The sequence below is a fragment of the Anabrus simplex genome, chromosome 2 (genome assembly GCF_040414725.1).
Source record: "Anabrus simplex isolate iqAnaSimp1 chromosome 2, ASM4041472v1, whole genome shotgun sequence".
Classification (NCBI taxonomy): Eukaryota; Metazoa; Arthropoda; class Insecta; order Orthoptera; family Tettigoniidae; genus Anabrus; species Anabrus simplex.
Window position 1 is genome coordinate 1,140,128,973 of NC_090266.1, and position 144,179 is coordinate 1,140,273,151.

Below are 144,179 nucleotides of genomic sequence, written 5' to 3' on the forward strand. Positions count from 1 at the left end.
TCATTCTTAATCTGTTTACCCGCCAAGGTTGGCTTTTCTCTCGGACTCAGCGAAAGATCCCACCTCCACCGCCTCAAGGGCAGTGTCATGGAGCGTGAGACTTTGAGTCGAGGGATACAAGTGGGAAAGAGGAACAGTACCTCGCCCAGGCGGCCTCACCTGAACAGGGGCATTCTAGATGGATGGGAAGATTGTACGGGATAGACAAGGAAGAGGAAAGGAAGCGCCCATGGCCTTAAGGTAGGTACCATCCTGGCATTTGCCTTGAGGAGAAGTGGGAACCACGGAAAACCACTTCGAGAATGGCTGAGGTGGGAATCGAATCCACCTCTACTCAGCTGACCTCCCGATGATGTGTGGATACCGTTCCAGCCCTCGTAACAATTTTAAAATTTCGTAGCAGAGCGGGGAATTGAACGCGGGCCTCCGGGTGTGGCAGCTAATCACGCTAACCACTACACCACAGATGGGGATATCCTCACCTGAGAGAACTATCTTTCCTATTACATTCTTCTCCTTGCCTTACTCTTTTTTCTGTCAATTTTCGTACCAATGATTTCACACGATCTACTCAATGTTTCCAGCATGATATTCACCATTTTCTAAGTTTCTGATAGGGGCACCATGTCATCAACAAATACGATGCATTCCATTTTCTTTTCGTAAGATCATTTTATAGTTTTCCTACTCTTAATTTTCCTTCTTTTCGTCAGCTTATTTCGAACCCTAGGTATTACAATCACTCGTTGTTTTCCTCTTCTACTACTCTTATTCTGTCGCCGGCGGGTTAACTTCAACTTTATCCTAGAGTATGCTTATTATCGCGTCTATGACCAATAAAATTTACCGAGAGATGACAGCATGAATCTGCAGTGACTGCTGATTTATCAAATTAGATCTTCTGTTTTTGTTCCGCATTCGATCGTAAGCCAAGTAGATGGTTACTTGCATGCACTGATGTAAAATTTCTGTGATAATCTATGTAACTACTACTACTACATAATAATAATAATAATAATAATAATAATAATAATAATAATAATAATAATAATAATAACTTTTTTTGATAGTTGCTTTACGTCGCACCGACACAGATAGGTCTTACGGCGACGATGGGACAGGAAAGGGCTAGGAGCGGGAAGGAAGCGGCCGTGGCCTTAATTAAGGTACAGCCCCAGCATTTGCCTGGTGTGAAAATGGCAAACCACGGAAAACCATTTTCAGGGCTGCCGACAGTGGGGTTCGAACCTACTATCTCCCGATTACTGGATACTGGCCGCACTTAAGCGACTGCAGCTATCGAGCTCGGTAATAATAACTTTAATCCTATGGCTTTAGCTATCAGGTGCAGGTATGCTTATTCCACTCTACGCTTCCTGTGCGTCAATTTCGACGTTCTGCTTTATTATACCAGATGACGGAGATTTTAGATCTCTGTTGGGCAATTTATTATTGAATCTTTATTGTTCATAGTATTTTTAAGTGGTTTAACGTCACACTAACTAACATACGTTTTCGGCAGCAATGGGATTAGGTTGGGACTGGGGCGAAGCGACCGTAGGCTTAATTCAGCTACAGCGCCATCATTTTCCTGGCGTGAGAATGGGAAACCGTGGAAAAACATATTAATGATTGCCGACTGTGAGGTTGGAACCCACTATCTTCCGATGCATGCTCAATGCTACGTGGCCGTACCACGCACCGAACTCGCTCAGTGCGTTTTGAATGAGAATTTTGGATATATATATATCCTCAAACCGCATGGCACTACAGCCCTTGAAGGGCCTTGGCCTACCAAGCGACCGCTGCTCAGCTCGAAGACCTGCAGATTACGAGGTGTCGTGTGGTCAGCACGGCGAATCATCTCGGCCGTTATTCTTGGTTTCTAGACCGGGGCCGCTAGATCACCGTCAGTTAGCTCCGCAATTCTAATCACGTAGGCTGAGTGGACCTCGAACCAGCCCTCAGGTCCACGTAAAAATCCTTGACCTGGCCGGGAATCGAACCTGGCGCCTCCGGGTGAGAGGCAGGCACACTACCCCTACACCATGGGGTCGGCATATACACTGACTGACAGAGCAAATGCAACACCAAGAAGGAGTGGTCAGAACTTTATGCCAATTGCAGGGTAGACTGACGTCACTGAGGTATGCTCATGATGTGAAATGCGCCGCTGTGCTGCGCACGTAGCGAACAATAAATGGGACACGGCGTTGGCGAATGGCCCACTTCGTACCGTGATTTCTCAGCCGACAGTCATTGTAGAACGTGTTGTCGTGTGCCACAGGACACGTGTATAGCTAAGAATGCCAGGCCGCCGTCAACGGAGGCATTTCCAGCAGACAGACGACTTTACGAGGGGTATGGTGATCGGGCTGAGAAGGGCAGGTTGGTCGCTTCGTCAAATTGCAGCCGATACCCATAGGGATGTGTCCACGGTGCAGCGCCTGTGGCGAAGATGGTTGGCGCAGGGACATGTGGCACGTGCGAGGGGTCCAGGTGCAGCCCGAGTGACGTCAGCACGCGAGGATCGGCGCATCCGCCGCCAAGCGGTGGCAGCCCCGCACGCCACGTCAACCGCCATTCTTCAGCATGTGCAAGACACCCTGGCTGTTCCAATATCGACCAGAACAATTTCCCGTCGATTGGTTGAAGGAGGCCTGCACTCCCGGCCTCCGCTCAGAAGACTACCATTGACTCCACAGCATAGACGTGCACGCCTGGCATGGTGCCGGGCTAGAGCGACTTGGATGAGGGAATGGCGGAACGTCGTGTTCTCCGATGAGTCACGCTTCTGTTCTGTCAGTGATAGTCACCGCAGACGAGTGTGGCGTCGGCGTGGAGAAAGGTCAAATCCGGCAGTAACTGTGGAGCGCCCTACCGCTAGACAACGCGGCATCATGGTTTGGGGCGCTATTGCGTATGATTCCACGTCACCTCTAGTGCGTATTCAAGACACGTTAAATGCCCACCGCTACGTGCAGCATGTGCTGCGGCCGGTGGCACTCCCGTACCTTCAGGGGCTGCCCAATGCTCTGTTTCAGCAGGATAATGCCCGCCCACACACTGCTCGCATCTCCCAACAGGCTCTACGAGGTGTACAGATGCTTCCGTGGCCAGCGTACTCTCCGGATCTCTCACCAATCGAACACTTGTGGGATCTCATTGGAAGCCGTTTGCAAACTCTGCCCCAGCCTCGTACGGACAACCATTTGTGGCAAATGGTTGACAGAGAATGGAGAACCATCCCTCAGGACACCATCCGCACTCTTATTGACTCTGTACCTCGACGTGTTTCTGCGTGCATCGCCGCTCGCGGTGGTCCTACATCCTACTGAGTCGATGCCGTGCGCATTGTGTAACCTGCATATCGGTTTGAAATAAACATCAATTATTCATCCGTGCCGTCTCTGTTTTTTCCCCAACTTTCATCCCTTTCGAACCACTCCTTCTTGGTGTTGCATTTGCTCTGTCAGTCAGTGTATATAGAATACGCCATCATAGATATTTTACATACTGTCTTCATACGTTACGAAGTGTCAAAGGGCTTCCTTTTAAATAAATGACAACATTAGCCAGCTTCAACCTGCAATCTTAATAAGAGGCTGGTAGAATAGTGGAGTATATATACAGGTATGATTTTTTCGCATTAATTTACGTTCGATTTTGCGAAAATGAAACAACTTTTTGCGTTGTTTCGCGCAATAGGACTGACCCCATCGCTTTAATTACGCGTTAAACCTTTCCTAAAGTTATTCATAAAAAGTTTAATTCGTGAGATTTTTGAATTATTTATGTAAAAATAGATAAATAGAGAATCAATATTTATAATCATTTATTCTTCCTTCTGTAATCTTGATTTAGAACTATCATATAGCCCTAATCAAGATTACATAACAAATTACCCTTTAAACCTATATGGCCATAGCTTTCACCCTATATGGCAATACCACTATAGATTATTTATAGAATATTAATACGAAGACATACTTTCGTCGAAATGAGGAATCCTTATTCTGTCTTCTGTTTACATTCACACACGTGGGGTTGGAATACAATTTCAAGATCTTTATTTTCCATCAATTTCGCAGCATTTTCGCACTTATTGCAAAAACAAGTAAATTTCGCTTTAAACTGGCCTTGTCACCTTAAATCGCTGTAATTCGAAAAAAACACTAATTTCTTAACCAGAATCATATGGTTCGTTAAGATATTTCAGAATCGCTTCCAAATAGGTTTTTTCGCGTTTATCGTTAATGCGAAAACATCATGTCTCTATGTATGTACATACAAATAGTAATGAATAGTGGGATATTTCAAGACTGAAACCTTAGGCGTATCGAAGTGGGGATCGTAAAACATACCTCTTCAAGGGTACTAGAAAAAGGGTCTGAGCACATTTTTATCTCATGTTCAGAGGCTCAGGTTTACGCGACTGGTTACTTAGTTTCTTAGGTACTAGTTTCAAAAGGTTGCAAACAGTTCTGCAGTACTTATGACTTAGAGAAAAATATTAAACGTTTTTTCAACATTTTAAAAGTGAATTTTGAAGAGTTGTCTGTCATATGTCCACTTCTTTTCTTTCTATTTTCCTATTTCCTATTTGCACGTAAAATCATTTTAATTCCAAACAAATCTGCATGTCACTTATCAGTAACTGTCCAGGCATTCGCTGATAGATTACGGATTGTTGTTATTTACAATGAGATTGCAAGGTAATTTGTATTTCCGTTCTAACTCCGTTGTTAAATATATATGATAGTGGTGGCATTTGTGTTAGTAATCACTTCAATTTTTAGGAATCACTGGTAAACATAATATGCTCTATCGGCATAACAAATTTTTGGATACCTAATAATACGACCAATACTAATTGTAAACCATAAGAATGCATTGCAGAAGTTTCCTGCTAAAGAAGCAACGAATGATGACTCAATATGGGTTAGTGAACACTTCAGCCTCTTGATTAGTCCCACATTAAAAATATATACAACCGGATAAAACGGCAACTTTGATCATCGTCAAGTTGTATGGACTAATTTTGAATTCTCAAAATGGATAGACTCATTTACAAGTTCTTAATGATCTAAAAGAAATTTTGAAGTACTTAAAATTCAGAGGTAATACAGTACATTCAACTCAATATTGAACTGTAAATTCACGTGCATCCAGTGTAGTTCACGTAAATGTCATCACTAAGGTGCTATAGTAAGTATTAATAACAAGAATATTATACGAATAAAATGCGGAAATTATGTGAAATATTAAGGGCTAAATAGACATTGATCCTGGTCTTACGATCAGGATTTTTATTCCTGGACAGTTTATCGCTAGAAATCCGACTAAAAGTAATAAAAATCGGCTATTTGAAACTCTTCAACGTTTCTAAAACAATTCCCTACACATAGCTTTGGTTTAAAAATCCACTTACTAAATAAATATATCATATTGTTCACACTCATGATGATATTTTGAAATGAAAACTTATATTCACTCAACAACGTATTCTGGCTCTGTAACCAACTCATCATTGTAAAACAAACATACTGCATGATTTTCATCCCTCAGATCATTCATGCATAACATGAGTGGTAACTGTGAGAGCTGGCGGCTATATTTAACTTCTGCAAATATCAACTCCCACTGCTACTTCACTTAGAGAATAAGTGATGCTGGAATTGTAATGGTTTGTTCCATTTCTAATGTTCCACAGTCAGTGAACATTTACATTTAGTTCCACCCTTGGCCTCAAGTCACCTCTGTTTTCTCAAGCAAGATAATTATTACTTGGAGAATAATCCACAGTTCTAGCTTTTCCGGCAAGCAACTCAGTGTTGAAAACATCCTGGGGATATGAACTACGAATTTCAGATAAATAAAATTTGAGAATATATTCTTTATTTATTCCTAAAAATTACAATCCTTTCCTTTATCATCGTTATCCGGTTGATTTGATTAGCATTTGGACGTTTTCTATAACTACGAGCGCTAATGTGAGTCAATGCTGAGTTTCACTTAAGCCCTTATAACTACATCTGGTGTGGACATTTTTCAAAAAGAATCAAAAAAGCCTGAGGGTAATAAACCGAGGAACACATTACAGAAAGAATTATTTAAGGAAGTTCATTTGGCTAAGATTTAAATAAAGAGAAAACGAGTATAGAAACAAGTGATTTTAGGCAGTTTTTCTGGAACTGCATTTCGCCTGGAACTGATTTTCGAAATTTCAATTTTTCATTTGATAGAGCTATCCAAAACTAACGATTTGAAAACATTTACGGGCCCTTCATTCCTTCAACTTTATGCATAATTGAGGAAATTGCTTAATTGTATGTTTTTCGTGGTATGGGAACCCCTACATTGTCTACTAAGAAATGTTTCCAACATTAACATTTTAGAGCACTTTAAGTAGTAGACGCAGGTTGCCTATGGGGGTCAAATAGAACGACCTGCACCTGGCCAACCGAACATATCCTTGGACTCTCCCGGCACTAAAAGCAATACGCCATTTCATTTTTTTTTAATCAGCGGTTCTAAAAACTGTGCATGACTAATTTATCTGTTAATAAAATTTCAGAACTCGGACATTGCGGTTTACGATATTTATCGGCATATGTGTTATGACCGTGTTTTCTTAATGAGGACGTTATTCCACGCAATAACCGCTGGTGATATACCAACTGCCAAGCTTGGGATGTCGCCTACGCTCGTGGTTACTGGAATGTCGCACCGCATCACCAGAAAATCGGTCCGAGAAAATCTCGGGATTCTTGAGATCAGTGATCAACCCTTCAACTGCACACTGGTATCCCACACACCCTACACAAATTCTTAATCGTTTTTTGTATCTGAAACTGTGGCGGAATTACTAACGTGAGCCATCCTGACTTTACGTCTAAGAATTAAGAATTACAAGCCCACGCAGAGCTATTTGAGCTATTTGAGATTCTCAAGATGATCGAGATCAGATATCAAGAACGAAGAATTATCTATAATGTGTATATAAATCAGTCTGCAGTTATAAGAATCGAGAGCTTTGGAAAAGAAGCAGAAATACAGACAGGAGTGGGGCAAGGTTGCAGTTTGTCCCCCCTCCTCTTCAATGCTTATAATGAACAGGCAGTACAGGAAATCAAAGAGGAATATGGAAAGGGTACCACAATCCAAGGCGAGGTAATCAAAACCCTGAGATTTGCTGATGATATTGTTATTTTATCTGAAACTGCAGAAGTTCTAGAGAAATTGCTGAATGGTATGGAAAGAGTCTTGGATAAGAAGTGCGAGATCAGAATAAATAAGTTCAAAAGAAAAGTAATGGAGTGAAGTCGAACGAGATTAGGCGATGCAGGTAATATTAGATTAGGAAATTACGTAAGTCTTAAAGGAAGTAGATGAATATTGATACTTGGGTAGTGAAATAACTAACGATGGCAGAAGCATGTCGGAGGTAAAATGCAGACTAGCACAAGGAAAGAAGGCCTTTCTTAAGAAAATAAATTTGCTCACTTCAAACATTGATATAGGAATTAGAAAGACGTTTTTGAAGACTTTCTTGTGAAGCGTGGCATTGTAGGGAAGTGAAAATTGGACGATAACTAGCTCAGAAAGATAGAGAATAGAAGCTTTTTAAATGTGGTATTACAGAAGAATGCTGAAGGTGAGGTAGATAGATCGAATCACGAATGAAGAGATACTGAATATAATTGGTGAAAGGAGATCGATTTGGTTAAATTTGACGAGAAGAAGTGATAGAATGATAGGACACATCTTAAGACACCCAGGACTTGTTCAGTTGGTTTTTGAGGGAAGTGCAGGCAGTAAGAACGGTAGGGGTAGACCATGGTATGAATAGAGCAGATTAGAGCAGATGTGAGGTGCAACAGTTGTGTAGTAATGAAAAGGTTATCATAAGATAGGATGTCATGAAGGGCTGTATCAAACCAGTCTATGGACTGATGACTTCAATAATACCATTCTCTCTCTCTCTCTCTCTCTCTCTCTCTCTCTCTCTCACTCTAGCAGTTAACTGCAATGGGTCGACCCGCCTAGTACCGCCTCAGACGCATCCATATATATTGGTAATTGCTTTACGTCGCACCGACACAGATATGTCTTGTGGCGACGATGGGACAGAAAAGGCCTAGGAATGGGAAGGAAGCGGCCGTGGCCTTAATTAAAGTACAGCCCCAGCATTTGCCTGGTGTGAAAATGGGTAACCACGGAAAATCATCTTCAAGGCTGCCGGTAGTGTGGTTCGAACCCACTATCTCCCGAATGCGAGCTTACAGCTGCGGGCTCCTAACCGCACGGCCAACTCGCCCGGTCATCCATAATCTAGCAGTCGTCATGAATGGCTAACTATGTCCCTCGGTCGCAGTATTGTTCCAATGATTGCTAGTAGCTCAGGGACACGAGCTATGCTTCCCTCGTAGCAGACCAAACCGTGTCTGCGTGGGTCGTCAGAAATGAGTAGTGCCACAGCAGGTTTTGCTCGGCCAGCTGGGCTGAGCCGGCGGCTGTCATGGCAGTACTATTCATCCCATCCGTCCAGAGGCTGTCCGTCCCGGAAAGAACACGCCTGAAGTTAATTTTTAACGTTTCACGTTCACATGTTCATGATGTACGGGGAAAGAACAGAGGTCATGCAGGCTGTGACCGAGAAGTTGAAGAGGGGAACCTACATTCTGACAGCAAATATTAACAAAATGATAAAGTACGAAATAAGGTCGTACAAGGTATTTGTGTGTCACATGGATGTATGGAAATTTTTACCTATGTTACTAGAAAATACATCAATATTGTAAAATGTTCCTGACTCGTAGACTAGCTTTACAAACATATAAAAGTGCATTTAACTTGAAAAATATGAAATATCTGCATTTAAAATGTAACATTTATTAAATAAAATACACAATCGTCGAACCTTGTACTCACACTTACTTGTTACTTGCTTACTTACACATACGTAATTTGAAGGGCGCCAGCTACCACTCAGTGCTGCAATAATAGAATGGGAATCTTGACTATCTCTAGGGTGTGGGGTAATAAGCTTACTTTTGACAACATATCATATAAGTTCTGGGAAAAGGAGATTGGCGTTCGGTTTCCTCATTAATTTTGAGGTAAAGATATTTTACTGTCATTGAAATAAAACTATGAATTCGTTTGATAGAACAAAATATATTCTTTAAATAATATATAAAAAATAGTGAGTCTTGTTGCGATAAAACAGATGAGAATATGAAATTATGACATTGCAACTGAAAGAAAGCTAGGCATGAATTTGAATTCATCTTGACCGGACATTTAACAATTTATACGAAATATTTCCCTCACTGATTCACTTGACAGTACCTTCAACACTTTGAGTGTAATTACGACGTATCCCTTTGATCTGGTGTTTACTGTAGATGTGTCACGCCTAACTTGGTGATAAATCCTTGTGACTGTTTCTTCTCAATATCATCTGACTTCTTTGTAAGTCAATATGGTATTACCTCATAGCAGGTGGTATCCCTCTCTGACTCCATGGTAAGCCCTTGCGTCCGTGTCTTCAATTAAGTAACCGACCAACCTTCGGCCTCACTCTGTCAATGACCAATGATTAATGGCTCACTGAGTCTTCTCCATCTCTCGTTCACACTCGTTGACTGACCGACTGAGGCCTCTTCATCTCGTAGACTTCTTCACTGTTCATCTTCCGTTTAACTAATGACTGTTCACTTATCCATTTTGGCTTCTTCACTGTACTGCTTCCGTTTAAATAATAACTGACGCTACAATATGCACCCACCTTTTATAGACGTTGGTTGACACAGCTACGTAATCTCCAGAAATAACAATTACATACTCACACAACGCCTCAAACTGTTGCATATAATGGTGAAATCCCCTGGGGCTCCCTAAGAAACTCAAAGGAACAGAGCTCAGTGCTAAGTGAGCACGATTACGTAGCCATGACGTGGCGATGACTTGGCAGAATCGCCAACATTATTGCACAATGTAACGATGCCATATCCAACATCTGATATATATCAATTCTCACTGTATATGTATTGAGTGTTATTTTGCACACACGTATATATGCATACATCTAAAGTAGTATAATAGGAGAGTTCGGCCGCCTCCTCCCGCGGGAAATTTGAATTCTGGCGGGAAATTTGAATTTTGGCGGGAAATTTGAATTTTGGCGGGAGATTTGAATTTGTAAGCAAAGCCACGTGCTTTTGACAGCTGTCATCGACAACAACGCATCGCTAACCTCACTGCTGCCATCTTGACGGGCCTAAACCTCAGTAGTGCCAACTTAACCTAACTAGGGCGAGGTAAACAAAGCCACGTGTTTTTTGACAGCCACGTGCTTTTTGACAGACAACAACGCATCACTAACCTCAGTACTGCCATCTTGACGGGCCTAAACCTTAGTGGTACCAACTTAACCTAACCAGCGCGTGGTAAACAAAGCCACGTGCTTTTTGACAGCCACGTGCTTTTTTGACAGATGTCATTCGCCATCTTTAAACTACAGAGCACTGTGCTGCCCTCTTTATCGTAGTACATGTAAATTCGTCACCTGTCATCGGCAGTGCTGCCATCTTGGCGGGCCTAAACCTTAGTGCTCCCAACTTAACCTCACTAGCGTGAGATAAACGAAGCCACTTGCAGCTGTCACCAGCCATCTTTAATCTATAGAGCGCAGTGCTGCCCTATTTAGCTACTTACCTTTGAAATGTGGTGGCGGATAATTTGAAAATTGCTTTTTTGACAGCAGCCATCTTTAATCACCGTGCTGCCCTCTATGTGGCGGCGGTAAATTCCACGTGCTTTAAAACCCTATATGCTTTTCTGACAGCTGTCATCCGCCATCTTTAATCCAGAGAGAACAGTGCTGCCCTCTATGTGGTGGCGGAAAATTCCACGTGCTCTTGTTTGGAAACAAATCAACATGCTTTTTTGACAGCTGTCAACCGCCATCTTTAATCACCGTGCTGCCCTCTTTGTGGCGGTGGCAAATTCCACGTGCTTTACAAACCTATATGCTTTTCTGACAGCTGTCATCCGCCATCTTTAATCCAGAGAGAACAGTGCTGCCCTCTATGTGGTGGCGGCAAATTCCACGTGCTCTTTTTTGGAAACAAATCACCGTGCTTTTTTGACCGCTGTCAACCGCCACCTTTAATCACCGTGCTGCCCCCTCTTTAGCTACTTACCTTTGAAATGTGGTGGCGGTAAATTCCACGTGCTTTACAAACCCATGTGATTTTCTGACAGCTGTCATCCACCATCTTTAATCCAGAGAGAACAGTGCTGCCCTCTATGTGGTGGCGGCAAATTCCACGTGCTCTTGTTTGGAAGCAAATCAACATGCTTTTTTGACAGCTGTCAACTGCCATCTTTAATCACCGTGGCGCCCTCTTTAGCTACTTACATTTGAAATATGGTGGTGGTAAATTCCGCGTGCTTTACAAACCTATATGCTTTTCTGACAGCTGTCATCCGCCCAGCAATTCTCTTTCTATATAATAATTTCGTGTGGCTATTTCTAGCCACGTGCAGTCTAAAAAAGTAAATCCTAGTCTTGTTGTATCAGGAAGGGTAACTGGCTAAATCCCGGTCTTTCAGCGTCAGGAAGGGCAACCAGCCATACCGTGAAACAATAGTGTATGATGTAAGAGGCTAGATACTGCTTTGAGCATCTAGCTGTAAAACCCGATTCTCGTGTTTAAAAGAGCATCTAGTTGTAAAACAGATTCTTAATCCCAGTTATTTGACGTCAGGAAGGGCAACCGTTCGAAAACAATAGTGTATGATGTAAGAGGCTAGATACTGCCAGTTTTGCGTCAGGAAGGGCAACTAGTCTTAAAACAAATTCTTGCGATTTAAAATGTGTAAAATATATTTTTATTCCCAAGAGAATCGAACCCGAGACTGCCGGGTGAGAGGCATGCACACTAAACCAAACTGTAGGCGATAGGTTACATTTTTTGTTCTACAGTCCTTGAAGTTGTATCGGCGCAGTCATTCTGAGCGAGGCGTGGAATGCATGTGTTGGCTGAAATTGTACACGTATCTTCCGGCTGTAGTAACCTTGAACGAAGACACTGCGTGGTGATAAGCTACTTGTAACTCACCGTGTAAGCTCCTAACATAAATTATCATGATTGCACGGAGAGGTTAAAACACACAGTGCTAGCATATAGCCCCATCCCCCCTCCTATCGAAAGAGCCTGCACGGCACCGGCATGTAGGCTACTCCTGTTGAAGGAGCCTGTACAAGGTTTACCACCCCTCTATCAACAGCCCTTACTTAACGCTAGCTTTTTTTTGCACACCTGCCTCTTAGATCATAAACCATAGTTTTACGACCGGTTACCCTTCCTGACTAGGATTTTAAATCGCAGTATACGCGATAAATTTGTTGTAGCGGGTTTTATAACTAGATGTCCCGGTACCGGCACATAGCCTACTCCTACCGAAGAAGCCTGCACACAGCTTATTACCCCCATCCGACAAATGAATCACCCTCAACGTCTTGTACTCAAAATCATTTTCGAAGGAGTCTGCACAAGGTTTAACACCCCTATCAACAGCCCTTACTTAATGCTGGATTTTTTACACACCCGCCTCTTAGAGCATACACCATAGTTTTACGACCGGTTACCCTTCCTGACTAGGATTTTAAATCACAGTATGCGCGATAAATTTGTTGTAGCGGGTTTTATAACTAGATGTCCCGGTACCGGCACATAGCCTACTCCTACCGAAGAAGCCTGCACAGGGCTTATTGCCTCCATCCGACAGATGAATCACCATCAACGTCTTGTACTCAAAATTATTTTCGATGGAGTCTGCACAAGTTTTAACGCCCCCCTATCAACAGCCCTTACTTAATGCTAGCTTTTTTGCACACCCCGCCTCTTAGATCATACACCATAGTTTTACGACCGGTTACCCTTCCTGACTAGGATTTTAAATCGCAGTATATGCGTTAAATTTGTTATAGCGGGTTTTATAACTAGATATCCTGGTACCAACACATAGGCTACTCCTACCGAAGAAGCCTGCACAAGGCTTATTGTCTCCATCCGACAGATGAATCACCATCAACGTCTTGTACTCAAAATTATTTTCGATGGAGTCTGCACAAGGTTTAACGCCCCCCTATCAACAGACCTTACTTAATGCTAGCTTTTTTGCACACCCCGCCTCTTAGATCATACACCATAGTTTTACGACCGGTTACCCTTCCTGAATAGGATTTTAAATCACAGTATACGCGATAAATATGTTGTAGCGGGTTTTATAACTAGATGTACCGGTACCGGCACATAGCCTACTCCCACCGAAGAAGACTGCACAAGGCTTATTACCTCCATCCGACGGATGAATCACCATCAACGTCTTGCACTCAAAATCATTTTCGAAGGAGTCTGCACAAGGTTTAACGTCCCCATCAACAGCCCTTACTTAATGCTGGCTTTTTTGCACACCCCGCCTCTTAGATCTACACCATAGTTTTACGACCGGTTACCCTTCCTGACTAGGATTTTAAATCGCAGTATACGCGATAAATTTGTTGTAGCGGGTTTTATAACTAGATGTCCCGGTACCGGTACATAGCCTACTCCTACCGAAGAAGCCTGCACACAGCTTAACGCCTCCATCCGACAAATGAATCACCCTCAACACTCTTCAATCATTCTCGCTACTTCGGAAAATAGCGGGTTCCTACTGTTGGAAGCCGTAAAAAATAGCAAATGTTAGGCGAGGGGCCTGCGCAATCGTCATAACGTGTAATTACATGATCTAGCTAAATGTAGTTTTAGCTCAATACCTTTAAGTGCCTACAGGTAAGGAATACCGCGGATGTAGCTTAGTACCCTCTCGTTAAGTCTAGAAGTCGAGGATCGCGCGCTAACTTTCCAAGGCTCGATCCGCTGCAGAACTCTTAAATTCTGACACCTCGGCATCAACAGGAGGTTCGATTCCGGCTTAAATACGTCAGCCTGCGGGACTCAGTGTAAGACCCTCAGGAGAGCTCTTGTTGCATAAACACTTCGTTCCGACTGTACTGCAGTTGTCAGCGATTTTCACATCCGCTTGGTAACAAGCAGCATATTTACTCGCTGCAGTCTGCGTGAAGCGCTCACAGTTCTCTGTATGCGTTTATTACGTACGCATCTCCCGTCTAAGTACTGTCTGCTGTGAATATTATTCTTCAGCCTTTATCTTAAGGTAAGCTAGAACTGTTAGATACTGTTTGCAAAGCAACTTCTACGCTAGGTAATAGACATCTACATTCATATATGTTAGTTCTTTTCTTTTCTTAGGTACCATTCGAGTTACAGGCTTGAACGTACGCATTTTATTCATTCGAGTAACAGTCTGCAGCACGTGCATTTTTAAGGTATGTTTTCGAACTTTGAGTTGTAAAGATAGCTAGGTTAACTGATGTACCCTACACTACATTCATATATGTTTGTTCTTTTTAGGTACGACCGGAATATTATCATTCGAGTTTCAGGCTTGAACGTACGCATTTTATTTATCCGAGTAACAGTCTGCAGCACGTGCATTTTTAAGGTATGTTTTCAAACTTTGAGTTGTAAAGATAGCTAGGTTAGCTGATGTACCCTACACTACATTCATATATGTTTGTTCTTTTCTTTTTTAGGCAAGACCAGAATATTATCATTCGAGTTACAGGCTTGAAAGTACGCATTTTATTCATCCGAGTAACAGTCTGCAATGCGAAGATTTTAAGGTATGTCTGACCTCTATTTTTTGAAACTTGGTTTCTTCCGAACATCGTAACTTTAAGCTAATCATAAATAGTTGTTCTCTTCAATCCTCATGCTATAGACGAGGTTAATCTTATAATTTCAAACACGCACACATAGCTATGTCTGTCCTCAACAGGCTGAAACTTGGTTTCTTCTAAAACATCGTAACTTTAAGCTAATCATAAATAGTTGTTCTCTTCAATCCTCATGCTACAGACGAGGTTAATCTTATAATTTCAAACACGCACACATAGCTATGTCTGTCCTCAACAGGCTGAAACTGGGTTTCTTCTAAAACATCGTAACTTTAGTCTACTGATAAATATTCGTTCTCTTCAATTCTCATGCTATAGACGAGGTTAATCTTATAATTTCAAACACGCACACGTAGCTATGTCTGTCCTCAACAGGCTGAAACTTGGTTTCTTCTAAAACATCGTAACTTTAAGCTAATCATAAATAGTTGTTCTCTTCAATCCTCATGCTATAGACGAGGTTAATTTAATAATTTCAAACACACACACACACACATAGCTATGTCTGACCTCAACAGGCTGAAACTTGGTTTCTTCTAAAACATCGTAACTTTAGACTATTGATAAATAGTCGTTCTCTTCAATCCTCATACTATAGACGAGGTTAATTTTATAATTTCAAACACACACATAGCTATGTCTGTCCTCAACAGGTCGAAACTTGGTTTCTTCCGAACATCGTAACTTTAAGCTAATCATAAATAGTTGTTCTCTTCAATCCTCATGCTATAGACGAGGTTAATCTTATAATTTCAAACACGCACACATAGCTATGTCTGTCCCCAACAGGCTGAAACTTGGTTTCTTCTAAAACATCGTAACTTTAAGCTAATCATAAATAGTTGTTCTCTTCAATCCTCATGCTATAGACGAGGTTAATCTTATAATTTCAAACACGCACACATAGCTATGTCTGTCCTCAACAGGCTGAAACTTGGTTTCTTCTAAAACATCGTAACTTTAGACTATTGATAAATAGTTGTTCTCTTCAATTCTCATACTATAGACGAGGTTAATTTTATAATTTCAAACACACACATAGCTATGTCTGTTCTCAACAGGCCGAAACTTGGTTTCTTCCGAACATCGTAACTTTAAGCTAATCATAAATAGTTGTTCTCTTCAACCCTCATGCTATAGACGAGGTTAATTTTATAATTTCAAACACACACATAGCTATGTCTGACCTCAACGGGCTGAAACTTGGTTTCTTCTAAAACATCGTAACTTTAGTCTATTGATAAATAGTTATTTTCTTTAATCTACATGTCATAGACGAGGTTAATCTTATAATTTCAAACTCACAGCAATGTCCGACCTCTATACGTTAAAAATTGGTTTCCTCCGAACATCTTAACTTTAAGCTAATCATAAATAGTTGTTCTCTTCAATCCTCATGCTATAGACGAGGTTAATTTTATAATTTCAAACTCACAGCAATGTCCGACCTCTATACATTGAAACTTGGTTTCTTCCGAACATCGTAACTTTAGTCTATTGATAAATAGTCGTTCTCTTCAATCCTCATGCTATAGACGAGGTTAATTTTATAATTTCAAACACGCATAGCTATGTCTGACCTCAACAGGCTGAAACTTGGTTTCTTCTAAAACATCGTAACTTTAGTCTATTCATAAATAGTCGTTCTCTTCAATCCTCATGCTATAGAAGAGGTTAATCTTATAATTTCAAACTCACAGCCATGTCCGACCTCTATACGTTGAAACTTGGTTTCTTCCGAACATCGTAACTTTCGCCTAATCTCTATCGGTCGTTCTCTTTTCAGATGTTCCCCTGCTGCGAGGAATGTAATGTAACGTTTACAAGGCGAGATAACTTCATGCGCCATACGAAATCAAAACACCCTAGCATAACATCTGCTTTATGTAAAGTTTGTAGTGTGTATTTCGCTAACGTAGAGCGATACGAGGCTCACTTAGTAGAGGTACATCAAATATCTACTTGCCCTCAGGTAGTAGTAGGGAAAAAGCGTGCAGCTACTGATGTAGCTGTAGAAAGTATTAGTAGTAAAAAACCTAGAAAAAATCATGAACTTCAAACTATTCACTGCGAGCACTGTAACACTGATGTACCATCTTCGCATTTTCAGGGACACATACGGAGTAATGCGCATAAAATAATGCGTGTAGAAGTGGTAGTAACGCAAACATCGAGGAAATTAATACAGCATTTAAAAGTAGGATTGCTAGTTACAGAATTCGCACCAGTCAAAAGTTTCAGAGCACTTCAAAATTTTTAAATTGCGTTCAACCGGATGTACAACAGCTTCTTGCTAAATCTTTGTCCAATCATAATTTATTTAAAGTTAATTTTGAACTTTTCGCCTTCTACATTAAAAGCACGGATGAATCCGAAATAACGGACATTAAATCATTTAATACGAAGAATTTTGTCATAAGTGAGTCGACTAATTTTGGTGATGTACTTAGGGATGTCCCTAACATTATTTCAACTAAGAGCGAGGAATTTCAGGAAAAGGATTCAGGGTGGGCTTTAGTTGAAATAATATATCTAGAAGTTAACATCAATAAGTACAATCCCATGCGAGGTTCATCGTACATCGAGCTGCCGACATGGATTCAGCGAAAAGAAGCTGTTGTAAACATCCAAAACAATGACGAAGCATGTTTTCCATGGGCGGTAATGTCGGCTTTAAATCCTGCTAAATCGAATGTAGCGAATAGAACATCATCCTATCCACACTATTCAACGCAGCTAAATTTCGATAGTATAGAATTTCCTGTGCAGATAAAGGATATTAAGCGCTTTGAGGAACTAAATATCATTAGCATTAATGTGTATGGTGTAGAGAAAAAGTCTGTAGTAGGTCCTCTTTATTATACATGTCATAAGAAGAGTACGCATGTTAACTTACTCTATATTGAAAACAGTGAAAATAGCCACTTTTGCTGGATTAAAAATCTGAGTAGACTTGTTAGTAGTCAGTTGTCAAAACGTAATGGTAAAAAGTGGCTATGTGGTGGATGCTTGCAGTATTTTAGAACTGAAGGTCAGTTAACGGAGCATTCCAAGAATGACTGCAATCATGTACGTACAGAGATACCTACTACAGGCAATAATGTTTTAAAATTTACAAATTTTCACAAGCAGATGTGGGTACCGTTCGTGATTTATGCACACTTTGAAGCCATCCTCACGCCATGCAACACATGCTCACCTAATCCTGACAACTCTTTCACTAATACTACGCACATGCATGTCCCGTATAGCTTCGCGTATTACATCAAGTGTAGTTACGATAGTACGCTTAACAAGTTAGAGCTGTATCGAGGACATGATGCTGTTAAAGTATTTTTAGAAAGACTTGAAAGTGATGCAGTTCGTCTTGGTCATATTCTAAATAGTAATATTCCTATGAAGCCACTCACCGAAATTCAGTTAAATGATCATGAACGTGCTACAAAGTGTGGCATTTTTGATGGGGAATTTTCCGAAAATGACCCTAAAGTTTTTGATCATGATCATTTAACTGGTTTCTACAGATGTGCCGCTCATTATAGCTGTAATCTTAAGTATAGAGTTCCTAAATTTATCCCTGTAATTTTTCATAACTTATCTGGTTACGACTCTCATTTCATCATTTCACAATTTGGAGCTTCAGATGAAAAAGTAGATATAATCCCTCAGAATAAAGAGCGGTACATTGCGTTGCAAAGTCTGTAAAAGTAGATGCTGAGCATTCTATAAAACTGAGATTCCTTGACTCGTTTCGCTTTATGGCGAGTAGCCTCGATAAACTTTCTAGTCATTTACAGCCTGAACAATTTACGGAAATTCGACGCGTTTTTCCCGAAGAAGCGCAGTTTAATTTACTTCGGCGTACGGGTGTTTTTTGTTATGAATATCTTGACTGCTTAGAACGCCTCGAAGAACGTGCCTTACCATCGAAACAATCCTTTTACAGCTCGCTGAATTCAGCAGATATTAGTGATGATGACTATTTACATGCACAACATATCTGGGAGCAGTTCCACATTCAAACGCTGGGTGAATACTCCGATTTATATTTAAAGACGGATGTACTTTTGTTAGCTGATGTTTTTGAAAATTTTTGCTGTGTTTGCAAGAAAACCTACAGCCTTGACCCATGTCAGTATTTTACTGCGCCTGGGTTAAGTTGGGACGCGATGTTAAAATACACGCAGGTGAATTTGGAACTGCTAACTGATATTGATATGGTGCACTTTATAAAATCATCTATTCGAGGCGGTCTAAGTCAGTGCAGCGGGCGGTATTCCAAGGCAAATAATAAGTACATGCTGAGTTTCGATTCTAGTCAGGAATCTCAGTATATCGTTTATCTCGATGCTAATAATCAGTATGGGTGGGCGATGAGTCAGCATCTAAAGGTGAGTGGTTTCCGCTGGCTAACGCAGTGCGAAATTGATGCTTTACAGCTGCACGCCCTAGGCGATGAAGCTGATAAAGGCTATTTCCTCGAAGTTGACTTACAGTATCCTAAAGAGTTACACACTTCTCATAATGACCTACCGTTCTGCCCTGAAAATATGAAGCCCCCGTACATCGCATCAACGACGAAAATGCTCATTGCTAATTTGTGCGATAAATCTAAGTATATCATTCATTACCGAAATTTAAAACAGAGTTTGGAGCATGGTTTGAAGTTATCCAAAATTCATCGCGTACTAGAATTTAATCAGTCACCGTGGCTAAAGCCATATATCGATATGAACAATAATTTAAGAACGAATGCGGTTAACGAGTTTGAAAAAGATTTCTACAAGCTCATGAATAACAGTGTGTTTGGTAAGACTATGGAAAATGTTGACAAACGCGTTGATGTAAAATTGATTACAAACTAGGGGAATATTAAGAAAAGGTATGGTGCTAACTATTTAATAAGTAAACCAAATTTCCACAGCTGCACCATCATACATGAGAATTTAGTTATTATACAGATGAATCGTGTTAAGGTTAAGTATGACAAACCTACCTACGTCGGCTTTGCAGTACTTGAATTGGCTAAAACACTCATGTATGAATTCCATTACGATTATATGATGAAGAAGTACGCGCATAATCCGCAATTGCTCTACACAGATACCGATTCGTTTATTTATCAAATCAAAACTAATGACTATTACAATGATATAAAGCCAGACTTGGGTAGGTTTGATACAAGTAACTATCCTGCAAATAATCAATATCATCTACCGCTAGTGAACAAAAAGGTTCTAGGTAAAATGAAAGATGAATGTGCTGGGAATATTATCGATTCATTTGTAGGTACTAAATCCAAGTCATATTGCATAAAACTCTTAAATGAATCTTCTATATAAATAAAATTGTAGGGGGTCCGCTGTCTGTAATTTCTTTTGTTTTGCCAATTTTTCAGATATTTATCCGTTTTAGGTCAACTCAAGACCGAATCGGTGGTTTTTACGTTTCGTGTCTGTTTGTTTGTCTGTTTGTCTGTTTGTCTGTCTGTTTGTTTGTCTGTTCCACCATCACGTCGAAACGGCTGGATAGATCTCAACCAAACTTCATATTTAGAGTAAACTCATCCCGGGGATGGTTTCTATATGCATATCATTTTAAAATCTTTTAATACTCGGGGGTTTATAGGAAAACCAGAATGGTTTTTCCACCATCACGTTGAAACGGCTGGATAGATCTCAACTAAACTTCATATCTAGAGTATACTCATCTCGGGGAAGGTTTCGATATGCATATTATTTTAAAATCTTTGAATAGACCGGGGGTTTATAGGAAAACCAGAATGGTTTTTCCACCATCACTTCGAAACGTCTGGATAGATCTCAACCAAACTTCATATTTAGAGAATACTCATCTCGGGGAAGGTTTCTATATGCATATTATTTTACAATCGTCGAATAGACGGGTGGTTTATAGGAAAACCAGAATGGGTTTCCTCCATTTTCTCTTATACTATTGATTTTCTGTAAACTTCGTTTACCGTACGTGAAACGCCTCTTCATTATAAACAACTTTCGTTATGTTCATAATTTACTTTACTCTTCACATGACGGAGAAATTTACAATTTTCCGCTGGTATCATGCTCTGCATTGAGTGACCGACAGACCGACAACGAAACTACAGGTTACCATGGCAACGTCTCTAACTGCATGCCAGCAGGGAAGTAACGTATTGCCATTTTCCTCATCATGCTTTTAAATTCGTGGTTGTTCCTTGGGTAGAAGGCAAGAGAGGCGTCAATCGGCCTATCTGCGGGATATTGGCGGAATATCGTTGGATATTATAACCGCCCTCGAATAGATTAAGTAATAACACCATTAGTCATCTTCTTATTATTTGTTTACCTAAGAATCACTGACCTAAATTTCTCCTCTGTTACCGCTTTATTATATCCATTACTCACACTAGCATAATTTATTGAGGGGCATTTGATTTTCCAATACATTCACTTGGCATTTACATATTTGTCGTTATCCGGCTGTCCGCAGTTATAATCCATTTTCTATTACTTTCAACTTTCTTAACTGTATTATTTCTTCCTTAATTACGCCGTATGTACGCGAGTGCTACAAACTACTGGATGTATTTCCACCAAGACTCATATTTAGAATACACCTGTCCTTGATAGGTTTTGGGCAAATATTGTTTCTAAATCCCTGAACTGACTGGGGGTTTATACGAAACCGAAACAGTGATTTTGCACTTCCACAAAATATACACAAATAAACTTAATGGAAATCTACCTACCTTGGTAGGTAATAATTTCTAAACCTTTTTTCTCATGTGCATCATTTCGATACGAGGATTAATAAGGGAGATATCATTAACGGACCGTTTTTCTGTACAAGTCCCATCGGACTTAACTCCCGAGCGGGTGCGTGTAAAGCGTACTCCTTACAATTTGAAAACTACTGAAGACATTCGAACCAAAATTTATATTTAGCATCCACCTGTCCAAAGGTAGGTTTTAAACGTAAATAACATTTCATGTTCCGGAATGGACTGGCGGTTTATAGGGAACCGAAATGGTGATTTTACTCTTCCACAACATATACAGAACAAGACCAACCTGACTGGAAATCGACCAAACGTGATGGAATTCCACCTCTAAACCTTTTTTTCATGTGCATTCTTTCGTCAGGAGGATTACTAAGGGAGATATCATGAATGGTCACTTTTGCAGGTTAAGTCCAACGGACATAGCCCAAAAGGTGTTTTACATGGAGCAGATTCCTTATCTATATAAATCAAATCGTAACGACTGTGTGCCTCTACACTGACTATTTTGGCGAAATTTTCGTACAGCTTTCCGTTTAAGGGGTAATAATGACCATCTCCATAATTTTTGGTTTAGTTTCCTGAAAGTACTAATTTTTACCCGCCTCGCCCGAAATCCAAATTGCGCCATAATCTGCCAGAAGAAAAAGAAGATAATTGAAATTTGACAAAATTATACGTTTAAGCCTGTAACGAACGGAAAACTTCCTAGATCATTAAATTTTTCACTTTGAATCCCCGAAGAATATCGAAATACGCAGGCAATTTTAATGATGGTGCAGATCTTCGGAAATTCCTATCCTATAACGGATTGCACAATCTCCGTTCAATTTGGAATGATCTACAACCGTGGTCTTATGACTTTTTGCCGTATCTGTATCCCTTTTACGTTTGATTTTTCTCTTTAATCGATGTTAAGTCAATTTGGAATTTTCACATGCATAATTCATACCTTCAATTACTTATATGAAATACAGAATCATTAAACTCTTCACGAAAATTGGCCCACCCAGTAGCCATATGTGAGCCAAATGCTATGTATGTATCCGAAAAGTAATGTAATGTGAGATAATCTTACAAAACCTTTACCCTGTTCCACGTTTCTAATTCAATCTGACCCAAGAATAGATGACATATCATAGGACCAGCCATTTAGGCCACTACATCCGGCGTGTCTTATGGTATAATCCTTTGTCGATATGACGTACGTTTAGTAGCAGTTAATCTGTAAATGAAGGTCTTCAATATTGTAAATACGCATATACTTTCGTATGTCGATCTATATATATTCACTGATGTCGATTTTTAGCGATCGAGAAAGGGTGGGTCTGCTATTGTAATAAGTACTCCCCACACCGACTTTGACTGGCAGTAGGAAAGGGTTCCTTCTCCAACTCCTGTGTAACTGTCATTAGTAAGGAAAGCCTACAATTATAATGAATAGTTCCCTTCTCGATTTGACTTGCAGAAGGCAAGTGAGCATGCAGTTTTGTTTAAAACTCCCCTACCCGATTGTGTTTGGCAGTAGGCAAGGGTGCCTATCATTATAAAGAAATGTCCTCATATAAAATGTGACTGGCATTAGGCATAGTGGCCTGCTATTTTGATGGAAACTCACCAACTTGGTGTGACTGGCAGTAAGCTGGCTGGCAGTAGGAAAATGGGCCTGGCATTATAATGATAACTGCACAACTCAATTTCGAGTGATAGTAGGGTAATTGCCTGCCATTATAATAAAAACTCCTCAACTGAAATCTGTCTGGAAGTAGGAAGGGGGCTGCCATATTAACGAAAACTCCCCAAATCGATTTTGTCCGCGTAGTAGGCAATGGGGCCTGCAATTATTACGTAATCATCCCAACTCGATTGTGAATGGCAGTAGGCAAGTGAGTCTGCCGCTATATCACAAATCCGTAACAAACACTTTACATTGGAAACAACGTACGGGGAACTCCCCATGCTCTTTCTCGGATAACGCTAAGGGACATGCAATTTTAAAACAATCTTATTTACTGCATGTACACTATTTACTTCGATAACCGAATACAATGTAGAATACCGTAGCGAAGCACGGGTACATTCGCTAGTTACAAATAAAGAGATTGAAGGGGGTTAAAAAGAATGTCGTTCAGAATCAGCTAAGTTTTGAAAACTATAACAATTGCATTAAACGTAATCCACCTGTTTTGCATAAGCAAATATCTGTCATTAGAAGCAAGAAGCACCAGTTGTACACTCATGTAATTAGTAAGGTAGCCCTTAATAGCGATGATTGTAAACGGTTTGTCATTCCAAATTCTACCAACACTCTAGCCTGGGGGCATAGTAGTATTGATAGGTACTACTTTACATAAAGCAGATGTGCGTGTGTAAACATTATGCTAGAGGTGTGTACTTACGTTACGCTGTCTTACATCACAATTCACTGTACATATTGTAGGGAGACGTACGCTGAGAGCGTAGTACGGCAAGTTTAAACTTGTACATACAAGAATTGCATCGAGAAGTACGCAAACATCACTAGGGTAAAATGATTCGAGATAAAACTTGTACATACAAGATGTAAATAAATAATGTAGAATTGGCATATTCTTTCATTTTAGGTTAGGTATTACCTTCCACCCGCTCCTTATTTGCAAGATAGAGTTTTTGTTTATTACTCAAAGAAGAAAAGCAAGAAAGAAGGTGTTGAGCAGATTCGTAAGTATGTTATTGTCTAGCTCATGTTGAGAAGAGAATTCTTTTTCTAAACAGTGTTTGATTGCAATACAGTGTTCAACAACATCGAACTATAAACGGCAGTATGTGTTCAAGTCTAAACTCGCAATACTCTTGCTTTTGCAATGCACGTTCGATAGAGATGTAGCTTGATAGAGGAAGAAGAGCAGCTAGTAAGTATGTTGAGAAGATATTTTGTTTTTCTTTCTAAACAGTGCTCGATTCTAGTTATGCAATGCAGTGTTCAACAACATCGAATACTAGTATGCAGTTCAAGTTGTAATAAGTTTTGAACAGTAGTATGTGTGTGTTCAAGTCTAAACATGCGTCACTGCGGGTATGCGAGCGGATAACAGCTAACGAAATTGCCCCGCATGAGGGCAGCACGGTGCTCTGTTCATTAAAGATGGTGGATGACAGCTAACGAAATTGCCGGTTTGTTTCCAAACAAGAGCGCGTACAATTTACTACCACCACATTTCAAAGGTAAGTAGCTAAAGAGGGCAGCACGGTGATTAAAGATGGTGGATGACAGCTGTCAAAAAAAAGCACATGGCTTTGTTTCCAAACAAGAGCACGTGGAATTTGCCGCTACTACATAGAGGGCAGCACTGTTCTCTCTGGATTAAAGATGGCGGATGACAGCTGTCAGAAAAGCATATAGGTTTGTAAAGCACGTGGAATTTACCACCACCACATTTCAAAGGTAAGTAGCTAAAGAGGGGGCTGCACGGTGATTAAATATGGCGGTTGACAGCTGTCAAAAAAGCATGTTGATTTGTTTCCAAACAAGAGCACGTGGAATTTGCCGCCACCACATAGAGGGCAGCACTGTTCTCTCTGGATTAAAGATGGCGGATGACAGCTGTCAGAAAAGCATATAGGTTTGTAAAGCACGTGGAATTTGCCACCGCCACTAAGAGGGCAGCACGGTGATTAAAGATGGCGGTTGGCAGCTGTCAAAAAAGCATTTTGATTTGTTTCCAAACAAGAGCACGTGGAATTTTCCGCCACCACATAGAGGGCAGCACTGTTCTCTCTGCATTAAAGATGGCGGATGACAGCTGTCAGAAAAGCATATAGGTTTGTAAAGCACGTGGAATTTACCGCCGCCACATAGAGGGCAGCACGGTGATTAAAGATGGCTGCTGTCAAAAAAGCATTTTTCAAATTATCCGCCACCATATTTCAAAGGTAAGTAGCTAAAGAGGGCAGCACTGCGCTCTATAGATTAAAGATGGCTGGTGACAGCTGCACGTGGCTTAGTTTATCTCACGCTAGTGAGGTTAAGTTGGTAGCACTAAGGTTTAGGCCCGCCAAGATGGCAGCACTGCCGATGACAGGTGACGAATTTACATCTACTACGATAAAGAGGGCAGCACAGTGCTCTGTAGTTTAAAGATGGAGGATGACAGCTGTCAAAAAAGCACGTGGCTGTCAAAAAGCACGTGGCTTTGTTTACCACGCGCTAGTTAGGTTAAGTTGGTACCACTAAGGTTTAGGCCCGTCAAGATGGCAGTACTGAGGTTAGCGATGCGTTGTTGTCTTCAAAAAGCACGTGGCTGTCAAAAAACACGTGGCTTTGTTTACCTCGCGCTAGTTAGGTTAAGTTGGCACTACTGAGGTTTAGGCCCGTCAAGATGGCAGCAGTGAGGTTAGCGATGCGTTGTTGTCGATGACAGCTGTCAAAAAGCACGTGGCTTTGTTTACAAATTCAAATTTCCCGCGGGAGGAGGCGGCCGAACTCTCCTATTATACTACTATCTAAGTACAATCCTGCAAGCGACAAGCATTGTAAAATTGAATTGAATAAGAATTATAACAAAATAATAGTAATCTCACAGATAAAATAATAATACAGACATAATAATAATAATAATAATAATAATAATAATACAAACACAATAGTAATAATAAAATACAGATATTATCTTGTAACGGGATTTGAACCGTTACAATATTTAGTGAAACTTCCTTGTTGCTGTACATTAGAACCTCATTAATCCGGACCACTCTCCACAGACATTTGATAATACATACATACATGCAATTACAGTATAAAATTGAATTACGAGCGCCATGTTGTGGCTAGAAGCAGAAGAGGATGATCCATGGTATCACATTTTAACAGATAAGGATATCGTAGAAAGTGTGATCACTGCAGAAAGCCCTGAAATGGACACATATGACAAGGATGAAGCAGAAGACATTAATAACCCTAAGCCAAAAAGTAGCAAAATTTAAAACCATCTAAACAATGTCATTAAATACTTTGAAAATAACAACGATGAAAGCATATCTGCATATTACGAAAATTTGAGGCTTCTGCGTGAGTTAATTATTAAAGTAATTAATGTCAAAGGAAGACAACAAAGGATCAACAGTTTCTTCAAACCCGTAAGCGTGTCAAGTGTAGTCAGTGAAGATGTGCCTTAATTGACATGTTCTAATTCTGCACTGCACTATTTATTCTGTATTTGGTAGGTCCTAATACTGATTGATTTATATTTTGAATACTAAATAAGCTTTGTATTTCTTCCATTTAAAATACTGAACTGCGCACGTTCCATTTACTGAACAGAGTGTTTAGATATGCACCTTACCTTATTTCATAAGTTATTTGGTTTAATCCGGACTTTCAATAATTTGGGCAACGTAGAGTCCCGATTAGTCCATATTAATGAGGTTCTACTGTAATAGCAACTGTCAGAAGAACGACGCAAGCTCCCTATAGTTATGTGTAGTAGTAGGAAATAAATTCATTTTCTAGTTATTAGATTTCACTTTTCAGGGTTTGGAGTGATCAGTTTTACTCCTTATGAAGACTGACTTCTCCTACAGAGGATGAAAGAAAGTAGGTAAAAAGGCTTCTCTGGACTATTGTGCACTATATCCTCGGCCTTTTGAATTTGTCTGAAGGGTCATGGATTGTCAAATTTAATACGAACTGCTATAGATGTGGGCGCATCGCATGGAAGAAGAGTGAATGCTAAAAGTTAGTTCCACATGCGACTACTGTATCCAGAGCATTCCCGGAAATGCTTCGGGACGCGCGTTAGTAAGTGTGCCAAGAAATACAGCCCACGCTGCATGAACGGTGCATTGCTTTTGTGACTGATGAATGGACAGACAAATACTCGTGCAACTGCTACATCTTTTCCACAGGAAACTTCAAAGTATAGTTACGTTTACGATCAAGATTCCGAAAGTTGAGACACATATGGGAAAAAGACATTCATAACGTTCTAATTGATATTGCTACAGAATTTGGTTTGGACAAAGAGATAGATATTTTTAGAAAATCATATTTTGTGACAAACTAAGTTTCAAATATTAAGAAAGCATTGGAGTTTTTTGACAGATCGTAATGCTTAACTCACTGTATTTCAACTGTGTTGGGAAAATAATATAAATATGATGAATTTCTCCGAGGGCTTTGGTAAGACACTTTCAGTGCAATGTTCTAATGCAAGTGCTTCGAAGTCTCTTCAGTAATAATTTGAGACCTGCTGGAAAACAGATGTAACCATGTTAGAATCCATTCATAACCGGGGATCTATTATAGAGAATTTGCTACAGAGAAATGGACAATCCGAAAAACTTTCAGAAAGAGAGAAAAGTCTAGTGTACGATCTCATTCATTCCCTGAAACCATTCCAAACACGAACAGATATGCTCCAGGCAGATAGGCATCCAACAGCGCAGTTTGCACTTCTCATGAAGGATCGGTTGGCGAAACACACGAACTCGATAGCAGACATATCAGAGAACTCTAAAGTAGTTGCCAAAATTATGGGTCGTGCATTTTTTTAAATATACCCGTGACTGAGAAGCAAAAACTCGGGGTTTTCTTCACTTCCTCATACAGAGATATGAATTTGGTCAGAAGTGTAGACATCTACAAACTTGTACGTGACCTGCGCTCTACGTAAGGACCTTTTGAAAATATACATTCTAGAGGAGAACCTTAGACTGAAAGGACATATTTGTTAGATGCAGAGAGTTATACTAATGGCAAAATGATTCACACGATGATGAAGACGAGGTCGACATTCACCTGAACACAGTATACGATGGTTGTGACTTCTTGAGATTTTGGAAAAATCAAGAAACCATACTTCCAAACTTGTCCTGTGCGCCACGTGCCATTTCATGCATCCCTGCTACAAGTTCGTCGTCTGGAGGATGCTTCAGTCCTACGAAAACAATTTATTTGACAGATGGCAAGGCCTCCATCCAGACTCGGTGGATGAACTTATGTACATGAAAAATCAATTTCGTATTCAGTGTGAGAAACAGCACGAAGACAGTAAGTAAGCAGAAGTTTAAACTACTGAATTATTCGTATTAACGTGATATAGTCTACATAAATTTGCTATGAATTTCGTAAATGCACAAGTACTAGAACTGTATTTCTGTGACAATAGTAGATTGAAAGTAACCATACAAAGGTACGGAGGGGAGCTATTCAGCCACCGCTGTCATTACACATCGTGATGCAGTGAGGAGCGCTCTAGGCACAGGCGTTGCCAGTGCACAGCTATCTACTTACGAATAGTGCCTGACCAGGGCCGACTCTGATCAACTCCCAACTTGACAGTGCGGTGCTAATACACAGCCGTATCGGACCTGCTCCGATCGGGTTTCACTTGTGCCGCCCCGCGCTAAGAGCGCAGTGCTAAACCCCAGCCGTATCGGACCTGCTCCGATCGGGTTTCACTTGTGCCGCCCCGCGCTAACACTGCAGTGCTAATACCCAGCCGTATCGCACCTGCTACTGCCGGGTTTCACTAGTGCCGCCCTGCGCTGTCACTGCAGTGCTAGTACTCAACATTATCGGACCTGATCCGGATGGGTCTCTCAATTGCCTCCACGCGCTGAAAATGCAGTGCTAATAATTAGCCGTATCGGACATGCTCCGAACAGGTCTCTCAAGTGCCTCAACCCGCTGACACGGCTGTGTTAATACCCAGCCGTGTCGGACCTGCTCCGGCCGGGTTTCACTAGTGCCGCCCTGCGCTGTCATTGCAGTGCTAGTACCCAACTGTATCGGACCTGCTCCGGCCGGATTTCACAACTGCCACCGGGCGCTGACACTGCAGTGCTAGAACCCAGCCGTATCGGACCTGATCCGGCCGGGTTTCACTAGTGCCTCTCCGCGCTGTCACTGCAAGACTAGTACCCAACCGTATCGGACCTGCTCCGGCCGGGTTTCACAACTGCCACCGGGCGCTGACACTGCAGTGCTAGAACCCAGCCGTGTCGGACCTGATCCGGCCGGGTTTCACTAGTGCTTCCCCGCGCTGTCACTGCAAGACTAGTACCCAACCGTATCGGACCTGCTCCGGCCGGGTTTCACTAGTGCCACCGGGCGCTCACATTGCAGTGCTTGAACCCAACATTATCGGACCTGATCCGGATGGGTCTCTCAAGTGCCTCCACGCGCTGACACTGCAGTGCTAATAATTAGCCGTATCGGACCTGCTCCGGCCGGGTTTCACTAGTGCCACCGGGCGCTGACACTGCAGTGCTAATAATTAGCCGTATCGGACCTGCTCCGGCCAGGTCTCTCAAGTGCCCCAAGCGCTGACACTGCAGTGCTAATAATTAGCCGTATCGGACCTGCTCCGGCCAGGTCTCTCAAGTGCCCCAAGCGCTGACACTGCAGTGCTAATAGTTAGCCGTATCGGACCTGCTCCGGCCAGGTCTCTCAAGTGCCCCAAGCGCTGACACTGCAGTGCTAATAATTAGCCGTATCGGACCTGCTCCGGCCAGGTCTCTCAAGTGCCCCAAGCGCTGACACTGCAGTGCTAATAATTAGCCGTATCGGACCTGCTCCGGCCAGGTCTCTCAAGTGCCCCAAGCGCTGACACTGCAGTGCTAATAGTTAGCCGTATCGGACCTGCTCCGGCCAGGTCTCTCAAGTGCCCCAAGCGCTGACAATGCAGTGCTAATAATTAGCCGTATCGGACCTGCTCCGGCCAGGTCTCTCAAGTGCCCCAAGCGCTGACACTGCAGTGCTAATAATTAGCCGTATCGGACCTGCTCCGGCCAGGTCTCTCAAGTGCCCCAAGCGCTGACACTGCAGTGCTAATAATTAGCCGTATCGGACCTGCTCCGGCCGGGTTTCACTAGTGCCACCGGGCGCTCACATTGCAGTGCTAGAACCCAACATTATCGGACCTGATCCGGATGGGTCTCTCAAGTGCTCCACGTGCTGACACTGCTGTGCTAATACCCAGCCGTATCGGACCTGCTACGGCTGGGTTTCACTAGTGCTGCCCCGCGCTGTCAATGCAGTGCAAGTACCGAACCATATCGGACATGATCTGGCCGGATCTCACTAGTGCCACCGGCCGCTGACACTGCAGCCGTTTTCCGGAAACATGGCTTAGTATTCCTGAATCCACTCCAGCATAAAATGTGAGGTACTGAAGAAACCAATGTTCTGTCATTGGCGCTATTCCAGCTGGCCAGCCAGTTTGTTGATCTTCCACTGTGCCACGCTCTCTGCCTTGGATAGGTCAATGACACGCTATATTTTTATTTTAGGCGTAGATAAGTTACAGATTTTCAAGTTAATAATTGTTTAAACTTTTCTGAATATTTGAGAGTGATTTGATAGAATCTGATGATGTTCATTTAAGAACAAGGCATGTCACTCTATTTTAATTAAGTTGTTCCATGTTCAAGTATAGTACTGTTACCATATGTTATCCTTATCAGGTAGTTTATACCTTGATTACTCAAAATAAGTTTCGGCTGACTGGAGAACCTAACAGTTATAAATTAAGACAAAGCATACCATACAATTCTTTGACTCCACACATTAATACATATATTTAGCTATTTAAAATTGACATTCGGATCAAGATTGATCCATAAACAAGTTCATTTAAAAAGGATTGTGTAAACGGGTTGGTAGAACATGAAGAGAGCCTTTCAGAGTCAAAATAGGCAACCTACTAACCTAACTGTTTCTTTGGAACGAAACTTGCGCATGGTTCTTACATACCGTTCCTCTCTGCCGATGGCTGATCTTCATCAGATTAGAACCGTACGGTGCGATCAATAATAAATCCCGATCTATATTTGCTGTTGATCACTATGATATTAATAACGTTTGTACGCAACAATTGAAAATCGACTTCTTACTTTCCATTCCAATAATATCCGTAGGTGCCACTGTATTTCTGTTAATGGATGAATTCACTGCGCTCATGGAGAGAAGTGATGATATAAGGCATTTGAGATAACGTTACATCAGATATAAGCTGGAAGTTTACAATGCGCACGCAGTCCAAGATCGTTTGGATCAAACATTTTATACGTTCTATAAGTAAATACTGGGTATATGAACACAATACGTATATACGTAAACATAAAAATGTACTTACAGAGAACCAAGCCCACATCGAAGTGTGGGAAGCAATGTTTCTGATAATATACTCCCCAGGCTACGGGAGAACGGAATTTTTACCCTAATGTGGTACGAAGGAGCTGCGTCTGAATAGAAAGATGATCTGCAGGAGATAGGAATTATGTTTAACGAAGTTATCGTTGTCCGAGTTCAAAACAAGGTCAAAGTAAACTTTTAACTTGCACGATAAGCATGTAATATAGAAGACGTCACCGCACTGATCGCAAACGTTCACTCCATCTAAATAAAAATGAACTTATTCGGGTTGATGAAACATTCAGGCCACCAGATGAGTAACCACTTCTGTAGAACCCATATCGATTCACAACACTACAGAAGTATGATCGTAGTGAACGGTTTACCACACCGAAGGGGCTCGTTTTGGGTTAAAATGGAGTGGAATTAAATGAATTAAGTGACTCGGTCTTCATTCGTTACTCGAGGAGAAATGTACAATTCTGCCTGGACTATTTTGTGAATCCTGATGTTTGTTACTTTTTGAAATGTAACTTCTACCTCATATTTATCATCCTATTATTTAGAGCTGGATCATTCTGGCACTAACAATGGTAAATTTTCCATCGCTCTCCTCTGGACAAGGTTTTTCCATTACGATCTGATGTTTTGTACAGTACCTCGATGATGTGTAGCACTTTCTGTGATATCAGACACACTCGAACCTCAACCTCGAATTCGGCTAACAAGGGGATGGTCTGACATGTGCCTCACCGATTATGATAACTGTTTGCAGGGACGTTCTATATTGAAAATAGAGAGACACGTGTTTAGGCGTTTTGGTAGACATCGCTAGTTTTTGAAAAATCGAGGTCAAAGTTGATGACGGAAAATGGTATTTTCAACGCTGTACATCGAAATATCATCTGAAAACATGTTTTATTTATAAAATATGGTATCCAAAGTTAATATCTGATAGATCTGTATTTAACAACGTGAATCAGATGCTTTTTACGAACAATGTACCGGAAAACATGTCAATGCGACGATATTTGGTTCGTGTGTTGCACATGGTGCGAGAAATATTTATGTTTTGCGTGTTTCTATCATAAGTTTCGCTCCAATGATTGCGAGAACGCTCACCAATAGACGATCAGTTAAGATTAGGCAATTATATTTTCATATACTTATTTCATGATTAAACACGGCTCCCGTTTCTTACTTCAGATGAAAGCAAGGAAAATTATTCTGATTATCAGAATATTATCAGATTCACCGAAAAAAATGAATGAAAAAATTCACGCTCAAGAATCGAACACGGACCATTGGTTTGGTAGTCTGACGCTGTAGCAGAGAGAGGTCAGCATGAAAACACAAACACGTTAATAATTCCAATATTGTTAACTTTGGACCCATATTGTATAAATAAGTAAATAAACTCGTGTCCTCATACCGAACTGGTGCAGCTCTTTCCAGGACCACCCTCAATGGATGTGGGCTGCACGTACAATTTCAACCACATACGAGCCCTCCTGCCTTTCTTAAATTTCCGGCTGTAACAGGAACCGAAACCGGGGCCTCGAGGACGGCAGCTAAAAACACTAATCCTCTTATTATAATGGGGGAGACACATGCCAGGCCCTCCAATTGTAAGTTCCTTAGCATTTACATTGCATTTTCCAATATTCGTAAAAACAGTACTGAGAAATGTACTTACCACTGCTGTCGTATTTAATGCCTAAGAATTCTTCGAAACAAGGCAGGATAGCATGTGTTCCTGGTGGAGTTGCAGGCCAGCACATGACTCTGTCCCAGCTCGGGGGACAATCGGCGGACGAGTACGTACTCCGCATCTTCTCTTTCTCCTCGCAGAGGTCCTTCTTTGATGTATCATTACGGAACATTTCGGGAAAGAGTTCTTCGTCAGCCATATTGCAGTATATAAGTATTGAAATATATGAGTGTGTTACCTAGTAGAATATAATAATGGTCCTTTCCAGAAATTATCCTTATTTGGTGATTTTCAGAACACAAGTACACTCACCTACACTATAAATCGTATCTTCAAACACTTCACTACTTACGACCTGAAATACAGTCTTTAAGACCGTTACCATTAACCTAAAAACCACAATATGGGAGGTAAAATATTTTCCAATAGCTTACTTAACACTTTTCTTTGTACCACTAATATAATCCGGAAGGAAGATTTATTTAAGCGTTCATTTTCTTCTTCTTGTTGTAAGTCTTGAGCAACTCGCACCTTAGTTACGCGCCAACACACAATTCATTTCCTATCTCAGTCTTCACATTTTATTATTGTTCCAAGAATTACCGCGAAAAGCTTCACTTATCGAAGTTGACGAAGTCTCTTGGTAACTTTAACACGGTGACAACGTGACAACTACTTCAACTCCTTGCATTATATCGGGCCTTCGACTCCTCTGTTCTGTTCTCTCCACAGAAACTTAGTGATAAGAAGTTTACAAGGAAAGCCTCCTAATAACACGACTCTTTTTGTATAAATGTTTGAAGCAGTTTGTGGAGATACTTCTCCCGCACACAAGTTTCAAGACTTACATCACCACAACAGTTGAAACATATTATTTCTGGAATTACAATGTCCGTTTTATCTTGCTCTCTTTTTCCCTGTCTGCCTGTATGACTGCCAGTTACTGGGCCTACGCCGTGTTCACTCTGCAAGAGAACATCAAAAAATCTGGAAGGTCACTAGAGTTGCTTTTTTGTCCGTGAAGATCACTGCTTCCGAACTTATTAGATGAGATGAGGAGATCTATTGTTGTTCAGTTACGGAATTTATATTTTTGTCTATGAACAGTTCAAAGATGAAAATAGAATTTCTTAACAAATTCGCAGTGATTTGACAAGTTGAAATCGTTGAATAATTTCCTTCATGAATACCACTGTTTCTACATCCACTGTCAGATAATTCTCATTAAAATGCCTATTTACGAGAATAACCATTTCCTTTCTTAAGAAACCTCAAAATACACAATCTATGGTGCCTGTTTATTTTAAGATGGACGTTTTAAATCGACACTGCTGGAAGTCTTGGTAGATGCGGATCATTTCAGAAATGTAATATCTGTTTCTTGTGTCTGTTTTCCTTTCTACTGTCATTTCTTCTGAGCAAAATACTTGATTAGTTGCGGATATCTTTTCAGTAAAAGTATCACTCAGGAAAAGTTCTTCGGTCCGGTACCATGCCTCCTGAAAAGAAATGAAACAATTACGTTAGTAAATATAAGAACTCTAAACAATAAGCTTCAAAATATTCCACATTTAAGGATGTAGTGGAGTTCCATCTCCTCAACACCCTAAAAATTTGTAACTATACTAAGAAATGAAATACATCCCTAGTACATGTAATACATAGTGAGAACAGATATACTGAAAATTATTCATCAATGCATTTGAGAACTTCACGTAAGCACAGAAAATTAAATTATATAATATCTAAATAGTCATCTTATAACATGCATTTTATGAAACTTAGAGCCATATAAACGCAAGTCCACTGTCATATTATTTTTATGGCAATTAAATAATAATTAACAATTTTTAGTGTAAATTATATATAGCGAATGTATTCAGGGATCAAAATAACACAAAATATATCAAGAAAAATGATGAACATTTATATATATATTTTTTTTGCTATGGGCTTTACGTCGCACCGACACAGATAGGTCTTATGGCGACGATGGGATGGGAAAGGCCTAGGAGTTGGAAGGAAGCGGCCGTGGCCTTAATTAAGGTACAGCCCCAGCATTTGCCTGGTGTGAAAATGGGAAACCACGGAAAACCATCTTCAGGGCTGCCGATAGTGGGATTCGAACCTATTATCTTCCGGATGCAAGCTCACGATGAACATTTATAAACGAAGTCACAATGCAGCAAAAATGCTCTACAACTGACGTTTCTCCTTTTTACACTAAAATGACTAAAATGTGACTTACGTTGGTTTATCTCTCAGGTACAGTTCTGCCGACAGTGGGGTTTGAACCCACTGTCTCCTGAACACAAGCTGGCACCTTCGTGAGCCAATTATTATTATTATTATTATTATTATTATTATTATTATTATTATTATTATTATTATTATTATTATTTTCTTCCTTTCTTAATCTGCTTACCTCCAGGGTTGGTTTTTGTCTCGGACTCAGCGAGGGATCCCCAATCTACCGCCTCATGGGCAGTGTCCTGGAGCATTATCTGCTACGCCACCCCGGTAGCCCGGGTTCGATTCCCGGCTTTGCCACGAGATTTGAAATGTGGTGCGAGGGCTGAAAAGGGGCACACTCAGCCTCATGAGGTCAAATGAGTAGAGGTGGGTTCGACTCCCACCTCACCTATCCTGGAAGTGGTTTTGCGTGGTTTCCCCACTTTTTCTCCAGTAAATGCCGGGATGGTACCTAACTTAAGGCCACGGCCGCCTCCTTCCCTCTTCCTCGTCTATCCCTTCCAATCTTCCCATCCCATACAAGGCCCCTGTTCAGCATAGCAGATGAGGGCGCCTGGGCGAGGTACTGGTCCCCCTACCAACTGTATCCCCCGACCCAATGTCTCACGCTCCAGGACACTGCCTTTGAGTCGGTAGAGGTGAAATTCCTCGAGGAAATATCCAACCCTGGAAGGTAAACAGACTAAGAAAGAAGGAACGTAAGCAAAGGAAAATGAACACAACGAATATTGTTCTAACGGACCAAATATCCATATGTGCCTGGGAGGCGTGACCAGTCTTAAGGAAAATAATGGATGGGAAGGGCATTTTCAGATATAACCTTTTGCCCGAACAGCGACGATATACAGGACTAAGGGATCCACAGTTGATAAAATTCGAAGTAGCATAATTCCTGCACCAGAGTGAGACAGAATGTCCCACATGTCAGATTATACAGACGCAACATTGGATAATCTGAAACCAGCTCGGAGGTGAACCACAACATTCAAAGCTTGAGAGTCCCCTAAGGAAATGGAGGCTACCTCATATATGTCCTAGAAATGACGTAGGCCTATATTCAAACAGAAGAAGAAATAATTTTGCAAAAAATCTTAAAATTTCAAATAATTAAGTATGTTCATTTAAGGGAAGACACTACTGAGGTTTCAACCCAAAACTGTCCAATAACTCAAATTGATATTTTTGGCCTTACATTACCCCATTCCTTGAAGCATATGGCGATATAATTTTTTTGTGTGCGGACAATCTTAAATGTCCTGCTGAGGTATTTAAAGCTTCCTTTACAAGACCACGCCCACTTCCTCAATGAATTTTAGAATTTTACTCTATTTAATATTTCTGCTTTTGAATTTTTGGCGATTCTTGGCGTATACGTCTGTGTTCTCATATGTGGACAGTTTACGCAGTTATGCACACAGAGGAACATTAGAGATAGTCGAATTAACCAGATCCCCATTGGGGACGACAAATCATGCCGAGGAGAAAATGCCCACTGCACGTGCATTATATTTCTGCTTATGTTAGCTGAGGAATATTCCAGGATTCAAACTTCAGCTTGGGTTCAGATTGTTAGATTTACAAATAACTATTAACTGGCCCTAATAGGTTAACACTAGTAAGCCATGTGGTTTAGCACAATGGAATATATGGATAATTTTTAGTGAAAACTATTCTAATCTTTCTATTTTCAAATACCGATCATTACTGCTAGGGGTACACATGTTTATCTATAAGTGATTAATAAGTAGAGCAGAATGTTAAAAATTGTAGCTGAAGAGAGGAAAAGGGCGAGGAAGGAAAAATATTTGATGGTGGGTTGTTCTGATGCAGCTACTGTACTTTTAAACAAAATTACGTTTTTTTCTCAAAACTTTGTTTTCCACTATTCAAAATGATGTTAGTGCAACATTTTTTGAGTAGTTGCCTTCAAACATAGCATGCCTATACTACCATGCGATATGCATAAAAGTTGATATACATTTTGAAAAATGATGATATCTGACAAAGATATCTTGAGTCAAATATGAAAATTTGAGAATTACGAAAAGAATACAAAAGGGGGAGAGAAAAGGTACTCTAATACCATCAATAATGTGATTTAACAAATAATAATACCAATAATTATTATTATTATCACATACCTGCAAGAGCTACTAAAAAAAGGGTTCAATGTCAAAAGTAAAACAATGTTGCGCAAGGGATGTTTTGAATTTATTCAAATTTTTATATAAACTGTACTATAAACCTGAAACGATGACACCAAAAATGTTACAAATTTTATAATAATCTTAACTTTTTCAACGTAATTAATTTTCAAAATATAGTGAATATTGGATGGAAATCACACAAACCTCAGTAGGGTCCCTACTTAAATCTTTCGCAGAACCGTTTATCACGCGTACGGTTTGACATTAGAACCATAAACCGTACATAGAGCACTGAAAACAGTAAATGTACGGTTTAAACCATACGGTTGTCGTCGCCATAAGACCTATCTGTGTCGGTGCGACGTAAAGCCCCTAGCAAAAAAAAAAAAAAAAACCATACGGTTGGCAACGCTGGATACAGAAGTTCAATCACGCAGCCATCTCGCTCAGTATGTCATTGATATCCAGAACACTGTGACCTCATTTTTTCAGATTGGAATGTCACTAACAGTATTGAGGATTGAACACATGTCTTATTACTGACAGCCGGCCTGAGTGCCTGAGACGTTTGAGGCGCTGGCCTTCTGACCCCAACTTGGCAGGTTCGATCCTGGCTCAGTCCGGTGGTATTTGAAGGCTCGTGTCGGTAGACTTACTGGCACGTAAAAGAACTCCTTGCGGGGATAAATTCCGGCACCTCGGCGTCTTCGAAAACTGTAAAAAAGCAATTAGTGGGACGTAAACCAATTATTATTATTATTATTATTATTATTATTATTATTATTATTATTATTATTATTATTATTATCAGCGGATATACTTGATCAGGGATATGAGAATGTAAGTTGGCCCAAGTGAGTAACTATCTAGCACTGCAATTACCACACCAAAGCTACGTTCGTTTCACTATGGTACAACTTGGTCAGCCCTGCTAATTCAGTGAGCTGGTCACGAACATAGTCCATCTCACTTACCCCAAATAAGAGCAAGAGCTTTAAAACGCGTTCAATTATAGATAATGTGATTGGAGACTGGTAGTTACTGTGTCGCGTTCCACTTGTAGCCCTGTTGTACCAATATAGATTTATTTAGATACGTTTCTGCCCTGCTGTGAAAATATACTCCACTGTACGTAACGCGGCGTGATAAATGTCTAGTTCGTTGATCTTAATTTTCTGACTTACAGTCTAATATCCTTAGGGATTGTTAGGTAATTTGTCGTACTTGGTTTCAGGGGGTTGGGACACCATTAGAACTCGATCAATGAATAACATGAATCAGTAGCGTAGCGAGGATCGGCCGATTGGGGGGTGGGGGTGGTGGGGAGGGGGTTATAGTTCGATGACAGAATGCAGTAAAGGTGCTTGTGCGTGTGTGGTGCGCGCATGCAAGACTTGTCAATGTAAGAACACTGATAGAAGTGAATTATGTAGATATTTTGACTGCAGTACACTACAAAATCTTACATTAAAATACAGAACAACAAAAATACGATCAAGGTCAACAGTTTAACAGCGAATGATATATTCGGTTTACAATCTAAAATCCAAATTTCTAGTCTTCTGAGAAAATATATTCAACAGATCTGTTGATTCTACAATTATGTCCCTGAATGTCTATTTAGTATCCGCCTCTGTGGTGTAGTGGATTGTGTGATTAGCTGCCACTCCCGGAGGCTCGGGTTCTATTCCCGGCTCTGCCACGAAATTTGAAAAAGTGGAACGAGGGCTAGAAAGGGAGTTCACTCTGCCTCGGGAGGTCAAATGAGTTGAGGTGGGTTCGATTCCCACCTCAGCCATCCTGGAAGTTGTTTTCCATGGTTTCCCCGTTCTCATCCAGGCAAATGCCGGGATGGTACCTAACTTAAGGCCACGGTCGCTTCCTTCCCTCTTCCTTGTCTATCCCTTCCAATCTTCCCATTCCCTACCCCCCCCCCCCCGCACAAGGCCCCTGTTCAGCATAGCAGATGAGGCCGCCCGGGCGAGATAGTGGTCGTTCTCCCGTGTTGTATTCTTCGACCCAATATCTCACGCTCCAGGACACTGCCCTTGAGGCGGTAGGGGTGGTATTCCTCGCTGAGTCCGAGGGAAAAACCAACTCTGGAGGGTAGACAGATTAAGAGGAAGAAGAAGTCTATTTAGATTGTTCTTTGTCAGTTTCTGTTTATTTCCTTTTTGTAAAATTTCCATGGGGGAGAGGTTCTAACCCCCAGTAACATCCCCTTGGCTACGCCCCTGACATGAATATTTTCAGCAGAGAACCTGTGAGAAACTAACTCATAAAATTACGAAAATAAGGAAAGTATGCCAAAACGTGGTAAGTGACATAGAGCCTTTCAACCAAACACCAACCATTTGTAATCTGTTGCCTATGCAAGATCCTAGAAAGGACGGACCCAGAGAATCACAAACCGTGAGTTCTGGAATAGAGCTGATTAATATTCTATAGAATTAATTGTCACAAATGGAAAAATGGGGTCCGCCTCTGTGGTGTAGTGGTTAGTGTGATTAGCTGCCACCCCCGGAGGCCCGGCTTCGATTCCCGCCTCTGCCACGAAATTTGAAAAGTGGTTCGAGGGCTGGAACCGGGTCCACTCAGCCGCAGGAGGTTAACTGACTAGAGGTGGGTTCGATTCCCACCCCAGCCATCCTCGAAGTGGTTTTCCGTGGTTTCCCAGTTCTCCTCCAGGCAAATGCCGGGCTGGTACCTAACTTAAGGCCGCGGTCACTTCCTTCCCTCTTCCTCGTCTATTCCTTCCAATCTTCCCATTCCCCCCTCCCCCCAACAAGTCCCCTGTTCAGCATAGAAGCCGAGGCCGCCTGTGCGAGGTACTGGTCTTTCTCCCCAGTGTTATCCCCTGACCCGAAATCTGACGCTCCAGGACACTGCCTTGAGGTGGTTGAGATTGGATACCTCGCTGAGTCCGAGAAAAAAAACCCTGGAGGGTAAAGGGATTAAGTAAGAAAGAAAGAAGGAAAATGGGACTGGATAGAACTTACGTAAAGAAGATTGACATCCGATGTAACAAGACAAAGTTTAGACTAGAATTCTCTGTGGGGGGAGTAATAAAGGCCGACCCACCCAGACATAGAGTTTAACAAAGTGCAAAGAATCTGGAAGACCTGGGCGGCGATGAAGAAAGAAGCGTAACATCGTGTAGTAGGGGGTGAGAACTGACTTAAATGTTCTAATGGATTTTATGCCCGGCTCCAGAGCTAAATGGGTAGCTGGCTGGTCTTTGGTCAAAAGGGTCCCGGGTTCTATTCCGGGTCTGGTCAGGAGTTTCAATTTTCATTAATTCCCATGTCTCGGGGCCCAGGTGTTTGTGCAGTCTTCATCATTAGATTTCATCCTAGATACGGCTCCATTCCCAGAGACGCACAGGTCGCCTATACGGAGTCAACTCGAAAGACCCGTACCAGGCTACGCACTGATTTAATTTTGCTTTATTTAGCGTATGGCATTACACATGCAATAGAATAAAGAGAGTACAGGGTAATAAAAACAAACTATCAGAATGGAAATGGGGATTACTCAATCCACTGAACTGCGGATGGAGCAGTCAAAAATTCCCTTCAGGCAAGCAACCCAGTGTTGAAAACATCCTAGCGATATGAGCTACGAATTTTAGGTAAATAAAATGTAATAACGTATGAGAATATATTCTTTATTCTTTCCTAAACAAGGAACATATTACAGAAAGAATTATTTAATTTGACTAGGATTTGAAAAACGAGAAGACGAGTAAAGAAAAAAAGCGACTTCAGTCTGATTTTTCGGAACCGCATTTAGGCCGAAAGTGATTTTTGGAAATATATTATTTTAGTTCGATAGAGCTATCTATGACTCACGATTAGAAACCTTTCCACCGAGCTCGATAGCTGCAGTCGCTTAAGTGCGGCCAGTATCCAGTATTCGGGAGATAGTAGGTTCGAACCCCACTGTCGGCAGCCCTGATGATGGTTTTCCGTGGTTTCCCATTTTCACACCAGGCAAATGCCGGGGCTGTACCTTAATTAAGGCCACGGCCGCTTCCTTCCCACTCCTAGCCCTTCCCTGTCCTCTCGTCGCCGTAAGACCTGTCTGTGTCGGTGCGACGTAAAGCAACTAGCAAAAAAAAAAAAAAAAAAAAGAAAAAAAAAAGAAAAGAAGAAACCTTTCCGGGCCCTTTAGCCCTTCAGTGTTCGACACAAATGAGGAAATTGCTTAATTTTACGTGTTTTCGTGGTATGGGAACCCCTATATTTGTCTGCTAAGAAATATTTTCAACATTGAAAAGCCATTTCTATCTCCATGCTACGAACGTTGAGGGCATTCATTCACTATGTACTGGATAGTCTGCCGAGGCGCACCACAATCACTTGCCGGTGATTCCACTTTGCCCCACTTCTGTAGGAGATTGTCGCATCATCCACGGTTTGTCCTCGCTCTGTTTAGAATTATCCAAGTTTTTCGAAGAAGCTCTAACCCAGGGGCTGTTGATACAGCGGTTCTACATTATTTGAGTCTTCTGTGTAATGGCAGTAGGGGTATCCCTGTGTAATGGAAGATTGGGGTTATTGTTTATCTTCCTCTGCTCATTAACCAAAGCATCCTGTCGACGAAGATTTGAAGTGGCTATGCGGCTATTAGAGAATTGGTAACGTTCCTTTATGGACTTCCGTGTATTCTGTTCCAATTGCTTGGATTCAGGTTTAGGTTCATTAGTAAACTTTTGAGGATTTAAATTATAAAAAACGAAAGGGTGGAAAGTGTCTAATATTAATTTACGGTTTTGTAACTACTGAATTTTGTACTAGATTCTCGGTTTCAGGGGAAGGTTGCACTATTTACAAAACTATCTAATCTAAGTTTCATAAGAAAACTTTCGGAAAAACAAATTTTAGAAAATATTAAAATGTATAAACTGTCACGTAACCTGTGTTATTACAGTTTCTTCAGTAGTTAAACAACATAAGTGATTTGTCCTTAGCCGGCCACTGGCCTTCTGATTCCAACTTGGCAGGTTCGATCCTCGCTCAGTTCTGAGGTATCTGTAAGTGTGCAAATACGTCAGCCTCGTGTCGGTAAACTTACTGGCACGTAAAAGAACTCATGCGGGACAAAATTTCGGCATCTCGGCGTCTCCGGAAACCGAAGAAGTAGTTAGTGGGACGTAAAACCATAAACATTATTATTATTCGTCCTTAGGGAAATAGTGCCGTGAAACTTCGAATAATATAGAGCTCTCTCTCAAAAATTTCCATATGGAAATTACAGGAAGAATTACCATTGATGTAGATGCCATCAATGCTAAGAATCGAATATCAGATATATGAAAACCGTAGTACTTCTTGTATACGGAGGTGGGTTCTGAGCTATTTTCTATTTTATGTTACGTTGATAATTTCACACACACATTAAATAATCCATAAAAATACTATTTGTATGATACAAGTGTTGTTAATTAGACAAAAACTTAATGTTACTTGCCATCTTATAGCAGATAAAATATTGGGTCATTCAGTTAATTCACCCATATTTCAGATGTGCCAGTTTTACTTGCCCTTCAATACTACTTTACCAATCTGATTTTAGGGCCATTAATAAGAACTGAAGTGTGACTCACTACGCCATGCAGTTTCATCACGCAAATTATGTCCCTTTTTAGTAATTGGACACACTGTAATACAGAGTGTAATAATAATAATAATAATAATAATAATAATAATAATAATAATAATAAAATATAACATTACAAGACAGTTATTTTTCCGGAATATTTATACGCCTCAGAAACCATATCTCTTGGAGGTCACTCTAAAATTACAGAAAATGAAAAGCAAGAAAGGAAGATTCTCCGGAAAATTTATGGTCCCACCATAAGAAAATGGAATATGGATTAAGAGCAGATCAGCGGACCTCTACTCATTAACTGACAGGTTCACTAATGCTGTACACAAGAGACGCCTGAAATTCTATGAGCATATCTGTAGAGTGGACAGCGACAGACCCACCAAAAGATTAATGAAGTCAAAGGCAATCAAAATAAACTGGCTAAAAGAAACAAAGACGGGCCCCCAAGAAATTAATATCACGGACGACAGCATCACAGAAGATCGTGGAGCCTTTAGTACAATAGTAGCCAAGCACAAATTTGTGAACAAACCTATAAAGAAAACTGGTAGGAAGTGGTCCACAGAACACAAGATGCAGGACAGTGAATTCAGGAAGAGGTATCGGGAGGATGAGAAAGCAAAGACCATCAGGCCAACGAACACGTTCCAGCGCGCTCTTTGAATGTGCATAACGAAAAAATAAGAAGAATAATGTTAATAGTTTTATGACCCACTAATTACTTTTACAGTTTTTGGAGACGCCGAGGTGATGGAACTTTGTCCCGAAGTAGCTCCTTTACGTGCCAAAGAATGTACAGACACGAGAGTGACTTACTTGATCACCTTCGAATACCACCAGACTGAGGCATGGTCAAACTTGAGCTTCTCAGCCCGGGTAAAAAGTATACGGATGGAGTAATTTGTGGAACATTTTTCCTCATGCATATAAACTAGGCTGTTCTTGCTTCATCTTGGATCAATAGACATCAGCCCTATTTACTCAGTGTATGTGTTGATTGATTTAAAGCAAATTTGTTACGTGGCAAAAGCCTACTGTAAAATTGTCGACGCATGATGAGTGGAGGTATCATCGCAAGGTACTGTACGATGATGGGCTGTGAAATTAATTTTCGTAGACATAAAAAACATTCAAGAGTCTACACCTCTCAGAGAGTGCTATTTATTCCAGACTAGCACTGAATCACTACTCAACCATTGGTAAAAATCTGTAATTTTAAATGAGCATATTTCGAAAGGAAAAAACATGTGTTCAATCTGAAATTTATCCGCCGCGGCGAGGCCCACGACATGGAAGTACGGTTCCTTAAAGACATCACAAAGGTAATCTGTTGTTTACAACAAGAAATGAGGGGTAAAAGATCACACGTTCGATGAAATTAGACAAACACCATAAAGATTCCAATCGCTAGAATTTGACGACTCAGCGGAAAATCATATGGATAGATCATTGGCTTGTTTTAGGATTAAAGGAACCTGGAACTAGCCTCGTAGTGTAAGCGTAGCGAACCTGCCTTGTACTGGGAGACTCTGGGTTGGATTCCCGGCAATGTCAGGGAATTTTACGTAGTTCTGAGAGTAGGTTCCAGGTTCAATCAACCTATGTAGGAATACTTGACGATCTATACGACGGTGAGGTATCAACCTCAGTGTAAAAATCCAGGAATAATGGCGGGGAGGACATGTCACTTTGGCCACACGTCACCTCTTGCCACTTCGTAATATTCAGGTCTTCGGGCTGAGCAGCACTTGCTTGGTAGGCCAAAGCCCATCAGCTCCGTAGTTTCATGCGGTTTGGTTTGGTTTCTAATGGAACTAAGTTATGAACATAGAAATTTAGCTCCACTGGCCTTGGATTTATCATTTCCAGGGATGAAAATGAAATGGCGTATGGCTTTTTTTAGTGCCGGGAGTGTCCGAGGGCATGTTTGGCTCGCCAGGTGCAGGTCGTTTGATTTGATGCCCGCGGGCGACCTGCGCGTCGTGATGAGGATAAAATGATGATGAAGACGACACATACACCCAGTCCCCGTGCCAGCGAAATTAACCAATGATGGTTAAAATTCCAGACCCTGCCGGGAATCGAACCCGGGACTCCTGTGACCAAAGGCCAGTACGCTAACCATTTAGCCATGGAGACGGACACTTTTATAGATGAACATGTATCATGGTCCACAGTCTAGCTCGAGCGGTCGAGGAGAGAGGTTGCGTAGTGAAGTGCGTGCTGTAAACATGGTCGGCATTGAACAGTACCGGGCCGCTATTGGGAAATGGCAGGCAAGGCAGAAGAAGGAGACCAGGAGTGGATTGGTGATAAGTACGGACGGATTGAAAATGAGTGAAGCGGTGCTGGTGGTGACAGTGATAGCAGTGCTACTGGTTATTGGGGGGGTGGAAGTAAACCCAGGCCCAAATACCAGTGGAAAATATAGTACGGAGGATTTGGCCGCACTCAGGGTGGTTGTAAGTGAAGTTATGCAGGAAAAGTGTCAATGGGATAAGGTGCAGGAAATAAAGGACATGATGGAGGAGCAGAGAAAGGAGATAGGGGACATGAAGAAATGGCTTGAAACGAAGACAGAGGAATCGAGCAGGAGAGTGGTCAATAACGAGAAAGAAATCGAGTTATTGAGAGGGGAAGTGAAACATCTGAAAGAGGAGGTGATGAAGATGAAGAAAGAAGCGGAGGGGTACAGGCAGGAGAGATTGAAAAAAGCCATATTTATATATGGAGTTGAGGAAGGGGCGAGAGAGAGCAAGATTGAGCTGATATATAAGGTGGTGGAAGTTATACGTGATGCAATGAAGATAAACTTTAGTGAGATAGACATAGATGATGTAGAGAGAGTTGGTAAAATCAAAGGTCTGAGGCCAATTAGGGTTAAATTGTTCCAAACCTTAATGGCAGAAACTGTGTTAGATAACAGCAAGAATTTACAAGGGCTGAAAATAGGGGTGAAAGGAGACATGGGAAGAGAAGGAAGTGAAAATATGAAGATCTTGAATAGGCACCTATGGAGAGCGAGGAACCAGGGGCTAAAGGCCCGAATAAGAGGTCTGAGGTTGGAGGTGACAAACGGGCGATGGGTTAGAGTACATTCAGTGACGAAGCTAAAGGAAATGGACGAAAACGAGAGGGTTGAGGGTGGTGAGAGGACAAGGCAAGATGGGAAGAAGAAAGAAGAAAAGAAGAGGAGGAGGGACGTGGCAGGAGAGCAGAGCATCTCGGAAGAGAATGGGCAGTGCAGCCGGGAGATAGAAGATCAAGATAGTGAAGTGGACGGTGAGAGTGAGCTGCAAGAAACTGGGAGAGTAGAGTGTAGAGGTGCAGTGAGCAAGAAAGGACAAAGGAAGGTGGATTCAGAAGTCCAAAATAGTGAGGGGGTGAGTGGGGGTGAGCAGCAAGAAGGGGTGAGAACAGGGTGCAGTGGTGTAGTGAACAAGAAAGGTCAAGAGGAGACAGACCGACAAGAAGGTAAAAAAATTATGAGTAAAGTCAGAAGTAAGAGCTTAAAAGACATATGGGGAAAAGTACGTAAAGGGATGGAGGATACAGAGGGAGAGAGGTCGATAAATACTAGAAGTAAGAATAGAGGGGGAGACCTAGAAGGGAGGGAGGGAAAGTTATAACTATATTGGAAGATAGGATGTGTGAATATTGAGGGACTAAGGAACAAATTAGGAAACAAGAAAGTTCGGGAAGTAATTGAAAGTTTTGATGTTGTGGCACTCTTGGAGACGTGGTTGGAAACAGGGAGGGAGATTTCATGGAAGGGGTTTGAGATAAAATATAAATATAGAAGAAAAGAGAGGAATAAGGGACGAGCACCAGGAGGGATGATAGTTCTAATTAGGGAAGAAATTAGTGAAAGAGTAGAGGATATAGAGACCGATATGATGGAAACCATATGGCTGAGATTGAATTTGGGAGGGAGTGAGGGAAGGAGGAAGAAAATAAATCTAGCTTTTGTTTACTGCCACCCTAGTAATTCAGCATATGCAAATAAATATTTTTTTGAAGAGTTATTGGTGGATATTGGTAGGATAAGGGGAATGTATCCAGGTGAGGAGGATATGTTGTTATTTGGGGATTGGAACGCGAGAATAGGAGAACAGAGCCCAGTTTATAGTAGGGAGGATGGAATGTGCTTGTTGGAAAGTAGAAGGAGTGAGGACAAAATTACAAATAGTTATGGAGAGAAGCTCCTAGAGATGTGTGCTGTGGGAAATTTGTATATTCTGAATGGGTGGATAGAGGGTGACAGGACGGGGAAATTGACATATGTTACGGATAAGGGGGGTAGTGTGATAGATATGGTTTTAAGTTCGGAAGGGATGATTGAGGAAGTTGTAAGTATGGAAATAGGAGATTGGATTGAATCACACCATTTCCCGGTGAGGGTTATGCTGAAAAGGGAGGAAGAGAAGTGTACAATGAAGGAAGATGAGACAAAGGATAAACGAGGGAGTGGTTATAATAAGTATAAATGGACAGAGAAGGTGGGCCGGGATTGGAATAGGGTAGTAAAGGAGGAGCTACATCTTCTGAAATATGGGTGGGAAGAGGCGTTAGAAGAGAATAATACTGATAAAGCCTTGGAATTGTTGCTATATCCAATAAAGATGATAGCGCAGAAGGTGAAAGCTAGAAAAGGAAATAAGAAAGGGAGAAGAATGGTTTAATAGGGAGTGTGAAGGATTGCGGAGGAAGGTGATGGACGCGTTAGGAGAATATAGAAGGAAAGGTGGGAGCCAAGAAAGGGAGTTTTTCTGTAGATTGAGGAAGGAGTATAAAAAGAAAATCTCTGAGACAAAAAAGACGTGGTTAGAGGAACAAATGGAAGCCATAAATAATGACTGCAAGACAAACAATTTTGAGAGAGTTTGGGATAAGATTAATAGAATTATTAAGGGTGGAAGGAATATAGAGAGAACGAGTATTGAGGAAGTGCAATGGGTTAGGCACTTTGATGAATTACTAGGAAAAAAGGGGGGTGATAGATGGAGAGGTTCGGGAGAAGAAGTAATTTGGAGGAATAGGGGAGTGGCAATTTATGACCTGGATAAAGAAATTACAAGAGAGGAAATCCGGAGAGTGATAAGCAGAGCCAGAGCGAAGTCGGCCGGGGGGTGTAATGGTATAAATAACAAGTTTTGGAAGGAAATTAGTAAAAATGAGATAATGATAGAGGGCATGGTTAAACTATTCAATAGGATATTTGAGGGAGGAAATTACCCTAAGGAATGGGAAACGGGAATTATATGCCCTATATACAAGGGGAAGGGTAGTAGGAACAATGTGAACAGTTATAGAGGTATATCTCTGTTGGATTCTTTGAGTAAAATATATACTGGGGTGCTAGCGAACAGAATAAGCGGGTGGGCGGAAGAAAATGAAATTTTGACAGATTACCAAGGGGGATTTAGGAAAAAGAAAAGAATAGTGGATAATATAATGATAGTAAAGACTATTTTAGAAAAGTATAAGAATATGGCTAGAAGTACGGTTTATGTAGCAGCAATAGACTTTGAGAAAGCTTTTGACAAGGTGAATAGAGAGGCCCTACTAGAGAAATTAGGTAGGTTAGGGATTTCGGAGAAGATGTTGAGGGCAGTGGAAGGAATATATAGGGACGTCAGGTTTTGTGTAAAATTGGGAGAAGGGAGAATGAGTGGACCATTAGAGTCCAAGGTGGGTTTAAAACAAGGATGCAAGTTATCGCCAATACTGTTTATTTTATTTATCAACGATATTTTAGAGGGGTTTGGGGCAGAAAATCGGGCTGTACCAGTAATTAATGGTTTGGAAGTACCAGGACTGATATTTGCGGATGATGTGTTATTGATGACGCTAACTGCAGGGGCGATGAATAGGGCCTTAGAGTCAGTGATGCTATTTGCGAGGAAATGGGGATTGAAAATTAATGGAAATAAGTCTAAAATATTGGTAGTACAGGTGGACAAAAGAAGAAAGATAGAAGGGAATTGGGTAATTCAGGGAGAAAGATTGGAACAGGTAAGGAAGTTGGAATATCTAGGAGTTATTTTTAATGATAAAGGAACTTGGAGCGACCAGATCAAAAGAGTGAAATATAGAGGATTGGCAGCCTTAGCCTCAGTCAGAAATTTGCTACACAAGTACCCGGGGATCAGTTATAAAACACTGAGACTCGTGTTCAGGTCGGTAATCGTTGGGAGGGTATTATACGGAGCAGAAGTTTGGGGGCTGGATGAGAAAAGAGAGGAACTAAGAAGGGTTGTTAGTAGTTTTGCTAAGTTAGTGATGGGCTTACCGAGGTGTACAGCAAATGTAGGGGCGGAATTAATGTGTGGGGAGGATTTGGAATCAGAGGGGGTGAAAAGAATAGTTAGATACTGGATGAATTTAAAAAGACAGGAAGGTGGGAGAGTATTACAGGCAGCATATGTACAGCAATTTAAGAGCATGTATAAGGGTGGATGGTTAGAAAAAATAAAGGGATATTTGGAGAGGATAGGATTAGGACACCTGTGGGGGGAGGTTTGGTCAAAGACAGAAGTGAGAGGGATGAATATACTGGAAAGGAGAATTAGAGATACCCATAGGCAGAAATTATTGGGGGAAAGCAGACTAAGAAATTCGCTGACTGTTTTGACGAAAATAGAGGAGATAGCAGGGTTGAATATTAGATACGTCGATAGGTCAAAACGATATGGGATGATGTGGTGGCTTTTAGGTCTGCCAAGGAATACAGGCTGGTTACAGGGGAGGGATAAGACAAGGTGTGTACTTTGTGGAGATGTGAATGATGAGTTTCACTTGCTAAGAGACTGTGAGGTAACGAGGGGGTTAAGACATGGATTATTGAGTGCCGAGCATCGGGAAATATTGGGGAGAGGGGATGAGAACGCAATACTGAGATGGATTATTAAACAATGGGAAAAAGGGGGTGAATTGAACAGGTATCTTTGTGCGACAAAAAAGGCCTGCGAGAGTAAAATGAAGGAGAGTGAGTTAGAGGGTGGGCAGGGGAATAGGGGGGTGGAATAGTTATCTGTATAAGGGAAGGGGATAGTATGTTAAAATTCTATTGGATTAGGGAATATAGGGACTGAGTACTTAGTTAGGTGGAGTTGGGTAAGAGGACAGGATTGCATGGTCTGTTTGTTTTAAAGTTAGCTGGAATGCAAGTGCTGAAATGCTGAGTGTTGTTGTTTGATTATGGATCAGGTGTAGGTCAGTAACAAGAATGTGACGCAAGTACAGGGCATAATAAGGACACTGGATGAACACTGAGTGAGTGAACTGCTTCAGCTAATGGCTGCTAATTATTCTTCTTATTATTATCCTTATTATTATTATTATTATTATTATTATCCATTTTATTATTATTATTATTATTTTTATTATTATTATTATTTATTATTCATTTTATCGTTATTATTATTATTATTATTATTATTATTATTATTATTATTATTATTATTATTATTATTATTGCATGTGAACATGTATAGGGGCGAAGTCGCCTGTTATGTTCAATAAATGTATGTATGTATGTATGTATCATGGTGCATAATTATAAGATTAGAAGCAAGGATCCACCTCTGATGATGTGTACCGTTTTAACACATTTATGCCCAGAATATTTTGGTTGAATAATTCTATAATTTTCAAAGGGCAGATTCATACACATCCAGCAAGTATCATTACGCGAATGCATTTTAATTGTTGCCTTTGGTTACTGCACACTGGCCTGTTGCGAAAACTCAACACTAAGTACTCAGGAGTACACTATTTTTTGAAACTACATATTAAGTTGGTGTACAACTGATTATTAATGTTATTTATTACACAAAAATAAGATACTACACAAATGCAAAACTGAATATGATACATTCTAATTCTGTATGGGACACAATAACAGCATTTAAAAAATGTCCTGTAGTGTACAAATAACCAAGGCATTAATTTTTATTTTGTTGGTCTGTTTGTGCTTTATTTAACAAAATGAAAAGCATGGAAATATTTTTCATAAATTGCGCATCCCATCTTAAATACGTCTTTACTTTCGTTTACTCGCACATTGCGGACTTTGTTCTTCTGTTCTGTGAAGAAATATAGGATCCCACATTAGAGAATCTAGCGCCCAATGAAACTCTACTTGATACAGGTGTCTTCCAAGGAACACATACTTCTTAGCAGGCCGAATCACTAGAACATTTCAAGAGATACTTCTCCTTAGAAATTACAAAATGTCTAGTGTAAGAACATGATGTTTTGGATTGGGAACACATCTGGTAGAGGTACGCCTCTACTTCGTATCCAGGATAACATGACTGGTCAGGTATACAGAAGCAGCATCCTCCAATCTGTAGTTACAGGAATTGTTGTAACTAAGGGTGAGGATTTTACACAAATGAATGATAATATTCTTACCCATCGAGTCAGAGTGGTCAACCAGTCCCTTGAGACGCATGGCATACAGCGAATGGTGTGGCCGGCATACTCTGCGGACATGAAATGCGTTCGACTTTTATGGCGTGAACTGAAGAAAGCAGTCGTGTATCGTCCTAATCCTCCCGCAAATTTCCAGCAATTGACTGGAGCTGCTATCCAAGAGTGGAAAAATCAGCCCCGTAACAGGTTAGATTCTCGTTTAAGCACGTCTCAGTGTCCAGGGTGGCTATACGCGGCACTGATCTGCCAGACAATGAAATATTGTTTTATGTTCAAAATCCTACATTAACCACTTCGTGCTTTTGTTTCGTTTCTGTTGCTAACAAAATAGAAAGTACACTAAACCAGAACATGCAAAACTTTAAGTAGTGTAAATCAGTAACAACTACAAATCACTTCAAAACGAGGTCATAAACCATAAAGTAAAATATATTGGTACAGTATCTTGGTGCACTTCTTACCGAACAAGTGTAATTACCATGGATGAAACTTGTCAAATTTTTCTCTTCAACTCTCAGGTTGTCATTACACAGTTATTGCTCCTACTATCAATTTTGTATCAGTCAACATATTAATATAAAACGGATTTCTCAAGATATTGATCGAGATATCTGCTGATATTGCTATGCTTCTACCTTAGCTGACTCTGGTGATAATTAGTGTAATCAGCTTCTGAACACCATCGGCTATGACTAAGCCAATTTTAATTGAGTTCCTGTGGGACTAAGTTGTGGTACAGCAACTTACCTACGGTCGCAATAATAGCTCAGCTAGTGTTAAATGTGTCAAGTTGCTGCTACTACTCTCCATGTTAGGTATTTAAGGGATTGTCTTCAACGACGTCGTATATACAGTATTTACGGCTGTTGCTTGCTGCAAGCGTGGAAATACTTTAAATGTTCCCTCGAGCTGACATTATTCACTAATTGATGAATCAGAAACTGGAATCCAATAGGTGCTTAAATAAAATCTGAGGTTCTACTGAATGCACATATGATTTAAGAATGAACAATGAAGACAATCTCTTAAGGGGGACGATGTATTTATATAGGAAATATTTTACGGAATGCCGAACTCAATAAAAATAATGGTCGATTTACACTGTGATGCCAAAATTGTGAACAAGAGAATGGTGGGGAACGTTTAGAGATGTTCGATGAAGCACTACCTGAAGCGTATATCCAAGAATATTGGTCAGTAGTCCAACATTTAGTGTCAGGATATTGTAAGCTTATTTTCTAACGTACTATTCATAATCTCCAATTATTCCAGCCCTCGATTTTGATGTGGCACATTTGTGTCAAGGGTCAGCCAAATGCACTTCAGTGAATTTATTCAGAGATAAATTGAGTGATTTCCTTATCACCAAACTGATAAATGGTAATTCTTATTGTATGCTTACATTGCACTGGAATATCATCATCATCATCATCATCATATTCTACAGGCTAAGCCTTGTCGCTGCAGCCACAGTTGTCTATCTTGAACCAGTCTTTTCAACTCAGCGTAGGTCTTGCACTTCATCTTCAGAAGCAGGTTCTTCCTCTTTTTCCAGCAATGTTTCCTTCAATGATATTACAAAGGAACTCCTCATGCCGCAGAATGTGACCAATAAATTTTATTTTCCGTTTTTCAATTTCGGTTATCAGACTGCGTTCTTCTCTTATATCTCTGAGGACTTCGGTATTGCTCTTCATTTCCGTCCAACTTATCCTCTGCATTCTTCTCCAGATCCATATTTGAACTGCCTCTAGTTTTTTTTTCTTGCATTCCTAATGTCCAGCTTTCGCAACCATACAGAAGCACACTCCATACAAAGGTTTTTGCAAAGGCCTTCCGAGTTTGAATATCTGTATGTTTGTTGGCCAGCAGATGCCTTTTATCTTGGAATGCTCTCTTTGCCATGGCTATCCTCTTCGTGACTTGTGATATGCTACGATTATCACTCGTGATCAGGGTTCCTAGGTAGCAAAACTGTTTCACTTGTTCTATTTTATCAGGGCCAATTTTTAAGTGTGTTACAGGTGTTTTCTTGTCTCTACATATTGTCACGGTTTTTGTTTTCCTTGTATTAATTTTGAGGTTCCATTTTCCTAAAGTTTCTGCTAATATGTTGATCATTCTCTGCATACTTTTACCTGTTTCTGCTAGTATGACAATATCATCAGCAAATCTCATAGAGTGTACTTGTTTGCCATTAATTTTGATCCCCGTTGTTTTCTCCTTCATGACTACGATGGCTTCTTCGATGAACATATTGAGGAGATAAGGACTGGAATAAAGACTTCGAAATTAAAATTAAAATAATAAAACAAAAAACCGTGTATATAAGTGATATATTCTTGCAGTTCAATTTTCTCCGTAAAACTTTATTACTCAATATATCTACGTGTGGAAAATTCTGAAGTGTTTGCTTTAGCACATCAATAGCTCACATTTCTAATAGCAAGTGACGGCTGCCATCGGTAAATTAGGAGAAATTGCCCAATACTAGATGCATCTTTATGATAAACTTTCAGCGTTCAGCCTGTAAGCCCTAGTGAATGATCTAATCGCCTCCACAATTCTGTACTTGCAAATAGCATTTCGGTCTCGCTTAGTTCCATTAAAAAATGGGCCTAACCATCGTCGCCTTAGTCTCCATCGACTTCTCTCATCCACTATGGCCAAGTCCATTATTCTCCTGGTAACACATTATTATTATTATTATTATTATTATTATTATTATTATTATTATTATTATTATTATTATTATCCGACTCCTTGGCTGAATGGTCAGCGTTAAGGATTTTGGTTAAAATGGTCCCGGGTTTGATTCCCGGCCGGGTCGGTGATATTAATTGCTTATGATTAATCCTTTTGGCTTTGAGACTGGGTATTAGTGTTTGTTCCAACACTCTCCTCATCATATTTAGACAACACACCACACTACCAACCACCACAGAAGCACACAATAATGATTACATCCCTCTACACATAGTGTTGGCATTAGAAAGGGCATCCGGCTGTAAAACAGGGATAAATCCAATTGTGCTATATAGTTTGCACCCGCGACACCGCAAGTGTGGGAAATGCGGTATATTTCTTCTTCTTCTTTCGAATGGGCCACCAGAGGACCACGTGCCAATTTCAAATCCTTCTTCTTTGTTCTTTCCTTTTCTTCCAGTACGCTTTCATCTGTTCACTATGTTTCTTCTTTCTGTCTTCAGACCACTTTGAACCAGTCTTTTTTACTTTCCTACCTTGGAATCCTTCTATTTTCAATACTTTTTCCTGAAAGCCTTCTCTATTATTTATTTCTTCTGTTGTTATATTGTTTTTTCTAAATCCTTTCTTCTTCTTCTTCTTCTTCTTCTTCTTCTTCTTCTTCTTATTATTATTATTATTATAAACTCGCCCCGAATTAACCCACCTTCGAAGCTAGTTTATGCGCATGGCTCTACCCATCGAGTTTATTAAAATTTAGCTCTTTTCTCCTCATTTGGAATACTCTCCTACCATTGTTCCCACCTGTTTGTACAAGAGTCATCAAAATGTTTGAATTTGTCCTAGGACCCCGAAATGAAGTACCGGTGACAAGAAACACACCATGTTTCCTCGAAGGGGACATTTTAACTATCTGTTTCCATTAATTATATTTTCGACCGAATGTTGACGACCCAGTACATATAATCATCACTCTGAATAGATGCGGTGACTCTTCCACGAAACAGTGCCTAAAGAAATGAGCATGCTTCTACAGGATGGCAGAATGAAATGCGTTAGACGGTGAACAGAATGGTAATGGACCATGATCAACTGTATCACATGTCAGGCGATAAGGTACAATATTGTATACAACTGTATCTAATACGGACGGACTCCATCACTTTGAGAAGCCAAATACTTTAGTTTTAAAATAATGTTATTTGCTTTATGTCCCGCTAACTACGTTTACGGTTTTCGGAGACGCCGAGGTGCCGTAATTTATTCCAGTAGGAGTTCTTTTACGTGCCAGTAAGTATACTGGCATGAGGCTGACGTATTTGAGCACCTTCTAATACCACCGGATAGTGCCAGGATAGAACCTGGCTAGTTGCAGTCAGAAGGCCAGCGCCTCAACCGTCTGAGCCACTCAGCCGAGCTACTTAATTTTTCTAAATATAATACTGACATTTTAGGCCACATATAATGAAATATCTAAAGAAACAGCCGCTAATTATTTATTTTGAAATTGTGTGTATTAGTGCCGTTTATAACCTGGAGCGTATTTTTCAGTCAATACTACTGCCGATAACCCTTTAGATCGACATTCAAAGCTATTACGTACATTCTGCAAAATTGACAATGTTGCCCGACAGGGTTCGTATCAGGCGAACGAGGTGGCTGAAACAGTCGTTCAAACACTGCAGAACGCCCCTCGAACAAACTGTGGACAACTTGGGCCCAGTCACATGGTGCATTATCCTGCTGGAACATATCATCGTTATAGGAATGCGTGAATTCCATGAAGGGCTGCAAGTTGTCACAAATATGTTCAACGTAGCAGTCACTGGTCAACGATCAAGGAACTGTTCAAAGTGGATCAGCGGATCCAAACCATGCCATGTAACACACCCTACACCATTATCGAGTTGCTACCAGCCTGTATGGTGCCTTATTAACAACTATGGTCCATGGGGTCTGTGTCATATCTGAACCCTACCATCAACTCGAAACAACTGGAGTAGTGAGTTGTCGGGCCAAACTACATGCCTCCAGTCCTCCAGGGTCCGACATACAACGTCACGCGCCCGGGTAAGACGCTGTGTCCGGTGTCATAGTGTTAACAAGGGCATCCTGGTAGGACATCTGCTCTCATTTGGAATCAATGATCGATTCAAATCAGGTCACCGTGTCCAGCAATGGTACCCAAACTTTTGAAATACTTCACGGAGTCAGTTATCGGGATGTGCAAACCAAATCAACAATTTCCCCCTAAATTTGTCATTAGGGACTAGTGAAGAAGTTTATTCCATACCTCTCCATACTTCTCTATACTTCTCCCATATGATCATTCATGTCCCTAATATAACACTCCGAAAACAACGTAGAATTAGTAACAATATTTTTAATTCTTAATTTGTTAATTTCACACATTTTATGTGTTTTACCATCCCTGTGAAGACACAAAGAAAGGGCCAGATATATTCCAGAATTATAAAGAACTTTCTGGGCGATACGTTGAGTATACAAAGAAGTAAATTTAGCTGAAGAATGCTAAAAGGCACAAAGGAGCGCAAGAGCTAGAGGGATTGATGGAGTCTGTCATTCGTCAAATATTTCTTTTTTTTCTATCAAGTGATTTTCTACAGGTACTGTGAAAAAAGCACCGACTTTAAAATTACTCAACACTGACTGACGCGACTCCACAATTCAAACAACTAATTCAATGAAGTGTATTGAACACGGCCAAATGTTTAACTGCTAGACAGGTTAATGGGTTCCCGACAAACACTGTTTTCAGCTTTTGGCTAGAAAACAAGACTTCTTTATCGTAGAATTGTTTGTGCTAGTAGTGAATAATCTAACAATAGACACACATAGGACGTCCATTACAGTACTACCATGGCAAGCAGAACATTTAATCATGTATTTAAATAAAATTGTATATAATTTCTACATCACAGGAAAATCGATTAAGGAATTTATCGAAACATGAGTAAGTTCAGGAGAAGTGTGGTTGTACAGCAGGCTATACGTATTTTTATAGTATACAGTGGTGCATCAATACCAGTGGGGCAAGAACAGGAATTGTCAAAGTTCTCCACTAATATTAGCTTTATCGAAACATTGCATATAATAAGAGTTATGCTAAATATAATTTCCGATCTTTTACATTTAATGCTCTTTTAACATACGAAGAAAAAGAACGGAGAAATTGGTAAATCATATTTTCTTCACAAATTGGAAAATACCTCTACATTGCAAAGGTTGCAGGAACTTTCCGTTTCTTACCTATCATTAATAATAAAAATAGTAATATAAAAAAAATTAATCGCAATAGGGAAATATCCCGGTGGTAATGATCACTTACAGTAGTGTTATAATAAAGTAAAAACATAATTAACCAAAAAACAAATGTACAACGAGTAATTCTATGGAAAGGAAATATTACAAGAAATACTACGAGTTTAACATTGTAAATCGAACATCATCACATACAATTTCACACAAAACTTAAGCATTTCCAGTGCTTAACAACACGGCTTAGCTTAGCTTACTACGAGCTTAACATTACAAGTGATAATAAAGGAAAGTTAAATCATAATTACACAACCACAACATCGTCAACAACAAGAGTACAACAAGCAATTCAGTGGAAAAAAATTACAAGAAATACTATTAGTTTAACATCTCTAAATCCAGAAGCATTATGCCTAATAAATTTTTACCTGTGAATTAAGATATAGTAGATATTCATTAATTTCGACTTTTATTGCTTAATCCATCAACAGCGAGCACCATTGACCTGGAAATATTAAGCGGTCGTCCTGGTCACGAACAAACTGGTGACTATAGTAGTAGTTATTATCACAGTGTCCATAAGCTACGAAGCCCTAGTTTATTAGACCCTATTGATCACGAGAATAAATATCGAAATGAGAAGAAAAACACAAAGAAACGGTCACTGGAAGAATGAGGGGAAAAAGGAATCATAAATTTCGTGGGAGGAGAGGGGAGGTTCAAATCCTAGGCCTGGAATGACAGTACTGCCGAGTCTGAAGAAAAGAAAATGATGACTTACAGGGTCCTAAGCCCTGGAACTAATGTTAAAATAACATTGCATTGACTGCTTATTGTTGCTGTTACTTGACGTGTGCTGTGTCTTTTCTGCTGCCACTCATTTACGCTAGGTGGCAATAGCGCTGAAATAACAAAACTATCCTCTCTACATGGTTAAACACAGCTATTGCGTTATTATTATTATTATTATTATTATTATTATTATTATTATTATCATTATTATTATTATTATTATTTATTTTTTTGCTAGGGGCTTTACGTCGCACCGACACAGATAGGTCTTATGGCGACGAATTATTATTATTATTATTATTATTATTATTATTATTATTATTATTATTATTTCTCGTGACTATTGTTAGCCTGATGCAGCCCTTGTGAGGCAGACCATTCGATGACGGCGAACTGCGTCTGACGTGTATTAGAAACAACAGGTTAGTGCGGTGGATGATAGTATTGTATGTGTTGTGTAACTTGCAATAATGTTTGGGGCAGCCAGAATGTCTAGTCCCCGAACCAAGGGAATTAAACATTTAAGATTAAAATCTTTCGCCCTGGTCTGGAATCGAATCTGGGGCCCTAAGGTACCACTCAGCCATGCAGTCGGACACCATTATAATATGCGATGGGTATAGACATGTTGTTCACTAAATCACGGAATTGCGTAAAATGTCACAGTAATCTCGTAAAATATGTCAGAGATCATAGAATGCACAGAAATAAATCATTGTCAGTTGACAGTAACATCAATGGAGGTGATACAGAGCAAAAGAATCTCGTTTGCAAGCGGAGTTCATTTCCGGGTCTGGGTAATGGGAGACAAAGCTTTACTATACACAATCATATTCATGAAAAGCAGAAAACCTTGAAAGACTAGAGATAGGAAGTTCATATTCACAGGACATGTGCAATAGTATGTCCTGAAGAAATGATCAGCATTTTAACCACGTCCGCCCTCAGTTTCAACGTCCACATCGATATCTCGGCGCACAACCACCGGCTATTAAAATGTGCCTGCAGCTCCCGTTGCGCTATAAAGGTAATGGATCAGTGTGACTTGAGCAGACGTGCAGGATGCCTCGCAGATATATGCGAGAACCGTACCGTCAAACGAGTGAGTTTGAATGAGGGTGCATTATTAGCATGAGAGAACGTGACGCATCCCTACGGGAAAATGCTGCTCGTGTGGGACGAAGTGGGTCGGCAGTGCAACGGGAGTGTACATAATGGTTCACAGAAGGCCGTAGAACACGACGAGATTGGTCTGGTCGTACCGCCAAGACCCGCCCACCTCCGAGAAGGTAGAAGCCTCATCCGGAATGGCATTGCGGGACAGATCTGCGTCCTCCTCGCCTCTGGCGCAACAGTGGAACGGTGTAACATATCGTACACTAACAGGAGTGACAGTCCGTCGCCGTTATTACGGTCAGGGTTACCGGCGCGTTGTCCACTTCTCAGCCTACCTTTGAATAATGTGCATAAACATGCTAGAATGCAATGGTGCATGAAACGACGTCACTGGGGACAGGAATGACAGCAGAGAGTGTTTTCGGACGAATGCGCGTTCTGTTTGTTTGAAAATGATGGCCGCATTTTGGTTCGCGGCAGACATGGGGAGAGGCATCACATTGACTACATTCGCACAAGACATACAGCGCCAACTCAAGGTCTTATGGTGTGGGGTGTTTTTGGGTACAACCACGAATCACAGTTGGTGCGTGTCCAGGGCACTAACCAGTTTGGCCTACGTGAATGACATCCTGCGATGTGACGCCCCAGACGCCATATTTCATCAGGACAAAGCACGACCGCATGTTGTTGAACGAACACGTGCCTTCTTGTTGTCACAGGATGTCAGACTGTTGCCCTGGTCCGCTCGATCACCGGACTTGTCTCCAATCGAAAATGTGTGGAATATGGTGAAACGACGGGTGCAGTGATGTGACCCAATGCCAATCACCAAAGACGAACTGTGGAACCAGGTGAATGCAGCATGAATGGTTATACCCCAGGATGCCATTCGCGCCTTATACGCGTCGATGCCATCACGCATGGAAAAAGTTATCAGTGCCCATAGAGGACCCAGTGCCTACTAGACAACAAGACATATGCTGAACCTAGAAGACTGAAATGCTAATCGTTTCTGCCAAACATACTAATGAACATGTCCTGTGAATATGAACTTCCTATCTTTAGTATTTCAATATGTTATGTTTTTTTATGAACATGAGTGTATTACTGAAGTGTTCATAAGAGATCCCTATATTGTTTTCGCTGTAATCATACTCTACCGTGGTCTAAGTTTTATCACTGCAGCTGGCAGCAGGCTTGGCCACGAATTTATACACAGGTAAAGGCACCGAGTTGTAGATTAAAATTCCACTGAAATTGAGTCCCAGAAGTGGATTCCTGTGCTTTCTGAGACAACAGGCACTTCCTTCAGACTTCTCACCCCTGTTAATTAGAAAAGCCCACACTAGAACCAACAAAAGAAACAAACAGATTATCCGAGCAATTAATTTCGTGTGGCTATTTCTAGCCGGGTGCAGGCCTTGTAAGGCAGACACTCCGTTGAGGGTGAGCGGCATCTGCCATATCCAAGCAATTAACGAATATTTACTTCATGAGGCTGTTGATAAAGGTGACCCATGCCCATTCTATAATGAAGCAACAATAACAGTACTTCGGCAACATGAAACGCCATCACCATAGCTTTCGTTACTTTATATGTACACAAGTTCAACAACAATCGATCTTTTCACAACGTGCCAGCATCTGACTGAATAAAAATTTCTTCGAACTTACTATCGAGTCTTTTGACGTGGTAGTCAGTGAAGGTGTACGACTAGAAAGCAGAAAGTTATCTTAGAACCCAGTCCCCGTCCTCTGGCTTAGAAAGTATACAGAGTCCACAGAACAGTCTGACTTCCCTGCATTATGTGAATACAGTTACTAATATTTTCCTCCACCAGTCCTGTGGTGTAGGGGTTGTGTGCTTGCCTCTTACCCGGAGATCCCGGGATCGATTCCCGGTCACCCCAGGCATTTTAATTGTAGATTGTGGACTGAAACAGGCTTCATTCAGCATCGTGAGACCACCTGAGGAGTTGCCTGATACGAGAGGCAGCGAAACTAATCGCATAACCAAGTAATACGACTGAGGATTTTGTCACGTTCTTAACGTTGACCAAGTTCACCCCAATATGTGCAGTCTATCCGGCTAGGCAGTAGAAGTGTTAGCAGGCCATGAACCTCAATGGCATATATACACACACCACAGGGAGATTTACAATTCCTTCACAGATACAGTTACAGACATCTTAACACATCCTCACTTCGAATACACGCCCTTCTACAAGTCTTCCAAAATGGTTGTTCCTGCTCTCGGTTATAAGGATTCACAATAGGGGCTTGGATCTCATCCATTGTACGTATGCACATGAAATTAAGAAAGCATGGAGGCAACAGCTTAGATTTTTCTGTTGTAGCTATGAACCTTGAGACTGGTTGCATAATTACACGATGTCTGAGACCCTTTCCAACAGAAAATATCTATCCTATCGCAGAAATCGCCCCTCCTCTCATACGGGAAGTAACAGCGGTAGTTGAACGTCGGAAGGAATCCACCGTTCAATGTCACCTCCCTTTATGGCCATTAAATGCAATCCGTTAGACCCAGGTCAAGGACGATTTTTTTTAAGAACAACCATATAACATTTTGATACGCCAGAAAAACGAAGGTGTGAAATGTGGCAACAGCAATTAATTGTAATTCATCCCTGAGTTTAAAGGAAGAACCTTCAGCAGGTTTTCGCCTTCCGTATCCCATCTGGAATACCCTCAATCGACTGCGGATAGGTGTTTCAAAGTGCAAGTCTAACCTAGTTAAGTGGGACTATGAACAAGGAGGCGTGACCTGTGATTGTGGATTACTATAGGATGAAGAACACCTTCTGGTTTGTCAGCATTTACCATCAGCGTGCACAAATGAAGATGTTTTGCAGGCCAGTGACAAAGCTGTGTATGCAACCGAGTATTGGGAAAACATTATTTAGCAGTGTATATGTACACGGAAAATAAAAACAAATGAGACTATCTATTATACGCAAATCCGAATGCAAGGGAGCGCAATGAACTATCTTGAAATTTGGTTGAAATTCGATTTGAGCCAAGTTTTGAGAAGCTAATAGTGACTTTTATGAACTAAACTGCCCAAGTCAGAAAATTTCATAACAGCCGGGTAGCATACCTGGTTCACAAAGCCGAAGTTGCGGGGTCAAATTCTTGTACAGACGCTTGTGGACATCTGAAAACTCTTAAAAGGGGAGACTCTCATCTGCCGATTACCTGGCACTTTTAAGATCCCTTTTGTTTTTCTTGTTCTTCGTCACCTTTCCGCCTATGTAACTGGGTGCACTTATCTGGATTTGACCTTATCCTACAACCGGATTCTCTTCCTGACGCTAACTCGTTGTGAAAGGATGTATTCACCATTACGTGTTTCGGTGGTGATTAGTAGAACGATACGTATGATGTGTGTACCAGGTGTATGTATAAGATTTTGCCGGGTTTTGTAGTAAAGGAAACACATTCATTCACAAATTCATTTTTTGTTTATTCAAAATATTGGCCATCCTCTTCTACACTTTTCGTCCATCTTCCAGGTAAGTTATGAATAGCATGCCAGAAAAACTGCTTGTCTTTTGCGGCAAACCATTCGTCGAGCCACTTTCCAACTTCCTCGAAATTGCTGAAGTGCTTCTCTGCCATCGCGCGCACAATTGATGCGAAAAGGTGATAGTCAGATGGCGCCAGGTCGGGATGGTACGGTGGGTGCAGAAGGATAATCCATCCAAGCGATTTCAAGGTGTCATTCACTGGTTTTTGCTGTATGAGACAGCGAATTGTAACAAAACCACTTTGCCTTGTCTTCTGGTCCATTCCGGCCGTCTTTCGATCAACTCATGTTTTAAATTAATCATTTGTTGGCGATAGCGTTGTGCCTCCGGGCTTCAAGAGTTCATAATACACAATGCTGCTCTGGTCATACCAGACACAAAACATGTACTTCTTGCTGAAGAGATTTGGCCTTGGTGTTGAAGGACTGGCTTCACCAGGTGACAGCCACGAATCTCTCCGCTTCAGGTTTTCAAAAGAAATCCATTTTCCGTCACCCGTCACAATTTGGTACAGAAATCATTGAAGCAGCATTTCACAAGTTATTTTGCGTATTTCCATTTTCCGTTCGTCGAAGTCACGTGGGACCCATTTACCGAGTTTATTGATCTTCCCCATTGCTCGTAAACGTCTGCTGATAGTTTCTTGTGACACATTTAATGCTTGTGCCAACTGCTGTTGAGTTTGAGTTGGGTCATCATCCAGAGCGCGCACTGTCTTTCACATTGAAATCACCACATTTAAGTGGACGAAAACATGCCTCACATGTTCTAATCGATGAAGCGCGTTCAGCACGTGTGTCTACCAGCAAACGATGGCTTTTCACAGCCTTCCCCTTTTGATTAAATAAGAAAAGCAATGCGCGCCGCAAATGTTCTTTTCCATGCACAGATGTCGACATGACCACTCAACGAAACAACACAGACGCGAGTGTTTGGCGGACTCAACTTGTGTGTGTTGGTAGGTTAATGTCAGACGAACAAGCTGGCGTTTGTGTCAAATTCATACGCTGTGTACTGTTCGCTTACGCCTTCTCTTAGAGAAACCGGAAAAGACTTAAGCATGCGCCTGGTATACGAAGAGAAATGGATTAAGACGAACACAAACACCCTGTCCCCGAACAAGAGGAATTAACTGTACGAAACACAAATCTCCCGGGCCGATCTTCAGATCTCTGCACATTGTTATGAGGGTATTTAGGGGTTGTAGTGAGCATGCAATGGAGAGGGCATATAAGTCTCTGGTAAGGCCCCAACTATATTATGGTTCCAGTGTATGGGACTCTCATTAGGATTCTTTATTCGAGAATTGGAAAAACTCCAAAGAAAAACAGCTGGATTCGTTCCGTGTAATTTCCGACAAAAGAGTAGCGTTACCAAAATGTTGCAAAGTTTGGGCTGGGAAGACATGGGACGGGGGTGGGGGGGAGTCGAGCTGTACGACTAAGTGGTATGTTCCGAGCTGTCAGTGGAGAGATGGTGTCGGATGACATTAGTAGACGAATAAGTTTGAGTGGTGTTTTTAAAGTATGAAATATCACAATATGAAGTTGGAGTTCAGGAGGACAAATTGGGGCAAATATTCGTTTATGGGAAGACGAGTTAGGGATTGGAATAATTTACCAAGGGAGATGGTCAGTACATTTCCAAATTCTTTGCAATAATTTAAGAAAAGACTACGTAAGAAAGATAGAAATACAGATCAGTTGTGATTTATATTGATTGTGAATTGAATCCAGAGCCCTCTGAACCGGATGCCAGTACGTAGACCGTTCAGCCAAGGAACCCGAAACACATCCATGTTTAATAGATAAATATCGGTAATACTTAAAAGTTATAACTGTTCAAAGGATGATAATAAAAATAATAATAAGAGGATAAATTATATAATCACGCTATAATCTGCGACCTAATAAGCTGACAACCAAGTACGGTTTGTATAGCTGAAAGCTTGCATTCGAAAGGTGGTAGGCACGACGCTAATTATCGGCACCCATGAAGAAGGCTTTCCGTGTCTTCCATATTTTCATATTAGAGAAACTTGGGGACTGTACTTAAACTAAAGCCTTCCCAGTCCTAGTTCTTTCCAACCCTGCAAAATCGATAACAATGGTCAACAAAATTGAAACTTTGGTGTGTTAAGATGGAAACAGTGGTTTATTCGAAGTGATTCTTTTGAGCTGATTTAAAATGTTTTTACAGTACTTTTCCATCACCCAGGATTTTTGAGTAATCGAATGTAAAACACTTCTCGTATCTATACATTATTTCATCTTACAAGCAAAACTTCTCTTGAGGTAGGAAGAACGTGTTAAATTTGTTCATACTTTTGCATTCAGCTTTACAAACTATGCCAGGTGTGATTACTTTTACAACAGGAGCATACGTTTAAAACACGATGTAAAAGAAGGAATGTGCGTCTTGGGTTGTGAATTACTATAGCGAGAAGCACGTGCTCTATTCGATACGCCGTCAGTAGGTAAGCAAACGCAGACTGACAGGACGTTGTTGGTTGTTCAGTGTACTGTAGTAGCTCTTTGCTAAACTGTGCTGGACACTATGTGATACATTAAATATTGCTAAAACGGTTGCCACTAGATTGGAACAGGAAGGCTATGAAACTTCTGTTTGTTTCATGTTTAAAGGGGCCTAAGAGCTTCTAGTGTTTCAGAAACAGAAAGAGAAATTGCTGATGAAGTGTGTGATTTTTTCAAATATTACGTGTCAGAAACCACGGAAAGTGAAATAGCTGTATATATTGACTTGACTGAACCACAGCAAGATGAGGAAGATGAGTGTGAAGTAAATGAAGAATTACCAACGAAATCTACTACGGAGTTATCTCTTATACAACACTATACAGGGTGTATCCGTGATGAAGTTACAAACTTTCAGAATTGATGGAGGACGGAAAATGGATTAAAGTGAGATAAGGGACAGTAGTCCGGAAATTATCGAGTCAAACATTATTAATAATCCAAGATTTTAATGTATGCCCGTTCTTAACAGACGCCGGGGAGTCAGATTTTCGTCCCGCAGTCGTCACCTTACTTGATTTCTTCTTGTAGGGCCATGTGAAAAGCCTTGTATGTGAGACACCTGTCGAGACTGAAGAGGATCACTATCTTGGCAAGAAATCTCGCTGCCCGCGACGTTGTTAAAACGACACCGGGGATTTTCGAACGGGTACGACAGAACATTTTTTGCGACTATTCCGTGCCTGCATTGACGCAGGCGGACGCCATTTCGAACAATTGTTTAAATGGAGCAGCTTGTGGAACTTATGCAGGTAAACGGACTTAAATGAGAAGAAATTTGCTTAACTTTTGACTCGATCCTTTCCGGAATATGATTCCTTATCTCAAATTGATCCATTTGTGTCCTGCAACATCCCTGAAAGTTTGTAACATCATCAAGGATACATTCTGTATACTACTCCTTGAAATGCACTGTCAGGTACGGTATTATCCACTTTTATTATAATACAATATTGACAGCTGACAAGAACATACGATTAATTTATTTCTTTAAAGAACGTTACAATTACAGTTTTGTAAGGGAAATGAAATTTTAAATCCTGAAATCACAGGCAACCATCGTCGAATGTATGTCAATCGTTGACACAGTGCAATGTAATATAGATGCCAAATACTCCCAATCAGTATGCTAATAAACAGGAAATCGTTATTTCAATATTAGAAACGAATGGTAGGTAATGGACAAATTCTGACTTCATTTCTGGAATAAGGAGGTGGAAATTCATAAGAAACACCGAAAATTATTTATTTCACAAAACCATGGTTGATCAGTGTAAATGAGTAAATTAATTTAAATCTAGGAATACTACAAGAATTTTCCCATTTTATCGTATTAAAACCGCGTCGTTTCGCCTCGTCCGTAGAGAGTCAAGTATTACCAATATTTCCTGGATCATTTTTGGATAAATATTAGGGAATACACGCTTAAAATAGCCTCGAACAAGACGGCGTCCGGAACATTATGTTACGAAGAGATGCAGTTTGACAGTATCGCGGAGCGTGTCTTAAGTCACTCTGTTATTAACTTCGGTATTCCTGAAACAAGAACAATAAAATCTTCTAGAGAAGTGGGAAGAAAAAATGGATCATATGACACTTTTCTTTGACTCTCCTCTCCATTGCCGTAAGAGTTTGTCATCCTTCACCCACAAACACCATCAGTCTTTGACGGAACGAACGCAAAGGAGAAAACATCAGATTCAGGTATATATCCATCAGTTCTTGTTAAATTACATCCCAACTTTCCACTTGAAAGCAAACTCGCTGAAAAGCCATTTTAATAGAACAGAATTTAAATCCTGATTCCTTTAGCTGTAGGAAGTTCTTGCTCTTTTCATTTGACTCTCCCGCGTTTGAGTTTTATATTGCTTTGCTGACTTTCTCCGACAGCTTTTACTTACAGCTTTTAACAGTTACTTCGGATACGAGGTCGGATTAAACATTGTTCTCAACTACCGAGCTTTCTGAGCTCATTATAGAGTTTCCGTGCTACTATATATATAGCCTAGAAGGAATTAAAAATACACAAGGGAGGTACAGCGAGATACGGTGGATAATACAAAAACCCATTCATTACACCATAAAGAAGGATAAGAATTTATTATACATTCCCGTCTGTGGTAAACATCATCCGGTGGGATGAACGCTTGGTAAAGAAGAAGAGACACACGTGCGATGTAATTCTTATGAAACGTTCCAATAAACAGAATACAACAAAACATTGAAATAAATTCAATATTCTTCTTCTTCTACTTCTTAATCTGGTTATCCTCCAAGGTCGGCTTTTCCCTCGGACTCGGCGAGAGATCCCACCTCTACCGCCTCAAGGGCAGTGTCCTGGAGCTTCAGACTCTGGGTCGGGGGATACAACTGGGGAGGATGACCAGTACCTCAACCAGGTGGCCTCACCTGCTATGCTGAACAGGGGCATAGCGGGGGGATGGGAAGATGGGAAGGGCTAGACAAGGAAGAGGGAAGGAAGCGGTCGTGGCCTCAAGTTTGGTACCATCCCGGCATTTGCCTGGAGGAGAAGTGGGAAACCACGGAAAAACCTTCCAGGATGGCTGAGGTGGGAATCGAACCCGCCTCTACTCAGTTGAGCTCCCGAGGCTGAGTGGACCCCGTTCCATCCCTCATACCACTTTTCAAATTTCGTAGCAGAGCCGGGAATCGAACCCGGGACTCCGGGGGTGGCAGCTAGTCACACTAAGCACTACACCACGGAGGCGGACATAAATTCAATATTACCATGGTAAATTCCCATTGTTATTTTTTAACAAATATTTCATTCAAAATTTCGATGGTGTTGTACTTGATATTGATTTATTTTGCAGGTTTGTGACTAGACGAATGTCTAGTACACCTCAAGTGATTAAAGCCGATGTGAATATCTGTTCTCTATATCGAACGTGAATTTGTGTATTTGAGGTAAGTGGTCACCGTCAGCAGTAATACATTTTTCACAATTGATATTCATTTATGCTTTCCACTTGTCCTGTCCCGCGGTGTAGATGGCATCGCGTTCGCCTTCCAACCGGCAGTCCCGGGTTCGATTCCCGGCCGGGTCAGGGATTTTTGTTTGTAAATGATTAATACTCCTGGCCGGGGGACTGGCTGTTTGTGTCGTCCTTAATGTTCCTTTCCTCACATTGAACACTTTACATTTCCACATACACGCAGGGTCACAACATATGGTGCAAAGTAGGGGCAAAAATCTTCTTAGGTCGACGCCCCAAATAAATAGCGTTTAAAAATGCTTTCCTTTCTTGCAACTAATTATGGATACATTTAAGGTCTTGTAATAATACTGGAATTATTTGAATTCTAGTGCGTTGAGGATAATGCAACACTCCTTGAGTAGCCTAAAACATTCATAGTCATAGGCAGATCATAGATGGAAAAATACGATCTAATAATAATCTACGATTATTTTTCGTTTGGGTTTATGGCGAAAATTTCAAGATTTAAACTTCAAGTAGCATTCAACGTGTTAGATTTACCAGCAATACTTAACTGGGGCTAATACCTCAACATTCGTATATGATATGGTTTGTCATCATCATCGTCACCACCACCACCACCACCCAGAGGGAGGATGTTGCCCTCTGGGTGGCCCGCCTCATCCCTTCACCGCTACCATGACCACCACCACCACCAAGGTAAGTACGTAAGTACTTCATCAAAGAACTGCTATTTACCAAATCATGCATGAAATTGCATTATCTTAGTGCTTCGGATAGCATTGATTGTAATAACATTCCGTTAACATGCCATTCAATTGCTATAAACTTCAAGAGACGCCATGGTGTCGGAATTTTGTCGCCCGGTAATTCTTTAATTCTTTTAGAATGATTTGCGTTACGTCGCACTGACACAGAGAGGTCTTATGGCGACGATGTGATAGGAAAGGCCTAGGAGTGGCAAGGAAGCGGCCGTGGCCTTAATTAGGGTACAGACGCTGCATTTGCCTGGTGTGAAAATGGGAAAACCATGGAAAACGATCTTCAGTTCTTTGATCCACTGAAAGACAACGAAACGAGTTAACGCATTTACTTACTTCTTACTTACTTGATCCTCTGCTACCATCAGGTATAAATGTTACACAGGGTGTACCCCTATTCGCACGGTCCCTCAGTAGAACATTGCCCTCTATCCAGTCCTTTGGCCTTCAGTATTTCCCCAGCACTATTTTCTCAAATTTGAACTGGTCTTATTCCTTGTCTGATTTTCCGCACTTTCTTAAGTATTTTTCCTATCTCTTTTCAAGGAAGGTGCTCAAACCATCTCAGCAGAGCAGATTGAGAAATAACTAAGTCACATGTGAATATCTTTAACTAGTAGACCTCACTATCTTGGGAACAGAAGAGAAACGAGTAACCGAATTCGTGACCGAGGTCTGCAGAAAGCATGGTACAATTCCAGCATTCTACTGGAGTAAATGCAGAAAAATATTACAGTGAGGGTTGGGTCAGGTAGTTTTCAGCTTGGCAATTGGGTAGAGCCCCATTATAAGCATCCCTGACGATGGTTTTCCGCGGTTTCTCACTTTCATGCCAGGCAAATGCAGTGCCTTAATCAAGAACACGGCCGTTTCCTTTCCAGTTCTCGTCCTTTACTAATCCGCTGTCACCATAAGACCTGTCCTTGTTGGTGCGGCGTAAGACAAGTAGTAAAAGCGGTAGGAAATCCGAGGAAAATCTATGATCAGTATATCGAACGCCAGTGATAGGATTCTAACCATCGAACTTCCAAATTTGTACTACTGTACTATCGAGATTTGCAGAACTCAACTTGCAATATAGCTACGGGATCTAAAGCATTACGTGCAAACCCAATCACAAGGATATAACGCTGATCAACAAAAAGTGAATTTCGGTGGATAACTTGGTACCGAACACGCGTTCTAAGACAACTGAAACATGTGGATTGGAAATACGTAAACCATTTGTCTGTATCACCCACCGTTATTGAGATATACACCATCAACCATTTACATATGTTTCACATTGTATAAAGGAAACCAACTCGCAGACAAAAATTTCACTAGAGCATTGATTGTTACATGGAGTACTAATGAATATGCCTCTAGCTAAGATTAGTGCAAATGAACCATTAGGTACAAATTGGATTTGTTTCTTACATACCCTCTCATGTAGCAAGACAGATTTGGTGGATTTATGCAACCTCTGGACCTTATAATGTCCACTGTCACTGAAGAAATAAAAATCAAATGAAAATATTCTGCTACGCATGAAAAATAACGAAAAATCTATTGAAATAATTCTCAATGAACACTGTTATATGAAAAATAAAACTTTGTCAGCATCTTCAAAATATGACGTTATAGAGCAAAACGGTTTTTGTATTTGAAATCAGCATGAAACAGTAAACATCATGTCAAAATATCTATCCCTTGTAATTCAGTGTACTTTATCACTTTGAAAATCTCATGTACATGATTTGGAATTTGAACTAAAGACATCCTTTTTGAGAAGCTGGTAACAATATCACTGATCTACCATTTTATCTGAACGAGGTGAATTGAATTTCCCGCCTACACACGTTTACTACAAAAGTATCTTGATAGCATGTGAGAAGCTTATCGTCGTTACCGGGACAAAACCTCCTATGTGATAATATTTTCGGACCGGGCGAGTTGGCCGTGCGCGTAGAGGCGCGCGGCTGTGAGCTTGCATCCGGGAGATAGTAGGTTCGAATCCCACTATCGGCAGCCCTGAAAATGGTTTTCCGTGGTTTCCCATTTTCACACCAGGCAAATGCTGGGGCTGTACCTTAATTAAGGCCACGGCCGCTTCCTTCCAACTCCTAGGCCTTTCCTATCCCATCGTCGCCATAAGACCTATCTGTGTCGGTGCGACGTAAAGCCCATAGCAAAAAAAAAAAAATAATAATAATAATATTTTCGGAGATATACTGACCCGCAGCACATACATTATGAAGAGCGAGAAAGCCTTGACTATACTCACTCAATATTGCATCTTAGATGACAGAACCTTACCGGCCAAAGTTTTAAGCTAAAATATTTCACATAGGAGGTTTTGTCCCGGCAGCGACGACATCTCACAGCCAATTCAGGATAACTCAATGTTCTTACCGCTAAAAGCATAACACAATATTTAGTTCGCTATCGCAACATTAGCCATTAATGGAAACCCTTGTTCACATAAGTGTGCATGAAAATTTATCTTAAGTTGGTGCACAGCTTACCTGACCTTTGAATTGGAAGATGATCTGTGGGGCATATGAATTAGATAACTCAAGGTAGTCTTCGGGAGATAGTAGGTTCGAACCCCACTGTCGACAGCCCTGAAAATGGTTTTCCGTTGTTTCCCATTTTCACACCAGGCAAATGCTGGGGCTGTACCTTAATTAAGGCCACGGCCGCTCCCTTCCCACTCCTAGCCCTTTCCTTTCCCATCGTCGCCGTAAGACCTATCTGTGTCGGTGCGACGTAAAACTACTAGCAAAAAAAAAAAAGTCTTCGGCAAAGTTCACAAAATGATCGAAGAATACTTCTCACTTGCACCATGAGTAGCGAATGAGGAACGAATCGCTGTATTGGTAGTAACAGTTCTCCAACTAAACTAAAAGAAGAATCGTGTTGTAAACCTTTCTGGACGATCATATTCGAATAACGTGGTGATTCAGTATGCAATATTCACCCTGGAAAGATTTCCTTTCTTAATGTTGAAAATATTCTTTAGCAGACCCCATACTACAAACAACGTATAATTAAGTAATTTCCTCAATTGTGACAAAAGGTGAAGGTCTAAAGGGCCCGGAAAAGTTTCAAATTATGAGTCTTGGATAGCTCTATCAAATTAAACAAACAAATTTAGAAAATTGCTACCGGCCTAAATGCAGTTCCGGAAAACTGCATAAATACCGCTGCTTGCTGCTGCTGCTGCTGCCTTATGTTTTACGAGGCCTAACATCGAAGGTCATCGGCCCAGCATAATTACTCGTTTCCTCTTTTATTCAAATCCAAACCAAATTAACATACTTACATAATCTTTTCTATAATGTGTTCCTTGGTTCAATACTCCCAGGCGTTTCTGATTTTTGAAAAATGACCACACCGAATGAAGTTATAAGAGCTTAAGTTTAACTATGCTTTGAATCACATTGGCGCTTGTGGTTGTAGAAAAAGGTAAACTGCTAATCTAATCGACCGGAAAACTATGATTAAGAAAAGGATTTTAACTTTTAGGAATAAATGAATAATACACTCTCATACTTTATTATACCTTATTTACCTAAAATTCGTAGCTCATATCCCTAGGATATTTTCAACATTGTGTTGCTAGCCTGAAGGGCTATAACTGTGGATTTTTTTACTTAATTGGACTGAACAATTGTGATCAGAATATCAATTCATTCTTCATTCACTGCTGCTTGTGGTAAAACGTGAAGTTCTGCTCTCAGCATTTTGTGGACTCTGACAATCAAGACATTCTGAAGTCTTACTGCCTATTCAAAGTTTCTTTTGGCACAGCTCACAAGTATATTTGTTAATGTTCTCAAATAGCCAAGATTTTCCACTACCAGCTAATATTGCACAATCGAACTAGAAGTCGTGTGGTTCTTTCAACAACATCAAATAACTTTGCTTACATTCGGAGGGTGGTGGGGTCGAATCCCACCGTCGGCAACCCTGAATATGGTTTCCCATGGTTTCCTATTTTCACACCAGGCAAATGCTGTACCGTAACTATGGCCACGGCCATTACCTTCCCCAATCCTAGCCCTTCCACATCCTTGTGTCGCCAAAGCGACGTTAAACTGCTAGCAAGACTCTTCACGCCTTCCTCACTTCGAAATAGGTTAGGCCCATCTTGAAACACATCTACTGACCTTTGGTATCTTTTTCTCTCTCTGATCAAAGCTCTGCGACGCGCTTAAATTTTGCAGGTATCATTTAACATGAAAGTAAAACAAACTTTCTGTAGATCCAGTCAAATTAAATAGGGCCTATAATAAGAAATTGGCTGCCATAACATTTGCTTCACGTGTTCATATATTTAGGATCTGACGGTGAGATAGCGGCCCGGGTCTAGGACGCCAAGAATAACGGCCGAGAGGATTCGTCGTGCTGACCACACGTCACATCATAATCTGCAGGCCCTCGGGCTGGGCAGCGGTCGCTTGGTAGGCTACGGCTCTTCCGGGCTGTTGCACCGTGGGGTTTGGTTTTGGTTTTGTTCATGTATTTAGAAATATGTCCTGATTTTTAAACTGCTTCAAATGATGTGAACGTTTATGAGAGCACGTGCATCATCGATTTCATGTGAGCTGCAGACTCGCCGTTTCTACAGCAACGAACGTACTCGAGATTAATCGATCTCATAGGAGTGGACGAGAATCAAAACAAACGAGCCATGTGCAGCCATTGAGAAGAGATAAACCCAACACTACATGTAGTTGTAGCAGGAGATCGCCCCGTTGGATTTGGAAAAAGTGAGGGGAAACCTACATGCACTCCAGCAGGATCATAAATCGGCAGTTAGAAAGTAAATTACTGCTGTGATGATGATGACGATGATGATGAATATAATGATGATGAAGATGGATTACTGTAGTTTCAAGGATATTAACAGTTAGGTAATCGACCTGACACTATTTTTTGCAAGTTGCTCTACGTCGCACCGACACAGACAGGTCTTATGGCGACGGACCTTAAACGTTATTAACGTATTATTATTATTATTATTATTATTATTATTAATAATATTGCAGTCTCCGTGGCTCAGGCGACAAGGCGCCGGCCTCTCACCGCTGAGTTACGTGGTTGAAATCCCGGTCGCCCAGTATATTTGTATTGGACAAAGCGGATGCGTGACAAGTTTTTATCTGGGTACTCCGGTTTTCCCTGTCACCTTTCATTCCAGCAACACTCTACAATATCACTTCATTTCATCTGTCAGTCATTAATCATTTCCCCCGAGGAGTGCAACAGGCTTCGGCAGCCGGTACAGTTCCTATCGTCGCCGCTAGATGGAGGTTTTTTCATTCCTTTCCTGATCCAATCGAATAACTGGAACATGCTGTGGATTATCATTTTCATTATTACTAGTGTTATTATTACAAGCTTATTTGTCCGACTCATTGGCTGAATGGTCAGCCGTGAGGCCTCTGGTTCAGAGGGTCCCGGGTTCGATTCCCGGCCGGGTCGATGATTTTAATTGCCTCTGATTAATTCTTCTGGCCCGCGGAGTGGGTTCTTGTGTTTGTCCCAACACTTTCCTCTTCATATTCAAACAGCACAGCACACTACACTACCAACCACCACAGAAACACACAATAGTGATTACATCCTTCTATATATAGTTGGCGTCAGGAAGGGCATCCGGTTATAAAACAGGGCCAAATTCACATGTGCGACACAGTTCGCACCCGCGACCCCACAGATGTGGGACAAACGGTAGAAAAAGAGGAATAAGATTATTGTAATCTTATTTATTGGACATGCCTTTGCTGGCAGGACCTAGTGTTTATAGTGCACTATGTCTTCTGTTATGGGCTAGAGCAATTTTTTTACTTTCATTAATCTGTCTCTGTCTTATCCTTCGCTTTGACAATATGAAAGTGACTGAGGTATGAGAGATGCTAGTAATGCCATTCTTGTGCAGCCAGTCCCTGCTATGAATGCTGTGAAAACGTTGCTCATAGGGTCGGTTGGTGCATGCATTTCAGTGGGCTTGGCAGACTGATATGTAATAGCAACTTCTGGCTCGGTGAGGAAAGCAACAGGAAACTCATTTCCCTAGTACACCTCTTCAGTGATACCTAGTCCATCTATGACAGCTGATCGCCGAGATGTTGAGGATCCAACCAGCCTTCGGGCTGAAGACTGAAAATACATACATTTATTGGACATAGAAACACCGGTGTGCAAGAAACTGCCTTAAATTGCTTTATTATTGCAGGATAGTACATTGCGTATGTCGAGTTCTCCCCCATTTAATCACCCTGAATTGACTTCTCGGGATTCAATCGCACATGAAAGTGACTGAGGTATGAGAGATGCTAGTAATGCCATTCTTGTGCAGCCAGTCCCTGCTATGAATGCTGTGAAAACGTTGCTCATAGGGTCGGTTGGTGCATGCATTTCAGTGGGCTTGGCAGACTGATATGTAATAGCAACTTCTGTTCCACTATCACGGGTAAACGGCTGAATAGATCTCGACCAAACTTCATATATAGAGTCTACTCGTCTGGGAGCTGGTTTTTATGCATATCATTAAAAAATTACACAAGAGACTGGGAGTTTATAGGAAGACCAGAAGAGAATTTTTTTCAATTCTCTCTTACACTATTTATTATACCTCAACTGAACTTTGTATTTATAGTTTACTCATCCAGGCACAGGTTTCGAAATGCATACCGTTTAAAAATCACTGAATAGACTGGGAGTTTATAGGAAGACACTTACACTAGCAATTGTTTTCAATTATCTTTCATTGATTATAACTCGACCAATCTTCATATTTGGAGGATATTCATCCAGAGATATGTTTCTGTATGGATATCATTTAAAAATCACTGAATCGACTTCGGGTTTATAGAAAGACCCGAAGAGGTTTATTTCTTGAATTTTCCCTTACACTGCTGATATATCGTCGCTGCCGGAACAAAACCTCCTATGTGAAATATTTTGGCTTAGAACTTCGGCCAGTAAGGTTTTGTCATCTAAGGTGCAAAAATGTGTTAATATGGTCAAGGCATTCTGTGCTGCGGGTCAGTATATCTACAAAACTATTATCACATAGCAGGTTTTGTTCCGGCAACGACGATATGTAAAAATCTGTAGAATATATGTGAAACGCCTCTTCATTTTAAATATTTTTCTTATGTACGTAATTTCACTTGCTATTCAAATGACGGTGAAAATTACTATTTCCTATGGGCTTCATGCTCTGCAGCGAGTGACGGACAACCTCGCACATCTACAGCTATTTGAAGGATCCATAACAGTAGAAAATCACAGGATACATAATATTTCGCTCGGCTTGAAAATTAACCCCAACTAATGTAATTGAACACCGAGGAAACAGGAGGTAGAACTTTACACTTTGGTGTCTGTCGGTCTGGTTATCGATCTCTTATTACATTCCTAAAAGTCGGAGTCTACTGGATTTATTTCAACCAAATTATGTACCTGGAATCTACTCACTCAGGTTTGTGTTATCAGGTACATAATATGATGTCATGGTAATCACATGATATAGGTATTAGTAGGAATGTTATTCTCAAATACGTTCGTTAACGTTACGTCTACCAAAAACTATATAACAAAATCATGTTTAATAATATGTTATTTCCGTTCCTTTATTCTATGTAAGTCTGAGAATAACGCATATTGGATTTTTAGTCCAAGTCCCGAGGGACATGTCATGCATGTCACTTCAAGGTGGGTAACGGGAGAAGTTATAGCCATTTTACGCTTTTCGATTAGGCAGATATCAAAGGAGGTATCACAAACGTCAGAGCGCCTCGCTAGTGGTCAGAGATACAATATGCAACCAGAAAACAACGGAGAATTTCCCACAACTTCGGACCAGGACTGTACCGTACAATACATTCGGAAATCGTCATCATTCTCCCTCGACTACTGTCGTTACTGTCACGCGCTTTCGTAAGAAAATATCATGTTAACATGTCCCAATAAATGTGCTAAAAGGGCCATGTTACTTCACATAAATACCTGAAGAAAACATGTAATCCACTGCAAATTCCCGCGGGAAGAATGGGTGGAAATGCTAGTGTACAAATGAAGTGGCGTAATGACCACCTTATGTTTTTCTTTTAGCTAGTCGTTTCATGTCGCAGTAACACAGTGAAGGTTTTTCGGCGACGCAAAGATGGGAAAGGGCTAGGATTGGCGTGGCCGTAATTGAAGTACAGCCGCGGCATTTGCCTGGTTTGAAAATGGGAAACCTCGCAAAACCATCTTCAAGGCTCCCGACGGTGGAATTCTAATCCACTATTTCCTGAATGCAAGCTCACAGCTGCGTAACACTTACCGAAAGGCCAACTCGCTCCGTAAGGGCTAGGCATTGACACTGAATTTCTCCAATTTAGAACATTATCCTTTAAGTATGAGTTAACGTCTCTTCAGAGGTATGAACTAATGTCTAGATACAGGAGCCATTTAGTTCTGCCAGATTAGAATCTTAATTAGCTGTATCTGTTCATGGGTTATCGTGATGCTATCTGCTCCCAGTGTTTTGTTAGCTGTTTCCGATTCACTGGTTCTCTATGAAATTTCATCTCCTATTACCAATCTCCCCCGAGAGTTGTCCCGTCCCCACTGCATGGCTCGCTCAGAGAGGGATGCACTTGTTACTGAAACCGAGTCAGAATACTGAATAAATTAATTCGAATTCTCAACTTCTTGAGTTGAAGATGACTGGGGATTACGTTCGTTTGTTTTGTTCTGAATAGGTGCCTGAACTTAAGAATCTAAGTACTATCACATTACGGGCATGAATGTGTGAATTGAAATTGGGGACCGTTTTTGCAAAACTCAACAACTAAAAAATTTCCGAAAATGAGTTATACATGAGGTCGCGTAGTTTAATATGTGAGGACTCAACTGCACTCATCAGAATTGAGCTAAACCACTGTAACAGAGCTACAAATGTTAGGAGTTTTTGCAAAACTTCATATCTACTGGGAATTTTTTTTATCAAAACTCAACATCTACATACTATTCCGGATATTGTTTACATTAACGAGGTATATTTAATTTTTAATTTTGGCAACCATGTAAGCTTTGAAAAAATTGAGAAAACAGCTCAGAAAACTGGAAACTATATCAGTCCCGTCTCGATATCACAAAATACGGAATCATCACGGACGATGTCTTGTTCTTGGGAAGAGCTGAGAAATGTATGTCTTGAAATCAGCAAGAATTTTTTTTCCTTGCTATTTGCTTTACGTCGCACCGACACAGATAGGTCTTATGGCGAGGATGGGATCGGAAAGGGAAGCGGCCGTGACATTAGTTAAAGTACAGATTCAGTTTAATATATAGTTTGCCTGGTGTGAAAATGTGAAACCACGGAAAATTATATTCAGGGCTGCCGACAGTGGGCTTCGAACCCACTACCTCCTGGCTGCAAGCTTACAGCTGCGCGCCCCTAACCGCACGGAAAATCAGCAAATAGACAGATTTAGAAATACAAGATACCCTTCAAGATGACAGAAGTGCGGCTATTAACGTATATGAAATCAAAGATTCCAATTCAGTGCAAAGTTCAAACAAATTATTTTGGTGATCCTATCGTTGTTGAGGTGTTAAAGTGGTACAGCCATCTTCGGAAGTATGGACTAGACATTGCCTATCAAATGATCAAATCACGTCAATGTTAAGGAAAGCGAGGATATTAAGAAACTTATGAAATATTTCGATTCATCTCCCAAGGAGGCAAAACTGTTCTATTCTGCAGTGTTGCACCGTTGCTCAGAGCGAAATGAGGACAATAATGATGCTGGGTATCCAAACGAGCAAATCTAATAATTTGCAATGTATAGTTCTACATAATATGTAAAATATGACCTTTGAAAATAGTTCTGTAAACTTTTGTTCCTGTAGATGGAGAGTTTTGCAGAATAACCAAAATTTCAACCCAATTTTTCTAATGTTAATAATTATTTTGAAAAGTGCGTTATAGTAAGAACATTTTTCTTTACTCTATTGTACTATAAGTGAATTTTCAGTTTAATACATAATTTTTCTTTTGGAAGATAATCGACAGAATTTGTTCCCCGAAAAATGTTACTGGTTGTAGTTGTTGAGTTTTGCAAGAACGGTCCTCAGTTTATGTACTAAAATTCGCTAGGACTCGGCTCGGGTCAATCCGTGTTTGCTTAGCGATATTCTAATGGTACAGGTTTTAACGATTATGGTTCTTGACGAGAGTTAGGCGATTCCATTGTTTATCATTACGTATAGCGTGTTCAAAATTCTCTGTGCGCCTATGTGTAGTTTGGATGAATCCTAACTTTTAATTATTCATATTACTGCGATGTTATACTAAAATACCTGAATAAGTCAAATGGTAAAGATAGGTATTTCGGATTTTCAGTTTTGTCGCATAATGGAACACACTGAGCTGCTTTTATATACATTGTCTTGGAGGAAATAAGTTAGTGTCGTTCTATTTCATCCCGTTTACTTTCTATCTTTCTTGTTCTCCATTTTTCAACGTAAAAGTTCAATTAGAGAGTGCTCAGGTTTCTTTGGTAATCTCAGCGTAGTAAATGGCACAGTATGCATAGATTCTCATTAGTCACCACCTTAATAATTACCTTCGTCAAGAATATGTAAAAAGTCAGTTCTCAGATATCGTTGACTGTTTCACAGATATTGCTCAGGCATATTCCGCCATCATTCTTAAACTAAATCTCGACCTCAAAAAATGCTACAAAAAGTTATACATATTACCTGATATTTGTCGGCCGTTTTGGAATATCTTCCATTTTTGATGAGGAAAGTTTTAATTTATCTTTGTAGTTTTTATGTACAGTTACTCAAGATCACAATTCTGCCTTTATGTTGTCTCAGCTCTTACATGTAGCAATCATTCAAGAAATTCGGTTTTTCTTCGAAAGAATTAAGAGGAGTTGTCAATTTTCACAGCAAACAATGCTAAAAAAAACCTTGTGCATTTTCCTCATATTCCATGTGAGTTTAACCTCACAGGTGCAGCTGGCTAGTCGTTCTACCTCTCACGCCAAGATAGCAAGTTCGATCTCGCCTCAGCTCGATAGAATTTCAGGGTGGAAAACTGTAACAACTTCGTGTAGCTGGGTTTCAGCACATTAAAGACACATGTGCGACAAAGTTCCAGCACTCCGCTGAGTCTCATCATCCATAGCAATTGAAGGGGCATTAACTAACAGTATATTACGCAACGAGCCTCTAATGACAATTATTAAGACGCGAGAATGTTTATAAAACGTGCATAAGCGCCTACCGCCTTCCAAATGTAGAGCTCTCTTTCAAGCTGCAACTGCTCGTTGGTACTCTATTGATAATCCTTATATGCAACAACGCCGAGAAAATGCTGATAATCTTGAAATATATGATATTCTTATCAGAAATTACTGTACGTTTCAACGTAGTGGAATATTATTTGAAAAAAATACAGATCCACACTGGTCAGTTCTCGATAATTGCAACAAATTACACGCATGATATACACCACCATAAGTATGTTCCTCCCCTATTGGTTCAATAATTTAACATCAAAGTAAGACACATTGAAACCCATGGGTGTTCCCGATTAGTTCAACAAAAGGCATACACCGAGCACGGCTGTGGTTTCGAGATTTTAACCTCAAAGTAGGGCGCATTAAAATACAGATAATGAACTCAGTTTATTAACATGAACAGAATAGGTTTATTTTAAATGCAGGTTTTCGATTGTGCGGTTCGTGAAATGTATCTGGCCATTTTGTATTTCTCCTTTCAAGGCTTGGTGATTGTTCTGCGTATGATCTTAATCGATAGAATATAGGAAATGGTTAGTTAGAAGTGGATAGTTGGAATAGGACCTGTGCTTTAATGAATGGCACTACATTAATGTACGTTATTAATATCGAGTTACGTCACATGTAATAACCCTATTATAGTATGGTCGAACAAAAAATATCATGATTGAACTTCCAATGGATTATTGGAAAAGAGATTTGTAACATTTGGCGGAAGGAACTGTATTAATCTGATCATGGAAGACAGTTTCCCTTACTATTGTTTTTTCTATTTGTTTTACGTCGCACTGACGCAGATAGGTCATATAGCGACGATGGGACAGGAAAGGCCTAGGAATTGGAAGGAAGCGGCGTGGCCTCAGTTAAGGCACAGCCTCAGCATTTGCCTGGTGTGAAAATGGGAAACAACGGAAAAGCATCTTCAGAGCTGCCGACAGTGAGATTCGAACCCACAATCTGCCGGATGCGAGCTCACAGCTGCGCGCCCCTTACCGCATGGCTACTTCACCCGGCGTTTCCCTTACTAACGCAGTGCACATCGATTTCATCCGATTAATTCAGTAAGTTTTGAATTTTTACTTTCTAAGTGCAAGATTGTTATAGACAAATGAATGTCTTGTAAGGATACGTTTATATCCCCTTTTAAGGAAGGTATACGTGACTTCGCTAATGCATAAGCAAAGAATACTGGCACTGCTGAAATAGAATATTTGAAGCTTATTATCGTGAGGGTATTTCGGAAACATCCCGACTTCATTACTATTTATGTAGGCCTAAATCCCCTATACAGGGTGGTAGGAAACAAAGTGAACTGGGTACATAAGCGTTAGAGCTTTGGTCACTCTGATAAATAATTTTAAAAGCCGAGCGAGCTGGCCGTGCGGTTAGGAGCGCCCAGCTGTGAGCTTGCATCCAGGAGTTAGTGTGTTCGAACCCAACTGTTGGCAGCCCTGAAGATGGTTTTCCGTGATTTCCCATTTTCACACCAGGCAAATTCTGCAGATGTACCTTAATTTAGGCCACGGCTGCCTCCTTCCCATTCCTTGGCCTTCCCTATTCCACCGTCGCCGTAAAAGCTATCTGCGTCGGTGCGACGTAAAGCGAATAGTAAAAAAATATTAAAGAAGTAATTCGGTATCTTGTCCGACTCATTGCATGAATGGTCAGCGTTGAGGTCTTCGGTTCAGCGAGTCCCGGGTTTAGGCCACGGCTGCCTCCTTCCCATTCCTTGGCCTTCCCTATTCCACCGTCGCCGTAAAAGCTATCTGCGTCGGTGCGACGTAAAGCGAATAGTAAAAAAATATTAAAGAAGTAATTCGGTATCTTGTCCGACTCATTGCATGAATGGTCAGCGTTGAGGTCTTCGGTTCAGCGAGTCCCGGGTTCGAGTCCCGGCCGGCATTGGGAAATTTGATGGCGTTTGATTCATTCTTCTGGCCCGGGCACAGGGTGTTTGTGTTTGTCCCAACACTTTCTCCCTCATATTCATACAACACACTACACTATCAACCACCACAGAAACAGGCAATAGTAATTACATCCTTCCATATAGGGTTGGCGTCAGGAAGGGCATCCGGACGTAAAACAACGTCAAATACACATGTTCGACATAGTTCGCACCCGTGACCCCACAGATGTGGGAAAAGCGGTGGAATGAAAAGAATTCGATATCTTGCACCGTTGTCATTTTATCAGCTGCTGAAATTAGCCAATTAGATCACTTCGCGGCTGAATTAAACTGGCGTTTGAGAGGCGGTGTTGCTAAATTTGTACGTGACTTCAGACCGGCATGAGAGCACCAGTCGAAGAATAAAACTTCGCCAGGGGAGAGGAGAGGATCGCGCTAAAGCTAGTATTCTACATTGACACTGGCTGAAATCAACGGTGTGTTTGATGCTGATTTCTCGACGTGGTTCTCAAGGCCGTGCAGGTTTAGTAACACTGCCGCGCAATGTCCATACGAATTCGCCCGCGAAGCGATATAACTCTTTCAAATTATTAATCAGCATGACCAACCCCCTAACCTGCTTCACATTATTTTCGACTACACTGTATATGTCATTGAATAACTGACCTTCAGTGGTTTCCCATTTCCACACCAGATAAATTTTCGGACGGTACCTTAATTAAGGTCCCACTCCCAGTCCTTTTCTATCTCAGCGTCGCCATAGGACGTGTGTGTGTGTGTGTGTGTGTGTCGATATAACGTAAAGCAGACTGTAAAAAATAAAAACAAAAATCCCTGACTTACACTTTAAATGTTCTAGCTGATAATATTAAAAGAAGTCTTGTATTTTTATTGTTCAACGAAGAGTGCAATGACATGTAGAAAATATACCAACGTCGAGACCTTGGATGAACCCATAGGCAGTGCTTTTTATACCTCCTGTCTGGGTGAGGCAAGCCATGACTTCTCGCTAACACCTAAGGCTCGCTTCTTCGAGCCGTGAAGCCGTTAGAAACTTGTGCGGTAGCTCCTGTGAGATATCTCCGTAGATGTATCAAGATATCCAATGTTTCTCTTTGTAATGATAAAGAATAGTTATAAATGAATATTACATTTTGACGAATGCATTGCCCTCGAAATAAACATTCAGTGTTTCAATTCGTATTCAGTACATATGGTACATACTGAATAGATGTGTACTACAGAACAAAAGTGGCCGAAAGGAGACCAGTGGGATCCGAACCCCAAACCTCCCAGTTTCGTATCGGTTGCTCTATCAACTGAGCGATGGTTGCATAGCTCATATTTGTTCTATGATGATGATGATGATGATGATGATGATTGTTTTTAAATTTGTCTTAAGTCGCACCGGAACAGATAGGTCTTATGGCGACGACGGTGTAGGAATGGCCTAGGAGTAGGAACGAAGCGGCCGTGGCCTTAATTAAGATAGAATCCCAGCATTTTCCTGGTGTTAAATCGGGAAACCACGGAAAACCATCTTCAGGGCTGCCGACAGTGGGATTCGAACCCACTATCTCCCGGATTCAAGCTCACAGCTGCGCGGCCCTAACCGCACGGCCAACTCGCCCGATAAGCAACTAATAGATATGGGGCTTGCCATTTCCACTAGAGCATCTATATAATCTGTATGATATGTGTTAAATAATAATAATAATAATAATAATAATAATAATAATAATAATAGTAATAATAATAATAATAATAATAATAATTAATAAAGCAGAACCATGGTGTTCCTCACATACTGGAACTAATCACAGGCCACGTTCAACAAACTCTTGGCGCCCCTCACCTAGTGTTACTAATCATAGGCAATGCAAACCCACGGCGTATCACACATTCTGGTACCACCCATAGCCAACACTGACCCATGGTGTTCCCCACATAATGATATTACTCTCAGGCAACGCAGACCCATGGTTTTCCTCACATATTGGGACTAATCACGGGCAACAGCCCAACCCGTGGTGTTTCTCACATTGTGGTACTAATCAGAGCTAATGTAGACCCGAGATGTTCATGATATATTGGTACTACTCATAGGTAACGCAGACCCATTCTGACCACAGGGGAACCAACACATTCCAGCGCAGCGTATGGCACCGTTTCTCGCATGGATATTAGTCCACTCAGCCGTGTGCCCTCCCCCAGGTCTTGTTACTGATATAAGGGTACTACTCCTAGGTAACGTACATCCATGGCGTTCCTCACATTGTGGTACTAATCACAAGTAGCCCCATGGTTCTAATTTCATCACCCCGCGCTCGCCCCTTTTAGTCGCCTCTTACGACAGGCAGGGGATACCGTGGGTGTATACTTCGTCTGCATACCCCACACACAGGGTGTTATTTGTTCTATTGGAAAGGATCAAAGCTAAAATTCTGGTACGTATGTACATTTTGGTTACCACATACCAGGCCCCTCTGCGATTCTTAAATTCCTGAGAGTACTGAAAATCGAACCAGGGACTTCGAGGACGGTATCAAAAAGCCCTAAGCGTTGCAATGCGGAGGTGAACATAATAACATCATTTGTTTAATATTGCTTCATGCACTACTGATCTTATACACAGTACATGACGTGACAAGACATTTCATCACAATAGACTCTTGTGAAGTCTCCGCGGCTTAGGCGGCAGCATGCCGGTCTCTCACCACTGGGTACCGTGGTTTAAATCTCGGTCACTCCATGTGAGATTTATGCTGGACAAAGCAGAGGCGGGAGAGGTTTTTCTGCGGGTACTCCTGTTTTCCCTGTCATATTTCATTCCATCAACACACTCCATTACCGAGCTCGATAGCTACAGTCGCTTAAGTGCGGCCAGTATCCAGTAATCGGGAGATAGTGGGTTCGAGCCCCACTGTCGGCAGTCCTGAAGATGGTTTTCCGTGGTTTCCCATTTTCACACGGGGCTAATGCCGGGGCTGTACCTTAATTAAGGCCACGGCCGCTTCCTTCCACTTCCTAGGCCTTTCCTCTCCCATCGTCGCAATAAGACATATCTGCGTCGGTGCGACGTAAAGCAAATAGCAAAAAAACACTCCATTAACATTTCATTTAATTTAATCTCAGTCATTAATCATTGCCCCAGAGGATTGCGATAAGCTTCGACAGCCGGCACAATTCCTATACTTGCCGCCAGATGGGACTTCATTCATTCCATTCCTGATCCGGTCGAATGACTGGAAATAGGCTGCGGATTTTCATTCTTGTATTTTAGCACATAACTGGAATTCGATCCAGCAACATTAAACACAGAAGGTACGTGTCCAAACAATTGTACTAAGCAGCTGGATAGACAAGGTGTTATGATACCCCTATCCGTGTTCAGTTCGCGTATATTATGGTTCTTCCTTCTAAAGTACATGCTCTTGTTTGAAATTACGGAAATAATGCCAATGAAAACGAATGTTGTTGTTTGTCTGCTCCTTAGTCCTATTTCTTGATACGAGGTCGGGTTTGAGGTGAGACGAAAGTACATGGCATGTTTTACGGCCGGATGCCCTTCCTGTCGCCAACCTCACTTGAGGAGCTAATGAAGATGAAATGAAAAATGGTGAATGAAATATGGTAAGGATGTGGAATAAGTCGGCTGGGCCCTATGAAATGGAACTGTCCCAGCATTCGCCTGGAAGTAAAAGATAAGAAAACATAGAAAACCATTCTCAGGACAGTCGACGGTGGTGCTCGGACCCACGCGTCCCCCGAACGCAGAGCTTGGCTCCATTGCCATGCGCGGCCACACGGCGCAATAATAATAATAATAATTGTACCGGGCGGTACACCTCCACGCCGCTTATTTAAACTTTGCGCCAGTTGAAACTCCCCTACTGGGAGAAGTCTGAACTTGGTCTTATGTGTTAATTTTCAAGTTACCCTGAAGATGCCACTACTTGGAAATTTTGAAGTTTCTGAACTGTGTTGTTTTCGATGTATTTTTGTTTTGCTTGTAGTAAGAAGTGTGAACATTCTCTTCTAGAGGACACTACTGAAGAACTACAACGGTGCACCCTAGTGCGAAGTGAAAGAACTGTTTTTGTTGAGAAAATTTATTTTCAAAAGTTTGTTCTTTGCTAAATTTCTTTCAGTCATTGTTTAAGTTGGCAATATTAACCCTTTCTTTCCCCTTGTTTTGAATTTAGCCAATCCCGAATTTCTCGAATTGATTTTCAACCAATAATATGTTTCTTCTTCGTATTGTGTACGGGGTTTCTTGGTGAACCAATAAAATCCTTGTGGGAGGGTGTTCTCATTCCAAAAACGCCTCGAACTTTCCGCGAGAGTATATAAACTGCTGATTTTAGGGTCTCTGCGCCACTTCAGTACCATCTTTCAGTGTGTAAAGTACATAGCAGGGGGCGGGAAGCGCCTCTTTCTTCGGGGAGCAGTTCAACACCAAGGTAATGGCCTTTTAATAACTTCTTTTCTTGCTAGCTCAGCAGTTTAACTCTCGGGGGGGGGGGGGGGTCCGAAGCGTTTCTACCATGTAACTTTCCCTAAAATGTAACGACTCTTAGCCTCTATTCTCTTTCAAAACTACATATTGGGATAGAGAGTGCTTAACCCTCTCGATCTCCCACTCATATTGTTCTAAGGTGAACTTATTTTTCTCAACCGATTCTTCCGTAACAGTAATGTAAATTGTTTCTTTCTTAAGTCACCTCTTTAGTATGGGATTAGCCCTTGCTTTAACGGCCTAGTGCCAGATTAGGGTTTTAAACAAGTGTATTAGGAGTGCAGATCGCCTCCTCTCAATTGTTATTTTAGAGGTCAAGTAATTAACCTTTTCTCACTTAATAGACCTCAGTAGGTTGGGTATGTTACCCCTGTGTATATGACCTTAGAGGACAACTTGAAGGTGGAGTTTGGTGTGGCCTTTGTAGGCTTAAAGTTGAGAGCGAGTGGCTCTTTTTCGAAAACTGAGTGTTGTATGCCTCGAGGAGGCTTTACTGTGTAATTTGGAGCAAGTGCTCCTGGGCTTGATTGGGGTCTTCTGCCCCTTTGTTGAATTTTGTATATCGTAAAGTTGGGCTAATTGCTCAGAATTGTGTGTCTGGCTCTCGGAGCCCAAATTCTGTAATTGTACATTCTCGATTAGTGGTTTTGCTACTCTGTACCTGCCATTATTGTTATTTCTTGTTTTTTGCTAAGAAAATATAACCTTGTTAAATTTTACATTAACTTTAATTTCGTAGTTTGAGACCCGTTCACACCCGCACTTTCCTTCACCTCTACCTACCACAAAAAGACGGTAACAATAATAATAATAATAATAATAATAATAATAATAATAATAATAATAATAATATGGCCTCAGCTACCGTGTGAAGACATTTCGATTTTACGCCATCTGGCTGCCTGCTTGTCAATTTCGAGGTTCCGTTTTACTCTAGGCCCACTAGATGGCAGACCGAGTAAACCGAAACTCTCTTGGGCGTCTATGGCTGAGATTAATGAATTTTGTCAGGTAAACACCAAATGTGTCACCATTGATCTTTTACATGCCGACACCGTACGACATGGGATATCGAATGGACTGTTTTCCGCCCTTCAAACATCCGACTACCTCTGCCGGGTTTGACCCCGCTATCTTGGGATCCGGAGGCCGACACTCTGCCACTGATCCACAGAAGCGAGGTAATGAAAACGAATATATAAAAAATAATTTATTAGCTGTGATATACTGAAGTCTTTTTTATAAAGTATGGTTTACGTACTGATTTTCAATTTTGAAAAGTAGTAGAGTTCCAAACAATATTAAACATTGTGGTCTTCTCATTGAACAGTTTCTGACAAATGTGATACTTCAATAGCAATATTCCCCTTTAAACTGTGTGACTAGTGTAAAATGTCCATGCCTACGTGCTCATAGAGAGTCTTAGAGCCTTTCCAAGAAATGTAAGATGCTTCAAGAATAGACTCCAGCATTCTGTAAATTGTGTGTACATTTTTATGTGATGTTATCATATTATAATGTAACGCTCAATCCACTGTACATTATAGTATTAAGGCATCTGAATTATTTAAGGTACCTATGTGAATCTGTATATGGCGGTGTATTAATGTTAAGCTAGTAGTAAGCTCAAACTACATTATTGTAAGCCGTAGTGTTAAGCACTGGAAATACTTCAGTTATGTGTCAATTTTTATATGATGATGGATTTATAATGTTAAACTAGTACTATATTTTTTTGTTAGTTGCTTTTCGTCGCACTGACACAGACAGGTTTTATGGCGACGATGGGACAGGGAAGGGCTGGGCTGGGAGTGGGAAGGAAGCGGCCGTGGCCTTAATTAAGGCACAGCCCCAGCATTTGCCTGGTGTGAAAATGGGAAACCACGGAAAACCATTTTCAGGGCTGCCGACAGTGGGGTTCGAACCCACTATCTCCCGAATACTGGATACTGGCCGCACTTAAGCGACTACAGCTATCGAACTCGGTAAACTAGTAGTATTAGGCCCTACCTGTAATATTTTCTTTCCATGGAATTACTTGTTTAACTCTTGCTGCTATTGTTGTTGTTGTTCGGTAATTATGTTTTAAAATTACTTTATTATCACACTACTGTAAGTGACCATTGCCACGGAGATATTTCTCAATTGCATTTGTTTTACGTCGCACGACACACATAGGTCTTATGGCGACGATGGGATAGGAAAGGCCTATGAGTGGCAAGGAAGCAGCCGTGGCCTTAAGATGCGTCCCCAGCATTAGCCTGGTGTGAAAATGGGAAAATACGGAAAAACATCTTCAGGGCTGCCAACAGTGGAGTTCGAATCCAGTATCTCCCGGATGTAACCTCACAGCTGTGTATCCCTAACCGCATGGCCAACTCGCCCGGTATTGTGCCCTTCCAAATTCGCTTATGGGTGCAGTATATTCCAACTGAAAAGTATTGTCAGTAATAATAATAATAATAATAATAATAATAATAATAATAATAATAATAATAGTAATAATAATACGATCATTCTAAATTTTAAAAATATTTAGCCAACTACCACAAGCCTATAGGAATTAATTTGTAATAATAAAAAAAGGAATTGTTAAACCGATATACGCAAGAACATATTTCATGTACGTTTGCACGAGTTGTAAACAGTCAACGTGCCCTGAAGGAAAAGGGACACACTACCTTCAAGGAGGTACATGGTCACTCCAGTGAAGATTGTAATAAGTGGATTGATACCATCGCCTTTAAACCAAATTCACCTCAAGGGTACATTTTATACCCTTCCATCACAGTCGAGATACAGAAGAGCCAACCTGAAGATTTAGAGAGAGTCTGAAATATGAGCCGGTGATAGAATCTTGCAAAGATAAATACAATCTGAGGATCATTACAGTATTCTGTTAGATAGTCGGTGCCAGAGAGAGGATTCCATATTTCTTTGAGAACTTCGGAATATGGAGAAATCACCCTGTGTACTGTCCGTTTCCATTCCTAAATGGTTAGCGTGCTGGTCTTTGGTCACAGGGGTCCCGGGTTTGATTCCCGGCAGGGTCGGGAATTTTAACCATCATTGCTTAATTTCGCTGATACGGGGGCTGGGTGAATGTGTCGTCGTCTTCATCATCATTTCAGCTTCATCACTACGCGCAGGTAGCCTACGGGTGTCAAATCAAAAGACCTGCACCTGGCGAGTCGAACTTGTCGTCGGACACTACCGGGACTAAAAGTCATACGCCATTTCATTTTACCCCGTATGCTCTAATATTATAGCACACTGTCCGGGTTACAAAAATTATTCTATCATTAGTGTTAAGCAATGACAGCTGAATTCAATGAGTGACAATCGTCACTTGTCGCAGCACTCACTTGTTCAAAGCATATATATTCGATGCAGGAAAAAATCAAAATAAATAATTAACGAACATGAATTTAGGAATGCCGACCTGAGTGGCTAAGACGGTTGAGGCACTGGCCTTCTGACCCCAGCTTGGAAGGTTCGATCCCGGCTCAGTCCGGTGGTATTATTGAAGGTACTCAAATACGTCAGCCTCGTGTCGGTAGATTTACGTGAAAGAAATCGTACGGGACTAAATTCCGGCATCTCGGCGTCTCCAAAAACCGTAAAAGTAGTTAGTGGGGCGTGAAAACATATTATTATTTTTTTTAATTCGTTAGGGCCATCTATGGACCACGGTGCTTGTGTTTTAGCTGTTTCTTGAAGTCATCGTCGTTGTTTGCCACAATTGGTGTTCTTAGCGGCTGGTTTGGCAGCTGTTTTCTTGTTGGTACCTCGAGCTTTCCTGATGGCCCAGTAGTCCTTCATTTTCCGGCTAAATTCAATCTTACGTTCCTCAGACCATTTCCTGGTCTCGTCTTTTGGTCTGTGGGTAACTTCTGTGAGGGATGTTACAAAGGATTTAGTTTTAAGAGTTGTATGATAGTTACTCCGATCAGCTATGTCGTTTTGATTTATTATTATTATTATTATTATTATTATTATTATTATTATTATTATTATTATTATTATTATTATCTCAACTTCGGAATATAAAAAATCAGTAGATGGTCAAACTGACCTTTATCACCCCTTAGTATAAAACTTATTTTATTTTATAACATTAATTTATTTACTTAGTCTGAGCCTGAAATGAGCAGCCCTGCTAGGGTAAATTATTTTCACTTGACATACAGAGTACGGAGGCGTAACAGAAAGCTACACTTTATTAAGTGCAAATGGAGCTTGCTCAAACCTGTCACTATCGTTCATAACTTCGGCAATGGAAACCTTTATTAAGGTAATGGAACAATATTCTACATTTCTGTTATTAAATTAGTCTCTTGAAATTCCAACCTTTGTGAAGCAGGATTACTTGCAAAATGAACGCTGCAATGTTGTATCGTCAGGAGATCATTTTAATTTTAATGGTGTAGCCTATGTAACTCGGCGTGCAGGCTGCTTGAACGCACAGAGAAACCTTTTTCGATGTTAACGTTCATGTTTCGCGGACGGAATCGACTTCGCTTTCACTTTTTCAGAATACATTCTGTTTATCTGACGATTGCATAACCAAATGTTTTCTCGTTTGGAGGCAGACAACAATGATATCCATTGCGTTAACCGTAGAGATGTATTAGGGGAAGAACTCGGAAGCTTCACTGCGATAAATGCAGTGATGGTGAATGCTGCCCCAGTGGCTTGAACGAATGCCAATAAGAAATAAAATATCCTATGTATTGATTTTCGATCATCATACATGGAAAAAATGTTTCCGCACAAGAACGTTTTACCACATTTCTTACAAACGAAAAGAGAAACCTGTATGAGATAGGCTATATATATCTACAATTTCAAAACGTATATTTCTTCAGTCCAAAGGAATACCGGGCGAGTTGGCCGTGTGGTTAGGAATGCGCTGCTTTGAGGTTGCATCCAGGTGATAGTGGGTTCGAACCCCACTGTCGGCAGCCCTGAAAATGGTTTTCCGTGGTTTAGGGAGTACACAGTCTTCTGTCCGGTACGCCGTATTACGTGCAGCTACTCACTGGACACTCCGACACCACAACAACAGCTCCTGGTTCAGACCTCACTGAGTGTCACACTGGCTCCACCTCTGAGCCCAACTCTGACTCCGAGTCCAACACTGACTGAATCTCCGGGGCTCGTCTCCCTTTTTATAGCTCGCGTAATTTGATCGAGAAATTTCACGATGTTACTGGAGGCGGAACATTCCAGTTGAATATCAAAGATCTGCATCTTAATTAAGGCCAAGGCCACTTCCTTCCCATTCCTAGGCCTTTCCTATCCCATCGTCATCATAAGACCTATCTGTGTCGGTGCAACGTAAAGCAAATAGCAAAAAAAATGTCCAAAGGCATACTTTTTATTTCAATAAATATATTGTTACGAATATAAACTCCACCTGTTTGATTACTCTAATTTATTTCAGGATGGCCTAATAAATGCACACACACATAATTAAACACAAACAATTCTGACCAGTTATGAATGGCCACACACTAATTACCAGTCTATTGACAAATCTCTCTTCTGTAAACACACCCGGGGGTCACGGCGGGCTGCTGCCTGGGAATGTCTATATTCCTTACTTTCACTCTCCCCAAGTCCTGTCACCTCGTAGAGCCACTGGGCGTAGACAGCTGGATTTGAACACAGTTTCCCCTGGCTATACAACACACGACGACTGTTCGTTGGTAGGAACTCCAATGATAGTCCGGTACTTCACACAATCACATGAAGTGAACCACAATCAGCATCAGCTCAACAGTATCCAGCAGCAGGACGATACTCACGACAGCGAATATAAACCGACGTCCAATTTTCCTCATACTCACGATAACTGCTTCAATCGCTGATTCACGGCGGTCCTCAATCCACTGCGAAGTGCACACACAGCACTCTAAGGGAGTACACAGTCTTCTGTCCGGTACGCCGTATCCCGTGCAGCTACTCACTGGACACTCCGACACCACAACAACAGCTCCTGGTTCAGACCTCACTGAGTGTCACACTGGCTCCACCTCTGAGCCCAACTGTTGCTCACTCGAACACTGACTCCCACACGGAGTCCAACTCTGACTCCGAGTCCAACACTGACTGAATCTCCGGGGCTCGTCTCTCTTTTTATAGCTCGCTTAATTTGATCGAGAAATTTCACGATGTCATTGGAGGCAGAACATTCCCATTGAATCTCAAAGAAACTCACAGGTAAGCCGGCCGCCGAGAACAATACACGGCTAGGCCGGCCCCACGCCACACGCCGGCTGGGAGATACCAGGTTGTCCGAGTCACCAGCCCCTTCCTAGAAATACCTCAAGGAGCTACCACGGGGCTGACACGTAAAAGTATTGTTAATAAGACGAGTGACTTTCCCATGGTTCACTTTCCTTCAGATGTTTACCAGCTGAGCAAGTTGGCTGCGCGGTACCCGTCATGCACTTGTAATTAGCCTTAATAAGCGAAGGTGAATGATTCGAGCAGAACTATTTTTAGCCCCGAATAATTTTTATTTATTTATTTATTTATTTATTTATTTATTTATTTATTTATTTATTTGTGAAGGCACATGAGCTGAAGCTCACTTTGGTGCAATACATTACAATATTATCATAGCTAAAGAGTATTTATAAAGTAAATTAATACACTCCAGTAATATAAGTTTGATGTTACAAATCAATTTAACGATAGTTTGTACATCGGGCAAACAACTGAACTCCTTCCACTGCTATTGATAGCGTTTGCTATTTCAAAATAGGCGAAACCTTGGGGGACGACGAGCAACTAGTAAAAATCTTTTACCACCAGCTATTGACTCAAAGATATCATAACTTAAAATTTTGTTAGTGCTAACATTCTCGTCTGGAATGCAATAATTCTCCGCATTCGGATAGTCGTTAGAAGTTCGACTCATTGGCTGAATGGTTCAGAGTGACTCGGTTTCGATTTCCGGCTGGTTTGGGGATTTTAATCGTGCTTGATTAATTCAACTGGCTCGGGGACTGGGTGTTTGTGGGTGTTTCAACACTTTCTTCTTCATATTCATACAACACAATACACTACCAACCACAATAGAAGCACGCAGTAGTGATTACATCCTTCCATATAAGGTTGGCGGCAGGAAGGGTATTCGGCAGTAAAACAGGGCCAAATCCACATGTACGACACAGTTCGCACCCGGGACCCCGCAGGTGTTGGAAAAGCGGTAGAATAAGAAAAAGAAAAAGAAATACCTACTTATAAAGAAAGACAAATTTTGCGCATAAACGAAATAGGCCTAAGAGTTTCCTCGTAGAAACGTCCACTTAAACCCTGCCAAGATAAGAAGCCCAGTTTCTCTCTACCTCCCTAGAGAGTTGGTCCTGCAGGAATACCTGAAACTGATAGTTAACCTGGCATTTCCAGTAACAGCAGTAATCGATGTGGAGACAGACAATCCTAAATTGGACTAGGGACTGGGGATTTATGTCAGCTTACGAGACATGATTGACTTATGTCTACACACTGTGAAATGATAAACTGAATATTAAATAATGTAACCAAACAATTTTCGGGAAGAAACGTAAGTTGTCAAATTTAACTCATTTCTTTAGGGATTATACAATGCCACAAGATACATATCACCATATTATCAAGTTGTCAATTGGCAAAAAAAAGTTTTTAATCTTATCTCGCAACAATTCTTCTCTACAGGCGCGTTGGTATTAAGTCATTAATTTTTCCTGATATATTTAGATTTGACACGTTTTTGCTAACAACTGCTCAATTACCCTGTAACTGGGTATGAATATCGTCGCTTGCTGAACAGGCAACTTCTCTGCTGCATTCATTTAAAGACTGTACAGTGTGAACAGTTTAATTGGTGTACATATAGTAATGAGTTATTTCTCATTTGATATAAAACTGGAATTGAGTTATTTCTGTTCATAATTCCAGACTAGCTCCTTCTATGTGTCAGTGGTAGGGTATGGGCCTCTGAATTCCAAGCTTCAAATTAAAACATGCCAGATGTACTTGAATTTTTGAAAAAAGCATCAACAAGTCAATTTGACATTCTATGTTGTATGATGTCTGTACATGATCTCTGGCAACAAGTTCGGTGATTTTAAGACAAAATAAATGACAAATTTATCAAAAGTCTCCACTGTAACTCAGCAGAGTAAAATTGAACGTCTAAATTGACACACTGACAGCCTGAAGGTTGTCACATCAAAATCCCTGCAAGCAGTAGCCGAGGCTGTACGATTATTATTAATCGTCTTTGCTAGCAGTTTAATATCATGCTAACACTGTTAGATTTTCAGTACCTCTAGGATATAAAGTGGTAAGACTAGGAAGGTTGCGACTGTGACCGTAGTTAAGGAACAGACCCATTACTTTCTTGGCTTTAATATGGGACAACACGGAAATCTTCAGGACTGTAAACGGTGGAGTTCACGATTCGAACCCTCACTCACTCACTCACTCACTCACTCACTCACTCACTCACTTAAACGCAAATTCACAGCTATACGACTCGAACTACGGAAGCAACTCGCTCCCTAAATTATTATTATTATTATTATTATTATTATTATTATTATTATTATTATTATTATTATTGGACTACTGTACACTTTATCACGTAGTTCATTACTGTTAATTAATATTACCTGAAGAAGTCAATTAGGAAACAAAAAAAGAAACACTTTTACAGACGGAATAGTGTAAGTTATTTAAAATTCCAACAACGAAAAGCTAGAAAATATGGCTTGGAAACTACCATTCTGCAGTCATGTTATGATTTAGTGGATAACTGTCTTCTTTCGACTTGCATGAATATAGGAGTAGGTCTCTTCATGCGACAGTTTGACAGACAGCTTAATCTCATTCTTCCACGAACCTACTACGCTGGCGTAGCAAGAGTAGAGGTGATACTCCCACGTGGCGCTTCCCAGGTGGCGGATAGCGGGGTCCTAACCGGCTTACCGGCGGACTTGAGGGAAATAAAATACCTCTCGCGGACCAAACACATAACTCCCTGTGGGTGGGGGGACGCAGACGAAGAATACACCCACGATATCACCTGCCTGTCGCAAGAGGCGACTAAAAGAGGCCACCAAGGGATGAAATTAGAACCATGAAACTACTTGTGATTAGTACCACCACGCGGGGAACACCACGGGTCTCTTTTACTTGTGCGTAGTGCCTTTATGTTAGGTACCAAATAGGTTTGTGATTAGTAGCAAAAGAGTACGGCGCCGGCTTTTACAGTACCTGTGATTAGTACTACTATATGAGCGACACCGTGGTTCTGGCTTGCCTATGATTAGTAGCCACTATGTAAGGAACACCCCGAGATAGCGTGAGTCCCTGTGGTTAGTACACTTATGTGATGAACACTATAGGTTTTGCGTTGCCTGTAAATGGCGCCGCGATGTGCGAAACACCATAGTGCACCCGTCCACCTCCCGAGTCCCAGACTAGCATTTATCTCAGGGGTGTCGGTTCATTATTTAAGTCATCAAATATAAATATAGCGGCATAAATGAACACGGGAATGAACGGAGCAATTTAAAATTAAAATGGGGAAGGCTCGATTGTAAACTTGAATTTAAGGACTCCATGATAGGACTAGGAAGTGACTGTTAACGTTAAAAAGGGTACCATCTAACTACAATAAAAAGATTATGAGAATGGTTTCCATTGAAATAATTGCCAGAAGGAGCAGTTTATTACGCCATCCGACGTACGAAACTTTGATACATTTGGCAACGATATTTAAATTCCCACACATGTTACATAAATAAATCACTTGCTATACCGCAAGTGGTATCAATATCTTGCTGGGTTGCTTCTGAAAGAAATTACAAGTGGAGTATAACTTACGGATCGATTCCATTTGAATCGAACCGTTGTTCAAGGATATAGCTTCCTTCTATCGGGAGCCCGAGCATAACCCATGTTACGGTCGGCTTCTCGATTTAACTAAGATGATGTACCCCGGCTATATACATTTTTCCGAGACCGGTACTCGGACTGGGTAATGTTTCTCGTGAATTACGAAAAATGGATTACACGGACAGTTCCTATCTTACGATGTCCAGCTGATGCCATACCACTGAATTAGCATTTATATTTTATTTACACCTGATCTGAAATGTTACAAAGTAGCCTCAGTAGACTACTGCCACAGATGAGATAACGAGAAGCGGTGGGAAATACCGTGCGGAAACCGTACGACAACGAGGTAACAAATGACTATAATATTTCTCACTCTTATTTTTCAACATACGAATAGAGGGATGTTGTCACCAAATAATTTAATTCACTATCGTCAGAATATTCATTCATCCCCGAAATTATCATCCTTGAAATTATTATTATTATTATTATTATTATTATTATTATTATTATTATTATTACTCAACGGTTCCTGGCACTGTCACGTTTGATTAATATCTTCATTATTATGCAGGACGCAAACACAAATGGTTATTACTGTTATTATTATTATATCCCTCTTGTGATTATTATTATTAATGAATAGGTGACTCCAGATATTATTATATTTATTATTCACGTCACTCAATATTATTATTATTATTAATGAACCGGTCACTTCCGCCAAAACCTATTAAGATATCGGTCGCAATTATAATTATTTCACTGATCAACCAACGGCATCATTACTGTTATTATTATGATAATAATTATTAATCTGACCGCGATGATTTAACATCGTCCTTACATTGTTATTATTATTATTATCGGTTGCATATTATCATTTAGATTCCCGTTTAACATCTTTATCAACGCTCATTTACTTATCTGCAATATCTATTATTATTATTATCACGACATCATGATTGTCATCGCTCGTCATTACAATGATTACAATATACGATCATTTATGTGGACCTCTAAACTCTCATTATCCTTAGATCCGTAGTATCTCGACGAATAGCTGTGCAGTCTATTTATTTCGTACATGCTGTCACGGGTTCGAATTCTACCCGCTACGTAACTCAGTATTTCTCTGTGACTCTGCCCGTACATTTTACACTCATTTCAATATCCTAAGTGTCTCTCGTACGGAATTTATATCCCTTTCTATCTCAATATTCCTTGATTCATTTATTTCTCACAGAATTATCAACTGACTTATTTATTCACTTCTGACATCGTACGACCTTTTATTATCTGACGGCAGATTCTTTAACATTTCTATCTCATTTTGATCTACGCCTTAGTTCATTCTCCACAAATAATCGTAACATCTTGAAATTATATTTACCAAATTTTGACAATCATGGTTTCGTAATATTAGTCCTACGTGTTCCGGCTAATGAATTGCAAATTTTAAGACACGACATTTATACGTAAAAATATATTGGACCGTAATTTAAACCACACGTTCATTAACATGTACGGATTATTAGCACCGATCTTAAATTTCAATATTATTAATTTATCAGGTTAAATTACCACACACTTTAATTCCGAATTAAAAACGACATCCCGTCATTAAATGATTTCCGACCAACTCAACACCTGATCACTTAAATTTTATTATTACGCACGGCTCACTAAATTTCCGATAGCTCATAAATTATTATTATATCCAAATTATTAAAAAAGTAAATTCTTCTTAAAAAGTAGTTTTATTTTATTTATTATTATTATTAATTTTTAAAAAAAATTAATTTCGCCTGTTACACGGTAGTCCACTCTTAATATGTTTAACGCATAACCCCTTTTACAATTTCGATTTATTCTGGCACTAATCAATCCAGATATGATTTACTTGGAATATTATTATTATTATTATCGCTTCTCACAAATTTTAACAACTTTGAAAATATGAACATACTAATCAACAACAAAACACAACTGGTATGACGAGGCTGGACTTTCCTTCAATATCATTACATAGCTCGTTAAAATGACAAACAGAAAAGGACATATCGGGTCTATTTAACTATAATAACCAAAATCAAATGTAAAGAAAATTATTCTTGACTACAAAGAAAATATGAATGCATGCATGACCTAACGTAATATCCTATTTCTACAAAATTTACATCTACAACAAACTGAATACATAATAGGACCCGATTATTTACATTGTTATATTTACTACTGTCCGTGCTACAAATTTAGGATGGGGTCGTTAAGCGACTCATCTTGTTACAGAAGGTAACCAAGTCTAATCAAATTATTCCCATTTTTCCCATCACGATAACATTTCCCAAATATTATTTACAGTTTAGTATTCATCTTAGTTTCTCGGTATTCCATTACAGCTTTGCAGATGAGAGGCTCCTTTCGGCCCCTCTCTGCATTTTACTCCTCCATTCTTGATGGCGTAGTTCCACAAAAGATTTCTTGGCACATTACCATTTTACACTAATACCTTAATTATCACAAAACTTCACCATTGACAACGTTAACACTGAACACTTTAACTTTTATACAACAAATTAATATCCTAGACCCAAAAATTTAATATTTTACACTATTTTAATCTTCATCCAATTACCGCACAATGGACCTGGACACGTACGACGAGGTGTCAAATTTTACGCCCGTCGCGATTTATGTCGTCTGACGCGATACGCCCGTTTCATACGGCCTTCTTGAAGTGTTCATGATAGCGGTTCGATATTGCAAAGTACAGGCTATTATTCCCTTAAAGTACTGTTCGTCACACAGTCTGTTATTTACGTACTTATTGCGGTGCAATTTATATTACTCTCTTACAGTGCAATTAATTTACTTCACTGATATTTATAACTGACAAACACTGTCCTACGTTAACTATTTCCAGTTCGTGTTGCTTGAGCGCGATCACATTATCTAAACACTGGCGGATGCTCGCGCCATTAAATGTTGAGTTACTGTACGCCCGTAGAATTCTAAGTTAGCTGCGACCGATGGTTCAGCTCCAGAGATTCATTTCAAGTGTGTTGGCGAGTATCCCTTGTCCCGTATATATGGATGAAGCTTTCCCTCGCGGATTAGTTGACGTCATACCCCTGAGGGAGGGGGTGGATTTTTAATATCGGCACTTGCACTCCGAATTGGACGTTAAAATTTATATCAAATTAATCCACTCCGCTAGCATATTTGCTGGATTAAATATGAACTCCTAGCGATCACAGATTTAGGAGATACGGGTGGATTTACCTCCTCACATTTCGCGCCTTCGGAAGCGTCCCTTACAACGTTGTCTTCGTCCAGCCAATGACATTCAAGCTGTCTGGTTTCCAAGAAATCCAGCCTTCAATTTATTTAACTTGCCAATAATTATTGATTATTTTTCCACGCGTGACATCTAATAAATTCATTACATCGATCCCTGTACTCACAATAATTTATTACTGATTAATTTTGAAGTTACGAGAATATCTCATCCATCATCTCTTAAGATGGTATCCCTGGGTCTTCCATCAACTTTTATCGATTGGCCGGCAAGCGGTCACGTGATTTAAATCTCCACCTGCCCGAACCTAGGCTAGCGAATGTCCTCGCAACCGCTGTAGTTTTCCATGACGGCACGGGAATCTCCGTCCTGCCAAAAATATCCCAGCGCATTACTCATGTTGCGAGCTTCCTTTGTGTCACCTGCCCCCTTCTCTTTCTGACCAAGACTTATTTGTGGACTTGTATTTCCCTGTTCGCCAACTAATGTGATCCCCTGCTGTGAAGTAGCTAAATGTTGTTGTGTCGAGCTAATCCGTCAGGCTCCAGTCTGTCGTCCTTCCTTCGCTCATATTTCGACATTACACAGATGAAATATTTTCAACTACACTTCTGTATTTCAATAAATGTACCATATATTATTTTATCAATCAAATCATGACTGACTATGGACCTATGTCACTGGGGTTCAATAGGTCTGTATTAAATGTACGAATTTCATTACCTGTGAGTAGTACCATACTGTGTGGAATACTGGGAGTCTACGCTACTTTTGATTAGTACCACACCATGACAAATACCATGGTTCTACTTTCCTAGCGAAGAGCACTATTATGAGGGTCCGATGACTTGGATTTTGGACCCTTTAGACTAAAAGCATCTTCGATTCAGTATTATGCTGTAGGCGCAGTCCCTTGATAAGTACTGCTATTATTTCACGTCAGTTTCTGTGAATGCAAGACATTGCGGGTCGGATCCACTGACTGTTTTAAATTCATATCCATCCATTCATTCTTCGTCCTCACGTTTTGAATTCTGGTCAGTGGAGGATTTTGGAGTTTTAAGTTGTCAGTCCATTTCGTCTCCTTTCGTACCATTAGGGGCCGATGACCTACAGTATATGTTAGGCTCCTTAAACAACAAGCATCACCATCATCGTCATCATCATCATCATCATCATCAATCTCATTCTTGAATAACTCACCATGAACACAATTTACATCCAACTTTCAGTGCAAGGGATATTCAGTTTGAAGTATGACGCTATATCTTATATATTATCAGCCAATTTCCAAGTCTGCATCTTAACAGCATGAATTGCCTCTATGCAGCAACTTCAGATTTTCTGTGTTTCTAAAAATATGCATCAATCAGTAGACTCTAGACTCACAGAATACTGAAGTCATAGACAATCCAACTGTTAGTCGAGAGTGTTACTAACAGATCAGTGAGATATCTTGTGATTATAAAAAATCACACAAGCACGTCCTCAATGGTTGTTCGGCAAAATACATTAAACAGCGTATGTCTTTTAGAACCGGGAATGTCCGCGGACAATTTCGGCTCGCCAGATGCAGGAAGTTTGATTTGACGTCCGTAGCCGACCTGCGCGTCGCGATGAGGATTAACTTTTGATGAAGACGACACGTACACCTAAGCACCGTGCCAGCGGAATTAAGTAATTATGGTTAAAATTTCCGACCCTGCCGGGAATCAAACTCGGGACATCTGTGACCAAAGTCCAGCACGCTAAACATTTAGCCATGCAGACGAAAATTGTTCGGTAATACCTGACGAAAGATGTTAGTGTGCTTAACAGTGAAGGCTATATACTGTATAGCCAGTGGATTGCGTAGACAATACTACAAAAAGGAAATCAATGTTCCGAGGTACCTGGGCGAAGGTAGAATGGGCTTTTGCGGTCTAATTTTTGCCGTTGAAACACACTGGGCTCATTTTCTCTCAGACGAGTCTCTGTAGGATCGGCTGTGTCTAATGCAAATCCTCTAGCGGGCAGTGTACCGATTGTAAATAAAAACTTATATACGGGAAGTAAATCCGTAAGTTCGTAACAACAAGGTTCATAACAAGAGCTCTTAGCGACTTCATGCTACCTTCTTAACAGTACTATGGTTAAAATTTCCGACCCTGCCGGGAATCAAACTCGGGACACCTGTGACCAAAGGCCAGCACGCTAAACATTTAGCGATGCAGCCGAAAATTGTTTAAACCGGCGATACTCCCACTAAAGCGCTAGTAGCCAAGACATCAGCTGCCACATGGTACGTAGCACATCGCAGAAATTCTCCATCCGACTGTTTACAACGCTTTAAGCAGCCACGGAGATAATAGTAATGGTGTATGGCCTCCGGAGAGGCCTGGTGCGGGTCTTGTTCTCGTAGACGGTCTATTAGGCGACCCGCATGTTTCGTGAAGATGAGGGCCCTACCTAGGATGATTTCTAATGTTGAATACGCCACACACACCCAGCCCGCGAGCCATTGGAATTAACTAATTGAGGTTAAAATCCCCTACCCGGCCAGGAATCGAACCCGGAACCCTCTGAACCGAAGGCCAGTACGCTGACCATTCAGCCAACGAGTCGGACACCATGGAGATGTATTGCCTCTTGAAAATTGTGGACTCTCCAGGTGGACAAAGGCAAATCAGTGAAGCACTTCGGGACGAGCCCATCGGCTTTATCACACTGTACGTAAATCAGGAAATATTACAGCGTCGATCCGTATTTTCCAGCATTCCTTACACCCCTCTGGGGTCTTGGGTCAACAACCATGTACCCATACACGCCATATTTTCTTGCCACTACTACTGCTACTACCAGCACCATCACTACCTTCATCGCCACCTACGGACAACTCGCTGCCGTTGCTTTCCATACAGCACTGATGCCCAGCCACGCAGCTCCGAATTACGAAGCCCGGTTTCTACCAGTGACATCAGCTCATAATCCCTACACCTCACGAGCACCATACACGAGGAGGGTCCTTCGAGCAGCCCAGCGAGTGGTACGAGCACCACGTCGCCTGGCAGTGGATTCATCACCAGCACCAGCCCAGCAATTGGCCGCAGCAGACGAAACATCTCCTCCCATGGAAAAGAGCACACGGCACTCTCCAAGGTGTACCACTACCACTGCCACCACCACCACCACCACCAGCAGCAGCAGCAGCAGCAGCTCCCGGCTCGAATATTCCTCCATTTACGGCACTAGACGACCCATCATCCATCTCCCTTTTCTACAGATGGCCCCGTCTGGAACTCATGCATTTCTCGTCTCCAGTACTCCAGTCACCCCAAGCCATTTTCTCCACGCTTCTCCACTACAATCTGCGCCGATAAGACGTTGATGATATACAAAAGGCAACAAAAGGAATAATCATCCAAATCAACGGAGACACTGCAGCTAATCAACTCGCCACCCAAATCAGGGCAACCCCCTTCGGATCAAACACCCCTCTTCAACCCCCACCTCCACCACCCAGTTGTAATCAGCTAATCTGCGTCATCCGTGGTATGGATCCCTCACTGACAGAAGAAACGATTGTCGCCTAGCTGAACGCGGAGGGAATACCAGCTCAAAAGGCCTTCTGCATCAAGAATGTGGCCGGGCCAACATTCATGGTGCGGATCATCATGCCAACACCAGCCGACGTGGACAGACTACTTTCCAGCGAGGTCTCAATCAATTGTCATCATGACAAAGTCGGTTAGTCTCGAGCTCCATCTACACAGTCTCACAGATGTGAAAAATATCTTCATTTAGTCAACATACAACAGCTCAGTGCAAAGCAATTAATCCCATCTGCGGTCATTACACCCAATATCACTTCAAAAAAAAGTGCCCCAACACCATTTAACCCCTCTCCCCCGCTGTAACACCTGCGGCAGCAGCCATGCAGATTATTCTCGCCGATGTACAGGCCGCCCCAAACCTCTCTCAAACCGCCTTGAAATAATAGCTCCCATTCGCACCATCGACCCACCAACCACGCCAACACGTTCACTATTTCTCCATCCTACAATTGAAGATCTGGTCAGATTTGTAACAATTTCATTGCTGGATATCCACCCATACAATATACCGCTAGTTCCCAACCATCTCCACGCTGCAGCTAATCAGACGCTCAACATATTCAGGTTTAAATACACATTTCAATTCACATATCTAGAACTCTTGTATAGAACCCTTTTCAGCGTCAGACACATGTCCAATAACACTAAGGACAATCAAGTCAAGAATAATGTACAAGTGTATGTGCAATCAGAACCACGCAATTACCGCCTTTATACAACCATTATTCCGTACTGTATATATATTCATAACTCAATATTTGTTATGTACTGTATATCAGGTGTAGGAATATAAGGAAAAATAGCAAAAAGGAAAGTACATACTTTTAAAAATGAAAAAAATATTCATCTTGTAAGTATGTATCTGATTCTATATATTTATGTATCTTGTCTACACAATATTGCAATCATCTAACAGTTTAATAAAACTTAGCCCATTGGCCATGAATTCCCTTTCCAACTCCTTCATTTCTCACCTCTTTTATCCAGTTCCCTCTTCAAGCACATCTCCTCCAACCCGCCCGCATATCTTGTCCAAAGAGAGGGCGTAACAGTCTACGTGGCCCGCCCCACCCCCTCAGGGTATGGAATGAAATCCTTTCCATCATCATCACAGCACATCGCACTGGAATCACAGGAGCTGCGACTGCATGATACCTAGCACTACATGCTACCTAGCCCCGTGCCACGGAACGTAGTGGAAGACGTTGGAACTACTTGAAGAACATAAGGCAATTATGCAGGCAACTCGGCAATCTTTTAAATAAACCTACATTTTTTTCCGAGGGCCTGCAGATAGCACGCTTTTAAATGAGGGGTGGTTCACTGAAACCTCTTCCGCTCTTTTTCACAATTACCGGAATATGGTTGATTGAATTTTATATAGGTTTATTATTTTTTTTTTACAATTTGCTTTACGCCGCACCAACACAGATAGGTCATATGGCGACGATGGGATAGGAAAGGCCTAGGAGTGGGTAGGAAGCGGCCCTAGCATTTGGCTGGTGTGAAAATGGAAAACCATGGAAAACCATCTCGAGGGTTGCCGGGAGTGGGGTTTGAACAAACTATCTCCCGAATTCAGTCGCACAGCTGCGCACACTTAACCACACGGCTTACTCGCCCGGTATAACTTACAGGTATTTCCACCCTTATCAATAGTCAAGGTTACCTTCGACATAACCGAACGCTCATTTGCTCTCCACTACTCTCCATCTTATGACTCTGGCTTAGTTGATGAAACAATTGTATCTAACTGGAATATACAGGATTCCAGCTTAAAATTTCATTTCAACAATGGGCAAAATTGGAAACCGAGGGGAGCATATAACCAAAAGTTCTTGCCAGTTCTTTATGTCCTATTATATTTTAGTAAAACTCAATATTTTGCGTTGTTCTGCACTGTGATATTTTCACAGAATTCAACTGATTTCCGCAAATAAGCATTACGGGAATAACTTTCAGTATTACTGTTTATGTTATTATTTTGAATCCGTGAATGTGTATAAGCATGCATGATATTGTAAGGAATCGAAGGTGATCTACCTCTGCGTAGAGTGCATTGATGGAGGATACTGTAGTAGGAGAATGACTTTGGCGATGACACTATGCTGTAAACATACAGAGTGGTCAGACGCTTCATTATTGCAGCATATCTGTTAGCTACGTAAATATTAAATTTATATAATTATTATAACTCTTCAACTATCTTTTACCTGGCTGTGACTTCGAATTAATTACTGATGATGATGCTTCTTGTTTAACAAGGCCTAACAACTAAGATCATTGGCCCATGAATTAATTACTATGAATGTGTACTTTGTACAGTCAGACTGTACTTGGAATACAACTAACCAATGATCGAAGGTTCCTTGGTTCGGAGCTCAAATAAGGACATGTCAGAACACTGAAACTTTCGCTCTGACGTTGTAGATGGGAAGCACAACTCCACACGCATAAAAGAGGAAGTTTAATCCCTGGGTTACGTTGATTTTCACATGGAAATAAATATGTTACCTTCTCAGCTGTGCAACACTAATTTAAGCTTGGACGGTTTAACGTACGATACATTTTCATGTAGATAAGAACCAAATAATGTCATCGTCTTCCTGTTCTATATCTCTATTCTCAAATAATGACTAATTCAGTCTTATAAGAAACACCTTCTTGCGTATCCATTTCATGTGCATAGCAGCCACTCATAGATTTTCTGTTAATGTAGATTATTTAGCCTACTATTCACAGTTTGAATGGGGATCTAGACATGGGTTGCATAGAAAAGTGCATTTGCCGCTGAATATACACTTTCCCCCAGCCGTCAATCCCCGCTTAGTCAATACGAGGATAATATAACGCACCATTAGGTGTGATTTAAGGATCGCGTGGCACTCGACTATTTGCTTGAAAGCGTTCCGCTTAGAGAACAAACTGAACCTCTCTGTTCTGGTGTTCCGCCTCGCCCTGTAACTTGTTACATCTATTCTTACACAATGTGAGATGAAGGGGTAGACATAATTGATGGGAGACCGAAGGACAAATATTACGCAAAATGAAACGCAAATGATTCATGAAATGTAATTAAAATGTATACGTTAAGTAATTTTGTGATTATGACAGTAAGCAGTACTGCTCATAAAGAATAAAGATGCTGCCTAGTTAAGAATGTTTTGTTTGTCTAGAAGGAAATGGATTCAGATCCCTGTAGGGAAAACCAGATGTTTACAGAATACATCTTCTGGGGAGCCACATAGATCTTAGGTTCGCTCAGGTTATGATGGGAAACGATACTTAATTAATGCCTGGGGACAAAGGCTGTCGAGCATAGAGTTAACCTTTCTATTCCACATACTATGAAGAGAGTCTTCCTATTCCAAAAATATGATCAACAAAAAATGACTTCTGTGGATTACTTGGTATCCGAAACGCATTCTAAGACAACTGAAACATGTTGATACAGAATATTCAAACCATTTGTCTCAATCATCCACCGTTCTTGAGATATACAACTTCAACCATTTATATGTGTTTAACAGGGAACCAACTCACAGAAAGAAGTTTCACTAGAGCAGTGATTGTTACATGGCGTAGTAATGGACTTGGCTTTAGCTAAGATTAGTGCAAGCGCACCACATGGCGCTTATTGGATTTGTTACATCGCCTCACACGTAGCTACACAAATCTTGTGAATTTGTGCAACCTCCGGATGCCATAATGTGCACTTTCACTGAAAATAAGAAATAAGCAAATGAGATTGTTCGGCTTTGTACTAAAAGTAACGAAAAATAATGAAAGTAGTTATCGATGGACGCTGTTCATGGAAAATAAAACTGTGCCAGCATCTTCAAAACCTGACGCGATAGAGCAAAACGGTTTTCAGATGTTATATCAGCATGAACATTTCCACTGAAAACACTAAATATCATGTCAGATATCTACCGCTTGTAAATCAGTGTTGAAAATGAAAACCTACAACCTGTTTTCCAGTCATTGACCGGGTCAGGGATGTAATGAATGAAGCAGATTTAGGCTGTTAGTACGATGGGGTCGCCACTCCCAAGGTGATTTATTAATGAATGATAGATGCTATGAAATGAGAATGGAGAGTGTTGCTGGAATGAAAGATGACAGGGAAAACCGGAGTACCCGGAGAAAACCTGTCCCGCCTCCGCTTTGTGCAGCACAAATCTCACATGGAGTGACCGCGATTTGAACCACGGTATCCAGTGGTGAGAGGCCGACGCGCTGCCGTTTGAGCCACGGAGGCCCTTTGTAAATCAGTGTTATTTGCTTAATTTCTAATTTATCACTACAGACTTTGGTAAATTTTATCGCTTTCCCTATAGAAGCCTTGTCTAGATACAATATAATGTACATTTCCTTCGTAATTTTACTTTCAGAAAATCTCATGTCATCCTTTTCGTAGCTCATATAGGGGGAAATTTCTCAGTATTACAATTGATAATAGTACACACATTTAATTGATTGTATGTTGACCAGCGGGATGGGTCGCTCAGAATGTGGAACTCGGGTTTTCTGGACTGAAGCTTGTAGGTTCGATCCACACTCAGTCTGGTAATATTTCAAGTGGAACTGAATCTCCAGGCAGCTGAATGTCGTCATACAGCATCACTACTACAACAACAACAAAAGAAATAGCGCGACCAAATCTATCATCCACGAAGGCCTCATTTTGGCGTAAGTCAGCCAAGATATTCTTGAGTGTCATCTTGTTCGTGAAAGATGCACCGTCAATACTGCACGGTTCTGCAGAGCCATCTACGTCGTAAAGTTGGATGGAATCGTCTGGCACTGACGAAGACCACCATTCACTTCCATGATAACGCTACAGTCTACATTGCGGCACCCATCAGTGGTGGGAGTGGGATGTCTTACCGCACCATTCCTATTCAACAGATCTCAGTCTATAAGACTTTGAACTCAATCTAAAACTGAAGAAACTCTTTGCATATAGGGTGGAGGTCATAACGGCATACTGGTGACAGGTGGTATTCAACGTCTTCTCCCATCGTTGGCAGCGTTGTGTTGGCACCCTGAGGGACTAGCTTGGAGGACGTTAGCTGCTCGTAATGCTCAGTTAATGCATGATGATTAGAGCTAGGAGTTTTAGGTGATGAACCTTCGTACTTTGTTACTGTTAAAATATTCAAATTGACTTGTCTTGCAAGGAAAATATGAAATTAACAATTTAACTGTGTTTTAACTGTACTTCTTGCACCTTAACTCATTCTCAGAACCTTTCAGCACTCTCCCACACCTCATGTTTTTGCTCCTTTTCCGCGTTTAATTCCCATAAAATTCCAATAAAGGAAACTGAACGTCTGTGGCTCAATCTACTTTTCTCCCTTTGACTTTCTTTGTAATTAACATACCTCCTACTTTCTGTACGATTTTAATAGAATTTTGCCGTTTTCAGGTTGGTATCATATTACTTTTACTTACCGAGAGAGTGGACCCTGCAGTTAGGGGAATGCAGCTGTGAACTAACATTCGGGAGAGGGTGGATTCGAACCCCACTGTCCGCAGCTCTAATGATGGTTTCGCGTAGTTTCCCATTTCCACAACAGGTAAATGCTGGGACTGTATCTTAATTAAAGCCAGGGACGATTACTTCCCATCTCATCGTCGCCATAAACCTATCTGTGTCGGTGCGTCGTAAATTAAGTTGTAAACCAAATTGTGCATTAGGACTGTTTCAGCGGCCTTTTAAATACATGTGTGAATTTGTGTCCTAATATCTAATGTTATAATGTTAATGGTACAGTTTGTAATGAATATATAAATGTCAAATTTGCACCTTTTTCCTACCTTTTAAAACTGGATTCTTGCACCTTTTTGGCACCTTTTTGACCCAGATAGAGCACCTAAAATTCCTAACTCAAATAATATTACACTGTAACACTGCCTTGTATGTGTGTATAATTCGATTGCCTCCCCTCCCTTAGTATCTCTATCCGAACCGTCTTTGATGTTAACATTGAGATGTACATTGCCTTGAGGTTCCAACGCATGTTATAGATTTCCCGTGCACATGTGTTATAGAACGATATAACACAGTTGTCGCGACTTATGAGAACAACCGTTTTTGTTTCTCATGGGTTGAAATACGGTATTTTCCTACCAGATCATCAATATCAGATGAGGTTTCTAAAATATAATGTATTATTGTCAACTAAGAATAAATCTTAATATGCATGGGTGTGGCATATTTCTAAGTAATAACAATAATGATTTAATTGTTTTCTCGTTATAATAACTACTTTTACGGTTTTTAGGGTCGTCAAGCTGGTAGAAAATTTGTCCCGTCGGAGTAGATTTTTAGTCAGCCCCGCGGAGTACGGGGAGCGTGTTTGTCTCTTACGCGAAGACCACGGGTTCGATTCCCGAACAGGACAGGGATTTTACCTGGATCTGAGGGATAGTTAGAAGTCTACTCATCCTAAGTGATTACACTTGAGGAGCAATTAACGGTGAAATAACGAGTCTGGTCTAGAAAGCCAAGAATTATCAAAACCATGTCATTTTATATACGTCCATTAGCTGTCGATCAAGATAAAAGTGAATGTTAAACAATAATCGTATTTGTAATCAGATCTGTGTTTAGCAACGTGAATCAAATATGTTTTCCACGAACAATGTACCGGAAAACATGTCAATGCGGTGAGATTTCGTTCGTGCGTTGCTTATGGTGCGACAAATATTTATGTTTTGCCTGTTTCTATTATAAGTTTCGCCCCAGTGATTGCGAAAACGCGCACGAATGGGCAATCCATTTAGATCCAAACTTAATAATAATAGAGTTATTAACGTTTTTGTGTTTTTATGCTGTAGCAGAGAGAAGTCGGTGTCAGACAACCAAACCGTGGTCCGTGTTCGATTCTTGGGCGTGGCTTTCTTATTCAATTTTTTCGGTGAATATCAAAATATTTTTATAATCAAAATAGTTTTCTTTGCACTTTTCTGAAGTAAATATCCGGATGTGTTATTAATGATGTAATGTACTGACATTTATTTTCACTATGTATACAATTATTATATACGATCTTGGGATTTGAAAATACGAATTTCCTTCATTAACTTTGACCTCGATTTTTTAAAAATTAGGGAGTATCTAGCAAAACGCCGGAAACTTGTCGATTTATTTTCAATGCAGAACGTCCCTGCAGAATTTTATCAAACTGTACGTGGCATTACACGGTGTTGCACATTCCGGCATTCCTTCTTCCTTCCCCTCGCTTCAGGCCCACTTGATCGTTCGCTCAGACTGCTGCTGTGTTCTGTTGTACGTAACTAAGAAGGTGGGAGGTTTGGCAACTCCTAGCAACACGAGTCCGCTAACAAGCTTATCTCCACGGCAACCACAGTGAGTTCACCCACTTTTTCATGGCAACAATACACCCTTCTCCCCAGCCAGGCAGGCAATAAACGGACCTCCCTCTATGAACGTCAGAACGCATCTTTACATATTACAACTACATTGCCATAATTGCAGATTTTAAATAGGGAATAAGTGTAGAACTGACATAACATCAACCCCATGGCAGACGGAGTGCCGCTTCTTTGGATTGGCGAGTGTGTCAGTAAATTAACATCAAAGTGTAGATTCAAGAAAACGGAAATCTGTAACTATAGCAATAGTTATTTACAGTCCTCTGCTCTGAAGATGGCCTGATGGCTGAAAGCGTTTAGCAAATGAATAATCCTTAGAGGCAAAGAAAACTGGCTTCTTGAACTGATTATGAAGATGTGGAATGCTGCCATTTAGGTATGTAAACGACACTGATTTCAGGACAACTAAATTGTTTATAGAGCAATACTCCGTCATTAGTCGCAGATTAGTCATCAGATGATTTTTGATGGGCCTAACTGCTAGGTACGAGGTATAACGAAATGAAGCGATAATTAAAACCTCGAATTTTATCCCCTGACTAAAATATGAAACGAACGATGATGAAAATGACCATGAATCGAAAACAATCCGTGGATCTAATTCACAATGCCTCCTTTCCTGAGATAATCTTTGTTATAGAAAGGGATCAAAATTCCAGGTCGCAGGCCCCTCATGATACTACTAATCACAGGTAAAGCAGAACCATGCTGTTTCTCCTATAGTGGAAGGCCTAGTAATCACGGTTAAGTTCATCGCGTGGTGTTACTAGTCACAGGTAATGCACACACATGGTATGTCACACATAATGGCGCCATTCGCAAGCAACGCAGACTCATGGAGTTCCTCACATAGTGGTACTAATTACGGGAAACAGCCACGCCTGTGGTGTTCCTCACATAGTGGTATTAATTGGAGGCAACGTAGACCTGTGGTGTTCCTCACATAAGGGTACTACTCCTACCTAACGCAGATCCATGATTTTCTTCTCATGGTGTTCCTTACGTAATGGTACTAATCACAAGTAGTCTCATGGCTCTAATTTTATCCTCGCTTGTTCGCCCCATTTAGTCGCCTCTTACGACAGGCAGGGGATACCGTGGGGTATTCTTCGTCCGCGTCGCCCACCTACAGGGGGTTGTGTGTTTGGTCCGCGAGAGCTGTTTATTTCGCTGAAGTCCACCGACAAGCCGGTTACAACCCCCCTATTCGGCACTTGGGACGCGCCACGTGGGAATCTCACCTGCTCCCCAACTACGACAGCGTAGTAGGTTCGCGGGAGCATGGTGTAAGGTGATTTGCTGTCGGATAATTGAACGGATTCCCTATCAGCCATACCTCAATGACAGAGAAGAGTACGAAGTCGAAAACTGCACAGACAGAAAGAGGTCATATACCGTAAATTAGTTGATATAAGTATGGTTTATTTATCAGAATTGTATCTGCAACTTTGGCCTAAATACATCTTCAGGACAACTACGGTAGACGCATGTAGAGCTGACATAAGTTCAGCCCCATGGCAGGAGGATTTCCGCTTCTTTGGATTGCCGAATGTGACCGTAAAGTAGCATTTAAATGCAAATTCAAGCAAACAAAAAAACCCACTAACCCGACTAACAATGGATACTTATTTTGCTGTTACTGATAGTTTTACATTGACCATAAGAACATTGACGTGTAAGGCTCCATGGGAATGATCACGCTGGGCCGACAAATGACAAGGTGACGTTTATGGTGATATATCATACTTCCTACTCCACCTACAATGACGGTCGGATATACCGTGGAGGGAGCTTATCTGTCTATCTAAAGTATCACAGGATTATCACCAACCATAATGCTCTGGGGAGCTATTGGCTTTTATGTGAAGTCGCAATTGATGATCGTTGCGGACAACATTGCTGCATGACCGAGTATGTTGACAGGTACTCAAACACTTATCTGTTCCTCTAATGGTGAACGTTAAGAATGTGGTGTTTCACATGACAATACCCACGCTCTAACTTTTCGCATCTTCAGGGAAGGTCTTCACAGCATCACAAATTTACGATGGGTCACCAGATCACTGGACTTATTCCCTATTGAACATGTGTGCGATATGACGGGTAGAAGTGGTGCTGCAAGTACGGGCCAGAGTTCAACAGGAAGCAATCAATTTCTAATTATCCCCATACCTCCAAAACGTCCCCACTGTATAGCAGCTTGAGTGGAATACATTCTATGCTAACTTCAGTCCAAACGTGAGCTCAGAGGAATCAGGGAATGTTATCATAGCACCACTGCCCAAATCTGGTTCAGCAGCCAACATTTCTCGTGGTGTTGTAATTTTTTATTATTATTATTATTATTATTATTATTATTATTATTATTATTATTATTATTATTATTATTATTATTGCTATTATTATGAAAAGTCGAAAAATTTAAAAAACAAGATTTCTACTTCATGAAATGCACATGGCCCTGATATTCACTCAGCATACACAGAAATGAGTACCAGGTTAATTCCTGGGGGAGGGGGCAAACATAATAATAATAATAATAATAATAATAATAATAATAATAATAATAATAATAATAATAATAATAATAATAATAATTTGAGTTCAGTGGCTATGAATCACAGTAGGAACAAATACTGTATTTAGTTTCTTCCACCACTGCACAAAACAATATAGGCCTATATCTGGTGATGTTCCTGAGGGACGTATGAATGATTACTTCCAAATCATTTAGTTTTGCAGGCGACATCATGAGAAAATCGTCACATGCTATCTGACGTGTTTTTGTATCACCAATGGTTTTTGTCTTTCTTAAGATACTTACTACTTCCCAGGGCTTCATTTCCGAAAGCGATATTTTAATATTCAGAACACCTGGACGTGTAACCGGAATATGTCTGATGCAGAACTTGCGTTTAACTTCGTAAAGTTTAACACAGCATCAGTTGCAACTTGGAGTTAATTAAGTCACCCTATCTCATCCTCTGCATACTAAATGACCTAAAACACTGGGATGGTGTAAGCAGTTCTTGAATATCATGAGGTACAAATTATCTTAGTACCTTCTTCTGCTTTCCGATTAAAGAGAAATGTCAGACCTGCTCGCCATATAGCCCCACTAGAACGGGCATGAGTGGTGAGATAACCAGGATAACATTTGTCGGTGTATTAGCGAGTCTATTACGGGTGAACTGCGACAAAGCCCGCTTAGTAGAAAACACTGATACGGATATACCTCCCATAGGGCGAATGAAGTGAAAATTGAGAAGATGACGCTAAGCCTCTTTAGAAAATTAGTTCCATAACTAGTCTGCTTATCATCTTTCCATACTTGTTCCACGATCTTCAAATGTATGATACTCTTTCCGGACTTGGTGTATGGAAGGATATCACATTCCTATATACACAGATACACGCCAGCGGGAGATATGTTTACAATCCACAGAAATTTATTCACAGTGTACACTACATCCTTCGATATTTCATTGAATATCTGCATCATATTCCTGTACAATGGTTGTGAATGGGTTCCACTATATTAGTGCCAGTGGGAGAACATACTACTGGTATCAGTCACAATGATCTGCGTCAATTTGTAACGAATTAGTAAAATATGGAAGCTTGTTTTCTAACAGTTTATTACCTGCCTTTTGGTAGAAAGATACTTGTAATAAAATATTAATAATTCTTCTAGTTTATTGGTAAAAAAATTATTGAAGCACGGCTGTTAATTATCGGCCCTCGTTTAAAAATGCCGTATCTTTCCAACATAGGCTTACTGACAAAAACGTTACTCACCAAGGAGTGGTAACCATATTTCTGCAAATGTGGTGCGGACCATAGGGTACTACAGTCTCCCGAGGCAGACCAGAAAAAGCAACGGGTGATCAGTTGCCTGTATCCGCCATTGCAGTGAAGGCCCAAATTGGGTCGACGGGCTAAAATTCATCACTGGTACCGGCATTTCCCGGCACTGATGAGAATTGTGGCACCACTCAATTCCACTCAGAGCTTTGTACTCATCGAAGTCATACCGAGCCCTTGAAGATGCCTAACGCAGTCTTCGGTAAAACGTCGGGAACATCATACGTTCCTAGATCACTGCCTATGAACCCGGAAAATACGGATATAGTTCTCTTTCAAGTGTTCAGTTTTCCGCAATAACCAAATATTTTTCTCTGATCCTATAATTACTTAAGTAGTATAATAGGACAGTTCTGCCGCCGCCTCCTCCTCCGGGCTCCCAGGGGCCCCTCCGCCTCCCGCGGGAAATTTGAATTTTGGCGGGAAATTTGAATTTTGGCGCGAGATTTGAATTTGTAAACAAAGCCACGTGCTTTTTGACAGCTGTCATCGACAACAACGCATCGCTAACCTCACTGCTGCCATCATGACGGGCCTAAACCTCAGTGGTACCAACTTAACCTAACTAGCGCGAGGTAAACAAATCCACGTTTTTTTGACAGCCACGTGCTTTTTGACAGACAACAACGCATCGCTAACCTCACTGCTGCCATCTTGACGAGCCTAAACCTCAGTAGTACCAACTTAACCTCACAAGCGCGAGATTTGAATTTGTAAACAAATCCACGTGTTTTTTGACAGCCACGTGCTTTTTGACAGACAACAACGTATCGCTAACCTCAGTGCAGCCATCTTGACGGACCTAAACCTTAGTGGTACCAACTTAACCTCACTAGCGCGAGATAAACAAATCCACGTGTTTTTTGACAGCCACGTGCTTTTTTGACAGCTGTCATCCGCCATCTTTAAACTACAGAGCACCGTGCTGCCCTCTTTATCGCAGTAGCTGCAAATTCGTCACCTGTCATCGGCAGTGCTGTCATCTTGGCGGGCCTAAACCTTAGTGCTTCCAACTTAACCTCACTAGCGCGAGATAAACAAATCCACGTGCTTTTTTGACAGCTGTCATCCGCCATCTTTAATCCATAGAGCACAGTGCTGCCCTCTTTAGCTACCTACCTTTAAAATGTGGTGGCGGGTAATTTTTACGTCACAGCTGTCATCCGCCATCTTGCATCGCAAACCTCAGTGCTGCACTCTTTAGCTAGACACCTTTGAAATGTAGTGGCGGCAACTTGAAAAAAATATTTATGCTCGTGGTTGGAAACAAACCTGTGCGCTTTCTTGACAGCTATCATCCGCCATCTTTAATCCAGAGAGCACCGTGCTGCCCTCTTTAGCTACTTACCTTTGAAATGTGGTACGTCACAGCTGTCATCCGCCATCTTGCATCGCAAACCTCAGTGCTGCACTCTTTAGCTAGATACCTTTGAAATGTAGTGGCGGCAATTTGAAAAAATCTCTATGCTCTTGTTTGGAAACAAACCTATGCGCTTTTTTTTGACAGCTATCATCCGCCATCTTTAATCCAGAGAGCACTGTGCTGCCCTCTTTAGCTACTTACCTTTGAAATGTGGTGGTGGTAAATTCTACGTGCTCTTGTTTGGAAACAAACCCATGTGCTTTTCTGACAGCTGTCAACCGCCATCTTTAATCCAGAGAGCACCGTGCTGCCCTCTTTGTGCCGGTGGCAAATTCCACGTGCTCTTGTTTGGAAACAAACTCACGTGCTTTTTGACAGCTGTCATCCGCCATCTTGCATCACAAACCTCAGTGCTGTACTCTTTACCTAGATACCTTTGAAATGTGGTGGCGGCAATTTGAAAAATTCTGTGCCCTTGTTTGGAAACAAAGCCACGTGCTTTTTTGATAGCTGTCATCCGCCATCTTTAATCAATAGAGCACTGTGCTGCTATCATGCGGGTAATTTCGTCAGCTGTCATCCGCCATCTTTAATCCACAGAGCACCGTGCTGCTCTCTGTAGTAGCGGGCAATTTGAAAAGTTCTGTTAGCTGTCATCCGCCATCTTTAATCAAGAGAGCACCGTGCTGCCATCTTTAGCTAGATACCTTTGAAATGTGGTGGCGGCAAATTGAAAAATTCCACGTGCTCTTGTTTAGTAAACAAACTCACGCGCTTTTTGTCAGCTGTCATCCGCCATCTTACATCGCAAACCTCAGTGCTACACTCTTTAGGTACATATCTTTGAAATATGGTGGCGGATAATTTAAAAAGAAAAATTCTACAGCAGCCATCTCTCGACGCTAATTGCACAAGATGGTGGCTATACATGACTCCTTAAAGGTGCTTATGCAAGATGGTCGCTATACATAGGTTCTTATGAGACGCCCTTGGGATGCTTGCGCATGATGGCGGTTATACAAGGCTCCTTATGAGACACCCTAGGGATGCTTGCGCAAGATGGTGGTTGCTCTTATGAGGCGGCTTAAGGGTCCTTGCACAAGATGGCTAGAGACGCCCCTAAGGATGCTTGCGCAAGATGGCGGCTATACACGACTCCTTATGAGACGCTTTAAGGGTGATTGCGCAAGATGGCTGCCGCTCGTAGCTTAGAGGCTAACGTGTCGTGCTAGTTCGATTCATTAAATTTGGGGCTTAAATGCAAAATGTTAAATATCTCGAAAACGGTGCACCGTAGAGCAAAACGGACAAAATTGTTCTGCCTAATACGTAGGTTCGCAGTATGAGGAATAAGAAAAACAGTCTAATGATGGGATCAACGGTTCGATTCCTACTTAAGCCCTTTGGCATTGGCAGCTATCTAATTCTACAAGATGGTGGCTGCTCTTATGAGGCACAAGATGGCTTGAGACGTCCTAGGGATGCTTACGCAAGATGGCGGACACAAAATGGTGACTATACATAGCTCCTTATGAGACAGCCTAGCGGGTTATCGCACAAGATGGCGGCTACTCTTATGAAGAAAGCTAGCTTAGAGGCTACTGCGCAAGATAACGGTTGCTGTTATCATGCGGTGGAGAGCAAATTAAAATTATATGTGCTTAATCAACAGAGCACCCTGCTGCCCTCTTTAGCTGAAATGTGGTGGTGGGTAATTTGAAAAATTATTTTGACAGGTGTCATCTTTAAACAATGGCGACTATACATAAGCTGTTAAGACCTTATCATTCTCCTCCTCCTCCTCTTCCGCCTCTTATGTCAAGGCATAGCTTTATATCGAACAAGTTTAAACCTGCATCGCGAAGGCAAGCGTGTGCAGCGATAACATTATTGTACATGTTTAGACTTGCGAAACATAAGAAGAGTAGAATCAAACGCTGTACTCGATACTACATGTGATCAGAACATTGATTGATGTGTTCAGAACACAAAATAAGTGATCAAGACTAGAATCGAACACTGTACTCGATACAACATGTCAGGGGATACCCTTGTTCTAAGAAGATCAGATTGAAACATAACAAGACTAGAATCGAACACTGTACTCGATGTCGTTAACTTCAACATGTGATTAAAACATTCTTTGGTGTGTTCAGAACACTGCATAAGTAGAATCGAACGTTGTACTTAAAACAACATGTTAGGGGATACCTTTGTTCTAAGAAGATCAGGTTGAAACATAACAAGACTAGAATTGAACACTGTACTCAATACAACACGTCAGGGGATAACTTTGTTCTAAAAAGATCAAATTGAAACATAACAAGACTAGAATCGAACACTGCATTCGATGTCGTTAACCTTAACATGTGATTCAGAACATTGATTGATGTGTTCAGATCACTAAACAACTAGAATCGAACACTGTTCTCGATGCTGTTAACTTCAACATGTGATTAGAACATTGTCTGATGTGTTCAGATCACTAAACAACTAGAATTGAACACTGTACTCAATACAACACGTCAGGGGATAACTTTGTTCTAAGAAAATTAGATTGAAACATAACAAGACTAGAATCGAACACTGCACTCGATACAACATGTGATCAGAACATTGATTGATGTGTTCAGATCACTAAACAACCAGAATTGAACACTGTACTCAATACAACACGTCAGGGGATACCTTTGTTCTAAGAAAATTAGATTGAAACATAACAAGACTAGAATCGAACACTGCACTCGATACAACACGTGATCAGAACATTGATTGATGTGTGCAGATCACTAAACAAGTAGAACCGAACACCGTACAACATGTCAGGGGATATCTTTGTTCTAAGAAAATTAGATTGAAACATAACAAGACTAGAATCGAACACTACACTCGAAGTCGTTAAACTTAACATGTGATCCGATACAACATGTTAGGGGGATACCTTTGTTCTGAGAACATTAGATTGAAACATAGCAAGAGTAGAATCGAACACTGTACTCGATACAACCTGTGATTAGAACATTGTTTGATGTGTTCAGAGCAAAAGTACAACTTCAATGATTTACCTAGTGTAAGAATCAAAAACACACACTGTGCACATATCGCATAGCTAACTCGGCAACACTTCAAATGATTTGCTTAGTGCGAAAATAAAAAATCTATTCCGCGTAGCTAACTCGTTCACCGCACTGCTAAGACGCTTAGTAATTGCAAATACACTGATATATGTCATACGAAAATCAAGAAAGCACACTGCGTAGCCAACTCACTCGGTCACACTGCAAATACATTACGATACGTTACTCTTTTTTTCTCGAAACACACACTAGGCAAGTGATAGGCGAGATAGCTATGCGATATGTGCACAGTGTGTGTTTTTGATTTTTACACTAGGTAAATCATTGAAGTTGTACTTTTGCTCTGAACACATCAAACAATGTTCTAATCACAGGTTGTATCGAGTACAGTGTTCGATTCTACTCTTGCTATGTTTCAATCTAATGTTCTCAGAACAAAGGTATCCCCCTTACATGTTGTATCGGATCACATGTTAAGTTTAACGACATCGAGTGTAGTGTTCGATTATAGTCTTGTTATCTTTCAATCTAATTTTCTTAGAACAAAGATATCCCCTGACATGTTGTACAGTGTTCGGTTCTACTTGTTTAGTGATCTGAACACATCAATCAATGTTCTGATCACATGTTGTATCGAGTGCAGTGTTCGATTCTAGTCTTGTTATGTTTCAATCTAATTTTCTTAGAACAAAGGTATCCCCTGACGTGTTGTATTGAGTACAGTGTTCAATTCTGGTTGTTTAGTGATCTGAACACATCAGACAATGTTCTAATCACATGTTGAAGTTAACAACATCGAGAACAGTGTTCGATTCCAGTTGTTAGTGATCTGAACACATCAATCAATGTTCTGAATCACATGTTAAGGTTAACGACATCGAATGCAGTGTTCGATTCTAGTCTTGTTATGTTTCAATTTGATCTTTTTAGAACAAAGTTATCCCCTGACGTGTTGTATTGAGTACAGTGTTCAATTCTAGTCTTGTTATGTTTCAATCTGATCTTCTTAGAACAAAGGTATCCCCTAACATGTTGTTTTAAGTACAACGTTCGATTCTACTTATGTAGTGTTCTGAACACACCAAAGAATGTTTTAATCACATGTTGAAGTTAACGACATCGAGTACAGTGTTCGATTCTAGTCTTGTTATGTTTCAATCTGATCTTATTAGAACAAGTGTATCCCCTGACATGTTGTATCGAGTACAGTGTTCGATTCTAGTCTTGATCACTTATTTTGTGTTCTGAACACATCAATCAATGTTCTAATCAGATGTTGTATCGAGTACAGCGTTTGATTCTACTCTTCTTATGTTTCGCAAGTCTAAACATGTATAATAATGTTATTGCTGCACACGCTTGCCTTCGCGATACAGGTTTAAACTTGTTCGATATAAAGCTATGCCTTGACATAAGATGCGGAGGAGGAGGAGGAGGAGGAGAATGATAAGGTCTTAACAGCCTATATATAGTCGCCATTGTTTAAAGATGACACCTGTCAAAATAATTTTTCAAATTATCCACCACCACATTTCAGCTTAACCCTTTCGCACTCAGCGCGCCGATCTATCGGCGCGAGGGGTTATGGTGAAAACGCTCACGGCGCCGATACATCGGCTCTGTCCTATTTACGGATTTTGGTCATTTGCATAGCTGTTAAATCGCAACAGTTGATCGTGACGGTACATTAAAGCGTTGAATTTGCGTTTAACTCAACAGACATATCCACCAGCCCTACAGAATATTTTTATTTTCGACAAATGAAATCTGTTGACCGTGAATGTTTATGTTGTGCTTATTTGAAGTTGTTATTGCGTGGATTTGTTTTGATTGGCTTATGAATACAACAAGTTGATATTGCTATGAGTTTTGTTTATAGTTTATTTCATTTCTTTGGTATATCGTGTGTTCGATGCACTTCGTAAACTACAATTTTACTCCTTTTCATAACTCCGTTGTTGCACGTGCTTGCGTCATCTTTTTATAGTAACGGCTAGGCCATATTCAAGGCCGAATGAGGCCGATATCCATGAATTTTCAGATGATTTAGACAGTAATAATGACCTTCTTTTGCCGAAAGTGATTCCCGTTATGTGGGAAGTGACACGGTCGTAACTGCTCACCGTGCATCGGACCGCGAGGCCCTGACATCGATGACCGTTACATGTACACTGAATAACTTTGTGCAATGCTTCATGAGTGAATTGCAGCACACACATCATATTGATATCAAATTATTCAGAATTAACCCTCAAATGGTCCATATAAACGTCTGTTACTGTCACACTATTTTCAGGATTTTTGTATACTTTCACTAAAAATTCTTAAAAATGGGTTTTAAAAGGAAATCATGCAGTGTAATACATTTTATTAAATCTTAATATCATAGGCTATTGAAATAAATATATTTTTGTTTTGTACCTTTCATTATATCTTTACAGCCATCCTGAGTTTCCAAAAATGTGTTCCAAAATTATATTATCAAAATGTTTGCGCCCATACCAGACACTAAAATATTCGACTTACCCTAGAAAGTCAAATCACAATATTGTGCACAATTTTATGCACTTCAAAAAAATATAAACACTTTAGATGTTATATACGAATATAAAGAGAGATATACATATAAACACAAGCACTAGAACGCGCCCGCAACGTCACTCAGAGGAGCTACCAGAACTAGACTGTGCTCTCCTTTTTCTTCCTCTCATTTCAGGCCTCCGGAAGTGCTGCAAATTGTGGTGAAACTCCCTGTGAACTGCACAGTTACAACCAGGGCACAAATAACAGGTCCTTCCCCGTTTTTGTTGGTCCACAGATTACGCATAAACGTTCCAGCTTTTCAGGAGATCTGTCAATGTCACTGTCATTATCACTCAGATCACTCGCGTCACTCATTATTTCATCCAACATCTTCCGAATGGGACTTGAACCGAAATTTCTTGGGTCTTGAAACTAAATTACTCGCCATTTCCGCAAAACTGATAAAAACAGGGCGTACAACAGAACGACACCGTGAGGCGGCAGGGCGCCATATTGTACTGCGCAGTTAAGGTAGCGAGCCTAACGACTGAATTTTAAGACTGTGCAGTACATTTAAACGGCAGTCTACAACCTAGCAACTTGAGTAAAAAGAGAGACTGTAATCTGCTGTTTAAAATGATACTAAATAGAGCACATTTGTGTGTCACTACGCATAACGAGAGCGTGTCAAATGAACGGCTGCAAAACAGTCGATGTATCGTCGTTGACCACAACAACGTGTACAAAAAGGGCGATGCATCGTCGTTTAACCATTTGAGGGTTAAATGTTCTTTCATCCACGTCTAGGAGTAAAGAAGGAAGACGCAACAATATCTAATTTTTCTGTCTTTGAAGACAATAAATTATTTAAAAAAAATTATTTTCGAAATTTAATAATTTTTTTGGGCTTAACCAATAACAATACGTCCAAGGTATATTCATTTCTGAAATGCTCATAGTTTCCTGTATTAGTGTGATTAATTTTATTTTAATGTGTGTAAAACTCTTTACGTGGTGAATTTTTGTCATTTCCTTTGGAAAATCACAAAAATTGCTCTGAGTGTCTTCGAGCAAACACCTGCATATAGGCTGAGTGCCAAAGGGTTAAAGAGGGCAGCAGGGTGCTCTGTTGATTAAGAACATATAATTTCAATTTGCTCTCCACCGCATGCATAACAGCAACCGTTATCTTGCGCAGTAGCCTCTAAGCTAGCTTTCTTCATAAGAGTAGCCGCCATCTTGTGCGAGCACCCCCTAGGCTGTCTCATAAGGAGCTATGTATAGTCACCATTTTGTGTCCGCCATCTTGCGTAAGCATCCCTAGGACGTCTCAAGCCATCTTGTGCCTCATAAGAGCAGTTACCATCTTGTAGAATTAGATAGCTGCCAATGCCAAAGGGCTTAAGTAGGAATCGAACCGTTGATCCCATCATTAGACTATCTTTTTCTTGTTCCTCATACTGCGAACCTACGTATTAGGCAGAACAATTTTGTCCGTTTTGCTCTACGGTGCACCGTTTTCGAGATATTTAACATTTTGCATTTAAGCCCCAAATTTAATGAATCGAACTAGCACGACACGTTAGCTTCTAAGCTACGAGCGGCAGCCATCTTGCGCAATCACCCTTAAAGCGTCTCATAAGGAGTCGTGTATAGCCGCCATCTTGCGCAAGCATCCTTAGGGGCGTCTCTAGCCATCTTGTGCAAGGACCCTTAAGCCGCCTCATAAGAGCAACCACAATCTTGCGCAATCATCCCTAGGGTGTCTCATAATGAGCCTTGTATAACCGCCATCATGCGCAAGCATCCCAAGGGCGTCTCATAAGAACCTATGTATAGCGACCATCTTGCATAAGCACCTTTAAGGAGTCATGTATAGCCACCATCTTGTGCAATTAGCGTCGAGAGATGGCTGCTGTAGAATTTTTCTTTTTAAATTATCCGCCACCATATTTCAAAGATATGTACCTAAAGAGTGTAGCACTGAGGTTTGCGATGTAAGATGGCGGATGACAGCTGACAAAAAGCGCGTGAGTTTGTTTACTAAACAAGAGCACGTGGAATTTTTCAATTTGCCGCCACCACATTTCAAAGGTATCTAGCTAAAGATGGCAGCACGGTGCTCTCTTGATTAAAGATGGCGGATGACAGCTAACAGAAATTTCCAAATTGCCCGCTACTACAGAGAGCAGCACGGTGCTCTGTGGATTAAAGATGGCGGATGACAGCTGACGAAATTACCCGCATGATAGCAGCACAGTGCTCTATTGATTAAAGATGGCGGATGACAGCTGTCAAAAAAGCACGTGTCTTTGTTTCCAAACAAGAGCACATAGAATTTTTCAAATTGCCGCCAACACATTTCAAAGGTATCTAGCTAAAGAGTACAGCACTGAAGTTTGTGATGCAAGATGGCGGATGATAGCTGTCAAAAAGCACGTGAGTTTGTTTCCAAACAACAGCACGTGGAATTTGTCACCGGCACAAAGAGGGCAGCACGGTGCTCTCTGGATTAAAGATGGCGGTTGACAGCTGTCAGAAAAGCACATGGGTTTGTTTCCAAACAAGAGCGCGTAGAATTTACCACCACCACATTTCAAAGGTAAGTAGCTAAAGAGGGCAGCACAGTGCTCTCTGGATTATAGATGGCGGATGATAGCTGTCAAAAAAAGCGCATAGGTTTGTTTCCAAACAAGAGCATAAAGAATTTTTTTCAAATTGCCGCCACTACATTTCAAAGGTATCTAGCTATAGAGTGCAGCACTGAGGTTTGCGATGCAAGATGGCGGATGACAGCTGTGACGTACCACATTTCAAAGGTAAGTAGCTAAAGAGGGCAGCACGGTGCTCTCTGGATTAAAGATGGCGGATGATAGCTGTCAAAAAAGCGCACAGGTTTGTTTCCAAACAAGAGCATAAATATTTTTTCAAATCGCCGCCACTATATTTCAAAGGTATCTAGCTAAAGAGTGCAGCACTGAGGTTTGCGATGCAAGATGGCGGATGACAGCTGTGACGTAAAAATTACCCGCCACCACATTTCAAAGGTAAGTAGCTAAAGAGGGCAGCACTGTGCTCTATGGATTAAAGATGGCGGATCACATCTGTCAAAAAAGCACGTGGATTTGTTTATCTCGCGCTAGTGAGGTTAAGTTGGAAGTACTAAGGTTTAGGCCCGCCAAGATGACAGCACTGCCGATGACAGGTGACGAATTTGCAGCTACTGCGATAAAGAGGGCAGCACGGTGCTCTGTAGTTTAAAGATGGCGGATGATAGCTGTCAAAAAAGCACGTGGCTGTCAAAAAACACGTGGATTTGTTTATCTCGCGCTAGTGAGGTTAAGTTGGTACCACTAAGGTTTAGGTCCGTCAAGATGGCTACACTGAGGTTAGCGATACGTTGTTGTCTGTCAAAAAGCACGTGGCTGTCAAAAAACACGTGGATTTGTTTACAAATTCAAATCTCGCGCTTGTGAGGTTAAGTTGGTACTACTGAGGTTTACGCCCGTCAAGATGGCAGCAGTGAGGTTAGCGATGCGTTGTTGTCTGTCAAAAAGCACGTGGCTGTCAAAAAAAACGTGGATTTGTTTACCTCGCGCTAGTTAGGTTAAGTTGGTACCACTGAGGTTTAGGCCCGTCAAGATGGCAGCAGTGAGGTTAGCGATGCGTTGTTGTCGATGACAGCTGTCAAAAAGCACGTGGCTTTGTTTACAAATTCAAATCTCGCGCCAAAATTCAAATTTCCCGCCAAAATTCAAATTTCCCGCGGGAGGCGGAGGGGCCCCTGGGAGCCCGGAGGAGGAGGCGGCGGCAGAACTGTCCTATTGTACTACTTACTTACATTCACGTTACAATCACCTATATCAATTTTCATGCGATTTGGGCAATTCCTTCTCTCTCTCTCTCTCTCTCTCTCTCTCTCTCTGTGTGTGTGTGTGTGAGTGTGTGTGCTTTCTTGTTGACAACTGATGTCATTTCATATAAGCTTGCTCAAGGATCGTTGATGAAGGGAATGTCTATCACTATGCCGGCTATTGTGATGTGCAATACAGCTGTGGATAATACGAGCGTCTACTTCTTAGACTTTGAGGTGATAGTTTGCATTCAGTTTCAACATCTGGGAGAAATTACACTGATTTTTATGCGAAGTTTATTCAGATTTATTCAACAAATTTTGAATCCCCTGTGATATTTTATATAAGTGTTACATAATGTCACCTGGTGTTCTTTATATTCGAGAGCATAAGCTGTGGCAACTAGAAAATTATGGATGCAGAGGAAGTTTGCTCTTAACAAGGTAACTTGAAAACAGCACTCCGTACTCTATGTACAGCAAACTTTACACACTTCCAGTGTGTATTTATTAAGATAACAATTCCTGCATCATTATGCAAATCCAAAATTACAATTCATGAATGACTACGTACATACCTATACCGTAACCGTACTCATAAATATGACACGATTTTAACGGTAATGCAGCACATTGACATAGCGGACGTCAAAGACTGAGCAAGGGTCCATGTGCTGTTATTTTGTAATTCAATACGCCCCATCATCTAAAATAAAGTTAATCGGAGTAAAATCTTTAGATAACTAGTGGTTCGATATTGAGTTCAATAATATCATATCGTTTGTTATCAAAGCCGAACTAAACGAGGTTAAAATAAGTGGCCTAATACTGTCGTTCACTGATTTAATATTCTCCAAAGTCTAAAGCAGAACTACAGTAAAAGATGTGAAGACATTGATACGTGATTCAGTAATTTTAAATACTTAATACCGACATCTAAACGGAATTAAACGAGCTTCCAATAAGTGGCTTTGTACCTTTGTTCATAACTGTTATATTCTTTGTTTCCTAGAGCAGAACAAAAGTTGGTGAGACACTAAAAAAGTAGAAATTGCCGTGGTTCTCTTTTTATAAACAATGTATTTTACATCGCACAGACACACTTAGGTTTTATGGCGACAATGGGACAGGAAATGGCTAGGAGTGGGAAAGAAGTGGCCGTGGCCTTAACTAAGGTACAACCCCAGCATATGCCTGGTGTGAAAATGGGAAACCACGGAAAATATTCTTCAGGACTGCTGACAGTGGGGTTCGAGTGGTTCAATAACTTCGTAGATTTAACTTCAGTAGATACGCGCGTGAAGATATTCAGTATTTTAGCTCGGTATTCTCATGTTTCTCTTGTCTAAACTGCCGATATTCATATTGTCTTTACAATACGATTTTCACACTCGCAAAATCATCTGGTGTATATGTTATGTTAAATGGCATTAACTGGCTGTCACGGTAAGATTAGGGAGTCACAAATCATGTCATTAATCCATTCTTAGTTCCAAATCTTACCCGCATACGTGTGACCCACTCCTTAGCACGATCGGTCGTATGCTACGGAAGATAATCATGAACAGTAAGATAAACGTATGCCAATATAATTACCACCAAGTGGATAAAATTTACGAGAATAAAGCGGACTGTGCTATATGGGATATTAAAATGAATTAAACGGTTTTGATGGGACTCAAAATTGAATTGTCATTACGATGTACGCACGGTTATCAGGAATGGTGGAAAAACACGTTCTAGAATGTACAGAAAAAGATTTCCTGAAGAAATTCTCAAGTGATACCCTAAATGCGGAAGATCCATTGGTTGTGCAATGAAGCGTTAGCGAAAAACCTGCAGAATCGTAACAGGCCTTTAGGTCTAATACGTGAAGAGACGATATGATTTATTATGAGCAAATATATATTACAATTATGAAGTATTCACGTGACTTACAGAAGTACAGCAATGCCTATTTAATGTAACATAACACAAATCTTATACAAAGAATAATATAAGATATACACGATACGGTACTTTGACATTATGAGTAAGTGCTACATGAGTGACAAGCAAGAAATGGAAAGATCTTTAATGAAATATACACGGATTTTCCACTTCCAAATAATAAATTTGCTGCAGGTTGCTTTTAACCCTTTCAGACAAACTTTTTTTAGGCTATCATTTTTAAAGGATTAACTTTTTAAATGGGCATATACGTAGTGGTGTCATTAAGTTCGTGGACTGGCCGTCTAGTGTTTCCCTGGTATAATACAGTGTAAGTAGAAGTACGGTCTGCTGTGAAGGGTGGTTGAATGTCAGAGGCGTCGTTTGAGCAACGAGCAATTTTCAAGTTCTGCCAAAATTTCGGAAAATTCGCTACCGAAACGTTTAAGATGATCAAGTCGAGATCGCCCAGATCACCACGATGGGAAAATGACGTGAAAAGACCGGTTAAAAGATTATGTGATGCTTAAACTGTTAGCATCACTCCGCGAACATATTGACTGTAGTACGTACATAGGTGTACGCTGTGCTGCTTGCTCTGTAGGCACCAGCCCAAGAAGTTATTGAGTGTAGTACACGAGTGTACACCGTGCTGCTTACTAGGCGCCAGTCCACGAACTGATTGACTATATTAGTAGCGGAACATATCTGTACTATGTGGCAATGGCCAGTTTTAGTCTTCTTGGAACCCTTGTGAGAAAATCAAATAGTCCATAAATCACTGTTCAGGAAACCCATTTACGGGCCATAAAAGGAAGCAATCTAGTCCTCAATGCAAACTGAATGGCTATGGGACTATAAACTAAAATCCGTTTTACATTACAGCCCAGTTAAGTACGAGAGTATGGGCTTGAAGTACTACTTGAAGCAGAAAATATCAGCTTTATGAAATCGTGGCAGTGAATCACATTGTCTCTTGGAAATTTATATCAGATATTAACATACTTCTTGAAATATCAATTCAGCGGTATTTCAATTTTTAAATGCATTTTTCCATTTCATATTCCTTGAAGGATCAAATTGAAATCCCAATGTAATGAAGGGATAATACTGATGGTATTTAAGTGAACGCCAGTAGGTAACTTCAGGGAGTGATAATGCTGGATGTAATCACTAATAATTAACTTTACAGCATAAATTTAAGTAAATTTAATTTTAAATTGGGCCTAGATTTTTTTTAAAATTCCAGTTTGAATAGCGTAGGCAGACCGCAACTGACAAAGCTCATTGGTTGTCACAATAGTTTTACATCACTTAACTATCCGTGCTGTAACTTACGCTTTTCCTCTTATAATAATATTATAGCAGTGCATTACTGAATGACGAAGTAGGCTCAAAACCCACCCACCGAGCTCGATAGCTGCAGTCGCTTAAGTGCGGCCAGTGTCCAGTAATCGGGAGATAGTGGGTTCGAGCCCCACTGTCGGCAGCCCTGAAGATGGTTTTCCGTGGTTTCCCATTTTCACACCAGGCAAATGCTGGGGCTGTACCTTAATTAGGGCCACGGCCGCTTCCTCCCAATTCCTAGGCCTTTCCCGTCCCATCGTCGCCGTAAGACATATCTGTGTCGGTGCGACGTAAGGCAAATAGCAAAAAAACAGAACCTACCCAGGCATGTTTACCTTAATATTCAGATGAAATTTACACCATGTGATATGCCACCTGAAATGTAGTCACTTTGGATTTTGGTTTTATGACGACAACTTACAGATATTAACCGACCAAAGGGCACGTGAATTACAGTTGCAGGAATGTAATCGCACGCGAAGTAAAATGAGTCCATTGTTTTTAACGCTGATGCTTAGCAACCATTGAGTGGTGGCACCTCGTAACACCTACGAACTTCGTTGTGGCTATTGAATAACTTCATATCGTTGCATGAATATAGAATGGAAATAGATCACCAGTAGTAATTCCGCAGGATTATAACAGCCGCAGGTAGAGTGGTTGGCATGGAGACTCTGAAATTATCGTTCCCATTTAATAATGGAGCTAACACAATACTTGTTACACTGCATGAGGATATAATTTATCTCAATCTTCGCACCCTTTGTATCCAGTATGCAACATATTCTTAAACATTTATATTGAAATAGGAATTCCACGGCTAAATTCCGCACAAAATATGTTCCTTCATCATCTTTTCCGTAATGAATGAATATCCTATAATTCGCAGCCATAAAACTGATAAACCGGAGAGTACCAGCAATACATGTGTTGCATTACGACGCGCTGCTCTCCAATCATTTCCTACCTCACTGCGCACAAATGAATACGTCCCTTGTGAGATACGTTTGAGTGATGGTACTAAAACTGTCGTTCATGCTCTGTGCACTTCTCCTTTTAAGATCAATTACAAACAGTTTTTCCAAGGCAGAATTGAAACAAAGTGAAAGAAGACTCGGTAGATTCTACTTTAATCAAATGTAAATAAATGATAATGTTATTGAATTTACGTCCCATTAACTATCTACTCTTACGGTTTTCAGAGACGGTGAGGTGCTGGAACTTTGTCTCCCAGGAGTTTTTTAACGTGCCGGGAAAGTCTACCGACACTAGGTTGACGTATTTGAGCACCTTCAAATACCACCGGACTGAGCAAGGATCGAACCTGCCAAGTTTGGCAGGCTATACTTCGGTTTCATTTTACACATTAATACATATTTTTCGTAATATTATATATTGTACATGCTATGCAAAGAATATTAATTTTATTAACGTTAATTTTTCTCATTTTCAGGCAATGAGGACAAAAGGAAATTAACGACAGCATACATCGTATAAAATACTCCGAGATTTTCAGTACAGCGCAACAGATAGCCATCACCGTTAAGGCGTCAAGCGTGTACGGTCTGACACCGTGGTTAGCCGGTTCGAATCCCGTTGGTCATACAATTTCTAATCACTAGATTGCGTGCCAAAATCCTCTCCGCTGTGTTCATACGGACTGAGTGTATATGACGCTGTTAATGGTGAATCGTCCTTCGGATGGAGATGTTAAGCCTTGAACAGACCCGTTGGTGCAATTCGACAGGAGTAGGCTATGTGCCGGCACCGGGTTTAAGCCCATCCCATTTTTGTTATCATATATAACGCCAATCATATCATGTCATTAACTCTTCTGATGAGGTTGACATCAGGAAGGGCATCCGATCGTAAAAACTCGCTGCGAAGATTCATCTCATGTCATACCCGATCCTGTGGAGAAGTGAGACAAGGGATGGACATACACTCCCAGATTCACAGTAAATAACATTTTTTATATCACTGAAATATTTTGTTATTTATTTATTTATTTCCGATCGTTTCTTATGGGTTACGATTACATAACTTCCTTGACTGTTGGTGTTCTTTATTTTTACGCAAATACTCCTTCATTCTCTGGCTCGTTTTTGCTCGTTCCTCATTCGAGACCACCCTTCTTGTTCCCGTGGGTTTCTCTACTAACAGATCGGTCACCTCCGCAATTTTCCTCCTGAACAGTGTTTATAATATCTCCCTCCTCAATGTCACATTTTTAAGATCCTGAATAACTTCTTTCAGCCATGGTACTTGAGTCTATCGTCTTTCCTGAAAGATGAGGATCTTATTTGCTAGGCGTTCTGGAGCCAGTCTTCTCGGGTGTCCATAGAAAGTCTCGCCTTTTCCTTATCGAGGTTGAAATGTTTTCCCTTTTTACACACAGCTCTTGATTTGATCTCAAACGGAAGGTACACTCATTTCGTGTTGCTTTCTTGGGTACCAGAATTTTCCTCAGAAATTTACGCTCTTTATTTTCTATTTCGGTAATTCTCTTTCTGGCAATTGTCTCTGCTAAGTCATTCAGGTTCCACCACGGTATTATAGTGTCTGAGTTTAGCTTGATAGGAGAGGGATTTGGACTTATAAGTTTCCTGCCATAGTCTGAATGCAATCCCCATCTTTTGTGCTCTTTCTTCAATAGCTGGCTTCTCGTTGTTGTTAAGCCCTAGACACTTGAGTATGTGGACTCTCTTCACGTCACCTTACTTGGTCTTCATTGTCCATGTTGTTCCTTTGGGATTTATGTGCATGTACTTAGTTTTCTCAAAAGATATTCGCAGTCCTGCCTTTTCTGCTGCCTTTTTCGTTGCAAAACCTCTATCTGTGTAGCGGCAGTCTCTATATTTACAGCGAAGAAAACTAAATCGTCTGCAAATGAAAGACATTCAAATTTAAGCCCAGCCTTTTTGTACCGTATCTTGACTCCACCCGGGATATTTTGCTGACTCATTTCTTTTCGCCATACCCTTATCAATTTCTCCAAGGCGCAGTTGAAAAGGACTAGGGAGAGGCCATCTCCTTGCCTCACACCTGTCTTGATTTCAAACGGTTCTGATAGCTCTCCAAGGAATTTCACCTGCGACCGCATGTTTGTTAATGTTAGTTGAACATTGTGATTTCAATGTGAATTGCAGTGCGCAATTGCAAGCGTTACTGGATGATAACCCAACTCAATGTCAACAGCAATTGGAGGAAGCATTAAAAGTGTCACAAGAAACATTCATCGGACGTTCACGAGTAATGACAAGATCAATAAACTCGGTAAATGGGTCCCACGCGATTTCAATGAACGGCAAATGGAAAATCGCAAAGTTACTTGTGAAATGCTGCTTCAACGCCACGAAAGAAAATTTCTGTACCGAATTGTGACGGGTGACGAAAAATGGATTTATTTTGAAAACTCGAAGTGAAGAAAATCGAGGCTGTCACCTGGCGAAGCCGGCCCTTCATCACCGAGCCCAAATACCTTCGGCAAGAAGACCATGCTTTGTGTCTAGTGGGACCACAGCGGTATTGTGAATTAATAACTCTTGAAGCCCGGCGAAACCGTTAATGCACAACAATATCGCCACCAAATGATTAATTTAAATCACGCATTGATCGATATACGACCGGAATGGGCCATAAAACATGGCAAAGTGATTTTGTTACACGACAATGCGCCGCCACACGCAGCAAAACCAGTGAAAGACACCTTGAAATCGCTTGGATGGGACATCTTTCCGCACCCGTCGTACTGCCCCGACCTGGCGCCATCTGAATATCACCTCTTCGCATCAATGGGGCACGCGCTCGCAGAGCAGCACTTCAGCAATTTCGAGGAAGTTGGAAAATGTCTCGACGAATGGTTTGCCGAAAAAAAGAAGCAGTTTTTCTGGCGTGGTATTCGTAACTTTTATGAAAGATGGGCGAATGGTGTGGACGCCGATGGCCAATACCTTGAATAAACAAAAAAATAATTTTCCTTGAAAATTACGTGTTTTTTCACCAAAAACTCTGGGAGAAACTTTGCATACACCTAGCATGAGCGTGCCTCCCACACTACAGCTTATGCATCGCGAAGTAAAAACGCCGCTTCGACGGTCTTAGATTTTATGAGAAACGCTGTATAAGCCAGGGTTGTTTCAAAGTGATACTGCTCTGCCACATTAAGTCCATCTTTGGAAGTACAATAATTCTTATTTTCTTCAATTACCTCACATAAGCATATAGCTTTTAGCGTCCTCAGTTGAAACGGCGGTACCATTCTGTTTTCTTGAAATGCATGTGCGTACTCATCTCTGTCTGGCAATACGAAATATATTCTAATAAAATTTTATTAATGGTTTGCTCCTTCAAAAAATATATTTCACTTTTGGTAATCTCCTCGTACTATGTACACTCAGCCACACAAAAAATGGCCTGAAAAAATTATTTAATTTTATACATTCTCGAAACGCGAGGATAATCGTCAATTGTGGATAGCCAGTGGCCTCATAGCTGATACTTGAAACCTACCACCTGTACAATATATTCTTCCTATTTCAAAGAAGAGTACTTCTAAAGAAAGTCATCTTCTGCTACGGTAATTTTTTGTGTGGTTGAGTGTACATTTGAATCTGAAAAACTTTTAGTTATATTAGGAAGTGAAAGTAATCTCAGTGATGAATTTCACATGCCCATAACTCGCCTCTGTTTTAAAACGTTCATTTTTATGACTGCTACTATTCCACTTCATTTTCCTCGTATTCATTTACGTTTTAATATTTTCTTGGATTAGACAACGAAGAATAAAAGAACGTTGAGAAAATCCAAAATTATAACTGGCGTCAACGTGATGCTGATTGTGATGACATTTATGATTAGCTCACTTCGAACAATTTACACAGTCGATCTACACACAGCCGGCCCCATGGAGTAGGGGTAGCCTGGCTGCCTCTTACTCGGACACCCCAGGTTCGATTCCCGGCCAGGTCGGGGATTTTTACCTGGATCTGAGGGCTGGTTCGAAGTCCACTCTGTCTGCATGGTTAGAACTGAGGAACTATCTAACGGTGAGATACCGGGCCCGGTCTAGAAACCCAAGAATAACGGCCGAGAGGATTCGTCGGGCTGACCATACGACACCTCGTAATCTGCAGGCCATCGGGATGAACAGTGATCGCTTGTTAGGCCAAGTCCCTTCAGAGTTGTAGTGCCATGAGGTTAGGTTAGGACAGGTCAATCCACACACAAACAAAGTTTGTAGGTAAATACTGTATAACGTGTCTACATCGGCTCGTTTCTTTATAATTCATTGAAAATTGTACAGTGTCTCCTCGAATCGGCCTCCACTTTATTAGAATAGGCGACCCAGGTGACGCCACAAGGGATGGGCAAAACTGCTGGTATACGGCATCTACTGTTTTACCATAATATTATAATAATGTTATTTGCTTTACGTCCCACTAACTACCTTTTACGGATTTCGGAGACGCCAAGGTGCCGGAATTTAGTCCCGCAGGAGTTCTTTTACGTGCCAGTAAATCAACCGACACGAGGCTGACGTATTTGAGCACCTTCAAATACCACCGGACTGAGCCAGGATCGAACCTGCCAAGTTGGTGTCATAAGGCCAGCGCCTCAACCGTCTGAGCCACTCAGCCTGGCGTTTTACCATAATATTAAGTTGAACTCAGCTGCTTCCATTTCACTTATTTTATTTAAAAATTGGCTTTCTCGTATCACTAACACTGTCATCGCGTGCGAGGTAAGTATATTTAGTTTACTACTTAAATCGTGCATCACTATACTGTTAATATAAATATTAACTGCATATTAAATAATAATAATAATAATAATAATAATAATAATAATAATAATAATAATAATAATAATAATAATAATAATAATAATAATAGCTCACCATCATGAGTCAGATACCTCGACATTACGTGTTACGTAGTGATTTCTGCTACATATTCCCAGCTGTGTTAGCGAAAATCTTCGACCAGCCATTCGTTGATGGATGTAAATAAGGTGTTCTGAGTTGAATTCGCGAAAACCTTGCGTGAGCATCATACAATCCGCAGTCGATTTAGGACTCAACACGACTTCCATTCATCGAATACTCCGAGGACAGATGTTGCACCCATACAAACTTCATTTGGATTCAGCGTTAGCAGAAAATGACTTCGAAATCAGAATTATTTATTGCAATGCGGTAATACACAGTCTCCAACATCAGGCGAATTTCATCTGCCACGTTCTTTGGTGAGGTGATCAGATACGAGTACTTTCACCAGTACTGGTGGCATAAAACGGCACTTCTTTTTCTTCTTCTTCTTCTTCTTCTTCTTCTTCTTGCGTTACGGCCTCTGTAGGACCACGGACAGCTCCTTCATGGATTGCATTTTCTTCTTGTCCTCCCAGAACCTCTTCATCCTTTCTCTTCTTCTCTCCCGCTCTTCTTCCGAGATATTCAGTATCCTCTTCTCTTGTCTACTCCACTGGTGACTCTCAATCCTTTTCCTGTACCCATCCCTATCATTGATCTCTGGCATATTAGTCGGTATGTACTTGCTTCTCCAATTTTCCTTTTCTTCCACCTTGATCCCCAATTCCGACCAATCTTTCCGGAGTTCAACTACCCACTTGGTTCCTGTCTTTCCTCGTGTCCTCGCTGTTGTTTCCCATACTCTTTTCGTCATTCTATCCATATTCATCCTGATTACATGTCCCGCAAACCTTGCTCTTTTCAGTCTGATTTCTTCTGAGATTCTTCTCATGTTCCGGTATAGTTCTTCCCTGGGTCTCCTCATCCATCTCTCACCTCCTCTCTTAGGGCCTAGTATTTTCCTCAATATTTTTCTCTCCTCTTTCTCTAGTTGTTCCGCACCATTTCTTCCTAGTGCTATTGTCTCAGCAGCATATAATACAGCATTTCTCACCATTGCCTTGTAATGTCTAATCTTTGCGTCTGTAGATATATTCTTTTTATTGTATATATCTCTGGTCATACAGAAGGTTCTACAATTATCATACCCACATTCGGCTTAATGCATGATGTTGTAGTTTACGGGATTATCTTATTGGACCAGTTACGAGAAAGCTTATAGACATTAAAAACGTTTCTTGATCTTCCTGGTCCAATGGACAGTGATGTTTTAGATTATGTCTTTCGGCAGCTGGTAAAGCATAACTGATGGGGCACAGACACTATCACTGACACACCTCATGGTGCAGGCATTTCTCCATTTTATCTATCGACAGATGTGGTTTGGCTTGAGTGGATGGATGTAAAGAAGGTGTTCTGACTTAATGTCGCGAAAACATCACGTGAGCGACATATCTTGGCCTCCTCGTCCACCAGAACTCACAACCGTAGACCTCCTTATATAATGACACGTTAAAGCACAGGTCTATCCCAACAGATCTCAAAATATTGTGGTCTTACGTAGACTAATCATTGCTGCTTCTCCTAACGTGACCCCGCGGATTCTATGGTTGTTACATGAGGATACAGAGCGGCTCCTTTACCACTGCATACTCTCAGAGGGAATGTCAGCTGAACTCTAGAGATAAAGAAAAATAGCACTGAGGTCTGTGTTATATTGGTACTCCATCGTTACTAATCTGAATGCAATGCGAAAGCAGAGTGACAGATGGAAGGTCCAACGGAAAATGCTAATTAATTTAACAGCATATGTTAGCAGTAGTACGGTATTAATTAGATCTTTGTTGTGCACAAATATTAATGTATTTTGAGTTTACTGTAAAAAGCACCTGAAATTACTATGTATTACTAAGTAATTACATAGTACTGTAAATTCCCTAACATTTTGCGTTTTATTAAGGCGACGTTCACGAAAATATCAGACTGAACTACGAAAACAAAGAGACAAACACGATATTAGCGGTCTACTAGAAATCCAAGTGAAATCACCACATATAGAGTGAGTTTCTCTCATCGGTTGGCCGGCAGGCGCGCCACGCTTATCTGCCTTCCGTTGACTCACCACTACCCGCTCCGCAGCAGAGCACAAGGACACCACTTCGCTCATTTTGTTCGTGGCTATGATCACGTTTTCAGCAGTCCCGTAAAGCCATAAGCTTACTTCCTTTATATGTCCCTTTAACCAATCTATGTAACTTATTTTGCTTTCAAGTCGCTCTCCCACCAAAGGTGTACAGAAGTTGTATCTTCGCATTCGATGGAAATATATTCTGATATTCAGGATATGATTCTGTGTCTGGAATTTTTTCACCATAAATGAATATATCCAAGGATAATTTTGCTTGAACCAGTCGGAGAAAACCTAGATACGAGTATCAATAGATCATCTCGTTTCCTTCTGGAACTCAGACCTCTTTGAACTGTTAATTTAAAGCACAGGAAGAAACTGTTATCCGAAGGATGAAGCTGCTTTCATCTACAGTTGATAAAGATTGCATAAGAACATCGTTCTATTAAATGCAAATAACTGAACATTTCACTGAGAAGTTTCCTCAAGTAATACGACACAGTTTTAGTCTCTTCGGTATACCTACTGTACGCCTATTTATATCTTGAAGAAAAAGGGTAAAAATGAATCACTTTAGAGAGGATTCGTTTAAAACAAGAAGTAGGAAGCGATAGTAAATGGTACACTAAACTAAAAAACAAGTCGTACATTAAAACATCGAGTTAAAAATACAGAAGTTCGTTCGGGGTTTTGGTGATGAATTCGAAGGCTGTTGGCGGCGCTGTTATAAACTTCAGCACGCCGAAACGGGTAGTGATTATTCACGTTATCAATGAAAACGTGTGTGTAGAATTTCGTAACTTTAGCTGCAACAATGCCGAAGCGGATTGACCTTTACTGGGAGGGCTACATAATAGCCCTTTCCGATTGCAAATTTAGCTATCCTGCAATCCAAGGAATGTGCACGAAGCGTGATTTCTTGATATCAAAGAACGGGATCAGTACTATATTGAATAAAAAAGACAAATGCCGACTGGGCTTAATTCCATAGGAGTAAAACCAGGCAAATACACGACCAGTCACCAGCCGTACACCAGAATTGGTGAGGAAGATGAAGGTCGTTGCCTCAGGTGGCAACCCTGCCCCCCAAAAGACTATCGCACGTAAGTCCGAGATGCTATTTCAACAGTGAACACTATAATCAACAAGTACCTGCAATTAGAAAAACGACATAAGCGCCGAGTTCACAAGCTGTTGCCTCGTCACATTTCGGAACGTCGCACTAACACAAAAAGGTGTATGAGGGCTCTCTGGGAAGGAGACAGATACAAAATTGTGGTAGAATTGGACGAAGCATGTGCGTACTTCAGCGAATGTAACAAATCCCACTCGATTTACTACCGTCCCAGGGACAAAAAATTGTCAAATATTGTACAAGGAATGCCAGGAAAGTTTTCCAAGGGGTCTCATGGTCATCTCTGATACTGCTACAAAGGCAAGTTAACCATTCCCCGTGTCTCTGATGATGTGAAGGTGAACTCTGCATACTATCAGCAAGAGGTTTTGACCCCAATATACACCACAGATATACCAGCACCGTATAGGAGGGTGAAAAGGCAGGTATAGGTACATCAAGATAAAACATCCATCCACACTTCTCGTTCGACTCGTCAGTTCTTATAGAGAATAGAGATGGAAACTGGAATCCGTGCAATTCATTTTACTGAAATTCCGTTGAAGGTACCCGATGGATCATCCATGGACATATGTGCATTTGGACACCAGAAATGGGCCTTAGGAAATAGAGATCCGCGCAGTATTAATGGTCTTTGGAAAGCCTGTCAGGATAAGTGGGATAAGATGGACATGCTCGCTCTGAGAAAACGTCTGCTGCAATGGAAATTACTTTCGTGATATTGATAGAAATGCTGGCTTTCCAACTGAGCATGATTGTTGGTGGAGACATGGCTTTTCATAAGATAATTGTCCTACAAACGTCGTCCCCAGAGACCCCGAACGACCGTCTGTATGCATGTCATGCTAGAAACACCCTTTTATCATAACTTTACCTGTAATGTTTTTGAGTTAAACATCCTAAAAATCAACGTTCCCATCTAACATTCAATTTATATTCAAAACGTACTTCATTAAAACTCACTTTGTGCAACGTTCCTTTGTTAGCAAGGCTTCACATAAGAGCAACCTGTTATGAAGAGACCTTTTCTCCTTTCTACTGTAGCCTTAGGATATGTGTGGGATACGAAAACCATTAATGGAATATTTCACTACATAAATTTCCTTTCTCATATAAGTCTTCCTGTAGAAACAGTCTATCCAAACGATCTTCGTAGTCGCAAGATCATGTAATTTACACTAATAAGTATTTTATGCCCACCACGACACTACCTTGTATTGTTGCCATTCTTACTCTCAATATTTTTAAAACTGTCGACATAAACATCCTGTTGCAAAGATGCGTGGCATGCTGGAAATCTCCGCTGTACTGTAACATAAGCAAAGCAAAGCAAAGTCACCTCCGTACAGGCCATGAAGGCCCCTGGAGGAGTGGAAGGTAAAGGCTTCCACCATTGTTAACCTCGGCACGTGATTGGGTAGAGTGGTTAGCTGTACGCCCGGCCGCCTTTGCCCCCAGGAATTAACCTGGTACTAATTTTTGGTGTAGACTGAGTGAACCTCAGGGCCATATGCACCCCGGAAGTGGAAAACTCATTTCTTAAATTTTACGACTTCCTGACGGGGATTCGAACCCACGTCCTTCCGGGCGAACCGAGCACGCCTTTACCGCCTCTTCCAGGTAGCCCCTACTGTAACATAAAGTGTTATGTAAACGACGTATAGGACTATGATTCGTGTTAATTCTTTGTTAAGGCATTACTATCGACGTTTGGAAGATATACGGAGACATTTAAAAAATGTATTTACTCACTGTAAATAAACATTTTAAATCCATACCTACTCAAGACAAAGAAAATTACTTCTTTAGGCATAGTTACAGGATATCGCTTCACATTACGTTACAGTACCATCACTCAAGTTCGCATAGCACATGATCACATATACAGGGTGAATCCGTGATGATGATACAAACTTTCAGAGATGATGGAGGACGGTAAATGGATCAATTTGAGACAAGGAACCGTAGACCGCAAACGTTCTGAGTGAAAATTTATTAATAATCCAAGTTGTTTACACCACTGCGGCCGGCATTCAAAAGTTAAAGCAACAATCGTTCTGATATCTCCGACTGTACTGTACACTACATGTGGTAAAAGTACAATATGGGAGACAATCCCGACGAGCAGAAGAGGCTAGTATAATAACTCAATGACTCCAATGCAGATGACGTACTGTGTACTGACGTGATCTGTGTGCGATGTCTGTACCATAGGTTTCAGTCTGTGTTTACGGGTTGAAGTGGTACGTTGATCAGCCCTATCCAAATGGAGTTGTACCCGATTACAGAACATGCAGATATGGTGTTCGTTATGGGCAAGCAAATGGAACCAGCAGAGAAGCCGAACGGTTGTACAGGACCAAATATTCACGTAGCAGGCATCAGGCTCACACCACGTTTACACAATTGTTGCACAGATTAAGTGAAACAGGGCAATTGGAACCACAGTACAATGACCGAGGAGGACGACGAATTACACAGACTCCCCACTTAGAAGATGCAGTGCTTGCTCTCGTGGATGAGTCTCCTGTAATCAGCACTCGAGCAGTTGCACGTACAATGAATGTTTCGCATACGACTGTGTTGTGAGTATTACGTTAAATGCAGTTACCCCTCTACCATCCACAGAGAGTTCAGGCTTTTATTCCTGCTGACTTCGCACCTCGAGTTCAGCCAATGGGTCTTGCAGCGCCTTGCAGTCGATCCTCACTGTTCTGCTATGTGCTTTTCACATATGAAGCCTGTTTCACCAGAGACGGAATGCTAAATAGTCAAAAGAGTCATGTTTAGGCCAATGCTAATCCCCACGCTAGAGTTGTGAGGAGCCAGTTCAGTCAATGTGTGGGCAGGCATAGTCAATGATTACGTAGTAGGTTCTTTTCTTCTTCCCTCCCTGCCTAAATGCAGCAGGAAGAGGAGATCGTGATTCATGGCCGGCTCGTTCACATGATCTCACCCCACTTGATTTCTTCTTGTGAGGCCATGTGAAAAGCCTTGTGAATGAGACACCTGTCGAGATCGAACAGGATCTCTTGGAAAGAATTCTCACTGCCTGCGACACTGTTCAAACGACACCGAGGATATTTGATTGGGTACGACAGAACTTTGTGCGACGATGTCATGCCATTTCGGATATTTGCAGCTTGGAGCAGCTTGTGAAACTTGTGCAGGTAATCGGACTTAAATGAGTAAACTTTTTCTTAAGCTTTGACTCGATTGTTTCCGGAATATGGTTTCTTAACTCAAATTGTTCCATTTGACGCCCTCCGTCATCCCTGGAAGTTTTGCAATATCATCACAGATACAACCTGTATAATGAAAATTGTTTATTTTAATTCATTATGGCACTGTTACGAGACAGTATATCAGTCATCAATAACTTACATCAATTTTGGATTCTCTGCCATGTCGCAAAGTAGTTTGTAAAAGTAAATCATGTCAATTACGATTTGAATACTAATATTCATATAAATTTCGGACAATGTCAAATCTACAACAAAATTCAGAACGCTAATCTGAATAATTTTTCGAAGTGTGAAAATAGTCCAAAAACCTACCACACGAATGCCAAATTTGTCTACCATTGAACACAAATAAAGTCATAAAAATAACGCACAGAATTTCAGGAAGAATTCACTAACACGATAGAGAGTTCGCACTAGAACAGCATAATTCGAGGTCAATAATGGGGCATCAAAGAAAACCAGAAATGTTAACATTGATGCTTTCACGGTCCGTACTTATGGACATGATATAGGCTTTTGAGTTTATGCCGTGTCAAGAATACGAGGTGAAATTATTTATTTCTACAACACCGGAAGTGATGAAATACTGGATAATAGATCCAGCAAAAATTGAACCTACAATGTATAGTGCAGGAGTTCATTTGAAGTGCAAATAAGTTTATGCAAGCTTCACCTCGTTTAATGTGTTGTTAATTTCAAGATAGTGAAAAGATTTTCCGAGAATAATGGGATGCTCAGATGTTGGGGGTCTCAAGCCTGTCCCAATTGCAGTGTGTAGCATTACGGGTGTTAAGTGCGATCGATGTTAGAAATTGTGAGGAGAAAGTAAAAAAAAAAAAAAATGCTCAGTAAGTTGTCAGAATGAATACAGGTAATAGGTGGCTGAATAAATTCTAGCATCAGCTGAGTTTGAATTGGTATCCTAGTGGTTGCGAGTCATGCAGCAGGTCATGATTAGTATCCATAGAGGGGTTTTAGATTTATTTTGAACCAATCAGGCTTAATACGGCTGGAGATTAAATGTGAGGTCACTGGTGTCTAGACTATGAAACAGCTCGCTGAGTTAAACGCCTCAGCGATAGCAGTCCTTGGTACCAGGTCTCTGTACTCGAATTTGAGTCTTAGATCAGATCAGACAGCTCACAAGGGAACCGGTCGAGTTGTATTGCACTGATGGTAATGAACAGTCCAAACAACACGGGCTATCCACAGCACGGCAAAATGAGTGATTCTGAACAGGAATCCGGTTGGTTTCTCGTTTGTGCTATTTTTAAAAATTTCATGTGTCTATTTCTAGGCTTGTGCGGCTTTGGAAGGTAGACCCTCCGACGAGAGTGGACGGTATCTGTCGTGTATAAAATACTGTGTGATATTGTAGTGGAGGATGGTGTTGTGTGTGGTGTGTGCTTCGGGTATGAACACCCAGTCTCTGAGCCAATGGTTCATCAAAGATTATCCGCTAAGTGATCCGACTCACTCAGATTTTTTCAGAAATTCATTATAATACCAACGTTGATTGCACAGCAAATAATTATAATTAACCTTTTAACCTTTTAAGATTAAAATCTCAAACGCGGGGGCCTCTCAACGGAAGAGCACTACACTGACAATTCAGACAAAGAGCCTAATAAAAGGTTGTATTAATAGCATGCTTGTTTACATACAGAATTTCTCTCGTTCGATATCTGCTGAGATAGAGTGAGGAGGGGCATAGAGCAAGGAAGGAACAGTCATGAAATAAATTTGGCAGTGTTCTTTAGTAACGTCTTTACATTTGCCATTTTCCTTAAATACACTGCAAAGTTTGATTATCAATATGAGGCACTATTTACTGTTCCAGAGCATGGCATGCTCTATCCTACTTTAATCCGTAATAACCAAATTAAATATAATGAAAATAATGCGCAGTTGGAATACATTAAGACTACAGCATATGTTATGTGTTTTCAAGGGAGAAGAGCTCAATGCATATTTTATTATAGTAATGCACATTAATACAGCAAAGCCTGGCTGGCTCATCAGTTTTCTCTTCATATATTTTATGGAGACACCATTATTATGTATATGTTTCGGTGTTACAGAAAATACATTTCAAGATACCATTAAAGTTAATGAAAATGTGAGTCGAGTTATTGAATATAGCCTATCAACACATACAACATGTCTCTGGAAAAAAATGCTTGAACATAAATTATGGTTCTGTGGTTGCAGCCAGGAGGAATCGCAAAGTACAGATAGATGCCATTGCTTGAGGATATACAACGTCGTTAGAAACTGCCTGGTGCTGTATCAATCTTTAATCTCTTCAAAGACTTGAAATAATGATTGAACTAACAAAAATTTGAGTCAGT